Source organism: Salmo trutta, chromosome 15 (genome assembly GCF_901001165.1).
Source record: "Salmo trutta chromosome 15, fSalTru1.1, whole genome shotgun sequence".
In the NCBI taxonomy this organism is placed as follows: domain Eukaryota; kingdom Metazoa; phylum Chordata; class Actinopteri; order Salmoniformes; family Salmonidae; genus Salmo; species Salmo trutta.
In genome coordinates, this window is record NC_042971.1 from 51,833,715 (window position 1) to 51,975,206 (window position 141,492).

The following is a 141,492-nucleotide window of genomic DNA, read 5'->3' on the forward strand; positions in this document are numbered from 1 at the left end:
ACTTGGAAAGTCATTGTATTCGACAAGTAAGACTTTCATTGTAAATAATCCCTCTGGAAATATTTTGTGGAAATGACAATTCATTCACAAATAATTTACTTTAATCATAAGCATTTAAAAAACGAATCAAAGACAGACTATTGTAAATATGAAATACTACATGAATGATTGCCGTGTCATACAGCATGCAAATTGTTAATTGTTCAAATCTATTTATTTGTACTTTCAGCTATCGAACATCAACATAACATTTGGTTGTTGGCTATATACAGCAACCAATATACAGCAACAAAAATGATTATCTTTAATGTTAAAATAGGCATTCTTCTCTGCAGACGCCTATCTCCACCCTCCTTAGCTTCCTTCACGTCTGGTTCGAGATTCTTCACTGACCATGTTTCCATGCACACCAATATCCCTTTATTATTCGGGATACTCAAGTATTCTGTTTTTGAGTTGATGCATGCCTGGGATATGCTGATCTAAGATGGGATACTGTGGCACCCAAACATTTTATCCCGTTTACTGTTGTTTTTGCGGTCTATGCAGGCTGTTTCACATATCATGGGGTGTTGTGTGATGTTTTCATCTGATTGTCAAACAAATCACTTCAAAAAGTAGACTACCTGCGCAGTTCGAGCCACGATAATTACGTAATAATTTTGCCTATAATTAATTTACCATCATTTACTACTGGCTACTTTCACCCCTAATTTAGACGTTTCTGTTAATCATTTTCGACATTCGGTAAGCCATATTATTATTTCCGACATTTGGTAGGACATTGTCAACAGTTTGATACATGTAGCTTCTCTTCTGTCATAACCTTTTGCCCCAGAAGACTAAATAAAGGAGTGCTCACCAGAATAATGTCTCACATCGATAGAATGAATGCATTAGTAATCTAGTTAACACCGGTAAAGTTGTCTGTCTGTTTCATTTAGGGACTGGGGAGAAAACTCCTAAAAAGCGGTAAGACTGGTCCTGTGCAAAAGTCCAAATGCCATCAGTTTGACCGTTTTAAGGAAATGATAAGCTGAGAAAACTACAAAACATGTTTCTGATAAGACTTCAGTTCGTCTTGGCTGCATATTTTATTTTGTTGAACTACTGTCTGCTTGCATAACAGTGTCAAAGATAACACATTACAAGTACATTAACATTTTCTCAAGAGATGCTGAAATAAATAAATCATATTTCTCCACTTCTGTTCCCTAGACAAAACGTACATGTACATCTATAATTTAGCCCAAACAACTACCTCTTCCCCTACTGTATTTATTTATTTTGCTCCTTTGCACCCCATTATTTCTATTTCCACTTTGCACTTTCTTCCACTGCAAATCTACCATTCCAGTGTTTTACTTGCTATATTGTATATAGACTTGTTTTTCTACTGTATTATTGACTGCATGTTTGTTTTACTCCATGTGTAACTCTGTGTTGTAAATTAGGAATATTCTGTTTATTCATGTTTAAACGGATACTCATGACTGGGATATCAAAGGTGCATGTAAACAGCTTATCCCGAATAAGACCTTAATCGGGATATGAGCTACTGTCTGGAATACTGTGCGCATGTAAACGTGGTCACTGACAGACAACAATATTCCGCTAGAACAGGGATCATCAATTAGATTGAGCCGCAGGCAGATTTATTCTTGAGCATGGTCAGGGGGCCAGAACATAATTGTAAATATAACATAATCATTTCAAACCTTGCTTACATTTACATATGATCACATATACATTGTATTTGTCTTTTATGTGTGGGAATTCTTTGGAACAGATATCCATAATTAAAATCACTTGATTTATTTTTGCTGGTGTTTTTATAATATTTTATGTCCAACAACAATAACAAACAAAAAAATATATATATATATAGATTTGTTTTGCTCAGAAAACTTGGGGGGCCAAATAAATTCACCTGTGGGTCACCAGTTGGGGAACCCTGCAGTAGGAGTAGAAATAACCACACCGAGTCAGAGCCTTCTGGGTCCATATTCACAAAGGGTCTCAACATATGAGTGCTGATCTAGGATCAGTTTTGTATTTTAGATCACAATGAATAAGACTTACTCTGAGACACTTTGCGAGTACATGCCCAGGCCCAGATTCTGGATCAGTGGTTAGAAGTGACTAACTACCACTTCAGATCCTCCCTGATACTGTGTTGGGACTGCCGATCCCGGTCCCATTCACAGGCGAGGCTGACTGTTCCTCGTCCTCTTTCCTCCCCAGCAGTCTGTTGAACAGCTTTAGGAAGGTCCCGCTGAAGGCCGGGCTGGAGAAGTAGTACACGATGGGGTTCAGCACGCTGTTGAAGTAGGTGAAACACACAGAGGTGTAGAACGCCAGATTGGCCTCTTGGAAATACCGGCATTCGTTGTACCAGGCCTTGAGGATCCACACAGCGATCCGAGACACCGTACTGGGGAAGAAGCAAATAATGAAGATGAGTGCCACGGCCATGACGAACTGCACCGCCCGCTTGATCTTCCCTCCAGTGTCAAGCGTCTTGTTCTTCAGCTGCCAGGTTATGCAGATGGTGCAGAAGGTGACGATGGTGGTTGGCAGGAAGAACTGGATTATGTAGAAGGTGTTGTGCCACGTAGACAGCGGGCTGAAGCCCATGCAGATGTTGAAGCTCTCGCACTGTGTCCGGTTGTTGCGGTAGAAGAAGTGTTCATTGGCCAGCAGGTACCCGGTTGCAGCGATGATCAGGCCCCACAGGCCCAGAGAGACCCACAGAGCATAGTTCAGGCCCATCCGGTTGATCTTGTTCATAGGGTGAACGATCTTGAAGTAACGGTCTACGGCCACCGCAGTAAGGAAGAAGATGCCAGCGGCACGGTTGGCCGCCAACAGGAACAGCATAATCCGGCACATGACATCACCATGGATCCAGTTTTTGCCACGTCTGTAGTAGTCGGCTCTGAAGGGCAGACAGAACAGGACGATGGAGTCAGCCACGGCAAGGTGTGTGAGGTAGACAGAGTTGGGCTTCCAGGTGTCCATGTGGAAGATAAACATCCACAGAGCCACAATGTTCCCCATCAGCCCGAACATGAACTCCAGCACCAGGATAGGAGGAAGGACCAGGTCCAGAATGGGAGATTCGAAGGCGCAGCAGTTGTCGACCATAGTAGTCAAGTTCGCCATTGGTCAAACAATACGCTACGGATTAGAGGGCGTCTGTGTGCAACTTTGCTCCCCTCTGAAGAGTCAACCTGGAGATAGGGTGTACTACGCACCTCCTGGGATCAGGGATTTTATTGTTTATGCTCATGCAAACAATCTTCCAGCGCCAACAACGTGGAGTGTGTGTACGTAGTGTGTAATCTCTTGTGGGGTGCTATTTGTCCATAGGGAAATGGCTCTGCGTGTGTACACTAACAGCCCAGGGATTATGGCTTCATTATAAAACTATTATGCTGGTGGAAATATTATACTCATGGGTATATAAGGGACATAAAGGGTTCCCAGAAAACAACAATAAAGGTCACAAAACAGGGTCATGTTCAGTAGGCACGAAATGGAACACACTCCGAATGAAGATGTTTCAAAGTGAGGTACTCTCAGACCTTGACCCGTACCAACGTATTTTTTATCATTGTTTTAGGACAGTGGTTCCCAACCAAGGGTACTAGGACCACTGGGGGTACTTGGCCTATCCACAGGAGGTATTTGAGAAGACTCATTAGACCATAGACTTACTGGTAAAATGCACGAGTGGATGACCCTGCCCCTTGCCCACAGAATGACCACAGATGTGTCGAAGATGTGTCTTATGAAATGAAATTACACAAAGGCAGGATGAACACAGTGCAGACAGTATAGTGAGACGTGTACATACACAGAGTGATATGATGAAGGACTAAAGCGTGAACAAGTGATTGAGACCGACATTTATTACCCTACAAGCTTGCCGAGTGAAAAGCGTTTTGGAAGGATTCAGATCATCAGACCAGACCTTTGGCAAACAAGAGAGCAGCTATCAAAAACTGAAAAATGTCAAGTGAGGTGGCCGAGTCCACAGTTTGTATACAGTAAATAAAATAGATATAAAACGACTCCTTTTTTAATGTTAATGTGTACATTTGGCCAGGTTGTTGTTGTTGTTGTTTCAGGTCACATCCATTCTCACTAAAACACACGTCGGGTCTTCACTTCTTGACTTCTCCAAGATCATCAATGCTGTCGTCATCCACCTACAACGGACAGAAAGACAGATGGCTAGAGCGTGTGTAGGGTTGTGATGTCTAATTGAGGTTTTGCACTAGTTACCACAACCACAAAATGAAAACAATTAGCTTTTGGGGTTTAAGGTTAGGGTTAGGCATAAGGTTAAGTTTAAAATCACATTTAAAAAAAAAAACAATTGTAGAAATGGGCAGGGTTTATGACTGTGGCAACTAGTGACGGCCCTCATTGAGGTACACACAGGCTAATCTGTCTATTTCCTGTAACTATTTTCCATCATCTATGTGACGTGGGAGAGTAAACGCAGCTTTCTTACCTCAGGCCACTTCTCCTGAATGACATCGATGATGTCATCTGTAAAATCTCCCTGAATGATGATTTCATCCTCCGCCGTCACAGAGGCTCCGCAGGAGAACTTCTGAGCGAAGAATCTCTGAGCCTCTTTAAGGTCAATGTCTGCAGAGAAGACATCCACAGTCACAAGCAAGAAAAACAAGGTTACTGGTCTGTCCATGTCTTTAAAGAGGTGGTTACAGTAAAGGTGTGTGTGACAGTCAGCAGTCTTACCAAATGTGTTCATTCCACAGACCCGTGTGACATATTTCTTCTTGGCGCGGGGGATTTTAGCTATTGTTATTTTCTGAGGCACAGTCTTCTTTTTCTGTTTGATCTGTCCTCTGCCACCTGGACAGTCAGAACAAACAGATTAGAACAGGAGTCTCCAAAACCAGTCTTCAGACACCCATAGCGTTGCACGTTTGTTCTATACCAGCACTAACACACCGGACTCAACCAATGAACAGTGGTGTGTAGTCATGGATGCCAAGGGAGGCCAGGATTCCCAAAAATTTGACCAATTTTATAATTTTTTATTTAACCTTTATTTAACCAGGAAGGGCTCATTGAGATTTAAAATCTCTTTTTCAAGAGCGTCCTGGCCAAGATAGGCAGCGCCAAGTCATTACAAAAATTACAGACAAACAACATGAAAAACTACAAGTAATCTAGTAAAAACCATAGAATTAACAAAGAATATAACAAAATCAAAAACAGCAAATTAAAAACATTGACAGGTCAGGGAATCAGTCTCCAGATCATTCATCCGTGATTTAAAAATACCAATCGGAACAAGTTCTTCCAGTTTAAAAGTATTTTGTAAGGCATTCCAAGACGATGGCGCAGAGTACATAAAAGCCCTTTTACCAAATTCATTTCGGACATTTGGAACAGTTAGCAGAATAAAGTCCCGCGAACGAAGAGAGTACCCACCACATTTCTGAACAATAAAAAAATTATAAAAAAATACAAATATTGTCTCTCATCAGAGCGAGGGAAACAGCGCCCCTCTGTCTCAGTAGGTGTAGACCATGTATCTGATACTGTCTGGCCAAAAAGCGTATGACATGTTTCCGCCAGCAGCATAGACAGGTTTAGATACATATTTTATTAGGATGCCCCCCTTAGCTGACAACAATGGCAACAGCTAGTCTTGCTGGAGTCCAACCAATGATGTATATAAACCCTGTATTGCTGATGCTACGTACTGGCCATTGAGAGGCTTTGAAGCCACCAGTCGGCCATATTGGCACACCCTAGTAGTAGCAGTCCACCATAGGAATGAATGTAATGCTACAGTATTTCAGTTAAAATGTGTCAAGGACAAAATTACATGTATTTAAGTATTTTGTTGTTGTAGTGGGGACAGTAACATTAGTATTCTCAGCAAAAAAAAGGAAAACTTTGTATTTTTTTTCTATTTGTCTGTAATATAATAAATGTGTCAAAAACGTATGTAGACATTAGGGTTGAAGATTTTGGGGAATATTCAGAGGTGGAAATTTTCCGTGGGAATTAACGCGGATATATGGGAATTAACGGAAATGTATGCAAATTAATATTAATACCCTTTAATAAATGTAGATTTTTTTTGCATTGTATATATTTACCATATCAAATGGAGACAGAAACATACACCTTTTACCTTATCATAAGTAGACAATTGCAAATGATTAAATCCTTCCAATAGAAATAAAAAAACAATTTAGTTACGAATTGAACTTTAATTAAATGAGTTGACTCTTCACACGGGATGATTTCACTGAACAACAAAATAAAGGGAATATTGAATGATCCATCGCATCTCCCAAAAACATTTCCAACATACATCTTTAAAATGATAGTCTAGAAACTAAAGCTTTGGTTGTCTTCCTCTCAGGATTCCATGTCTTCTCCCTGGACCTCCTCAATGTCCACCTCTTGAACATCAGACTCTGAAGCCTCATCTTCACTGTCACTTTCCAACCTTGTTGAGGTTGGCTCGTTGTCAGGCTCAAAAAGCCTCAAATTTGCCCGGACAGCCACCAATTTTTCAACCCTTGTATTGGTCAGCCTGTTGTGTGCTTTGGTGTGCGTGTTCCCAAACAAGGACCAGTTGCGCTCTGACATGGCTGACGTTGGTGGGATTTGGAGGATGATGGAGGCAATAGTGAAAAGAGCCTCAGATCCACAAAGTCCGTTCCACCAGGTGGCTGATGAGATATGTTGGCACGACTGCCATATTGCATCTCCATCCCAAAGCCCTTGCTTGGAAGTGTACTTTGCCAGACTGCCAAGAACCTTGCCCTCATCCAGGCCAAGGTGGCGAGACACAGTAGTGATGACACCATAGGTCTTGTTGATCTCTGCACCAGACAGGATGCTCTTGCCAGCATACTTGGGGTCCAACATGTACGCTGACGCGTGTATGGGCTTCAGGCAGAAGTCTTCACGCTTTTTGATGTATTTCAGAACTGCAGTTTCCTCTGCTTGGAGCAACAGTGAAGTGGGCAGGGCAGTACGGATTTCTTCTGCAAGCAGAAGTCTGAACATCAGACGGATGGCATTGTCTCCCTCAATCCGTGCAATGTCTACCGCTATAGGTTTCAGGAGTTTCAGGCTGCTTCCCACTCTCTCCCAAAATACATCATCCTGGGGGATCCTCTTGATGGGGCTGTCCATATCGGCAGACTGTGATACAGCCATTTCTTGGCGAGACTCCTTCCCCTGAACCTTCACATACCTAACCATTTCCTTGGCTCTCCTGTAGAGTGTATCCATTGTTTTCAGTGCCATGATGTCTTTAAGGAGCAGATTCAATGCACGAGCAGCAGTCAATGGGTGTGATGTGAGGTTAGGACTCCTCCACTTCAGACCAAGCAGCCTTCATGTTCGCAGCATTGTCTGTCACCAGTGCAAATACCTTCTGTGGTCCAAGGTCATTGATGACTGCCTTCAGCTCATCTGCAATGTAGAGGCCGGTGTGTCCGTTGTCCCTTGTGTCTGTGCTCTTGTAGAATACTGGTTGAGGGGTGGAGATGTAGTTAATTATTCCTTGTCCACCAACATTCGACCACCCATCAGAGATGATTGCAAAACACTCTGCTTTCTCTATGATTTGCTTGACCTTCACTTGAACTCTGTTGAACTCTGCATCCAGCAAATTAGTAGATAAAGCATGTCTGGTTGGAGGGGTGTATGCTGGGCGAAGAACATTCAGAAATCTCTTCCAATACACATCGCTTGTGAGCATGAGGTGAACCAGTTGCATACACAGCTCAAGCAAGACATTCATCAGCATTTCTCTAACTACGTTCCTCCATTGAGTCAAAAAAACTTCTGATTCCAGGAGGACCATGAGCTTTTGCTATCGATAAGATGTCTGATTCATCATTTTCACCTCGAATAGAAGTAGAGGGACTTTTGACAGAGGTTGCTTGTTGTGAGCGCTGAGGGAACTTTATGCACTTGGCCAGATCATTCTGCATCTTTGTTGCATTCTTCATATATGATTTGGCACAGTATTTGCAAATGTACACAGCTTTTCCTTCTACATTAGCTGCAGTGAAATGTCTCCACACATCAGATAGTGCCCGTGGCATTTTCCTGTAAAGATTAGAAAAAATGTGTAAAAAAATAATTAAAAAAATACAATTCCATGTAGAGATAAATAAAACAGGTGAATTAACACTCCTCAGTTAGCAGGCTCAAGCAAGCTAAAACCCACATGGTAGCAAAAACTAACTAGCAGAAATTCTTAACAAGTTAGATATGATTTAAACACACTTTGTCGTAGGCTACTATTTACTAGTTAACAAAAAATTGTCATAAAAAATACATTCTCCCCACCCAGTATTGTAATCAAAACTTACCAGAAAGCATGTAGTCTTTGGCTCAGACAGTGCAGTAGTGTGGGCTCAATAGCATCTCATTAGTGTGCTATGAAACTGGAAACACTCATCTCCCTCACTAGCTTTAAGCACCAGCTGTCAGAGCAGCTCTCAGATCACAGCACCTGTACATAGCCAATCTATAATTTAGCCCAAACAACTACCTCTTCCCCTACTGTATTTATTTTGCTCCTTTGCACCCCATTATTTATTTCTACTTTGCACCCCATTATTTATTTCTACTTTGCACTTTCTTCTACTACAAATCTACCATTCCAGTGTTTTACTTGCTATATTGTATTTACTTTGCCACCATGGCATTTTATTGCCTTTACCTCCCTTATCTCACCTCATTTGCTCACATTGTATATAGACTTATTTTTCTACTGTATTATTGACTGTATGTTTGTTTTACTCCATGTGTAACTCTGTGTTGTTGTATGTTGTCGAACTACTTTGCTTTATCTTGGCCAGGTCGCAATTGTAAATGAGAACTTGTTCTCAACTTGCCTACCTGGTTAAATAAAGGTGAAATAAATAAATAAATAAACATGTGATGGAAGAATGCACTGTGCATGCAGAGGGTTACAATTCCATTGAATTGGGGATAGTTTAACCAAAATATGCCACAAGACCTAGAATTGCCCAATGTATATCCCACAAAAAAGGTTCACTTTTATAAGCTAACTATTTCGATGAATTTAATAAATATTCCCCAAATTCCAGGGCTTAACTTCCCATGAAAAATGTCAGACCCTTCGCAACCCTAGTAGACATTAATAAATGGATTTCTATAGCTTCCAAAATCTTTTTTACAATGGAGGAGGAGTGCCAAGATGGCTGTGTGGTGGCTTCAATACAGCGCCCCCCAATCAGTCATCCAGGGTTTATACACATAATCGGGTACGACACACAATGAAAAAAGACATTACAGACAAAAGACTACAATTTACACACATTTAAAACATCAACGTAGTGTGTGTGCATCTATCAGTTACACATACATGTCAGTACATTGTCATGATGTTGGCCTGTGGGTAAGGTTTATGACCCCCCCATAAATACCTTTCTCCCGCTCCTCTCTTGACTCTACTGAAGAACTCTTGAAAAGCCTTTGTTAAACATAGAGAGTCAGGGAACATCAAAAGGTGGGGGGAAAGGAACCATATTTCGGTAATCCAACCAGTTGAAAATATGCGTTGGTACTTAATGAATATGATGTCAGTTCGGTTGTCATCAGACATTCTTATTAATGATAGGATGACAAACTGTATCGTGGAAAGTCTACACATTATAGTTATCAGATTCACATGGAATTGTTGTGCAATTTAAATGTTTAAATATGAAACTATTTGTGAAAAGATTAAATGTAAGCTTCCAAATGAGAGAATTGGGTTTTCATAAGGTTAGAGCTCTGCTGACATTGGTTATAAACTATGAAACACACCCTTCTCTCCCTCCACTATATAAGCCCTTGATGAAAATGTAACCTCCTGTTCCGGGTACATTAGGGCGACGGTCCGATGTCAGAAGGATTCAGATAATAAGCTGTTCCGAGGATGTGAGGACGACGGTTCCACGTTAAAAGGACTAACATGTCAACTACAGAACTAAGCCAACCTCAGCGTGAGCTTTGGTTGCGAATGGTATGAACTTTGAACTCTTATTCACTACAGAAGTGATACCTCCTAGCCGTTGAGTTAGCAGCGGCTGCTGTAAACGTGGGCTAGGAAAGTACGGACGACGGATTCAGTCTAATACACAACGACGATACTACAACGTATCCAATGTACCACCAGAGACATTCTTCCGAGGACAGGAAGATCTCTGTTGGGCAACACGGCCAGCATCTACGACCAACCTACCGAAGCGCAGCTCAGAGAAAATATTTATTGTATTTTCCTTTTCCAAATGGGCGGTAATTTAGAATGCATAAGATACTGTATTTACGATAGCATAGCTTCTCCCTTTGTTTCTCAGTCGTCCCACTCTTTCACTCAAACCCAACCCCCTTTCCTTCATGTCGGCTCCGTCCACCAGGGACATTTTCTGTATGACATAATCTGCATTCTGTGTATATGTAATTCTGTGTGATTATTTAGTTATTTAGTAAATAAATAATTAAACCAAAGTTTGTATTGCTGATTCAACTTGTTAGCCAGGGTTCGTGAAGATAACCAAGAATTTACAACTTTAAGATGAGACTGAAATAAGGTGACGATTAATATTGACTGCTATTGATGTCAAATATTACTAGGTCTTTAAGAGTTTATTTGGAAGATAACAGCTCTATAAACACTCTTTCGTGGTTCCCCGACTTTCTAGTTAATTACATTTACATGATTAGCTTAATCAGGTAATATTAATTACAGAGAAAGGATTTTATAGAATAGCATGTCATATCACTTAATCCGGCATAGCCAAAGACACGACAACATGCACAGAAAAAGTAGTTCAAATGGAGGAGTGGCATTGTGCCATGAGGTGTTGCTTTATTTGTTTTTTGAAACCAGGTTTGCTGTTCACTTGCGCTATATGAGGTGGAAGGGAGTTGGCTCTGTATAATACTATACGTTTCTTGAATTTGTTCTGCACCTGGGGACTATGAAAAGACCCATGGTGGAATATCTGGTGGGGTAAGTGTGTGTTTCAGTGCTGTGTGTAAGTTGACTATGCAAACAATTTCGAATTTCCAACACATTGTTTCTCATAAAAATAAGAAGTGATGCAGTCAGTCTTTCCTCAACTCTTAGCCAAGTTAGCAGAGAACATCCCGAAAATGTTGCGCACGCTTCAATGGGGCAGAAGTACATGTGTTGTAGTGATTCTGGATGGCCAGAAAGCGAGCAACAATGACAGGAAACTGCCATGTGGGGAATCGTAAGTGGCTCATTTCAGCTAGTTTTAGTTTGTTAATGATACCATGTCGAGGTGTTGACTGATGTCACGTCAATATGTCTAAAATTCGCTAGCTAGCTAACCAACAACTGTGACAACGGATTTGACAGACAACAAGTGCTCATTGTGCATCTTTATGCATTCAATAAACATTGGAAACTAAATATAGTTTACATGTTGTCAACAATCTAATCCAACCCAGTATATTTTGCCCCATAGTTGCGCACGCATCGGTTTTGTTGCTAAACAACCAACTCGTCTATTGAATTCAATACAATAGTATGAAAGTCCTGCCTACTATCTGAATCATGTCCCAGGCTGTTTTTGAATGGCCTTCAATATTATATAATAAAATTCATGAACACACGGTCATATGTACAATTGTATTCGAGGAATAATTTACTTCTAAATGATGCCTTTGTTAGGGTTTGACCAACTATTTGTTTGCATAACCTATATAATATAACAAAGAAGCTATGCTATAATATTAAGTTTATACTCTATATGATAAGAGCATACTGCTGTGTGAGAGGAAGGGGCTCATGGGATGGTGAGTCATATGGAAAGAATGCAGATGCTGTGAATCAGGGATGTGGAAGAGCTTGTTAAAAGATAAGGGCAGGATATGGGTGAAATGTATATGCGGAGGGGTGTCGGGGTTTTAGAGAACTGTGCAGTCACAAGATAAATCGACTGCCAAAGATAATAACTACGCCCGGCAACAGGAGGCGTCTCGAGGTTGGGACCAACCTGCACGCCAACGATAGGATGAGTAATTTTAAACCACGCTCATCCTCCCTCTGACAGGCCAGCAGTGAGCGGGAACTATTTCTGTCAGAGTATTTAATGAAAAGCAAAGGATGTGTAACTGAGTTCTCTGTCTGCCCTGCGTGGTGACACAGTGAGCCCGTATATACGAACATCATATTTACCATAAATGTGTTTGCATTAATTAAAGTACAAAGAAATCAGAAGTTACTCTGTGTTAACTGTTTTATTCCAATACCAGATTGAATTGACGCGACCCAACACCTTTCATGAAGGTTTTCGATTGCATTTTATTTGTATAAAACCTTCATAGGGTAGAATTTAATTCATCCACAAATAAAAATAGAATTTTACATAACTGTGTTTTCATGAATTTGATTATATAATCTTGAAGGCCATTAAAAAACCTTGTAGGACATTATGCAGAAAGTTGACGGGAATTTCATACCGTATAGCAAGGGAAGCCTACAAAAAATAATAGCCAATCAGGGTTTAGCTAAACCAGGTCCTGGCACACCCCAAAAAAGTTAAGGGAGGCCAAGCTTCACACCAATCAAATCACATAAAAGCAAAACGTCATAGACAGAAAAAAACATGTTGCGTCGTTGTCCTCCAGTGGCTAGTTAGCTAGAATATCGGCCCTTTCATAAATGGAGATGGGGATTTGGACTTGTGGGTTTATTTGATTATAACAGTGATTCTGATCAAACCATTAAACATACATTGTGCCCCTGGTGGATGAAAGTTCAATATGTAGCTAGATGTAAGAAGGCTAACGTTAACTAGCTGGCTCATCGTTGCCCATGCAAGGAAGTTGGCAGGCAAACATTTTACCCAGGTAGCCTAGTCTAGGACAACAAAAACTAAAAGTGTGTACTGTATGACAGTCCATTTTGGAAACATGAAAGAGGGTAGGATGGCATTAGCGTGTCAACAACTTTTCGACATGCACGCGCACACAAAACAGTACCATGGACAGCCACATTATATTTAGCTTACGTTGATTGGACTAAATTGTTTTTGGTTTCTTTAACTTCATTAGACTAAACATAGGCTATAGTTGATTTGATGATGTTGAAATGGTGCTAGAATAGCGGAGGCAGCTCCCATTTCCTTTGCGACTTGCGGTAACTCTCCATGGTTCTAAATCATTAATTGTTTAGTAGTTCGAAAATGTAGGAAACATTAACTTGATTGACCATGCTGAGGGTCAGGGATGGGAAGCTTTGATGGGGGTGGGGGCCCCAAAAATCTGAACTCATCATGAGGGGCCGCAGTGGCTCGCTGTCTGCGTACCCACAGCCCTACACTTTTGTGAGCCCTAAAATGTAAGTTTTAGAGTTAATTTCCTGCAATTCTACACATTTTGCCATGGGGCGGAGAGAAGATTAAGCAAATTTATAACTGATTTCATGAGATTCGACTCATTTTGCCATGGGGCAAGAAAATGTCAGTTTTACAGCTAATATCCTTCAATTCTACACATTTTTCCATAGGGTGGAGAGAAATGTTTGCAGTTTTTAATGATATCTGAGTGAGCGTAACTTACAAAATCAATGGGGCCCTCCCCGGTCAGTAACTCGACCATGACTACTACAAGTTTAGATCGCTGGCTGCTAGACTAACTTACCAATAAAAAATGTTTTGCTGACATTGAGTGGCTAATTGAGTGACTGTCAGTGACTTACAAACATAAGAGAAAAACTGCTGAGGCAGAACCAAATTTCAAAATTACACCTCGTCTATTCTACTATTCTAACTCTAAAACAGTAAGCCGAGCCCCCGATGGAGTTCCTACAAAAGGGGGGCTGTGGGTAGTAAATTTCCCATCCCTGCTGTAGGTCATGTAACTATTTGTTACATGCAATATTTGCATTGTGGACTTCACCGGAAAGATGCTACTCTCCGGTTTTGTTATGAAACAAAAGTGTGGTTAAATTTATTCAGCCACTGTGTAACTTGTCTTTGCCTAACGGGTTACAGAGCAAACAATGCAATTATCACTACACATAGGTTGTAATATGTATTTTTCCTGGCTTGGCTACCCCAGTAATTTTACACACGCACCGCAACTGCCAATTAGGAGCTTGATGACTAAAACAATAGTCTGGAATATAACAAGTATGTAGACCGGCTAGAGGGTCCCTGAAGAGTGTGCCGGGAAACACTGGGTTAGGATTTGAGGAGGAAGGAAGCATTTTTTTAAGAATTCAAAACTAAAACTGAAGAGTTGAACTCAGACCTCTCTTCGGCTTTTTCCTCTCCTCCTCCTCTCCAACAGGTGGAGCCTCTTCACAGCCGGTGTCCTGCTTGGGAGCATTTCCTACCGGACCAGTAAGGCAGAAGAAAAAAAAAAAGTATTTTAATATAACAGCACCCATCTTCCTGATAGGAAAAATAAGGGAGGGAGTGGGAGACTGTCTGATGGAACTCACCTACACTCATTCTGGCAAACACATCTGGGAAGTTCTTCTCCAGCCACTGCCTGCATTTAGCTGGCTCAGGCATGTACTCACAATACTCTGTTGGCAAGGAGCACACTGCAAAAAAATAGTACATGGAGAAGTGTTAGACCTTGACAATAATGTGACATTACAAAACAATGTTTTAGGAATTGGCCATGATCATCTATAGATCACTAGAATAGCGTGCCATTTCGGACGCAATCATACACTTACCTCCACAGTACTGGACTTTTGTTGGGTGCTTTGTGCTCAGGTAAGCACTCCCATGATGGTCTCCTTTGTTTTCTGGTAAACCCGTCTCTGCATTCTCAGTAGTAGCCATGATCGATTATCTGAACAGAGGGGAAAAAGGTTAATTTGGTAAAGTATGCCTTCAAATTGAACGAACAGTGAGAATCATAGACAATCAGTATTTTACCACTAACAACATGGCTTAGTCATGATCCTGGACCCTCAACAATGGATTGGTCTGATGACAGCAAACATACATTGTCAAAGCACTGAAAACAGATGCCCGTCATGGCCTGCCATGTCAGTCAACATGGATGCATAACACCAAACTTCACCACGTAAACGGCGGCAATATATTTTTGACAGAATAGTGCTGCTGCTGCTATTGCAGTGACATTGCAATTCAATAAACTAGCCAACACCCCCATCTTCAGCTAAGCAGCTACATGATGTCATACATTATATATACAGAAGTATGTGGACTCCCCTTCAAATTAGTGGATTCAGCAAGTTCAGCCACACCCGTTGCTGACAGGTGTATAAAATTGAGCACACAGCCATGCAATCTCCATAGACAAATATTGGCAGCAGAATGGCCTTAATGAAGAGCTCAGTGACTTTCAACATGGAAACGTCATAGGATGCCACCTTTCCAACTTGCCTACCTGGTTAAATAAAGGTGAAATAAAAAATTTATTTAAAAAAAGTCAGTCTAATTTCTGTCCTGGTAGAGCTGCCCCGGTCAACTGTAAATGCTGTTATTGTGAAGTGGAAACGTCTAGGAGCAACAACGGCTCAGCTGCGAAATGGTAGGCCACACAAGCACACAGAACGGGACCGCCGAGTGCTGATGCGTGTAAAAAAATAGTCTGTCCTCACTTGCAACACTCACTACAGAGTTCCAAACTGCCTCTGGAAGCAATATCAGCACATGAACTGTTCGTCGGGACCTTCATGAAATGGCTTTCCATGGCCGAGCAGTCGCACACAAGCCTAAGCTCACCATGCGCAATGCCAAGCGTTGGCTGGAGGGGTGTAAAGCTCATCGCCATTGGACTCTGGAGCAGTGGAAACGCGTTAGTGATCTGTAGTGATGAATCCCGCTTCACCATCTGGCAGTCCGATGTACAAATCTGGGTTTGGCGGAAGCCAGGAGAACGCTACCTGCCCGAATGCATAGTGCCAACTGTAAAGTTTGGTGGAGGAGGAATAATGGTCTGGGGCTAGGCCCCTTAGTTCAAGTGAAGGGAAATCTTAACACTACAGCATACAATGACATTCTAGACGATTCTGTGCTTCCAACGTTCTGGAAACAGTTTGGGGAAGGCCATTTCATGATTCAGCATGACAATGCCTCCGTGCACAAAGCGAGGTCCATACAGAAATGGCTGGTCAAGATCTGTGTGGAAGAACTTGACTGGCCTGCACAGAGCCCTAACCTCAACCCCACCGAACACCTTTGGGATGAATTGGATCACCGACTGCGAGCCAGGCCTAATCACTCAACATCAGTGCCCGACCTCACTAATGCTCGAGTGGCTGAATGGAAGCAAATCCCCACAGCAATGTTTCAAGTATCTAGTGGAAAGCCTTCCTGAAGAGTGGAGGCTGTTATAGCAGCAAAGTGGGGGGGGGACCAACTCCATATGAATGCCCATGACTTTGAAATGATATGTTCAAAGAGCAGGTGTCCACATACTTTTGGTCATGTAGTGTACCTTGGTCTTAGCTAGCTAACAGGCTGAGGATCAATCTCTAGCAACAAAGAAGATGATTGATATTAATTCACGAAGTCAAAGATAGGTAGAATTGTATGACATCTGCTGTTGAAACTCAGGCTGTCAGACATAATTAGCCAGCAATTGCGTTAAATTGCTAACTTGCATGATGCCTATATTCAGGTGCCTTTGCCAGACAAAATTGTAAGGTAACATTTTATTGTAAACGGTGACCAATCACACACAGACAATCATATCTAGGATATATCCAAGACTAGCTACAGCTTAGATTGCTATCGTAACTGGCGAGCCAGCTTCAAGAGCTGGTCAGTTAGCTAATATTTTTGACAACTGCCTGGTTTCTTGGCTGAGACTTCATTCATAGCCGGCTAGCTACCTAGCTATACTAACTAACGGGGCAGCCAATGTTACACAGCAATAGCTAGCTAGCATTACCTCCAAGTCAATCAACGGAAAGACAACACGATACAACATACCCCTCGAATACGACCTTAATATTGTTGACTGTTTAACAAAACCGTAAGCATTATTAAGTAAAGTTAAAGCAAATCGTTTAATTGGAATAATGCTTAGTTATAACCACTGGTTTTAACAGCTTGAGGCTCACACCTAAAGCCTGATTTGGCTAGGGGTCCTGTCAATGCTTCTTGGAACGCACGCACGTCTACGGTAATAAATAGTAGGCGTTGTCTTAGTTGCCTGCATTATCACTTCTATAAAGACAAACAATTTGTCAAAGAAATAGCTATAAATTGCATTTAATATAAAAAATTACAATGTAATGAAAAATAAAGTTGAAAATATCTAACATATGTAACTCCTATTATGGTCTTATATTGACGTTATACGACAGGCATTCACATGTATGCCTTGACACCCGTCACAAGTTTATTTTTTAATGCGTTACGCCAGCGTTTCTTAAAGTATGGGTCGAGGACCTGTTAATGGTGGGTCGCGACGCAAATGTATAAATCCTGGAATGGATTTGACCAGGTTTAGTGCGCTCTCTGCTCGGTTTGGCAGCTGCTCGAGTGGTATAGGGAGTGTGTTTCGCGGTTTACCTGATCTTTTTTCTGCAGTTTTCTTGAAGATCACTCCGCGACCCACACGCTGCAGCGCTGTCGTTCAAGCCATTGGCTTGTTATTCCCGCTCGCCATCACTCACCGCTGTCATGAAATGGACTCAAATTGGCCACAAGTTCAGACTGAGCCCAATCGTCATGAAACGCAAATACAGTGATGACTTTCTGTCTCTTTCATACACATTTTGAGAAATAACGAGGAGCGCACACAATGTGTTTTGTGTGGGGAAGTGCTTAGTAATGAGGCTCTCAAAACAAACAAATTAATAAAACGACACGTCCTGACCAAATATCCAGGCACAACATGACGGTAAACCAAGTGAGTTATTTCAGAAGGGGGCAGAATGCTTCAGGAAAAATAAGTAAACTACCAAGGCATTGTTGTCATTTTATAACAGGTGATGATAAGCAGAAATAAGGGAGTCCTATCGTAGTAAATGTGAGTTTATCTTTCAAGCAATCCCTCGTTAGCCAAAGCAAGCTAGCTAGCTACTGATGGTGCACCCCTAAGAAACAGTACAGATGAAGATGAAAATTATCAGGCCTACTGTAAATGTTACTGTAGGAATTATTATTGAAAACAAGTCTAGGTTGGAATTGTTTGCTGTTGAAAATACAAGTAATAATGTTTATTCTGAACTGCAATAAACTGATTGAAGCGAGATGCTTTTTGAGGCGAACACTCACAGTTCTGGGTTGCTCATCTACAGTAGGAAGCGGTCTCCTGCCTGACTGAGAAAGCAGTAGATGTTCTGATCCAGTTTGGCACCACAGGGTTCTCAAGTACAGAAACAGTGTCAATGCTGAGCATGACCTCAGTGTTGCACTGTCAAAAACTGAGCCCAGAATAGACATGCTTGTTGGAAACTTCAACCAGCCACACACCTCTCATTAGGACTGTGTGTATATGTGTTTTCTGGGCTACATCTATGTGATGTGATCAATCAGTTTATTCCAGTTCAGAATTAAATTATTTATTGAAATTTGCCCTTCTAAATGTTTGGACATCAGTCCTCACGTCATCGGGAACACAATGTTAATTTCGTTATGTTGTTGTCGTTCAACCATTAACAACCACAGCTCACGCTGGGGTTGGCTTAGTCCACCCTGGATTGGGTCACGGGGGCTCTTATAGAAATGTAGAAAAGGGGTTGGTTCATCATTTCCAACCAATGCCTATTCACTTGGGCGTGGCCACTGCGTGAGCATATTTTACTTATGAAAACAATTCTCTCGTTTTAAAAACTAAAATTACATTTAATCTTTTCAGAAATAGTTTCATATTTAAACATTTAAATTGCACAACAATTCCATGTGAATCCGATAACTAGAATGTGTAGACTTTCCAAGATACAATTTATCTCATCCTATCATCAGTAATAATGTCTCAGACGACAACTGATCTGACATCATATTCTTTAAGTACCTACAGATACTTTCAACTGGTTGGATTACAGAAATATTGTTCCATTCCCAACCTTTTGATGTTACCATACTCTCTATGTTAATAAAAGGCTTTCCAAGAGTCCATTCTGAAGAGTAGATAGAGAAAAGGGGGAAAGGTATTTATGGGGGGGGGTCATAAACCTCACCAACAGGGCAACGTCAGGACACCACCTGGGTTCGGCCTGTCAGGAAGTCCAGGATCCAGTTGCAGAGGGAGGTGTTCAGACCCAGAGTCCTAAGCTTGGTGATGAGCTTGGAAGGGACAATGGTGTTGAACGCTAAGCGGTAGTGTGGAGAGCGGTAGTGTGGAGAGCAATTGAGGTCGAGTCATCTATGGATCTGTTGGGGCAGTATAAAAATTGGAGTGGGTGTAGGGTGTCTGGGATGGTGGAGTTAATGTGTGCCTTAACCAGCCTCTAAAAGCACTTCATGATTACAGAAGTGAATGCTACAGGGTGGTAGTCATTGTGGCATGAAGCCTTAGAGTTATTGGGGACAGAAATGTTGGTGGTCATGTTAAAATATGTGGATTACAGATTGGGACAAGGAGAGGTTGAAAATTACAGTGAATATGCCTGCGCTCTGTTCTGCGCTCTAAGAACACGCCCTGGAATACTGTCGGCCCCGTGGCCTTGTGGGTGTTGACCTGATCAAAGACCTTTCTCACATTGGCCTCGGAGAGCGAGATCACCCAATCCACTGGGTCAGTGATGGCCCTCACACCCGGCACAATGTTGTTGTCAAAGCGTGAATAAATTGCATTGAGTTCGTCTGGTAGAGAGGCATCGTTGGGCAGATCACGGTTGGGTCTTCCTTTGTAATCTGTAATGGACTGTAGCCCCTGCCACATGCGGCAGGCATCAGAGCCTGTGTATTATGATTCCACCTTATTCGTATATTGTCCTTTTGCTCCTTTGATGACTCTGTGGAGGTCATAGCGGGACTCCTTGTACTTATTCCTGTCCTCAGGGTTGTTTGCGATAGCCCTGTGTGCGGTAGCCCTGTCCTTTAGTTTAGCGCCAACCTCTGTGTTAATCCAGGGCTTTTGATTGGGGAAGCAGCAAACTCTCACCTTGGTGACAATGTTGCCGATACATGAAGCCGGTGACGGAGGTGGTTAGCTCGACAATGTTATCGGCGGAGTCTCTAAACATTCCAATCAGCGCTAGCAAAGCAGTCCTGTAGCATAATTTCTGATTCTGGTGATCATTTCTCAACGGAGCAAGTCACGGGTACTTCCTGTTTGTGTTTCTGCTTGTAAACAGGAAGCAGTAGTATGGAGTCATGATCTGATTTGCCGAATGGGAGATGAGGGAGGGCCTTGTATGCTTGCTAGTGGGTAGAATAAGAGTGGTCTAGGACTTTATCGCCCTTAGTGGCGTTGGAGACGTGTTGATGGAAGTTGGGCATCACGTGACTTAGTGACGTGGAATTTAAATCGCCGGCAACCAGAAAGGCAGCCTCTGGATGTAGGTTTTCTTGCTTATTTATAGCCTTGTACAGTTCATTAAGTGCTAGCTTGTTATTTTCTTTGTCCTGAGGTGGAATGTATACAACAGTCACGATAACAGCTGAAAATTCCCTCGGGAGGTAGAAGGGTCAGCATTTGACCATCAGGTATTCCAAGATGGGTGAATAGTGGGTCGACACTTCCACCGCGCTGGAGTTAGCACACCAGTTGGTGTTGATGTAGAGAAAAACTTGTCTACATGTGGCAGAGAAGTCAGACGCAGGAGAGCAGAACTGGGTAATAACCGGAGCAGTTTAATATACAAAACCACCGGCATCCAGAATAACAACGTATGGGTACAAAACCCATCGCGCACCAGACAACAATGTGCACAAGCACATACAACAAACAATTCCGCACAAAGACATGGGGGGAACAGAGGGTTAAATACACAACACATAATGAGGGAATGAAAACCAGGTGTGTGGGAAAACAAGACAAAACAAATGAAAAATGGATTGGCGATGGCTAGAAGACCGGTGACGTCGACCCGCCAAACACCGCCCGAACAAGGAGAGGAACCGACTTCGGCAGAAGTCGTGACATGGGCGGTATCTTGTCCGAGAGTCATGTTTCAGAAAAGCAAAGAATATTGCAGTTTCGAGAGTCCCGTTGGTAGCAAATTCGCGATTGGAGGCCCTCCATCTTTTTATCGAGTGACTGTACATTGACTGTAACCCCCCCCCCCCCCCCCAAAAAAAAATGTCGGTTGTAAGAAATAATAGTGGATACATTTTGTGAAAATAAAGTAAAAATAAACTACAAAATAATCTCAAACGAGTAAAGTTGGGTCAGAGCTTGCAAAACGGTGGCCATCCAGTACAGCACCATCTGATAATTTGGCCCAAAGTTACCCAGACTAAGATGAAATATTGTTGTAAATATTAGATATTTATGTAAATGAATAATCATTTACACCTGGTCAATTGATTAAAGGTCCAATGCAGACATTCTTTTTTATCTCAATATCAAATCATTTCTGGGTAACAACTGAGTGTTTTCAATTAAAATTCTTAGCAAAGAGTAATTTCGAAAGCAATAATTTTGTCACCAAGCAGGCCAAAACTCCATCCCACCACAACAGGCTGAAATTTCCACCGGTCTTTTCAAATAGCTCTTACACTAAAAGGGTGGTATTATCATTTCCACAGTATTATTCCAACCTCATAGTGTGGAAATACACTGAGTGTACAAAACATTAAGGACACCTGCTCATTCCGTGATATAGAATGCCCAGGTGAATCCAGGTGAAAGCTATGATCCCTTATTGATGTCACTTGTCAAATCCACTTCAAACAGTGTAGATGAAGGGGAGGAGACAGGTTTAAGAATAATTTTTAAACCTTGACATGGATTGTGAATGTGTGCCATTCAGAGGGTGAATGGACAAGACAAAAGATTTAAGTGCCTTTGAACGGGTATGGAAGTAGGTGTCAGGCACACTGGTTTGTGTTAAGAACTGCAATGCTGCTGGGTTTTTCATGCTCAACAATTTTCTGTGTGTATCAAGAATGGTCCTCCACCCAAAGACATCCAGCCAATTTGACAACTGTGGGAAGCATTGTAGTCAACATGGGCCAGCATCCCTGTGGAACGCTTTCAACACCTTGTAGACTCCATTACCCGACGAAATGAGGTCGTTCTGATGGCAACTCAATACTCCCAATCAAGTTAGCCTTAGCGACAGAGTCTCGAACTACAGCCACCAGAGAACTTCAGGAAAAGAAGAGTCAGAGTGGAGTTAGCGGGAATTTTGGTGGTAATAACGGGAATGTGGGTTCGCTGAGTCACACTTCTGGTAAAATTAGCAGTAAGGACAGAGTATCGCACTACAGCCATCAGGGATCGTCAGGAAAATAATGTGAATTGTTGGTGAGGGGTGTAATATTCATATGTGTAAACATACTGAATTATAATTGGATGCATTTTACAGCCATATCATACTGTGCTATGATTGGTTAAGACCACCTAGATGGTTAGGTCATGGTCAGTTGATCATGGTTGGGGATACTGAACATGCCAGTTGTAGCTAGCTAATAAAGAGCTACGTTAACAAATATCCTGTAGTACTGCATTTTATTATTTTGTACAAAGCGTGCAAAACAAGATGTAATATTCATATGTGAATACATACTGAATTATAATTGGATGCATTTTACCGCCGTATCCTACTGTGCAGTGATTGGTTAAGACCACCCAGACGGTTAGGGCATCGTCAGTTGATCGTGGTTGGAGATAGGCAAACGTAGTTGTAGCTAGTTAATAAAGAGTTATGTTAAGAAACATCCTGTAGTTCTGCGTTTTATTATTTGTACAAAGCGTACAAAACAAGACATGGTGTCAGAGTAAATGGTCTTAAAAGATGTATTTTTCTGGAGTTCCTTCACCTCGAATGGACTGGGAGTCTACAAACTTACCCGATGCATGGCGTAAGTACAAACAGCATGTGGAGCTAATGTTCACGGGTCCTCTGAAGGAAAGAGGAGAAGAGGAAAAATGTAGCTACCTGCTCCTCTGGATCGGTGAAAAAGGGAGAGATATTTACAACACATGGACACTTACCGAGGCTGAATCAAAGGTACTGAAAACATACTACGATCGTTTTGAAGCATATGTTGTGCCGAAGACTAATACAATTTTCGCTAGGTACAAATTCCATGAGAAAGCACAGGGAGCTAGCGAGTCTTTTGAACCGTTTGTGACTGAGCTGCGTCTGCTTGTGAAAGACTGTGATTATGCAAACAAGGATGAGATGGTCAGGGACCGTATTGTATTTGGAATACACTCACCTCGAGTGAGAGAGAAACTTTTGAATGTTGGGTCTGAGCTAACGCTAGACAAAGCTATCGACATAGCCAGATCTCACGAGCTAGCCCAGGCTCAGATGAAAACCATTTCGCGCCGCAGCACGAGCGCATCACGTGAACAAGCAGTGCACGCAGTCAGGCAGACATCAAAGCACACCTCCTCCGGTCAGAACGGAGAGAGACATAACTCCAAAAAAGAGCGACACAGACTCAAAACGCCCCAAAACATGTGGATATTGTGGATACAAAGTGCATGGCGAACAAGGAAATTGCCCAGCTAAAGGCAAACAGTGTACTAAATGTGGTAAATGGAATCACTTTGCAAAAGTGTGCAGAGCTTACCATGGAAAAACAGTACACACAGTGAGTGAAGATGAAATGTCAATCAAAGAGTCAAATGATGATGAACTGTTTATTGATTCAGTGACACAAAAAAGTCACATATCAGAGACAGAGCAAGCCTTTGCTGACATTGAGATAGGAACACAAGGCACAAAGCTAAAGTTCAAACTAGACACTGGTGCACAAGTAAACATTATTCCTCTGAATAAGTACCGCAGCTTGACATCTGAGTGCGAGCTACAGCCCACCATGCACAGACTGACTGGTTATGGTGGTGAACAGCTCCCAGTAAAAGGCACATGCACTTTCAAATGCAAATACAAGGAAAGTGACATGATGTTGGACTTTTACGTTGTTGACACTAGAGCACCTGCAGTGCTAGGTCTTAAAGCATTTTTAGACATGGACCTCATCAAGCTAGTTTTATCAGTAACAGCACCAGTAGAGACAGGAAATGTACTGGAGGAGTTTGCTGATGTCTTTACAGGAATAGGATTATTCCCAGGAGAATGTACCATTCACCTTGACCCAGACGCAACCCCTGTGGTCTACCCCCCGAGAAAGATTCCCCTTGCTCTCCGTGCCCGTCTGAAGAAAGAGTTGGAGAGCATGGAACAATCTGACATAGTCACCAAGGTTACAGAACCGACCGACTGGGTAAACGCGTTAGTGGTGGTGGAGAAACCACGCACAGGCAAGCTCCGAGTATGCCTCGACCCAAGAGACTTGAACAAGGCTATCAAACGGCCCCATTACCCTTTACCGACGCTAGATGGCATCACACACAAGCTAGCGGGAGCACACTACTTCAGTGTCATGGACGCTAGATCAGGCTACTGGGCAATCAAGCTCACAGAAGAGTCATCTAAGCTCACAACATTCAACACACCGTTTGGACGCTACAGGTTCCGTCGCCTGCCTTTTGGGATTATCTCAGCCCAAGACGAGTTTCAGCGAAAGATCGGCGAAGTGTACGAAGGCCTCGACGGAGTTGTGGCAATTGTGGATGACATCCTTGTCTATGGTCGAACCAAAGAGGAGCACGACCGAAACCTCCGCGCGATGCTGCAAAGATCCCGCGAGAGAGGAGTCCGGCTCAACCCAGAGAAGAGCACAGTCGGCGCTACAGAGGTCAGCTACTTCGGACATCTTCTCACAGCGAATGGAATCAAGCCAGATCCACAGAAGATCTCAGCCATAAAAGAAATGGAGCCACCAAAAAACCGTGCAGAGCTGGAAACAGTGCTTGGCATGGTCAACTACTTATCCAAGTTCGCACCCAGCCTCTCCAATGCTAATGCACCCCTGCGTCAACTGCTAAAGCAGTCCAGTGAGTTTCTTTGGGACAAGCAACACGACATTGCTTTCCAGAATGTGAAAGACTTGATCACGAGAGAACCAGGACCAATCCTTGCCTACTACGACCCCAACAAAGAGCTCAGACTCCAAGTGGACGCGTCGAAGTATGGACTAGGTGCAGTGCTACTGCAAGAAGGAAAGCCCATCGGCTACGCTTCCAAATCTCTCACAGACTGTGAAATCAACTACGCTCAAATTGAAAAGGAGCTCTATGCCATTCTGTTCGGATGTAAACGTTTCCATCAGTACGTATATGGACGACAAGTCATTGTGGAATCCGACCACAAGCCCCTCGAGTCAATCATGAGGAAATCCCTAGCCGCAGCCCCGCCAAGGCTACAGAGAATTATCCTTCAACTACAAAAATACGACTTCACAATCACTCACTGTTAACTCGAAATGACACAACGACAAGGTTCCAGTTTAACAAAGTTGACTATACTGTATGAACACACTACAAGGTAGCCATTACACTCCAGGCTAGGTCCATCAACAACTAAACTTCCTGCGCAGGCGCACTCTTAACAGAGTGATAGCCCCGTAATAACAGAAATATAGGGATACTTAAAACATGAACTTAACTCTCTGTCCAGGCAAAGACATCCCTGTCGCAGACACACTCTCCAGGAAGTGTCTTACCTACAAGGACAGCAGCCTCAGTGAAGGCATGGACATGCAAGTGCACACTGTGTACAGCAACTTACCAGTTAGTAACACAAAACTGAAGGAGATCCAAGCAGAAACAGACAAGGACTCACAACTCACACAGCTGAGGAAAGTCATACAGGATGGATGGCCTGAGGAGAAAATGCCCTCAGAGCGTCTCAGAATTCTGGAACCTTCGTGATGAACTATCACAGATCAACGGAATCATTTTCAAAGGAGAGAAAATCATTATTCCTACCAGTCTCGGAGAAGAGATTTTGACAAAGATCCACGCTGGACACATGGGCATGGAAAAGTGCAAACAGAGAGCACGGGACATTTTGTTTTGGCCTGGAATGTGCAAACAAATAGAGGACATTGTTGGTAAATGCTCCATATGTCTTGAACGATGCCAAAGAGCCAATGTTACCTCACTGTATCCCAGACCGACCCTGGCAGGTCATGGCAACTGATCTGTTCACCTGGAACAACGAGGACTACATCGTAACAGTGGACTACTACAGCAGATACTTCGAATTCGACAAGCTTCACAGCACCACATCTGCAGCTGTGATACACAAGCTGAAAGCAGCCTTTGCCAGGCATGGCATTGTAGAGACTAATATCTGACAATGGGCCCTGTTACAAATCAAATGAGTTTGAATCCTTCACAAAAGCATGGGAGTTCACACATGTCACCACAAGCCCACATTACCCTCAAAGTAATGGCCTTGCTGAAAAATCTGTGCAGATTGCTAAATCACTCATGGACAAAGCAAAAGCAGACAAGAGAGACCCCTACCTCAGTTTCCTTGAATACCGCAACACTCCAGTTGACAACTTCAAATCACCAGCCCAGCTGTTGATGAGCCGCAGACTTCGCTCAATCCTTCCCAGCACCAACCAGCAGCTGCAACCTGAGGTTGTCAGCTACAAGGAAATGCATGGAAAACGTGCACAGAGACAACTACAACAAAAGCGATACTACGACAGGTCAGCTAGACCACTGCCACCACTGATCGACGGAGAGTCAGTTAGAATCCAGGAGCATGGCCTCTGGAAGCCAGCAGTCGTCATCCAGCCAGCTGACACTGAACGTTCATATCACGTCCGCACAGCAGAAGGAGCAGTGTACCGCCACAATCGTCATCACCTACTGAACACAAAAGAACAACACACTGATGAGATGAACTGTTCCCCTGAAAGAGAACGTGATGGACTAAACACACACACAGCACAACATACACCATACTTACCTGCAACACCACAAGAACTGTTGACTGACACAGAAGCATGCTCAGCTTCATTACCACACAAGGTCAGGAAGAGAGGTCAAGCCCAGAGCTGTCCTAGACCTGTGAAATGTCAAAGGGTGTAGGCGGATCGCTGCCCTAAAAGAGTTCCAGACTGTAAACTTGTTATTGAAAGTTCACTTGAAATGCTTTGGTATTGTATTTGTTTGAAATGTTAAGATGTCATTTCTACAGTGAAAGCTGAGTTGCTGAGAATCCCTTGTTCGAAAGTAACAGTATGTTGGATCATTGTTTCAGAGTCTATGTTGATTCAGTTGGTGTAGTATGCAATATAAATGGTTACTGTAAATTCCGGACTATAAGCCTCAACTTTTTTCCCAGGTTTTGAACCTCACGGCTTAAACAATGACGCGGCTAATATATGGATTTTTCCCGCTTTCAATTAAAAAAAAAAAAAAAAAACATTCTGTGACGTGCTCAGTTTTTTGGCGGCATGAAGCTTTCATTAGACCAATGAAATTGCCGAACGGGTTAAGGTCAAACAACTTTTTTGTTTACTGTTTAGATTAAATCGAGCGCTCTCAAACTTCCCATCATTCTGATTACGGTAGTCATTTTGTCACCCACATCATGGCAAAGACACGGAGAAATGCATATGATGCAGCTTTCAAGTTGAAGGCGATTGATCTGGCTGTTGGAAAAGGAAATAGAGCTGCTGCACGGGAGCTTGGTCTTAATGAGTCGATGATAAGACGTTGGAAACAGCAGCGTGAGGAATTGACTCAGTGAAGACAACTAAAGCTTACAGCTAATTTTTTATTTTTTGTTACAAGCCGTGTTTCGTTAAAGCCTATTTATTTTTGTTACAAGCCGTGTTTCATTAAAGCCTGTGTAAAGTTAATTTGTTTCAATATACCGGTAGGCACCTGCGGCTTATAGACATGCGCGGCTTATTTATGTTAAAAATAATATATATTTTTTTAATTCAGTGGGTGCGGCTTATATTCAGGTGTGCTTAATAGTCCGGAAATTACGGTACTTACATTGAGTTCAAACTGCAGAGCATGTATTCAAAAGAAATGCTTAGAATATGAAAAACATTTTTCTTTTGGTTTAAAAGAAGGGGGATGTAATATTCATATGTGTAAACATACTGAATTATAACTGGATGCATTTTACCGCCATATCATACTGTGCTATGATTGGTTAAGACCACCCAGATGGTTAGGTCATGGTCAGTTGATCATGGTTGGAGATAAGTGAACATGCAAGTTGTAGCTAGCTAATAAAGAGCTACGTTAACAAATATCCTGTAGTACTGCATTTTATTATTTTGTACAAAGCGTGCAAAACAAGACAAGGGGGGAATCAGTACGAATGCCGGATCTCTGGTGGAGAGGATGGAGTCCCCTGAATATGGGTGTAACAGTATGATTAAGGGACAGATAGGACCTGGCTCCTATAATACAGCTAGTTGTGGCTGTGGTAGTATGGCTGACGGACAGGCAGGGCAGAGCTGTGGCTGTGGTAGTATGGCTGACGGACAGGCAGGGCAGAGTTGTGGCTGTGGTAGTATGGCTGACGGACAGGCAGGGCAAAGCTGTGGCTGTGGTAGTATGGCTGACGGACAGGCAGGGCAAAGCTGTGGCTGTGGTAGTATGGCTGACGGACAGGCAGGGCAAAGCTGTGGCTGTGGTAGTATGGCTGACGGACAGGCAGGGCAAAGCTGTGGCTGTGGTAGTATGGCTGACGGACAGGCAGGGCAAAGCTGTGGCTGTGGTAGTATGGCTGACGGACAGGCAGGGCAAAGCTGTGGCTGTGGTAGTATGGCTGACGGACAGGCAGGGCAAAGCTGTGGCTGTGGTAGTATGGCTGACGGACAGGCAGGGCAGAGCTGTGGCTGTGGTAGTATGACTGACGGACAGGCAGAGCAAAGCTGTGGCTGTGGTAGTATGACTGACGGACAGGCAGGGCAGAGCTGTGGCTGTGGTAGTATGACTGACGGACAGGCAGGGCAGAGCTGTGGCTGTGGTAGTATGGCTGACGGACAGGCAGGGCAGACCTGTGGCTGTGGTAGTATGACTGACGGACAGACGGACAGTATGACTGACGGCAGAGCTGTAGGTGTAGTTGTACATCTGAAGGCCAGGAACAGAGTGAACCTACCCCATCTGAAGCAGACAACTCTCAGATAGGGATAAAGCTCCTAGTTGTGTTTAATGGAGGACACCTCCATACTGCTGGTGAACATCATCCCCAGAGCTCTTAAAGACTCAGAACACCTGGTAGGGACAGACTATACAGAGAAAGAACGTTACACTCTTTTATGTTGACCTCACATTTCTCTCAGGGATAGTAATTGGTTGATTGATTGGCTGATTAAATGATTGACTGACTGCTTTCCCAGCCAAGGTGATCTCACCTGTGTGTATGTACATGGATAGCCCCTCCGCTTCCTCTCGGAGTAGGAGGAGCCCCAGTCCTGCCAATGACTCCGCCTTTCCACCAACCGCCTGTCAATAAGGTGTTGTCAATGGCAACCTGGGAAGCCGTTTTACAGCTGTAGAAGATGTGAGTGGACCATGTAACCTGACAGGAAAAACTCCTGGCCTTCATAATAACTACGCATCGTGGACATAAACAATTCGGTCTTAAACTTCATTATCTTTTGTCTGTCTTCCTAGGATGACGAGTGTTCTTCCACCAATCATCTACAGAGGCTGCTAGCTGAGTCTCATCAGGTGGTGGCTAGCTCAGAACGTACAGCTCTACAACCTCTAAGCCCCGTCCACAGCCTAGCTTCTAACTGTGACGCTGTCGTTAGCCTCAGCATCAGCCACGATAGTGGAAACCATAACCATGGAAATCTCAGTTGGAACCGTGACAGACATAATCAAAGCAATCCCAATCACTACCTCAACCAGAGCTCCACCCACACCCAACTTTTTGGATTGGCTCCTATTGTATGTGCTTTTTTTGTGTTTTATAGATACAATAATTATTCTGACCAAAATACTACTGATAATTGTTATAATTGCAGACCTATGACTTTAAGGCATTTTATAATGCTATGGAGGTGTGGGTGAAACCTTGGAGTATGGTGTAGTCCAGGGTGTGAACTGGTAGTGATTATAATGCTATGGAGGTGTGGGTGAAACCTTGGAGTATGGTGTAGTCCAGGGTGTGAACTGGTAGTGATTTACAGTGCTCCTCCCATCTCCTGTATTCTCCCAGCAGGATCGTGATACTCCACACAGGAACACTGTTTTTAATTTCACCTTTGACCCCAAGTGTTACTGTAACTTCCTGGAGGGGGGGCATTTACCTGAGCATACCTTGAGGAACCTGGATACAGCTAGCCGCACCTGACCTTTGTTTGACTGGGAGGGCTGAGGACTATTCTATTGTTTATACTGTAGCCATTGAGACTGGAGTCTATCATTGGTATGGCTTCCCAACCCAATATCGCAATCCAGGAAGTTCCAGTGACACTTGGGGTCAAAGGTGAAATCTCCTCCAATCAGAACCAGGGACACGGCAATGGGCAGTGAATGAATTAAACACCTTTTTTAGTAAACCAAAGGACTTATATTTCTTATGGTCAACTTGACACATTGTACCAGTCAAGTTTGAGCACACCTAGTCATTCTGTAATGAATACTCAGGGAGAAAAAGGTGTAGATTCACACGCAGAGCGCGGCAGGTGTTTTATTTCACCTTCGCAGGAGGCAGCAATCGTGGTCATACACAGGTAGACAAACAGGCAGGTGAATCAAAACTAGGACTGAAGGCTATAACTGGTTCTCACAAACGAGCTAGGGAAAGGCTTAGTAGAGTCAAAACTAACAATACCTCACAAAGGCACAAACAGAATGAACTGAACTAAATAAGCAGCTGATGGGACCAGGTGAGTAACTAGCACAGGTGAAATCAATGAACAAAAATTAAAGACAGGGCTACGTTCAAGAACACAATGAAACAGAACACAAGGTTAAGAAAATAAATACAGAACCTTACACATTCCAGGGTTTTTCTTTATTTTTACTATTTTCTACATTGTAGAATAATAGTGAAGACATCAAAACTATGAAATAAAACATATGGAATCATATAGTAACCAAAAAAAGGTTAAACAAATCAGAGCCCGGACTTGAACCTGATCGAACATCTCTAGAGAGACCTGAAAATAGCTGTCCCCATCCAACCTGACAGTGTTTGAGAGGATCTGCAGAGAAGAATGGGAGAAACTTCCCAAATACAGGTGTGCCAAGCTTGTAGCGTCAGACCCAAGAAGACTTGAGGGTGTAATTGCTGCCAAAGGTGCTTCAACAAAGTACTGAGTAAAGGGTCTGAATACTTCTGTAAATTTGACATTTCTATTTTAACATTTTTATAAATTAGCAAAAATGTCTAAAAACCTGTTTTTGCTTTGTGTGTAGATTGATGAGGGAAAAAACGATTTCATCAATTTTAGAATAAGGCTGTAACCTAACAAAATGTGGAAAAAGTCAAGGGGTCTGAATACTTTCCGAAGGCACTGTACAACACCTAGTGTATCCTTGCCTTCAATGTCCTATTATGCTAACTTATGGTAGCTTATGTAACATGTTACATCAAAACACTTTCTCCTGTAGACACACCTTTCTGGTATGAATAAGTACATGGATTATTTCCTCCCCAGCACAAGGTTATTCCAGGTGACCTGGAGGCCACAGACGAGACGGTGGAGAAAGAGGCAGGGATTGACGTCAACAAAATGTGAGTTTCTGTCCCCTCTGCCTAAACAGTCAGTAGCAGCATACTGTACCCCCAAACTCCTATAATATTATGGATGCAAATGTCTTTCTCAACACCAAATCGGGGCTTGTCGAGTTGTTTCTGAGGTGAGCTACGTTTGCAGGTGTTAAGTGTTCTCTGTAACACTATAACGGGTTCTCTTCTCTATAGATTTGATATTACTCAGGAGCTGCTAAATTACTTGGATGCTACCTCTGTCCCAGCATGAATCTTTTCCCTTCCAAATAACCCAGTAGAACTCACCAAGCCACCCTCCACTTCAAGGAAACCTTCGATCTTCCACAAAACAGGAACCCTGTTCAGTAAGGTAAGAATCATAATGAACTGTTGTTGCTAGTATTAATCAGCCTCATTGCCACAGGCATGAAGGTTATCGGTATATGAACAGGTCAAGGACCTAAGGCCTAAGGATGGGAGTGAGTGATTGTGTTGGAGGCAGGTTGAATACCCACAGGGATTGAATTTTGATGTCATTGGTGATTTGTTTTTCCTCTGTTTGTTGCAGTTCCGAAGACGTGGAACAGAGGAATCCTGACTCCGGAATGTTAGAATTCTGACTCTGGAGTGAGAAGATTCTACCAGTCTGGATACCTTGTCATACCTGTAACATCACCTGTGTACATAATAGTTAATAATAATATTATGATCAATTACTAAATTAATTCTCAAAATGTGCTACCTTATATGCCTTTACTAGCTTTAATCTAAGAATGTGTATTATCTTTCTACTTAAAAGAGCAGTCATCTCTTGACCACTACAGTGCTTTAATGATGAATGGTGTCTAAACCAACATCCAAATGCCTTGTCCAAATGCATTCAAACTGCTTGAATAGGCACCATGATAAACGACCAATCAATGTACAGCTGACTATTAGACAGATAGAAACTTTACATAGTTCATTGTATGTGAGTAGACTTACTTTACATAGATTTTGATATTTGTAACATGTATTTAGATAAACAGACATTTACATATGTCCTGAAGTGTAGATTTAGTCTTTGTGATTGACAGGAGAAATGACCAGTGGGGCTTTATCGCGACTGTGATTGACCCCTGGGCTGAAGTATGGATTGAGTGTGTCAGCAAAGTTTATATTTATTATGGATTTATTTGTCACGCCCTGATCCGTTTCACCTGTCTTTGTGATCGTCTCCACCCCCTCCAGGTGTCACCTATCTTCCCCATTATCCCCTGTGTACTTATACCTGTGTTTTCTGTTTGTCTGTTGCCAGTTCGTCTTGTTTGTCAAGCTTACCAGCGTTCGTCCTGTCAGCGCCTGTCTTTTTCCCTGCATCTCTTTTTCTCATCCTTCTGGTTTTTGACCCTTGCCTGTCCTGACCTTGTACCTGCCCACCTGACCACTCTGCCCGTCCCGGACCCTGAGCCTACCTTTGCTCCACCTCTGGATTACTGAACTCTGCCTGTCCCTGACCCTGAGGCTGCCTGCCTTGACCTGTCGTTTTCCTGCCACTGGTGTTACAATAAACATCGTTACTTCACACAGTCTGCACTTGGGTCTCACCTTGATTCCAGATATTATTATGCCAAGGCAGCAGCTACTCTTTCTGGGGTCTCACAAAATTAAGGCAGTTATACAATTTGATGCCTTCAAGTTGTAGTCCGTGAAGAAGTAGATATGGCATTGAGCTCCCACATCATAAAAGGATACCCACCCTTGTTTGTAGTCTACGTACACCCCGACCCTGGGGTCAAGGAGAGAGGAACAGGAGAGTCACCAAGAGCTTTGTATGTGCTCCCATCTCTCAGCCATATCAAGTAGTATTCATTCTCAGGGTTTAGTAAAACACTGCCCTTCCTGTTGATGGACTCTCTCGCCACTCCTAATGTCCAGTCAGTCTTCCCCTTCACAATTACTTTGTAATAACACCTCCCTGTGGAAAAGCCCTCCTTTCCCAGGACACTGACGCTCAGATTAAATTATCCTGAGTAGTCTGGAAGATTCTTTCTTTGCTCTCCTCTTCTCGGGTCTCTCCGTGTCACTTGTTTCCCGTCTGCAGACAGGAGGAGAGAGAGATGAGCCGTATCAGGATCCAGAATCACATCCACTGTGGATAATCACAGTGAATGTTTATGTAGTTTTATAAACTGGATGGTTTGAGCCCTGAATGCTGATTGGCTGACAGCCGTGGTATATCAGACCATGTACCACGGGTATGTCAAAACATGTATTTTTACATTGGTAACCAGTTTATAATAGCAATAAGGCACCTTGAGGGTTTGTGGAATATGGACAATATACCACGGCTAAGGGCTGTATCCAAGCATATCCTCATTGTGTTGTGCATAAGAACAGCCCTTAGCTGTGGTATATTGGCCATATACCACACCCCCTCGTGCATTATTGCTTAATTATACAACGGGTGGGTCCAATCCTGAATGCTGATTGTGTACAGTGATGAATGTATTGTACTGGTTCATTCCAGTATGTTAGGTACAGTATGGTTAGGTACAGTAGGTACGGTGGGAATGTGCCTGCACTTTTCTGCATCTTATGCAACTCTGAAAAATGCACAACATACAAAAAACACTATATGAATAAATGCTATATTTGAAGAAGTCAAAAAATATTAGCAGAAACAAACTCAGACTACCACAATACCCAGACTACACATCTCAAAGCATTACTTCCTTACCTGTTGTAAACCATGACATTTTATTCTTGAATGCCTTCATCTATCCACTGTTGCACCAGTCTGGAGATTTCCTGGGGTAAGGAACAGCTGCAGGAAGAAAGGCTTTGCCACTAGACCGCTTTGGGGCCTCGAGCCTCTCTAATGCAACAGGAACAGCACCAATGTTGATATCTGAGAAATGATGATGAGCTCTAGGAATGTTATCTCATCTGATGTTGTACAGTAAAAAATGACAGTATGACAAAACTGCTGCTATTCCAGTTTACAGAGCAAATCATAAACTCCCTTTTTCAGGACCCTGTCTTTCAAAGATCATTTGTAAAAATCCAAATAACTTCACAGATCTTCATTGTAAAGGGTTTAAACACGGTTTCCCATGCTTGTTCAATGAACCATAAACAATTCATGAACATGCACCTGTGGAACGGTCGTTAAGACACTAACAGCTTACAAACAATAGTCAATTAAGGTCACAGTTATGAAAACTTTGGACAGTAAAGAGGAATTTCTACTGACTCTGAAAAACACCAAAAGAAAGATGCCCAGGGTCCCTGCTCATCTGCGTGAACGTGCTTTAGGCATGCTGCAAGGAGGCATGAGGACTGCAGATGTGGCCGGGGCAATAAATTGCAATGTCCGTACTGTGAGACGCCTAAGACAGCGTTACAGGGAGACAGGACGGACAGCTGATCGTCCTCGAAGTGGCAGACCATGTGTAACAACACCTACACAGGATCGGTACATCCGAACATCACACCTGCGGGACAGGTACAGGATGGCAACAACAACTGCCCGAGTTACACCAGGAACGCACAATCCCTCCATCATTGCTCAAACTGTCCGCAATAGGCTGAGAGAGGCTGGACTGAGGGCTTGTAGGCCTGTTGTAAGGCAGGTCCTCACCAGACATCACCGGCAACAACGTTGCCTATGGGCACAAACCCACCATCGCTGGACCAGACAGGACTGGCAAAAAGGGCTCTTCACTGACAAGCCGCAGTTTTGTCTCACCAGGGGTTATGGTCGGATTCACGTTTATCGTCGAAGGAATGAGCATTACACTCTAGAGCAGGATCGATTTGGAGGTGACGGGTCTGTCATGGTCTGGGGCGGTGTGTCACAGCATCATCGGACTGAGCTTGTTGTCATTGCAGGGAATCTCAACACTGTCCGTTACAGGGAAGACATCCTCCTCCCTCATGTGGTACCCTTCCTGCAGGCTCATCCTGACATGACCCTCCAGCATGACAATGCCCCTAGCCATACTGCTCGTTCTGTGCATGATTTCCTGCAAGACAGGAATGTCAGTGTTCTGCCATGGCCAGCGAAGAGCCCGGATCTCAATCCCATTGAGCACGTCTGGGACCTGTTGGATCGGAGGGTGAGGGCTAGGGCCATTCCCCCTAGAAATGTCCGGGAACTTGCAGGTGCCTTGGTGGAAGAGTGGGGTAACATCTCACAGCAAGAACTAGCAAATCTGGTGCAGTCCATGAGGAGGAGATGCACTGCAGTACTTAATGCAGCTGTTGGCCTCACCAGATACTGTTACTTTTGATTTTGACCCTCCCCCTTTGTTCAGGGACACATTATTCCATTTATGTTAGTCACATGTCTGTGGAACTTGTTCTGTTTATGTCTCAGTTGTTGAATCTTATGTTCATACAAATATTTACACATGTTAAGTTTGCTGTATCACAACAGGCTGTGATTGGGAGTCCCATAGGGAACCGCACAATTGGCCCAGCGTTGTCCAGGTTTGGCCGGGGTAGGCCAACATTGTAAATAAGAATTTGGTCTTAACTGACTTGCCTAGTTAAATAAAATGTAAATAAATTCCTCCCCCTCCTCCTCCTTCTCCCACAAAACTCACTCAATGAAAGAAAAGAAGCGTGGTTAGCCTAGTTTTCTGAATTGTTTTTTCTGTCTGTATTTTTATAGTTTTATCTGTGAATGTGGTAGGCCTTATAGTCTACTACTTGAAGTATGTGTTTACATATTGGACCAATGTCTGTATTTGATTGATTACTATTTTAAGTGTATTTATATTGTAGATTTTTCATTTGACAGTATACTATAGTGCAGGGTGGATTTCCATAGTCAATGTTATCCTTTCTATAATAAACACAATCCAGTCATTACACTGATCTGATTTCTAATATTGTGGGATTAATTATGATGCCTATATCTAATCCTTCTCCCCTCATTAATTATGATTGTAGGATGGCAGGTAGCCTAGTGGCTAAGAGTGTCGTGCCAGTAAACAAAAGGCTGATGGTTCAAATCCCTGAGCCGACTAGGTGAACAATATGACGATATGCCCTGTATTCTGTCACAACAACAGAATATGTTTTTGCCACTAGTGGGAGATAATATACCACTCAGACTGAGATGTCATGTTCTATTCTTTTTTTCCAAATTCAACCTAGCAGCGACCTCATGCGACTGATATTCCTGACATGCGCATTACAAACTGCAATCTGACCACAGAATCGGAAAAGAACGACAGCACAGGCAAGACCACAATGGGACAGCGCCGGCTGATTTCATCAAATATATCAAAAATCCCTTACAAGACGTCCGACAGGAGTAGAAAAACGCAATCGATACGCATTTATTGAAGTGGATCAGATACACATAGAACGAGCCGAACGACGAAAAGTCAATAGTTTTTCCTAAGGGAGGAAGTTTATTGTGGCGAATGAAAATATAATAGACCGGGTAGGCAGGGTGGGTCTGCGGAAAGCAGCCAGAGCGGGGTACAGTCAGAATACAAACTCACCCACCCAGCCAGCCATGGAGGAGTTCGGGTCAGCGTTGGAAAAGAATGTGACCGATTTAACGGTTATGGACGTGTATGACATAGCCGCGGTAGTGGGCCAAGAGTTTGAGAGGATCATTGATCAGTACGGCTGCGAGGCTCTGTCCAGGCTCATGCCCAAAGTAGTGCGGGTGCTGGAAATCGTGGAGGTGATGGTCAGTAGGAACAGCATCAGCCCGGAGACAGATGAGCTGAGGCTGGAGCTGGATAAACTACGGCTGGAGAGGATGGACCGGTTGGAGAAAGAGAAGAAACACAAGAAGGTCACAATTATCTTATACAGGACGAGATAAATAATAGGCCTGAGATGAATAATAGGGTTAGTTGTTACCAAACGTAGCCTAATTTAAAACAGTAGGCCTTATAATAGGCATAATAGCCTAATCATTTATGGTGAAGATATGACAATACAGGTAACAAAAAATAGAAAAGAAAGAAAGAAAAGAAATAGAAAGAACAGAAAGAGAATAATGCAATTACATTGTTATAACAATACCTTTGAAAAGTGTACTAGGCATTTTGAATAGTTGGCCCATACTATATATTAATATAATTGAACATCTAACCACTGATATACCCCCTCTAAAATATGAATCTGACGTTAATGACAACTTGATTGACTGTGGATAGGCTACATTGTTACATTTCACTTCTTGTATTGCTATGTGTGGGCTATTATATCACAGAAATCAATTAGGATATGTTGGATATAGAAACATTATAGCATTATTGAGTTGGGGCAATAGCCACGGTAGTCTATTGGGAACAAAAATATGTTACTGAATATATGGAGTCACAGCACAACTCTTCACTTTTTTATATTTTATTTATTTTACCTTTATTTAACCAGGTAGTCCAGTTGAGAACAAGTTCTCATTTACAACTGCGACCTGGCCAAGATAAAGCAAAGCAGTGCGACAAAAACAACAACACAAAGTTACACATGGAATAAACAAACATACAGTCAATTACACAATAGAAAATCTGAATACAGTGTGTGCAAATGAAGTAAGGAGGTAAGGCAATAAATAGGCCATAGTGGCAAAGTAATTACAATTTAGCAATTGTCACTGGAGCGATAGATGTGCAGGTGTTGGCTTTGGGGAGTGCATGCTACGGGTGGGTGTTGCTATGGTGACCAGTGAGCTGAGATAAGGCGGGGCTTTACCTAGCAAAGACTTATAGATGACCTGGAGCCAGTGGGTTTGGCGACGAATATGTAGCGAGGACCAGCCGACGAGAGCATACAGGTCGCAGTGATGGGTAGTATATGGGGCTTTGGTGACAAAACGGATGGCACTGTGATAGACTGCATCCAGTTTGCTGACTAGTGTGTTACTGTGCACAAAAAAAGCATAGGTCTATAACATGTTACATTTACATGAAGGCCTATATCTCTATCCCTAGTTATGTTCCTCTGCCCAGGGCCGGTTTAATGCAGGGCCTTACAGGGGCCCCTGGGCCCAAGCCCGTAGGGGGCCCAGAGGCAGAATTAATATTATATATGTATAAAAAATACATTACTGGAACCACAGGAGCTGGGTCTCAAATGTTCAAAATAAACCAGAGAGCTTAATTTAGCCGCAGAGGATCAATAGCTTCTATATAAAAAAAATAGCTGTGGATTAAGTTTTATCACAAGCGCATACAGGTAACTGAAAAAATAAAGGTAACACCAACAGAAAATATTTAATGAGTGGTCCTAAGCCATGCCAGGAAAATGCACCTCACACCATAACATACTTTTTACCCCTTCTTTACTCAAGTGTTCCCTTTATTTTGGCAGTAACCGGTATGCCTACAGGCATGAAGGATACCATTCGGGGAACATGTGCACCAAATATAGAACAGTTTGTTGCTTTGTGGCCATACACATATAATCCATAGAATGGGAATTGCCACCATCTATGGATTATATTTCTATATTTACATTTTAGTCATTTAGCAGACACTTTTATCCAGAGCGACTTACAGTAGTGAATACATACATTTCATGCATTTTTTTAAAACATTTTTTTGAACTGCCCCCCGTGGGAATCGAACCCACAACCCAGGCATTGTGCACACCATGCTGGCATTGCAAACACCATGCTCTATCAACTGAGCCAGAGGGAAGCTATATTTGGTCCCGGCTGTCAATTTGCCTTTCACAGATTCCTAAATACAATCGCGGGTAAAACGTACAGTTTGGGGGGTGAAACTCAATATTAGGAGGGTGTTCCTAAGGTTTTGTACACTCAGTGTATTCTGTAGGCAGGTAGCCTAGCGGTTAAGAGCGTTGGGCCAGTAACTGAAAGGTTGCACCTGTAAATCGCTCTGGATAAGAGTGCCCGCTAAATGACTAAAATGTGCTAATAAAATCTTTCATGGGGTACTAGGACTATTCCACATAACGTACTTGTTGTTGATAAAGTCAGTGCGTGATGTCTTTTTCGCTGAAGTTTTCATGTACCAAATAAACATTTCCTTCGCATTTTCAACTTCGCATTTTGTCACAAAAGCTGTTGCGTTAAATAGCAAATGTGCCTTATCTGTTGTTGGCACGTGTTCTCTAGCCAACAGCTCGCAGATACAGTGTGGATAGGCTAGTCTACATAATAAGATTATTATGGATGAGAGTGAGAATATTTGTATTTGTCAAACGGCAGCCAAGCATCGATCATCATGTCACTAGAATAAGACCCTCGATATTTAATGGAAAGGAGCATCAAGCTCATCACCTTGCACTTTCACCACCCTGTGAAGTTCATCATCATTTATTTAATCTGTAGCCTAATAAACTACACTACTCCAAGATTACTTCGATATGATGGTTAATATTTTGCGGATAAAGGCATTACCATTTCTTGCATAATTCATTTTACCCACACAAAAGATCCCACCATGTCGAACGAACAAATGATGTGTTGGCATTTATAAAATTGTATCGAAACTACTTCTTTCCATAACAGCTGTAGTTTTTTATGTGGAATGACTTTACTTGCATAAAAACTGTGGATGGAAACGTGGTTAGCGAGTGACAAAACAAGAGAAATACTGCTGATGCAAATCCACGTTTTTAAATTGCACCTAGTGTATTCTAACTCTCATCAGTAATTTGAGACCCCGACTGAGTTACAAAAATATACATATATATTTATATACACTGCTCAAAAAAATAAAGGGAACACTTAAATAACACATCCTAGATCTGAATGAAATAAATAATTTTATTAAATACTTTTTTCTTTACAAAGTTGAATGTGCTGACAACAAAATCACACTAAAATAATCAATGGAAATCCAATTACTCAACCCATGGCGGTCTGGATTTGGAGTCACACTCAAAATTAAAGTGGAAAACCACACTACAGGCTGATCCAACTTTGATGTAATGTCCTTAAAACAAGTCAAAATGAGGCTCAGTAGTGTGTGTGACCTCCACGTGCCTGTATGACCTCCCTACAACGCCTGGGCATGCTCCTGATGAGGTGGCGGATGGTCTCCTGAGGGATCTCCTCCCAGACCTGGACTAAAGCATCCGCCAACTCCTGGACAGTCTGTGGTGCAACGTGGCGTTGGTGGATGGAGCGAGACATGATGTCCCAGATGTGCTCAATTGGATTCAGGTCTGGGGAACGGGCGGGCCAGTCCATAGCATCAATGCCTTCCTCTTGCAGGAACTGCTGACACACTCCAGCCACATGAGGTCTAGCATTGTCTTGCATTAGGAGGAACCCAGGGCCAACCGCACCAGCATATGGTCTCACAAGGGGTCTGAGGATCTCATCTCGGTACCTAATGGCAGTCAGTCTACCTCTGGCGAGCACATGGAGGGCTGTGCGGCCCCCCCAAAGAAATGCCACCCCACACCATGACTGACCCACCGCCAAACCGGTCATGCTGGAGGATGTTGCAGGCAGCAGAACGTTCTCCACGGCGTCTCCAGACTCTGTCACGTCTGTCACATGTGCTCAGTGTGAACCTGCTTTCATCTGTGAAGAGCACAGGGCGCCAGTGGCGAATTTGCCAATCTTGGTGTTCTCTGGCAAATGCCAAACGTCCTGCACGGTGTTAGGCTGTAAGCACAACCCCCACCTGTGGACGTCGGGCCCTCATACCACCCTCATGGAGTCTGTTTCTGACTGTTTGAGCAGACACATGCACATTTGTGGCCTGCTGGAGGTCATTTTGCAGGGCTCTGGCAGTGCTTCTCCTGCTCCTCCTTGCACAAAGGCGGAGGTAGCGGTCCTGCTGCTGGGTTGTTGCCCTCCTACGGCCTCCTCCACGTCTCCTGATGTACTGGCCTGTCTCCTGGTAGCGCCTCCATGCTCTGGACACTACGCTGACAGACACAGCAAACCTTCTTGCCACAGCTCGCATTGATGTGCCATCCTGGATGAGCTGCACTACCTGAGCCACTTGTGTGGGTTGTAGACTCCGTCTCATGCTACCACTAGAGTGAAAGCACCGCCAGCATTCAAAAGTGACCAAAACATCAGCCAAGAAGCATAGGAACTGAGAAGTGGTCTGTGGTTACCACTTGCTAATTGCCTATAATTTCCACCTGTTGTCTATTCCATTTGCACAACAGCATGTGAAATGTATTGTCAATCAGTGTTGCTTCCTAAGTGGACAGTTTGATTTCACAGAAGTGTGATTGACTTGGAGTTACATTGTGTTGTTTAAGTGTTCCCTTTATTTTTTTGAGCAGTATATTTTTAAAACATTACGGAGGGCCGGACCTCAGTGCCACGGCACTGAGGGTATGTGCAGTAAAATAACATTGTCACTGCTGGTCTCATGACACTGACATAGTTGGAGTTAAACTTTCCTGTCATTTTTTGACTGAAATGTGTCTCGTTCCTCAAATAAAGTGTGTCAACAACATCAATGTCACTTAGGCACAGAGAGCCATCTATATGATTATGGACCCTGGAAATGCGTAGGACTATTGTGTTTAAACTTAAAATTCTGATAAATGTTTTGGAAATGTTCAGTAGAAAGTTAAGTAGGCCTCAGAAAGTAGGCTATATGCAAACAACAAGTAAAGCAGTAAAGGCAGAATATAGTCTATAACATAGAAATAGAACGAATAGAACAGGCATTCCGTTCAAGTCAGTAATGGCGTAATGGGTGGACTGGTGGCCATTGCGATTGTACCCATAGAAGCAAAGCAGGAAGAAAAACGCAGGAAGTAAAAGCATGAAGTGTACTCATCAATACGTGCTGTGACTTGTTGATTCAACTGAATTACAAAAAATATATTCCATTGCATGAGCCACATCAGTTCACATAATTTGAATTAACATTCTACGTTAACATGGAAAATATTACATGACAATACCAGGCAGCCATTGTGAGTGTACTCATTAGTTTAGCAGTCATATTTCCATGGTTAGAGGTTCCGAGCCCGTTCTATTCATTCTATTTCTATGGTCTGTAAGTCCCACTATCTTTAAAAGCTCACGGGGTGAAGACATTCATTGACAGAAAGCAAAAAGCTATTTTAAAAATTCAGGGTTAAAACAAAACTGATGCCTTTTGTATAGCCTACCAATGCACATGTTGTACTTTAATACTCTAACAAACCATGGCTCGGTGGTATGTCTGTGGCCAAGTCCTAATATTAGCCCAAATGGCTTCTTTTCCTTGTGTCCTTTAAGACCATTGACCAGAGAGGATATCATTTGTTAAAACAATATAGTGGAAACTCCACCCAGGTCAAGCAAGATGGTGGAAGCTCCACCTTTTAAGCATGTGTTTGTGTGAGGCTGTGAGCAGACGTCTGCGTGTGTGTGTGTGTGTGTGTGTGTGTGTGTGTGTGTGTGTGTGTGTGTGTGTGTGTGTGTGTGTGTGTGTGTGTGTGTGTGTGTGTGTGTGTGTGTGTGTGTGTGTGTGTGTGTGTGTAGGAGTTGGAGCTGGTAGAGGATGTATGGAGTGTGTGTTTGTTAACTTGGTATCAAATCAAATGTTATTTGTCACATACACATGGTTAGCAGATGTTAATGCGAGTGTAGCGAAACGCTTGTGCTTCTAGTTCCGACAATGCAGTAATATCTAACAAGTAATCTAACAAATTCACAACTACCTTATACACACAAATGTAAGGGATGAATAAGAATATGTACTTATAAATACATGGATGAGCGATGGCTGTGCGGCATAGGCAAGATGCAGTAGATGGCATAGAGCAGTATATGCATATGAGATGAGTGATGTAGGATATGTAAACATTATTAAAGTGGCATTATTTAAGGTGACTAATGAAAGGCATAGGCAAGATGCAGTAGATGGTATAGAACTGTATATACTGTACATATGAGATGAGTAATGTAGGATATGTAAACATTATTAAAGTGGCGTTATTTAAGGTGACTAGTGATACCTTTATTAAGCCCATTTATTAAAGTGGCCAGAGATTTGAGTTTGTATGTTGGCAGCAGCCTCTCTATGTTAGTGATTGCTGTTTAACAGTCTGATGGCCTTGAGATAGAAGCTTTTTTTCAGTTTGTCTCTCGGTCCCAGCATTGATGCACCTGCCTTCTGGATGATAGCGGGGTGAACAGGCAGTGGCTCGGGTGGTTGATGTCCTTGATGATCTTTTTGGCCTTCCTGTGACATCGGGTGCTATAGGTGTCCTGGAGGGCAGGTAGTTTGCCCCCGGTGATGCGTTGTGCAGACCACTCTACCCTCTGGAGAGCCTGGCGGTGATACAGCCTGACAGGATGCTCTCGATTGTGCATCTGTAAAAGTTTGTGAGTGTTTTAGGTGACAAACCAAATTTCTTCAGCCTCCTGAGGTTGAAGAGGCGCGGTTGCGCCTTCTTCACCACGCTGTCTGTGTGGGTGGACCATTTCCGTTTGTCCATGATGTGTACGCCGAGGAACTTAAAACTTTCCACAATCTCCACTACTGTCCCGTCGATGTGGATGGGGGGGTGCTCCCTCTGTTGTTTCCTGAAGTCCAAGATCATCTCCTTTGTTTTGTTGATGTTGAGCGAGAGGTTATTTTCCTGACACCACACTCCGAGGGCCCTCACCTCCTCCCTGTAGGCCGTCTGGTCGTTGTTGGTAACCAAGCCTACCACTGTAGTGTCGTCTGCAAACTTGATGATTAAGTTGGAAGCGTGCATGGCCACGCAGTCATGGGTGAACAGGGAGTACAGGAGAGGGCTGAGAACGCACCCTTGTGGGGCCCCAGTGTTGAGGATCAATGGGGTGGAGATGTTGTTTCCTACCCTCACCTTCTGGGGGTGTCCCGTCAGAAATTCCAAGACCCAGTTGCACAGGGCGGGGTCGAGACCCAGGGTCTCGAGCTTAATGACGAGTTTGTTGGGTACTATGGTATTAAATGCTGAGCTGTAGTCAATGAACAGCATTCTTACATAGGTATTCCTCTTGTCCAGATGGGATAGGGCAGTGTGATGGCGATTGCATCGTCAGTGGACCTATTGGGGCGGTAAGCAAATTGGAGTGGGTCTAGGGTATCAGGTATGGTGGAGACGATATGCTCCTTGACTAGTCTCTCAAAGCACTTCATGATGACAGAAGTGAGTGCAACGGGGCGATAGTCATTTAGTTCAGTTACCTTAACTTTCTTGGGAACAGGAACAATGGTGGCCCTCTTGAAGCATGTGGGGACAACAGACTGGGATAGGAATTGATTGAATATGTCCGTAAACACACCAGCCAGCTGGTCTGTACTTGCTCTGAGGACGCGGCTAGGGATGCCGTCTGGGCCGGCAGCCTTGCGAGGGTTAACACGTTTAAATGTTTTACTCATGCTGGCCACGGAGAAGGAGAACCCACAGGCTTTGGTAGCGGGCCATGTCAGTGGCACTGTATTGACCTCAAAGCGAGCAAAGAAGTTGTTAAATTTGTCTGGGAGCAAGACGTCGATGTCCGCGACGGGGCTGGTTTTCTTTTTGTAATCCGTGATTGACTGTAGACCCTGCCACATACGTCTCGTGTTTGAGCCGTTGAATTGCGACTCTACTTTGTCTCTATACTGAAGCTTAGCTTGTTTGATTGCCTTGCGGAGGGAATAGCTACACTGTTTGTATTCGGTCGTGTTTCCAGTCGCTTTGCCCTGATTAAAAGCGGTGGTTCGCGCTTTCATTTTTGTGCGAATGCTGCCATCAATCCACGGTTTCTGGTTAGGAAATGTTTTAATAGTCACAGTGGGTACGACATCTCCGATGCACTTGCTAATAAACTCGCTCACTGAGTCAGCATATACATCAATGTTGTTGTCTGAGGATATCTGGAACATATCTCAGTCCATGTGAATGAAGCAATCCTGAAGGGTGGAATCCAATTGGTCAGACCAGCGATGGACAGACCTGAGCACGGGCGTTTCCTGTTTTAGTTTCTGTCTATAGGCTGGGAGCAACAAAATGGATTCATGGTCAGAAAGCAGGGCGGGGGAGGGCTTTGTATGCATCGCGGAAGTTAGAGTAGCAATGATCCAGAATGCTAGCAGCCTGTGTCGCGCATTCAATATGCTGATAGAATTTAGGAAGTCTTGATCTCAGGTTAGCTTTGTTAAAATCCCCGGTTACAATAAATGCAGCCTCAGGACGTATGTAAAGGCAGCCTCAGGACGTATGTAAAGGCAGCCTCAGGACGTATGTAAAGACAGCCTCAGGACGTATGTAAAGGCAGCCTCAGGACGTATGTAAAGGCAGCCTCAGGACGTATGTAAAGGCAGCCTCAGGACGTATGTAAAGACAGCCTCAGGACGTATGTAAAGGCAGCCTCAGGACGTATGTAAAGGCAGCCTCAGGACGTATGTAAAGTCAGCCTCAGGACGTATGTAAAGACATCCTCAGGACGTATGTAAAGGCAGCCTCAGGACGTATGTAAAGACAGCCTCAGGACGTATGTAAAGTCAGCCTCAGGACGTATGTAAAGGCAGCCTCAGGACGTATGTAAAGGCAGCCTCAGGACGTATGTAAAGGCAGCCTCAGGACGTATGTAAAGGCAGCCTCAGGACGTATGTAAAGACAGCCTCAGGACGTATGTAAAGGCAGCCTCAGGACGTATGTAAAGGCAGCCTCAGGACGTATGTAAAGGCAGCCTCAGGACGTATGTAAAGGCAGCCTCAGGACGTATGTAAAGGCAGCCTCAGGACGTATGTAAAGGCAGCCTCAGGACGTATGTAAAGGCAGCCTCAGGACGTATGTAAAGGCAGCCTCAGGACGTATGTAAAGGCAGCCTCAGGACGTATGTAAAGGCAGCCTCAGGACGTATGGTATCCAGTTTACATAGAGTCAAGTGAAGTTCTTTCAGGGCCGACGAGGTATCTCTCTCTGTGTGTGTGTGTGTGTGTGTGTGTGTGTGTGTGTGTGTGTGTGTGTGTGTGTGTGTGTGTGTGTGTGTGTGTGTGTGTGTTAACTCTTTGTGTGTGTGTATATGTGTGTGTGTGTGTGTGTGTGTGTGTGTATATGTTAACTCTTTGTGTGTGTGTGTGTGTGTGTTAACTCTTTGTGTGTGTGTGTGCGTGTATATGTTAACTCTTTGTGTGTGTGTGTGTGTGTGTGTGTGTGTGTGTGTGTGTGTGTGTGTGTGTGTAGGAGTTGGAGCTGGTAGAGGACGTATGGCGAGGTGAGGCCCAGGACCTGTTGTCTCAGATCGCTCAGCTTCAGGAAGAGAACAATACTCTTCTCACTAACATGTCCATCAAAGATCCCATGAGTGAAGAGGACCTACAGAGGCATGAAGGTACTCAACCCTAAACCCCTCACTCTACACCCTGGACTCTAAACCCACACATGCATTATTTATTTAAATGTTTATGTGGTACTGACTCAAAACTTAATGAGAAGTCACATTAACTCCATTTAAGTTATGATAACAAATTAACTTCATTAAAATTGTTTTTAAAATCTGTGTTTTTGCATGTACATTGAGTGATTGATTGATTAATCGTATACTAAACTAATCCAATCATTTAGTTACATTTTTTTGCACCCGTTACTGAAAATGTTGTTCCAGTTTATATGGCTTAGGTTGTTTGCTCACACTGCTCCTAAACTTGGCAGTCATTATGAATGCAGGTTTCGGGTGAATAAACATTGAAACTGTTGGATATCCTAACTCCAGCTGGACTCCAATAGGAATTACACATCATGCTTAATTCTGGTAAATTTTCCAAGTTTTTCAGAAATCCCGGTTGGATTATTCCTGGAAATTCTTTGTGGGATTTTTATTATTTTTTTAAATCTGGGAATTTCAATAAAGTTACTGAAATTTTGTAGGCCTGATGTGGCCTGTAAACCATGAGTTTCAGACCACTGTAGTAGGGCTAAGCTTGGCCTCAAAGTAAGACTTTATGAGATATGAATGTATTGTTATCAAGAGTTTAATTATAATGATAACGTTCACCTAGGAACTCACTTGGACTGAAAATGAACGAATTGAACAACCATGGCTCTGTCACTAACAAATACAGTCATGGGTGGTAACTACAATTCAATCGAAAAGGCAAGACACACTGGGAAATTATATTGGGAGACGTGGCTTAGCGGTGACGTTACTCAAACATTTTAAGCTGATACAACTTAAATCTGGACCCCCTACAGGGTCACAGTGACTCTATCAGTTTGAGTAATGACTAAAAAATCACATATTAAAAGATACAGTATATTAAATGCAACAGGTTTCATCAAAAGTTTTTAGTAATGGGGCACATTGGGGTTTACAGTGCACACACAATAACAATATTGAAAGAATGTGGGTTACACATACATGCTATACAAACAGAACAGCCTCAATTTGTCAGGGCATGGACTCTACAAGGTGTTGAAAGCATTCCACGGGATGCTGGCCCATGCTGACTCCAAAACATCCCACAGATGTCCTTTGGGTGGTGTACCATTATTGATACCCTGATGTTGATTTGTTGCGTTGCCAGGTATGTCGGAGCGGGAACGTCAGGTGATGAAGAAGCTGAAGGAGGTAGTGGACAAGCAGAGAGACGAGATCCGAGCCAAAGACCGCGAGCTCACGCTCAAGAATGAGGACGTTGAGGCAGTAAGGACGGCAGGATGGGTGCTTGCTTGGGGTAGAAGTTGTCCCTCCCTATACATAGACCTAAGATCAGCTAACCCTTCCCCAATTCTAACCTTAGCCATTAGGAGGGAGAACACAAAGCTGACCTTAAGTCAGGGGTCAGGAACTCCTTGTAGGATGTGGGGAATCTGTTTATTTATTCAAGTGTATTGATTTGATGGATCAATTAACTCTCTTCTCTCTCTCTTTCTCTGTTTCCCACTTTATTACATCCTCCTGTTCTCTCTCTGTGACCCGCTCTCTGTTCTGCCTGTCCCCTAACTCTCTCACACTTCTTCTCATTTCTCCCCCCTCTATCCTATCTCCACCCCATCCATCCATATCCCTGCATCTCCCTTCCCCTCCATGCCTTCACCTCTCTCTAGCTCCAGCAGCAGCAGTCTCGTCTGATGAAGATCAACCATGACCTGCGTCATAAGATCTCTGTGGTGGAAGCTCAGGGGAAAGCCCTCATCGAGCAGAAGGTTCCAAGCCCTTAGGATGTGTAATACATATTGTTTTACCAACTGTATTTGCAAAACAAAAGAGTTCAGAATTATTTAAAAAATGTATTATATTTGTATGTTAAGGTGGAACTGGAGGCGGGAGCTCAGGCACGGGTACAGGAAATGGGAGCACTCCGGCAGGAAGTTACACGTTTAAGGGAGCGACTGCAAGGAGACATGCCCCCTCAGGGTCCAGAGGTGCCTCCTCCCCAGCTCCCATCCCCTGCACAGGTAATAACAACACCTGCTCAGGTCGCACAAACCCAGCCAGGCACAGCTACACAGTAAACACTCACCTGCACATCTAACTATACAGTTATTACAGGTAGACATGCTCCCAGCAGACCCAGGTGCTACATTATAACCCTGGCAGCCTCTGGCAGAGTCACTCGCAGTGTGCTGGTATTCTCTTTTCTTTCCACATCTATGAGAGTATCTTTGCAGCCTGAGTTCATTTATAGCAGTCTGACTCACAGCCTGTAGAGCCTGGCTGTAGCTAGTGAGTCAGGGAGCATGGAGTCTCTGCCTCATCGGAAAACATGACCTAGCTATCATATGAGGGGTTGGAGGTGGAGGGAGGGGGCCAGGACAGAAATAGCCTTCCTCTCTACCCCTCCACAGTCAGCCAACCAGCCAGCCAACCAGCCAGCCAACCAACCAACCAACCAGCCAACCAGAGGGATATAAAAAGAGACAGAATGGCAGCCAGACAATTCAGGGCAGCTAAAAGTGACCTGACAATGACCTGTATAGTCACCAAATGGGTTCACTGGTAGCCAAATTAAACACAGATTTTTCACAGGCTTCATACAGCAAGTGTAACACATACACTAGTGTACAAAACATTATGAACACCTGCCCTTTCCATGACATAGACTGACCAGGTGAATCCAGGTGAAAGCTATTATCCCTTACGGATGTCATTTGTTAAATCACATTCAATCAGTGTAGATGAAGGGGAGGAGACAGGTTAAAGAAGGATTTTTAAGCCTTGAGACAATTGAGACATGGATTGAGTTTGTGTGCCATTCAGAGGGTGAATGGGCAAGACAAAAGATTGAAGTGCCTTTCAACGGGGTATGGTAGTAGGTGCCAGGCACACCGGTTTGTGTCAAGAACTGCAACGCTGCTTGATTTTTCACGCTCAACAGTTTTCCATGTGTATCAAGAATGGTCCACCACCCAAAGGACATTGAGCCAACTTGACACAACTGTGGGAAGCATTGGAGTCAACATGGGCCAGCATCCCTGTGGAACACTTTCGACACCTTGTAGAGTCCATGCTCTGACAAATTGAGGATGTTCTGAGGACAAAAGGGGGGTGCAACTCAATATTAGGAAGGTGTTCCTAATGTGTTGTACACTCAGTTGTACACTCATCACCCACAATACTCTGCAGCACGATTTATGTTTTCACTTTCCTTTTACAATGTCTGTAAGAATTTTCTAGAGAGATTTGATCTCTGAGACTAACCTGGATAAAAAAGGTACAATAACTCCCCCCCCCCAGCCTGGTAGCCCCTCCTCAGAGGCGGGGGTTCAGGGTGTGGGCTGGCCCGAACCAGGCAGACACCACCCCCCAGAGCTGCGGTTGGGGCATTACGATCCCGCCCCGCGCCTCCCGTCCCTGGATGCTGATGAGGATGTAGAGGAAGAGGCAGTGTTGCTATGGGTAACATCGTAGTGCTAGCTAGCCGCCCCCAGAATGGTGTGTTTGTCGTGACCTCTAACATTTGCACCGCCACTGTCCCCCTAAACAGTGTTCTATAGAGAACAGAGTGCTGCCTGGGTGACTGGTATGTGTGTGGGATTGTGAAGTTTGATTGCATTTCAAGGACTGTGTTTTTACTCCAGCAAACCTTGGTAGTTCAGCATGTGAGTCAGTGAACCCTTTTCCCTAACTAAACTTTACCACATAAGTGTGTGTTTGAGAGTAAGAGTGAGGGATTGTGTATGGATACAGTATGTGTTGGAGTGTGCATATGCATACGTTACAGTCAGTGTGTGTGTCGGGGAGGGATATATACAGTATATATATACAGTACCAGTCAAAAGTTTGGACACATCTACTCATTCACAGGTTTTCCTTTATTTTTACTATTTTCTACATTGTAGAATAATAGCGAAGACATCAGAACTATGAAATAACACATATGGAATCATGTAGTAACCAAAAATGTGTTAAACAAGTCTAAATATATTTTATATTTGAGATTCTTCAAAAGTAGCCACCCTTTGCCTTGATGACAGCTTTGCAAACTCTTGGCATTCTCTCAACCAGCTTCATGAGGTAGTCAACTGGAATGCTTTTCCAAAAGTCTTGAAGGAATTCACACATATGCTGAGCACTTGTTAGCAGCTTTTCATTTACTCTGCTGTCCAACTCATCCCAAACCACCTCAATTGGGTTGAGGTCAGGTGATTGTAAAAGCCAGGTAATCTGATGCAACACTCCATCACTCGCCTTCTTGGTCAAATAGCACTTACACAGGCTGGAAGTGTGTTTTGGGTCATCGTCCTGTTGAAAAACAAATGATAGTCCCACTAAGAGCAAACCAGATGGGATGGCGTATCGCTACAGAATGCTCTGGTAGCCATGCTGGTTAAGTGTACCTTGAATCCTAAATAAAGTGTGTCACCAGAAAAGCACCCCCACACCATCATACCTCCTCATCCATGCTTCATGGTGAAAACCACACATGCGAAGATCATCCGTTCACCTACTCTACATCTCACAAAGACACAGCAGTTGGAACCAAAAATATAACATTTGGACTCATCAGCCTAAAGGACAGATTTCCACCAGTCTAATGTCCATTGCTCGTGTTTCTTGGCCCAAGCAGGTCTCTTCTTATTATTGGTTTCCTTTAGTAGTGGGTTCTTTGTAGCAATTCGACCATGAAGACCTGATTCACACAGTCTCCTCTGAATAGTTGAGGATGAGATGTGTCTGTTACTTGAACTCTGTGAAGTACACTGCTCAAAAAAATAAAGGGAACACTTAAACAACACAATGTAACTCCAAGTCAATCACACTTCTGTGAAATCAAACTGTCCACTTAGGAAGCAACACTGATTGACAATAAATTTCACATGCTGTTGTGCAAATGGAATAGACAACAGGTGGAAATTATAGGCAATTAGCAAGACACCCCCAATAAAGGAGTGGTTCTGCAGGTGGTGACCACAGACCATTTCTCAGTTCCTATGCTTCCTGGCTGATGTTTTGGTCACTTTTGAATGCTGGCGGTGCTTTCACTCTAGTGGTAGCATGAGACGGAGTCTACAACCCACACAAGTGGCTCAGGTAGTGCAGCTCATCCAGGATGGCACATCAATGCGAGCTGTGGCAAGAAGGTTTGCTGTGTCTGTCAGCGTAGTGTCCAGAGCATGGAGGCGCTACCAGGAGACAGGCCAGTACATCAGGAGATGTGGAGGAGGCCGTAGGAGGGCAACAACCCAGCAGCAGGACCGCTACCTCCGCCTTTGTGCAAGGAGGAGCAGGAGGAGCACTGCCAGAGCCCTGCAAAATGACCTCCAGCAGGCCACAAATGTGCATGCGTCTGCTCAAACGGTCAGAAACAGACTCCATGAGGGTGGTATGAGGGCCCGACGTCCACAGGTGGGGGTTGTGCTTACAGCCCAACACCGTGCAGGACGTTTGGCATTTGCCAGAGAACACCAAGATTGGCAAATTCGCCACTGGCGCCCTGTGCTCTTCACAGATGAAAGCAGGTTCACACTGAGCACATGTGACAGACATGACAGAGTCTGGAGATGCCGTGGAGAACGTTCTGCTGCCTGCAACATCCTCCAGCATGACCGGTTTGGCGGTGGGTCAGTCATGGTGTGGGGTGGCATTTCTTTGGGGGGCCGCACAGCCCTCCATGTGCTCGCCAGAGGTAGACTGACTGCCATTAGGTACCGAGATGAGATCCTCAGACCCCTTGTGAGACCATATGCTGGTGCGGTTGGCCCTGGATTCCTCCTAATGCAAGACAATGCTAGACCTCATGTGGCTGGAGTGTGTCAGCAATTCCTGCAAGAGGAAGGCATTGATGCTATGGACTGGCCCGCCCGTTCCCCAGACCTGAATCCAATTGAGCACATCTGTGACATCATGTCTCGCTCCATCCACCAACGCCACGTTGCACCACAGACTGTCAAGGAGTTGGCGGATGCTTTAGTCCAGGTCTGGGAGGAGATCCCTCAGGAGACCATCCGCCACCTCATCAGGAGCATGCCCAGGCGTTGTAGGGAGGTCACACAGGCACGTGGAGGCCACACACACTACTGAGCCTCATTTTGACTTGTTTTAAGGACATTACATCAAAGTTGGATCAGCCTGTAGTGTGGTTTTCCACTTTCATTTTGAGTGTGACTCCAAATCCAGACCTCCATGGGTTGATAAATTGGATTTCCATTGATTATTTTTGTGTGATTTTGTTGTCAGCACATTCAACTATGTAAAGAAAAAAGTATTTAATAAGATTATTTCATTCATTCAGATCTAGGATGTGTTATTTTAGTGTTCCCTTTATTTTTTTGAGCAGTGTATTTATTTGGGCTGCAATCTGAGGTGCAGTTAACTCTAATTAATGAACTTATCCTCTGCAGCAGAGGTAACTCTAACTTCCTTTCCTGTGGCGGTCCTCATATTTCATCATAGCGCTTGATGGTTTTTGCGACTGCACTTTAAGAAACTTTCAAAGTTCTTGAAATATTCCAGATTGATTAACCTTCATGTCTTTAAAGTAATGAAGGAGCTGTAAAGGGTCCTAGGTGTAGCTGGTGTAGAGAGTCAGGCGCAGGACAGCAGATATGAGTAATCAACGTACTTTTACTCAAAATGTCAAATATACAAAGTAACAAATACACGCACACCATGACATACCGAAAATACAACAAACAGTCACTCACAACCAAACATGGGGAACAGAGGGTTAAATAATAAACAGGTGTCACGTCCTGACCATAGAGAGCGCTTATTTTCTATGGTAGAGTAGGTCAGGGCGTGACTGGGGGTTGTTCTAGTTTATATTTTCTATGTGGGCTTCTAGGTTTATTTTCTATGTTGGTGATTTGTATGATTCCCAATTAGAGGCAGCTGGTTATTGTTGTCTCTAATTGGGGATCATACTTAAGTAGCATTTTTACCACCTGTGGGTTATGGGGTATTGTGTGTTTATGTGTAGTTGCATTGTCGTCACGTTTCGTTTATTCTTTATTGTTTTTGTATGTTGCTTAGTTTCACTTCTAATTAAAGATGTGGAACGCTACTCACGCTGCGCCTTGGTCTGATTATTATTCTAACGAACGTGACAGAATATCCCATCAACAAAGGACCAAGCAGCGTGTTCACCAGGTGAAGGATTCCTGGACTTGGGAGGAGATCTTGAATGGTAAGGGATCCTGGACGTGGGAGGAGATCCGGGCCGGAAAGGATCGCCTTCCATGGGAGCAGACGGAAGCAGCAAGGGAACAACAACGACGACACCGGGGATCGCGACCACGAGGGAAGCCCGAGAGGCAGCCCCCCCAATTCACACGGGGTGGTTGGCGGAGCCAGGGTTTGAACCAGAGCCAACTCCCGTACTCACCGTGGGAAGCGTGTGACCGGTCAGGCACCTTGTTTTGCTGTGATACGCACGGTGTCTCCAGTGCTAGCTCCCCGCACTTGCCGTGCGAAAATGGGCATCTGTTCAGGACAGGTGGTGCCGGCTCAGAGCGCCTGGTCTCCAGTGCGCCTCCTCGGTCCAGGATATCTTGCGCCGGCTCTACACACTGTGTCCCCAGTGCGCATTCACAGCCCAGTGCGTCTTGTGACAGCTCCCCACACTTGCCGTGCGAAGGTGGTGATCGGTCCAGGACGCATTGTGCCAGCTCTACGCTCGAAGCCTCCAGTGATGAGCCATGGCCCGGAGCCTCCAGAGATGATCCAAGGTCCGGAGTCTCCAGCGACGGTCTGCAGTCCAGAGCCTCCAGCGACGGTCGGCAGTCCAGAGCTTCCGGGGACAGTTCCCAGTCCAGAGCTTCCGGCGACAGTTCCCAGTCCAGAGCCTCCAGCGACGGTCGGCAGTCCAGAGCTTCCGGCGACAGTACCCAGTCCAGAGCTTCCGGCGACAGTACCTAGTCCAGAGCTTCCGGCGACAGTTTCCAGTCCAGAGCTTCCGGCGACGTTTCACAGTCCGGAACCTCCAACGACGTTTCACAGTCCGGAACCTCCAATGACAGTCCTCAGTCCGGAACCTCCAACGATGGTCCACAGTCCGGAACCTCTTGAACTGGTCCACAGTCCGGAACCTCCTGAGACGTCCACAGTCCGGAACCTCCTGAGACGTCCCACGGTCCGGAACCTCCTGAGACGTCCACAGTCTGGAACCTCCTGAGACGTCCCACGGTCTGGAACCTCCTGAGACGGTCCACAGTCCGGAACCTCCAGAGTCGGCCCACGGTCCGGAACCTCCAGAGTCGGCCCACGGTCCGGATCCTCCTGAGACGGTCAACGGTCTGGAACCTCCAGCTCCATGGCCGGAGCCTTCTCCTGCGCTGGTGCCCAGTCCAGGCACAGCGTCCAGTCCAGCTCCATGGCAGGAGCTCTCCTCTGCGCCTGTGCCGAGTCCAGGCACAGCATCCAGTCCAGCTCCATGGCAGGAGCTCTCCTCTGCGCCGCTGCCCAGTCCAAACACAGCGTCCAGTCCCGCTCCATGGCTGGAGCCTTCCCCTGCACCGATGCCCAGTCTTCCCCTGCACCGATGCACGGCGTCCAGTCCAGCTCCAAGGCCAGAGTCTTCTTCTGCGTTGGTGCCCAGTCCAGGCACAGTGTTCAGCCTGGGTCCATGGCTGGACCCGCAGGATGAGCGGGTTCTTCGTCCCGCACCAGAGCCGCCCCCGATGCTGCCGGATGAGCGGGTTCTTCGTCCCGCACCAGAGCCGCCCCCGATGCTGCCGGATGAGCGGGTTCTTCGTCCTGCACCAGAGCCACCACCGACACACGCCCTAACCCTCCCTTTTTGTTTCAGGTTTTGCGGTCGGAGTTTGCACCTTTGGGGGGGGGTACTGTCACGTCCTGACCATAGAGAGTTCTTATTTTCTATGGTAGAGTAGGTCAGGGCGTGACTGGGGGTTGTTCTATGTGGGGTTCTAGGTTTATTTTCTATGTTGGTGATTTGTATGATTCCCAATTAGAGGCAGCTGGTTATCGTTGTCTCTAATTGGGGATTATACTTAAGTAGCATTTTTTCCACCTGTGGGTTATGGGGTATTGTGTGTTTATGTGTAGTTGCATTGTCATCACGTTTCGTTTATTCTTTATTGTTTTTGTATGTTGCTTAGTTTCACTTCTAATTAAAGATGTGGAACGCTACTCACGCTGTGCCTTGGTCCGATTATTATTCTAACAATCGTGACAACAGGTAATTGGGTGAGTGAAACCAGGTGTGTAAGACTAAGACAAAACAAATGGAAAATGAAAAGTGGATCGGCGGTGGCTAGAAGGCCGGTGACGTCGACCGCCGAACGCCGCCCGAACAAGGAGAGGGACCGACTTCGGCGGAAGTCGTGACAAGGGCTGTCGGTTCTCTTTGCTGATTTGAGTTGTTCTTTCCATAATATGGACTTGGTATTTTACCAAATAGGGCTATCTTCTGTATACCAATTCTACAAATTAACTTTTAACAAGGCACACCTGATAATTGAAATGCATTCTAGGTGACTACCTCATGAAGCTGGTTGAGCAAAGCTGTCATCAAGGCAAAGGGTGGCTACTTTAAAGAATCTCAAATATATTTTGTTTGTTTAATACTTTTTTGGTTACTACATTATTCCATATGTGTTATTTCATAGTTTTGATGTCTTCACTATTATTCTACAATATAGAAAATAGTAAGAATAAAGAAAAACCTTTGAATGAGTAAGTGTGTCCAAACTTTTGCCAGCTACTGTACATGCACAGTATGTATGTGGGAGTGTGTGTGTGCTCCTGCCTGCAGTTCTACCCCAGTGTGTATGTGGGAGTGTGTGTGTGCTCCTGCCTGCAGTTCTACCCCAGTGTGTATGTGGGAGTGTGTGTGTGCTCCTGCCTGCAGTTCTACCCCAGTGTGAACACCCTAAAGGTTGATTTAGATGGCACAGAGCATGTGGGAATTAAGTGTCCCTCTACCAACTGTGTGTGTGTGTGTGAGATAACTGGGTCAGACTGTACCACTGCAGCTGTCACATCTAAACATAGACTGCTCTGACACCCCTATAACAGAACATGGACTAGTCCAGTCCCTTCCCTTTCATCTGCAATGGCAAAGTATGTAGTTGGCACCAACCGAACTTAGAACATTAGAACGTTAGTTTAGCCAGTCATGATAATAGCATGACTTGTTGTTCATGCCTCATTTTTTCACGCTTCATTTGCTACACAGTGACTTGCTAAAAGACTGTTTGCTGCATGACTGACCTCTGTTGGTTGCATGCATTGAGTTAGTCTGAAGCTCAGTATCTGAGGTAAGGAAGGAAGGCAGGAAGGAGAGAAGGGTGCATTGCCTTAGTATTGTAACAGGGCCCAGGGTCTGACCTACAGTTCTCTTCCTGTGCCACCAGGAGGCGATGTGTGATCAGGACACACCTGCTCTGTTCCAACATTTTACCAAGGTATCCCTCCTTTCTTCTATTCCTTCCTTTCCTGCCCTCCTCTCTTCCTTTCATCATCCCATGGTGTAATGTGGCTGTCCCCCACTAGGAGGCACTATGTGATGAGGAGGTGGACGGCCTGGACCAGAAGGATCCCAACAGGCCCCGATTCACACTGCAGGAGCTGAGAGACGTTCTGCATGAGAGGAATGAGCTCAAGTCCAAAGTGTTCATGCTGCAGGAGGAGGTCGCCTACTACAAAAGGCAGCCATCTTTATTTTTACCATACAAACAGAACATGTTTAGAAAAACATAAACAATCAGATGAGATTATCGCAGTTTGTCAGGTTTAATTTAAGAAGTTAAAAGTTAACAATATTGAAGTTAACAATGCTGATGATGATGATGGTAGTGGAGCGATGACTGTTCTTCCTCTCTCCAGTGAAGAGGGGGAGGACGAGACCGGCCCTCCCACTCCTTCCCCATCCCCCGAACAACTGAGGGCACGGCCCCGACACAACGCACAGCCTGAGTCAGGAATCAAACGCCTGTACGTACCAAACACACAGATACACTGGATACCTTTAATATATAGCATTTATGATGCGTACGTGCATTTATCTCCTGGTCAACTAAATCAGCATGTGTGGTTTAAAGTAACCACCATCTGGCAAAAACACCAGTAACATGGCTACATCTCACAGCAGAACAATATAAATGAAATGGGCTGTGGTTGATGTGGTCCCTCTGCCTCTGTCTCTCTCTCTCTGCTTGCCTCTTTGTGAATGTGTGTATGTGAATGTGTGTATGTGCTTGTGCGGGTATACGCGTGTTTATACCTGTGTGTGTGTGTGTGTGTGTGTGTGTGTGTGTGTGTGTGTGTGTGTGTGTGTGTGTGTGTGTGTGACAGGATCTTCACAGCCATAATTCCGATGGTGGTGGCTGGGTTGATTCCAGATGACCCCACTTTACAGCCAATCAGATGTCTCATATCCCTTGTACGACCCCTGTCATTGGTTGGCCTCTGTGTCACTCACTTTCTTAGCTAACAACCCCCACCCAGTGCTTTTATTCGTGTGGCCAGGAGTTTTTTCTTACCTTGTGATCTGACCAGTAAAAACTCTGGGCCCTGTTTATCGGACCTGCATGGACCCTCCCACCCCATGTAGATGTTTGTATTCTGATTGGCTGATTGTGGGGATATCTAAATCACTGTCCAGTGTGAAGATGGTAGATCATTAGAATCAGCCAATCAGAATAGGATGTTTATTCACTCCCGTTTCCGATTCACTAACAGATTTGTATAAAACCTTTGCTTTTGCTCTGCTCCTGTTGCTTTGTGCTCTAACCCTGATGCACTTTCAGTCTCCACTCATAACTTACTAGGTAGAAATCACAGGAGGTTGGTGGCACCATTGGGGAGGACGGGCTCGTGGTAATGGCTGAACGCAGAATAGCTGGAATGGCAGCAAATACATCAAACACATGGTTTCCATGTGTTTGATGCCATTCCATTAGTTCCTTTCCAGCCATTATTATGAGCCGTCCTCCCCTCAGCAGACTCCACTGGTAGAAATGCATCTCAGTTCTATGTATTTTAACAGTTATAACCAGGACTCTAAATAATATGTCTGGAGAACATAAAGGAACAATGACGCTGAGTAGTGAAGTCCACTTTTTTGTCTCTCTTTTTCTCTGGCCTTTTCTACTCTTCCCTCCTCTCTTCCTCCTCTGTTCATCCTTGCTTCCTCTCCTCTCCCAGGTTTAGCTTCTTCTCTCGTGACAAGAGGCGGAGCTCCCAGCGGAATGCACAGTTTGATGACAGCTTCAGCTCGTGGGCGGGGAATGATGAGGTGTACACAGAACAGGCCCAGGAGGCTTTGCAGCACATGTAGTGATTGGACAGCGTTTGATGATGTCACTCAGAACTCTTTCCCTGTAACGTTGCAATGCACTTAAAGGCATCGTAAAGGTTAGCTTATTGCACAGTACACACACCTACAGCTCAGCACAGCCATCCACCTACTGAGATACATACTGACACTGAAATACCATCAGCTCTAAGTAACATAGTCATTCACCCAGCATCTAGAGTAGTGAAACCTAACCACCCTGGCTTTGGCAGTAAACTCCTTGCCTTGGGACTGTGCTTAGTGTGCCTGCTGCAGCATAATGACATTTTCTCTTCGAAGTGACAGGAATCACAGAGAGTTGAGGGTGAAAAGGAGCCTTTCTTTATCCCAAAGTGAAACCCACCAGGATTGATGGATGCTCAGAGCGGTTCCCTTTGTGTTAGAACAGGCAGGGATACACTAGGCGTGTGAGAGAGACACAGAGTCAGGCTTAGAAGGTTTGTGGAACGAGGTGACAGGAGAGCGAGCACGAGACACTCTAGATAGAGAGTCATGGGACACAGAAGAAGGAAGAGGAGGGTTAAATCCAGTAAAAAAACCTTGAAGACAAGTGGGCATGTTTTTTCAAATGATTCAAATAATGGTGGCAGTTCTGACCCAGATGTAGTAGGCTCTGAACCATCTTTATACTCCCTTGGCCCTGAGCTAGACCAGTCATGTTCTCAGAGGCAGCTAGAGGGCACTATGGCTAGGCCCACTTCACCAGCACTGGCTAAAAAGTGTGTGAACAGATGTGGTGTTTTTTAGTTTTTTTTACAGATTGACCTTGCACATAAATGAATATGTTACTGGGTGTTGAGATGGGATTGCCCAATTTAAAGAAAATGTTATGGGTTTATATTTTGCCAGTGGTGAATGAAGCACAGAAGGTTGTAGTTTTACAATGTCTTATGGACAGTATTTTTGTTTTGGAATTATTTAACTAGATGCTGTTTGCTGCTGCTTTTTTGTTTTCAGGCTTTTTATGGTGCCTTCAGGACTAGCCAAGTGGTGTACATATGAAGCAAGAGAGCCAAAAATATGCAAGTTTGGCAAACTGTGTTTGACATATACATGTACAATTTGAATGGGCGCCATGTTGGAACCAAATGTGACAACACAAACTAAAAACACTCCATTGAGAATGCAAATTTGAATGTCGTTGTGGAATATTTGGTTTAAACATGGATTACAGTTTGTCAAACTCTGTGCTGTGGCTGCAAGATGGTTTGTGAGAAGTAAAATGGTTAGTGTGGATGAGGGAGGTTCTTGACAATGAGGAGTCCTGACTTCAGCAGTCAGACATAACGCCTCAGCCTCACTATGCTAAGAGATCATTGATACTATTACTATGACTGGACAACTTTTCAATAATTTATTTTATGACGCAAGACACTTAATCAAGGTGCAAATCTAGGGCAATGCTTATTGTGACAAAAGGGATTGATAGTCAAGAAAAGTTATATCTTGTCTGGTGGCAACATCTACACCAAAATGTACACAAAGGGGAAATAAATAATACACTATCTATCCAAACAAGGGAAGATGTCAATATATGCAAGACATCCCTCTTTTGCAACAAACTTTATGAACCCGCTTCACACCAGTTAGATTTCTATTGGAAGGATTTTAAATATGATAAATGTCTCAGTTTTCATACAGCTTGTTGCCTTTTTATTCAGATATGCATACTCAATAAATATGGTGATCCCCAGAATGTTTCATGTATTATGTCAACTTTCTTCAAAAACAGACTGTAAAAGAAACTTTATTCAGTGCATAAAGAACAACAGGTAGATAACAGCACCCTGCTGAGCCAGGCCAGCAGAAGGTTACAGTGAAGAAATGGGTGGGATGACATCACCTGTCCACACCAACCAGGAGAGAAGAAAAAAAAGAGACCAATGTAGTCAAAACGTTTTTGTATTACTTGCTCCACCTCGCTCTCCACCCATGCATCCTTTCAGATGTCAGAGTAGTCAGAGGGACCACTGAGTTTCATCTCCTGTCTCTGTGTCTGTACTTATCATCCCTGTGTCTTCTGTCATCCCTCTCTCTCCTGTCATCCCGCTCTCTCGTCGACTCCCGCTCTCTCGTCGACTCCCGCTCTCTCGTCGACTCCCGCTCTCTCGTCGACTCCCGCTCTCTCGTCGACTCCCGCTCTCTCGTCGACTCCCTCTCTCTCGTCGACTCCCGCTCATAACTCCTATCCCTCCTCTCGCGGTGGTACTCCCTTTCTACACCCCTCTCTCTCCCTCTGTCTCGGTCATCTCTTCTCCCCCTACTCCCCCAATCAGTCTCTCTCTCACGGCTCAGGGACCCATCTCTGTAGCGCTCCTCCCTCTCTCCGCCACCACCACCCCATTCCTGGTTCATGGTGACAGGAAGGTTGATGGGTTTGCGGAAGGGTCTGTCCTTCCCACCAAACCGCAGCTGACCAGACTCCTTCTTGCCCCCCTGCCCTCCGCCCAGCCGACGAGGTAACCATCCCTTCAGGGTTCTCTCCTGCTCGAAGTCCACAAACAACTCACTTTGGTCTACCACTAGTTTGTTGGCGTCTCGCCTCGCCCTGACCACGGACCTCTCCTCTTTGTATTCAACGAAGGCATAGCCCTTAGAGAACCCAGTCACTATGTCCCTCACCAGGCGCAGCCGGCGGATATCCCCGTAATTGGAGAACACTTCATTCAGCTTCTCCTCCGTTGTTTGAGGGTTCAAGCGGGCCACGAAAAGAGTGAGGAGCGGGTCCCCCACCACGGCTTTGTTGGGTTTGTAGCGGGCGACCATGGCCCTCCAGACGGCCCGGTCATGGGGCTCCACGTCTGTGCCATCGATGCTGCCCGCCTTGAGAGGGTCGTAGACTTTTGCCACTGGACTCCAGTCGTTCATAACTCTCTTTCTCTGACACTAAACAATGGCTGAAAAAACAAATTGTTTTAAAAACTGTACATACAATGTACATTTGTTTGCGACATAGCTACTGATAAGTTTTGAGTGGGTCATTACTTACAAGACGTCGTTGCAAGTCGGACACCAGTCGGAATCTAAAGAATTGTGCATCACTCAAAACAGTCCGTGTAGAAAATGTTTTAACTCAGTACGTTCCGTTAAGAGATGTGTCTCAGTAAAGCCAGCTTTCTTCTTCTTCGATATCATGGCGGTCCGAAAACAAAGTTTAAAGTACATGCTGCCACCTACTGTGCTGAAATGTACGATCAGTCATGATCTGCCCAATTCTGTACTACCATGAAAAATACAAGTAAAAACTAAATAAATCTCTACTAACTTCTACCACAACTTCAACATTCTCTGACATTGAAACTAAGGAATCCTATCTGTAATTTTCCCTGCAAAACTTTCTCAAACCTCAGCATCACTGATAAGCTTTTACTTATTTGACACGCTTTCCTACTGATCAACCTTTTGGCCTTAGTCACTCTGCCTCCCTTAACATTTTCTTTAATATCATCTGTGGACATAGATATTGGGACCCCAGTGATGACTCACCTCAACCCAGCATAAGCTCCTGGTACATTGCTTTTAATCTTCCCATTAAGCTTTTCCATTTGCAGAATATTCCCTTGCTGAGCCTGGGTCCGACAAAATATTACCTACCATTCCCCCAATCAATTCAATTTCCATTTCCAACTAGGCTCTCTCTTTCTATATGGCATTAGTTAGACTGATAGGTTGTAAATGAGTCCATGTGATCTCATCAAACCATTCACTCGGACACATTATTACTCTTTTGTCCTACCTTGACCTTTTTGCTTTCTACACTAGACTCTCCACTGCTTTCAGTATGATCTCTTTTTCCTTTCTTTCCACTAGACCATTCAGATCCTTGACCCTCATCCTCCCGCTCCACATCATCAGCACGGTCATCCATATTGATCGCACTCCAGCACAGCTGTTGCTTCTCCAACCTTTTCTCTATTTCTTCCATTTCGTCCACAATTCTCGCCGCCATTTCCCTTCCATCACAGAACTTCTCTTGGTGACACCTACGAACAAGCCCACCCCGTAAAGCCGGTCCTTCTATAGACATTGTTTTTAAATAGAAACAGGTGTTACTGTGCCTTTAAACCGTGTATTTATAAATCCTTTTATATCAATGTGTTTCAGGGAAGGACAACCTCATGCAATCATCACATCAAATAACAGAGGTGATCTGTCTGATGCTCTCAGGACAGTAGTAATACAAGTAATAAAATATACTTTGCATAAAACATGTTTATTCAACAATGCCTCCACCTCAGCATACATATTTATTTAAATACTTCCTTGTGAAGCATTTGTTTGTGGACATTTTTACAGTTTTGTGTGTTAAGATAGGTACAGATTTGTTCAAGTTTATAAAACAACTCTACTATCATGGCATAAAATTTACATATCAAATATTGTAAGTTTCAATGGTTGGAATCATATTCCAGTTTTTGGAAACTTTTCAAGAGGGCTCATAAGTTTGCATCTCATATTTCTGTATCAATCAGAAAGGGCTCTGGCACCATAAATATAATTATTGCTGAGCAACTAACTACTATACAACCGATTATGAAAAACTTTGTATAAAATGCATTACACTAAACTACAACCTGCATGCCGTGGAAGCACTGGTCTACCAGTAATACAAAATATACAAAAAGAAATGTGCTGGAAAAAACTAGCATGTTTCATATAGACGGATAAATATATTAAAACGTATTGATGTCGGCAAACATTTAGAACATGTATCTGGATCTAAATGTGTTTAAGTCACTGTAACCTAACCCATCCTCGAAACTGCCTCCTCCTAGGTCGTGCGCACACACGCCCATTCCCCTCTCTGAAAAAAATGTGCTAACACATTCTGTTGCTAAGGCAATTTTTACATTAAAAAAACGATCTATTAAGAAACCATGGTGTTGTTAGCATTCTTCTCTGAGCTGTCTCCATCAATGTTTAAGCCAGGGATGAGATGCGATGGAAGATTTGCTGCGGTCGCCGTAGTCGTAGAGCAGCTCCTCGCCCTCATCGACATCTCGCGATGCCACCAGGATGAGGTGAGGTATCCCGTTGATATCATGGAGTTTGGTTTGACAGTTGCCGTTCTTACTGTGGTTGATCAGACGGCCCATGCGACCCGTTTCTTTCGTGGCGTCCACACTAGAGGGAGAAGCAATTGAAAAAACGCTGGTATTAAGTTAATCTAACATGTTGGTTATGGTTGAAAAGTTATTGTATCATGAAACTAAAACAAAGACTGCATTAGTGCAGCAAACATTGAGTACACTGAAATTGCTTTGCGGCTATGCCAGAGATGCCACACACATAAAAGAGGAAGTGTTTTGACCTACCAGTAGGTTTTGCAGATATACTGAAAGTAGTACATGTAGCAGCCGGTGGTAGGGTTGAGAGCGTATTCGGCCTCCCTTGTTTTGGCGTCGGTGATCTGCAGCAGGTCTCCATGGTACTCCACTACATACTGGCCCTTCTGGAAACACTGGGTGGCAAACACTCCTCGACCCTTCCCCTCAATATGCTGCACCTAAACCAGATATATTTCACTCAGATATTGGAACACAATATAGTCCAAAAGTAAATGACAAACTATAAAAAAGGTAACAAAGCATTTCTAAATAATCTGGGGAGGGGGGGACATTGCATGTGAGATGCATTTCATGTCTGTAAATAAACATGCCAGTCTGATAGTGAAGTTTCAGAAGCTGTGGTCAATGAGAGTACCTCCATTCCTTCCTCGACCCCATTTATGATCAGATCATCGATGTGTTTCTTTTGTTCACACTATGAGAAGACAAGCACAGAGGACATGTAATGATCACCATGTCATAAGACTAATTGAATAACACAAGTCCTTATAGTTGCTAATGCCATTATAGTCACTAATGCCATTATAGTCAATTTCATCTTATACATTTTATGAACCTTTTCCATTTTAGGAAGAACAAAGTTACACTGCAAACATAAAAAGGTCAGTTTTGTTTAATATTTTGTTTGGTCAAAATATACCAAATCCTTGTTGATAAATAAACAAACAAAAAGCCCTCAAACCAGTGTTTCCTCTGAAAATCAGCTGGCGGGTGGCCTGAACACATTCTTTCAACCCGGGGGTTGGGTTGCGTTTCAGAACAATTACAATGTGGGTCGAAAACATTTTAAATCAAGATAACACTTTAAAAACCCAGGAGCTTGTTGTGTTGCAAATTCCATTCTGTGAGCGGCGAGGCAGACATACATTGCATTCGAAAAGTATTCAGACCCCTTCCCCACATTTTGTTACGTTACAGCCTAATTCTAAAATGGCTAAATGACTGGAGCAGAAACACTGCATCAAACAACTTAATGGCATGCAGGTGATGTGTGCAAACACAGACACGCTAAATTGTCATTGCGATCCTGGCTGATATGTTGATTTTTGCATGATTGATCAAACATTTTAAAAACACGCGTAAATAAATTAAATTAACAGGAATTATTAAATTAATTTCCACAACTTTCACATAACTGTTCAGAATAGATAATTTTCCAGGGCTGGAAAATGCCGTTTTTAAATTCCATGACTTTTCCTGACCGACTGATGAAACAGAATGACTGGTGTTCAAACAACTAGGTTCTCATTCCACACTAGCTTTGTTAATCTTTCAATACTCTGTACAGGACACTGCTTAATAACAACAGCATGATATTGGTCAATGTTTTAGTGTTACAAGGTAATACATGTCCTTTACTCTCACCTTCAGCTCTGCTCTGTTTTTCCTGGAGCTTCTCCTTATAGGATAGTAGTCTGTTACTTTGCGGTTTTGGGAATTTCCGCTCTCTGCCCTGGAAAGGAAACGGATGAACTGACATTAACAATCAATACAATTTTTAAATCTACGGGTACATATGAGCCATGACCACGTTCTTGTGAAAGTGAATAAACAAACACAATGTGTCTAACAGAAGCACAACAGAGATGTTGCAGCCCTTTATGGTACATCAATTATAAAATTGAAAATCGAGATTTTAGACAGTAAGGCCACAAATACATTGGTATATGGGTGCTAGCCTGTTTCTACTTCAGCAAATCTGTAACTTTCTTGCCAAACAGGTTTTGACAAATGGATTCTGTTTGGCAAGTCAACAATGTAGGCGCTGTTGAAAGCAGAAAAACACAAGTACCCAAGCTTCCACTACCTCAAGTTCAGTTTAGTGTACTCCAGATAGGTACACATGGGAGAAGTGCCAACTATGTGCAGTTCACCAGTCTCAATCCAAATACACCCTTTTACTTAATGATCGACATGCTCCAGATTAGTGCATGCATTTACAGCATCCCAAGGTATGAAAACACCAGATTGTTTTTGCTGATATCCAGTGGTAGCTTACATTCTACGTGTTGACTTCTTTCCTTTGGCCTTGCGTCGGATGTCCCTCCTCTGGTTGGCGAAGTGAGCGGCGGTGTTGTTGGCGAGGAGGGTGTGGGTGATGTTACTGGGGGCAGGAGGGGAGGAGTGCTCGGATGGGGCGTGGAGGTAGGAGACTGGGGAGAAGTGGAGAAGCTGCTGGGGGGCCTGGTGCTCTTCTGTCCTGCAGGGCCGCTGGCTGTGGCTCTCCTCACGATCCGCCAGCTTCAGGACGAATGCTGCCTCAGAGTTCAGTTTCCTGGCTGCTGGGTGGAGAAAGCAGAGAGGAAAGTCTGCTTAAGAACACCAATGTAAAATGGGAAATCAGGAGAGGAAACCACTTTAAACTGTTGAGATGCTGCTCAGACCAAATCCCCCAGCTCCTTCTTACTTGTGATGAGAAGATGTTACTTATAAAGGAGGGCTGAAGTGATGGATCCTGATGAAGCCAACCTCTTAACAAACCTTTTAAGTTTACCTACTCAGCATTCACAATGCAAATAAATGTCTCTACACTGAATTTACACATTGATCTAGGCCTTTTCAATTCTATACAATACATTGATCAAACACTTGCAACTTAGGTGGATTAAGCTAATTGATCAAGAATTTACATTGATCTAGGCCTTTTCAATTCTATACAATACATTGATCAAACACTTGCAACTTGAGTGGATTAATCAACAAGATCTGTTGCACACTCAACAAGATAACTGATCAAGCAGAACAGCATAATAGAAAGAGTAGGACGTGAATGCACTGCAGTAGTTAAATGATCACTACATACCGTCACCTTGCCTCTGTGCATCATTCTGTATAGAGCAGCGTCCAGTGTACTTTCCCTCCTGTATGAGTTTGATGGTCATCTCATCAAGGGCAGGTGATTTGGACTTGCTGTGGTTCTGGTTTCGGAGAGTGATGGAGTGGCTGTTTAGTAACATGTCCTGTCAAAGAAAGAGGTGGACGCCATCAATTATTTATTGTTTTGTGTATGTGTGTGCGACTGTCAAATCAAAGTTTATTGGTTGTGTACACAGATTTGCAGATGTTATCAAAGGTGCAGTACAATGTTTGTGTTTCTAGATCCAACTGTGCAATAATATCTAGCAATACACACATTTTACAAAAATAAATGAATAAATATCAGAACGGGGCCTCCCGAGTGGCGGAGCAGACTGAAGGCACTGCATCGCAGTGTTGCGGCGTCACTACAGCCTGGGGCCTGGGGTTTGATCCCAGGCTGTGTCACAACCGGCCGTGACCGGGAGTCCCATAGGGCGGCACACAATTGGGCCAGCTTTGTCTGGATTAGGGGAGGGTTTCTTCCGACACATAGGTGCGGTTGGCTTCCTGGTTAAGCGAGCGGGTGTTAAGAAGCACGGTTTGGCAGGTCATGTTTCAGAGGACACATGACTTGACCTTCACCTCTCCCGAGCCTGTTGGGGAGTTGCAGCGATGAGACAAAATTGGGGAGAAAAAGGGGGTAAATTTACAAAACAAATGATAAAAATAATAATATCAAAATTAACAATAACATTAAGAACACCTGCTCTTTCCATGACAGACTGACCAGGTGAAAGCTATGATCCCTTATTGACGTCACCTGCTAAATCCACTTCAATCAGTGTAGATGAAGGAGAGGAGACAGGTTAAAGAAGGGTTTAAGCCTTTGGACATGGATTGTGTATGTGTGCCATTCAGAGTGTGAATGGGCAAGACAAAATATTGAATTAAGTGTCTTTGAACGGGGTATGATAGTAGGTGCACCAGTTTGAGTGTGTCAAGAACTGCAAACGTTGTTGGGTTTTTCACACTCAACCGTTTACTATGTGTATCAAGAATGGTCCACCACCCAAAGGACATCCAGCCAACTTGACACAACTGTTGGAAGTATTGGAGTCAACATGGGCCAGCATCTGTGAGGAATGCGTCGACACCTTGTAGAGTCCATACCCAACGAATTGAGGCTGTTCTGAGGGCGAAAGGGGTGCAACTCAATATTAGGAAGGTGTTCCTAATTATTTGTACACTCAATTGTGTGTGTGTGTGTGTGTATATCCAGCATATTAATAGAATGTGTGTACAGCTGTGGTTATATAGGATGAGCCTTGACTAGAATACAGTATATTGAGTGGGTAAAACAGTATGTAAACATGTTATAAAAAGTGACCAGAGTTCAATGACTATGGACATAGGGCAGCAGTCTAAGGTGCAGGGTAAGTACCGGGTGGTAGCTGGCTATTAACAGTGACTAAGGTCAGGGTACTGGGCAGAGGCTGGCTAGTGGTGACTATTTAACATTCTGATGGCCTTGAGATAGAAGCTGAATTTCAGTCTCTCGGTCCCAGTTTTGATGCACCTATACGGGCTCCATAGTTGTTAGCTGAATCCCTTCACTTATCACATTAAATTGTGACAAGGCTGTTTTCGAGAACACGCAAAACGTGACTGGATAATTCAGCTACAAATGCCTCTTGCCCACTGAAAGCGACTAACTTTTAATTTCGACCATTCGCTAATTCAACCGATAGAATAGCTAGCTAGTGCCGGGTTAGGGAGGATAACATATACAGCTAGGTTAGCTGGCTAACCATGCTAGCTACAGTCAACGTACCCCGTTCATTTCTGTCTTATTTTGTTTTTGTCTTTTTATACGAAAGGCTTTCGGTCCACTCTTCTGTTGCAGTAAAAATAAATATCCAACAGCCGTATGTCCCCTGCGTCACACAACAGTCATCTCTCCTCTGCCTTTGTACACTCTCCTCCGTCTCCACAAAGGATACTTTTTTGTATGTTTTGCTTTGAAATTATTCAGCCCATATAATTTCCACGGTTCCTTCCCTCCGCCATCTTTTATTGTAACTCATTCTCTTGAGGGTCCATGTGAACATTTGTGACTGTAGTTATAACGTAAGGTCAGCAGGAGGCGCTGTCTGACAGTGTTTCGGGGAGTTGGCTTTCGAGAGCTTTCACACAAAGCATTTGATTTTATAAATCAACATTAATCATTATCATCAATCATCATTAAAAAAATCTAAAGAGCGTTAAACCAAGTCCTTATTCCTTTTAAAGGGTTAATAAATGATGTTATGATAAACTGTAAGAGGAGACCTATGTGTGTGTGTTAAAACCTGTTTAGAGTGTTGTGACCTTCAGACACTATCAGAAGGCGTCTACATTCAGACTCCTCCCGTCTGGATCCCACCGTGGTGATCTGGTTTTCTGAGAACACAAGGCTGCCACAGACCTGATGAAACCAGCCCCCTGTCAGAAGATGCTTACACTCTTTCACCTCGTCATGACCCTATACTTGTGATGAAAGGTCAAGTTTCGGTCAAACCCATTTCTGAGTTTTTACTTGCTGATAAGATGGTTCCTACTGTCAGGGGGAGGTTAGATTTATTAAAATGTTGTTGCCAGGGAAAGTTACATAAGGGGGATTTGGGAGGCTTTATGAGTTACAGGATGTCTTAGACATTTTGCAGAACTTGGGGAGAACTATCATATACTGTTATACTGTACAATGTACCAACTTCTACCTACAAATGATATTACTAAAGCAGTATTTCTTCATACTTAAAGAGTCTGTGTTTCCTTTCAATTACTAATGTATCATTTGTTGAAGAAATTGACCAACAAATCCCCTAATGAAAAGAATCATTTTACAGAATCTGACTAAACTGTGTAAATGCTCTATCTCAATTCAATTCAATTACAATTTAAGGGCTTTATTGGCATAGGAAATATACGTTTACATTGACAAAGCAAGTGAAATAGATAATAAACAAAAGTTAAATAAACAATAAAAAATGTACAGTAAACATTACACTTAAAAAAGTTCCAGAAGAATATTCATTTCAAATGTCATATTATGTATATATACAGTGTTGTAATGATGTGCAAATAGTTAAAGAACTAAAGGGAAAATAAATAAACATAAATATAGGTTGTATTTACAATGTTGTTTGTTCTTCACTGGTTGCCCTTTTCTTGTGGCAACAGGTCACAAATCTTGCTGCTATGATTGCACACGGTGGTATTTCACCCAATAGATATGGGATTTTATCCAAATTTGATTTGTTTTTTTCGAATTCTTTGTGTGTCTGTGTAATCTGAGGGAAATATGTGTCTCTAATATGGTCATACATTTGGCAGGAGGTTAGGAAGTGCAGCTCAGTTTCCACCTCATTTTGTGGGCAGTGTGCACATAGCCTGTCTTATCTTGAGAGCCAGGTCTGTACATAGTCAAATTCATAGTCATATCTCTCTATTGCTCTCTGTATTTTTGTGTTCAGGTGTGTCATGTTTTGTTTGTGGCTTTTATATTTTGTTTTCATGTTTTGTTTGTAAGCAAACTTTTCACACAGCCTTTTAAAAAATCTTTTACAATATTTTTTACTTAAAAGGTATTACATTTAATGATTGTGTAAAATGTTATTTTATTATGAATCATATATATTTATCTGTTTATTATTGCTGCTAGTAAGAGCATGAATTGAAAAGCCTGAGGGGTCCCCATCTGAGTCTGGTTAAGGTTTGTACTTTCCAGGGAGATTTTCCTTGCTTTGTGCTGCTGCTTTAGGATCTCTCTCTCTCTCTCTCTCTCTCTCTCTCTCTCTCTCTCTCTCTCTCTCTCTCTCTCTCTCTCTCTCTCTCTCTCTCTCTCTCTCTCTCTCTCTCTCTCTCTCACTCTGGTCTAGACTGGGTTACTATTGATTTATGCAATATAAAAACATATAGAACAGAGGAGTAGACATTTGAATTGACTTTATGATTTGAAATCATGACACACAGACCTCTAATAAAGACCCGGCTAACGTTTTGCCCTGAGTTATTTATTTATTTAGAGGACCTTACCAACATGGGGGTTCCAAATTGCATATGTTGCAAAACGTGTGCTACACGTCACTTCCTTCAAAGAGTCACGTGGTCACGTGATACGGTTTTAGCGCTCTGTTTCTGGACTCTGTAAGGTTTTAAAATTATGCTTGAAATGCCAACATTATTTTCTTTATCGATTGGTGATCGCCAACGGACGCCCCGTGGCCATTTGGAAATACTTTTTTATCGACGGAGCAGAAAGAATTCTCGACTGAAAATTCCAGCGCTCGGGTTAAACGTCACGTGACCAACGCGCGACCGGCTGCTTGGTAAAGATGGCGGAAGGTGGTTAGAAAACAGAGGAGTGAAGAGGGTAATATCCCCCGTTAAGGCAGCGATTAACGGAACGCCCGTTCACTGATAAGTGAGTGTTGTTACCAGGCACAAATGTCTGAAAATGGTTGAGGATTTCCCGAGGATCACAGTAAAAGTGTTCAAAGTGAGGCTGTGACATGTTGCTTTCGTGAAATTGTATTTTGGTGTCCTCTTTCAATTCATGGCAGTTACCTTTAGCGTCTAACTTACTGTACAGTAGCTAGCTAACGTTAGTAACTGTGTGACTGAACATAACACCAAAACATCTTAGTTTTATATTAGCTAGCTAACTAGGGTAACTTGAGCTAACTAACTTTGGGTAGCTAGCTAAATACTATTGTAACATTACTAGTAGCAGCTAGCGAACTATTTATTGTAGATACATTAGCTATGGCTAATAATGCTAGCGAATGCGTTATATGGGGTTGTCTTTAGTAACGTTACATTGATTTGCTGAGTAGTTAAATTCATAGGGGTTAGCCAGCTAACTAGGTTATCCAGCAAGCTAGCTAACAGCCAAGCTAACGTTAGTTATGTTGCATGCAGACAAATGTTTCCCACAGATACAGTTGCATATCGATGTTTGTTGATACGATAGTAACTTGAGTTATAAATTATGTGGACAGTTACTATAACGTTAACTGGTATTAATGGTCAATTTGGTTGGAAGCACGCTAGCTAGTTAACTAACGTTAGTTAGCTAATATTGCCAGACAATGAGTCTACGAATATTGTAATGCTGTTTACATTTTTTAGAGGGTGTGTGGTTTCCTAGTTGGCCCATTCATAATTTGACTGTCTTTGCCTAATAAGCTGTTTAGAACACGTTGTTCGATTTGACTTTAGCGAGCAACCACGTCACACCAGGAAGTTGAGACTAGGGAGTCGGTCAGTGCAAACACGTGCCGGGGTCTGAGTCACTTTGTAACCAGGCAAGTTCTCAAGATCATACTCCTGGATCTACACATTGTATTTAAGTGTGTACACACAGAATATTCTTGCGGTCTACCTTGACCGAGTTGTTTTTGGAAACTGTCCAACATTTACAAACATCATTGCAGCATTCCGGCAGGTGCCACATGCCAGTCAAGACGCTCGTTCTCTCATCCGGATGGCATACTTTTTTTTAATGACCAACAAACATCTACAGCAACAACCAACACTGTACTTTATTAGTGCACAGCTAGTCACTAGGTAGCTGAGTGAAGTTCTCTGGTCTGATGGTTTGATTAACTGTTAGATAAATAAGGTTAACACAGTCAGTGATCACCTCTGCCACATGGTGCTGTGCATTAGATGGTCCTAATGTCTGTCAGAAATATCTGTTGCTAATTATTTATGAAAGTTGTTGATTCAAAACTCCCAACCTTTAGTCAGTGTAGTTTGAATTTTATTTGAGCTGTTATGCTTCTATTTCCCTGTGTGAAATAGTGTGTTGTAGCAGGGTGTGCTACAGACAGTAAACTGTTAAATCCAAGATGTCAGAGAGCCCAATGTACAAAAGTCTTAACTAAAGACAGTTGTTTTGGTTAGATCACTAGCAGTGGATAGAGGCGTTGCCCTACCTTGTCCCCTGCTGATGATGTCACTCACTAATTTGTTGCTGTTTGCAGATGATGGATCCTGGACAGGATTTGCTCCTAGCAGCCCTGAGCGAGAGCGGCATCTGCCCTAACGACCTGTTTGACTTTGACCCTCAGGATGCTGCAATGCCCTCTCCCACCCCACAGGTAGGTGAAACTGAGGGAGGCATCTTCCCAGTAGTCCAAAGTGGCTTTTAGCTAGAGCTGTGACGGTCATTGATCAGCCAAATGACCGCTGGCACCGTTATAACCATTTGACAAGCTTATTTTATTTTCATGGATCTTCATCCATCTTCATCCATAACTGTTGGTTACACAGTAATTGTGCCACCTCTACTTCTAGTTCTTCTGAATGAAAAGCACTATATAGTTATTATCTCAATAGGTTATAGTGGCCTCCTAGCATCTCAGTAGTAGCTTTTCCTCTGATCTGCATGAATACATAACTAAAGGACAGCCTGGGCGCTGCTTTAGATGTGTAGTATTCTCTGGTGCTGATGTGAGTTTTGTTTCTCCAGTCCATCTCCATCAGTGCCCTGGGTGTTGACTCTGGGATGGAGCCAACGGGAGTCACAGCTCCACCCAATCCTACAGGCACAATCAGGGTAGGACCTCTATTCAACTAAATATTGTTTACAGTGTGCTGTTACTAAGAAACCTATTCAGTCAACTGGTAACCAGGGTTTTGAAATGGAGAAGCCAGCCACTGCCTAAACTTGCCCAGCAAGTTTGCTTTCCGGTTGGGAATGTTTTTGCATGTTTGTTCCCATTTAAAAAGCACCCAGAATATGTGTGCGTTGTCTACACATTTCGAGAACATAGACCTTCAATTAAAAACTATTTGACCTATTTACAAATTGTGTAATGACTCTAATTGTCTAGTGTTGTACTGTAGTATAATTTCTGTGTGGTAACATCTCACCCTCTTCCCCTGTCTCTACTCTGCTCACTGGTCCACCAGCACAAGCCTCAACCCTCAACCACCACATTTGTCTTAAATCAACTGAATCAGTTGCCATCGCTGGGAACAATCGTTGTGACCAAGCCCTCAACTGGAGGCACGGCCAGACATACCATCACAGTCACCAAGGTAGTCCATACCACTCCCTCAGCCCTGCGGGGGTCCACTTCCACACTCACCTCCTCCACGGCTCTCCCCTCCGCAGTCTCCACAGTGGTTTCTTCCAGCACAGAGCAGGTCAGTGGAGGAAATGCTTTTGCCCTTGGACAAAAATGCTGCTGAAAATGAAAAATATACAAATGTGTGTGTGCTCTCTGATTTGGTAGAGTTCATGAGGGCTGAGAGGTTCTTCACTTCCTGTGCTGCCTCTTGCAAAATATTTTTTTAAATGTAGGGACTACTGAACTTTAGATACAGAGCCTTCCGTGTTATAACATATATCTTTCCCTCTGTGTGTCAGATCCAGCTGAAGGACCTGTTGAGGACAGGCGGTCTGAAGGGTAGTAGTCTGGTGGAACTCATGAGGCTCAAGCCGCCGCAAGACATCGCCCAGCCGGTCGCCACAGCAATAGCCACAGGCACCAGTGAGTCACAGTACTAATTGAACCCTGACTGCGTTCCAATGGCTCCAAAAATGGCTTTTCTTTTCCCAGCCTTTTGCTTTTTGAGAAAACAAGAACACTTAATGTCACTACTATATGGGTCTCACCTATTCCAAACCATTCTCTAAGATCAGAGGTGACCTTGTCAAGGGATGGAAGCCATTGAAGGGCTGAAACTGTGCTTATTTAAAGGTGCAGATCTTCGGTTAGAAGAGGCGGTCGAGAATGTCATGTAGCCAAAGACGTTTTCTGCTCATGTTATTTTGCAATCCATTCATGCCATTCCCATGTCTATCTATTTTGCTCTTTAAGTTTAGTTTGGAAAAGGCTGACCAGGATGTAACAGCCATGTCAAAGCCCTTCACTGTACAGAGTATTAACTTAACTCACAGGATCATTAATGTGTACCAAACATGTCTATGTTCAATGCTCTCATTCTCGCAGAGATAATATTGGTCTCGACAAAGATGATGCATAAACCAGGTATGGACAAGATGATCAGGAATCCTCTCAGAATCTAGTGTTATGTATCACGGGATGGGAAAGGAAAGGGTTGTTGTAAAAGGGTCCAGTTTTCACACCTGTATGGCAATTCCACAGTTCACACCCACTTTATTTAAGGTTGGTTTAGACTTAAGAAGCAGTGAGGTGACTTAAGAAGTGACCTTGCACGTGGGCTGTTCAGTTCAAGTGAATCATGCCTAAGTGTGTGAATGTCTTTGTTTATAATGGACTTGGTCAGTTGGTGTCTGTTTTTACACTAATGATTCCTCTATTCTTTCTGTTCTCACAGCGGAACTGAACAACGGTATAAAGGAGGTGTCAGGTAAAGACGCCGCTCGGATCTGGGTGAACGACGACGTTAAAGTGCGGAGCTTCTCACCTACACTAGTGAGTTTGTGGCATCGTCCAATCACTGACTCTTAGCCAAAAGGCAGACGTGGTAGTCCTAATAAAATCTCTACCCGTTCCATGTTGAATGACAGAACCCGAGTTTCTTTGAAATACTTCAGTCCGCTTTATAGTCAGTGATATGTTTTTATAGAAACTCCCAGGAATGAAAGAGGAGGAGGAGGCTGAGGAAGAGGAGGATGAAGAGTTGGGTCATGCTGAGACATACGCTGAGTACATGCCCATGAAATGTAAGCTTTACTCTGAGTACTCCCAACTATTTAGTTTCCTTTCACCTTTACTGAAGCTATTGACTGATGAAAGATAGTTGGAGCCCATGCAGAGGTTCACACTGAGTCACTTTGTTTTGGGGGAGCAGAGGAGTTGATTCAAAATTAAGGTTTCATTGATCAGTTGGTTGACTGATCATGTTGCTTGTTCCAGTGCGGATCGGGCTGCGTCACCCAGACCCGGTTGTGGAGACAAGCTCCCTGTCCAGTGTGAATCCTCCCAATGTGTGGTACAGAATGTCCATACCGGAGGAGACCATCGACCGCGGCTGGCTGTCTGCTCTGCAGCTGGAGGCCATCACATACGCTGCCCAGGTAAAGATCCTACACCTTTACATTACTGCTCACCTGGCCAGATATAGACCCTACTACAGATTGGCACTACTTTATGCTCACCTGGCCAGATATAGCCCCTACTACAGCTTGGCACTACTTTATACTCACCTGGCCAGATATAGACCCTACTACAGCTTGGCACTACTTTATGATCACCTGGCCAGATATAGACCCTACTACAGCTTGGCACTACTTTATCCTCACCTGGCCAGATATAGACCCTACTACAGCTTGGCACTACTTTATGCTCACCTGGCCAGATATAGACCCTACTACAGCTTGGCACTACTTTATGATCACCTGGCCAGATATAGACCCTACTACAGCTTGGCACTACTTTATGATCACCTGGCCAGATATAGACCCTACTACAGCTTGGCACTACTTTATGCTCACCTGGCCAGATATAGACCCTACTACAGCTTGGCACTACTTTATGCTCACCTGGCCAAATATACAGACCTGCCAACATGCACGCATTTTGCGTACCAATAACGTAATTCTCTGTCCATGTACGCAGGTACGAGATCCGAGTAAAAATTATGCAGAAATGAATAGGGCCTGCTTATATATATATATCTATATATATCTATATATATATCTATATTATATTATATAACATTTTAATAAAAAATAGAGTAAATCGAACATCCCGATTCTCGAGCTGCAACACACAGACATGTACAGAGTTTGTCAACGAACATGGAGATGAATACATCATTATTGGACATAACTACCCCTCAAGCTAATGTTAGCAAACATAAGATGGACATTCAGTGGGCCTTAAAGTGCCAGCAGTTCACTCGCATTTGCTAGTGAGAGAAATTAAATGCAAATACGAAAGATAACGTCGCATTTGTGCGAGTGTGATATACATTTAATTCTGCGTCCCATTTGGTTGTATTTTCCATGTAATATTACGAGCATCACACAACCTGATGGACTGTAACTGTAATTATGATCCACGTTACAAAAAACATTGAGGCAATTCTTCTAAAATACCTTGGAACTAGATTTGAGATTTTATCCAAAATCTAAAATGATGTATGCACTGCAAAGAAATACAATAGGATTTTACATAGGCTGAAACAGCGGACTCTTCTAGCGAACAGCGTTCAGATTCCCTTTGTGGTAAGCATACTGAATAGGAATAGTGGGTTAACTGCCTTGTTCAGGGGCAGAACGACAGATTTTTACCTTGTCAGCTCGGGGATTCAATCTAGCAACCTTTCGGTTACTAGTCCAACACTCTAACCACTAGGCTACCTGCCGCCCCAATACTTGTGAGCTGGCCATAGTGATTGGCCCTGTTTGAGAGGTGACAAGCGTTCCTCTACTATAGAGACCAAACTTGGGGGCATGTGCTAAGAAAAACATTTTATAAATAATTATCTCCATTCTACACTGTACATGTAATGGAATAAACATACAGACAATCTGTGCTAATTCCACAAAACACGTTTTTTTTTTATGTTCTGCACTTATCAGTATGAATTTTGTAAGAACCTTTTCAGAGGACTGAACCAGGTGTGATCCATAATGTTTGTCTAAGCACATGTGCTCATGAAAAGCAAGTATGCGTAGGTTCCATGCAATAACAAAATGAGCATCTAATTTCGCAAATAATTGTTACTGCAGCCAGTCAGTAAAGCGATGTCACACGATGAGAGTGAGGAGACTGAGAGAAACAGACAGAGCAGCAGCAGTAACCCCGAACCCAAAAAAGCAGAGTACACGCGCCTCAGACGTTCCTTCCTCGATACCAGGAGAAGTGTTCATGCTTGACACAATCCAAGCTACCATATCATGCTTTTTGTGCAAGTATGATGTTGACATCAAGGAAGCTCAGGTAAGTGCTTACATATAAGGATGCTAAATGATTTGATCCTAAGATCTATTACTATTGCCTTTTAAGTGACCCATATTACTTAATGACTTGGAATAAATGGATCATGAAAATTTGAAAAAAATACAACAGCCATGGCCATGTTATCCCCCCAATTTATTGTACAATGTGGTTCCTCTTTCACTTTTAGATTGTAAATGTCATGTGGATGGGAAAAAGCATCAAAGCTACTGGCAGCTACAGCATCAACCCCAGCTATAACAACCTTTTTCCACCAAGCCAGTGATCTGAAACCCATCCGGGCTGAAACTCTCTTTACTACATACACTGCCGTTCAAAAGTTTGGGGTCACTTAGAAATGTCCTTGTTTTTGAAAGAAAATACCTTTTTTTTGTCCATTAAAATAACATAAAATTGATCAGAAATTCAATGTAGACATTGTTAATGTTGTAAATTACTTTTGTTGCTGGAAACGGCAGGTTTTTTATGGAGTATCTACGTAGGCGTAAAGAGGCCCATTATCAGCAACCATCACTCCTGTGTTCCAATGGCACGTTGTGTTAGCTAATCCAAGTTTATAATTTTAAAGGGCCAATTGATCATTAGAAATCCCTTTTGCAATTAGGTTAGCACAGCTGAAAACTGTAAGATGTGCCCATCAAGCCAATCCAACTTGTGGGAGGTGCTTCAGGAAGCATGGGTGAAATCTCTTCAGATTACCTCAACAAATTGAATACTAGAATGCCAAAGGTCTGCAAGGCTGTAATTGCTGCAAATGGAGGATTTTTTGACCAAGGCAAAGTTTGAAGGACACAATTATTATTTCAATTAAAAATCATTATTTATAACCTTGTCAACATCTTGACTATATTTCCTATTCATTTTGCAATGCATTTCATGTATGTTTTCATGGAAAACAAGGACATTTCTAAGTGACCCCAAACTTTTGAACGGTAGTGTATATTGTTGAACACAACCTGCCATTGGCTGTGGCAGACCATGCAGGGCCACTTTTTCAAAAGATGTTTCCCGACAGTGACATCGCAAAGCAGTATGGCTGTGCCAGGACGAAGACTGCATACATAATCAAAACACTGGCCCTTGATGATGAGCAAGGAATCACAGAAGCGATGAAGTGTCCTTTCAGCCTGGCTACCGATGGCAGTACCGACATGGAGGATGTCAGTGCAAGTATCAGCAAGGTAGTAGTGTTATTGCTTAAGCTATGTGAATCGAGAGAGTCTACAGAAAGACATAATTGACATAATTGACACTGAAATGAAGAAGAGGAACATTCTGTGGTCCAATTGTGAGTTTTGCAGCAGATAATGCTGTTGTCATGCAAGGTCTGGGAAAAGAGGTGCCAGCATTTCTGAACACCCGAAATGAAAATGTGTACTTGGTTGTGCCTGCCATTTGATACACATAGCTGCAGAGAAGGCGTCGAGGCAGCTCAGTGTTAATGCTGAAGACTTTCTCGTAACCATCTTTTACTAATTCGACAAGAGTAGCAAGAGAAAGGCTTCTCTGCGTGACCTACAGATCCTGTAGGACACTGATGTCAGGAAGATTTTGAAGCTGGTATCTACAAGATGGTTGTCCGTTGGCCAGTGTATCAACCGCCTTCTGCAGCAATGGGATCCTTTCACAGTGTTCTTTGCCGATGAGGTATTGGGAAAGAAGACCACTGTGCCCCCAAGCTCCACCACAACAGCTACATCCTCCTCCTCACTTGAGCACTCTGCTAGGCAGCCTAAGCGTTTTTCCTCCACCACCACTGCCAATGCCACTGCTCAAGCCCCCGCCTGGCTCCTCTGGAAGCAAAGTCACGCCATCCCCCACCAAATGTGGACCTACTGATAACCTTCGACCTGACTCAGTATCTGTTCAAGCAAAGGGATATTGGGGATATTGGGCATAACAAAAGGCAGAAAATAAAGAAAAAGAAGGACCAAAATATCTTAGAAAACATGTAAGTCCTAAAATTTCTCACAGATCCGGCATCAAAATCTATGCATACTTTTTAGAGAGCCATTCCAATTTTTGATGTCGGGAATAGGATTCTACAACGAGAGGAGCTGTGCATTCAAAGTTTACTGTCAACTTTCGAGATGCAACTTCTGAAACTGTTATTTTTCTGCAAGCCAGACACTGTCAATACCATGATGGCAGAAATGAGTAGTGGTGTCAAGCCTGCGCTCTACCTGGAGAGAGACAACCAGCTTCCTGACAAGGAGCTGTCCATTGGCCAGGACATCCGCACCTACATAGGAAGCCAAGGCAAGCTGGATCTGAAGACCTTCTATGCAGATGTCAGAAACTTATCTTCTGCAGTAGACTACATGTTGCTGAAATTTCCATTTGGAGATGTGCTCCTCCAGCATGCAGTGGTCGCTGACATTGCCAACAGGCAGACTGCCAAGTTCTCATCCCTCAACTTTTTCACGGCACGCTTTCCCTGCATTATTCCTGAGGGAGCCTCTGTTGATCTGGTGGAAGATGAGTTTAGACTCTATCAGGCAACAACCTTTTGAGCAGAGTCTGGTCATCATGCGCACGGATCAGGCCTGGAGAGAAATCAGCACAATGAAAGGGGGGGGGGGGGCCTGGTCTACTCCTACCTTTCGGCTGTGATGCTGGTCATATTCCACTGCAATGCAGACGGAAAATGAATATTCAGTCTCATTCCAAGAACAAAACCAAGTACAGAGCCTCCCTCAGTACAGACCTGCTGAGTGCCCTCGTTACCAAGGTTTCAATGATGGCCAGAGGAACTGTTTGCCACAGAGAAGTTTACCCTGAAGCCCTGCTGCGTAAGGCAAATGTGTCTGAAATTATTTCCTCAACATTTGAAGGTCTCCAGAAGATTTGTTCTCACCCACTGTTTCCAATCATAGCTTTTTAAACATGTTATCCATAATAAAAATTATTTGATAGTGACGCTATGCTTCAAACATTTGTTCTTATCATATGTATCGTGGATATGACTTTTGTACCTAAACAAGTAACTTGTTATTATTTGTTTAAGAAAATAAAAAAACTCCAAGAATAAAGGACCTTTGTGTTCTTTCTAAATAGATGTTATTGACTTTTACCATATGTGTAAATGGAATGCTGTCAAGAAAGTATTCCAACCTTTTTATAGACTTGATACAATTCTATAATTGCAATCAGACTCTGAGTGCGGGGGGAAAGAACACCAACTTTCTGCGCGTTTCTGGTACTCTAAAAAGTTGGACAGGGTTGGCAGGTCTGAATATAGACCCTACTACAGCTTGGCACCACTGCATGCTCAGCTGGCCAGATATAGACCCTACTACAGCTTGGCACTACTGCATGCTCAGCTGGCCAGATATAGACCCTACTACAGCTTGGCACTACTGCATGCTCAGCTGGCCAGATATAGACCCTACTACAGCTTGGCACTACTGCATGCTCAGCTGGCCAGATATAGACCCTACTACAGCTTGGCACTACTGCATGCTCAGCTGGCCAGATATAGACCCTACTACAGCTTGGCACTACTGCATGCTCAGCTGGCCAGATATAGACCCTACTACAGCTTGGCACTACTGCATGATCACCTAGTCAGATATAGACCCTACCACAGCTGGGCACTACTGCATGTACCAGTGTAGATGAGTATTCACATACCTTGTACTAGGAATGAACTGAATGTACTGAAATGTTTTGTCTCCATAGCAACATGAAACATTCCTCCCTAACGGCGACCGAGCGTCATATCTGATAGGAGACGGGGCCGGAGTGGGGAAGGGCCGGACCATCGCTGGGATAATCTACGAGAACTACCTCCTGGGCAGAAAGAGATCACTCTGGTAACACCACAACTAGGATTACATGATACATCCCGCCAATGAAGGAGGATGATGGTACACACACACTTTCCCATTTCACAAAAGCTATTCCATCTTCTTCACAGGTTCAGCGTTTCTAATGACCTGAAGTATGATGCAGAGAGGGATCTGAAAGACATAGGAGCCAAGAACATTCCGGTCTATTCCCTTAACAAGGTAAGAGGTTGTCCAGTGGGTGCAGATGTACATCACCATGCATGTTTCTTACGTGGTAATAAATTGAAAAGGTTCCTTCACACTGGATATCCTTTTCATATTTGCCTGACAAAAAGACATGTTCACATGCATAAAAAGGTATTGTTCTCCTTCACTCAAAAACATGTCCTATTTTGTCTGTTTCCCAGTTTAAGTATGGTAAGATCTCGTCCAAACACAACGGCAGTGTGAAGAAGGGGGTGATCTTCGCTACGTACTCCTCTCTGATAGGAGAGAGCCAGTCTGGAGGGAAGTACAAGACCCGCTTCAAACAGCTGCTCCACTGGTGTGGACAGGTCTTTGACGGAGTCGTATCCTTTCATTGACTGACCACCAGACGACTACTGTAAAAAATAAATAGAAAACTTAATTGCCCTTGTGATACAATTTGTCCAAATTATATTAAGAGTATGTCATCTGGGCCTATGTAACTGCCCTTAGAAGTAGTAGTAACCGGTAGTTAGAAATGTCAATTGTTTAGTGAAGATAACACCACCTTTCCTTAACCCCCAAGCCCATTCAGATTGTGTATGACGAGTGTCACAAAGCCAAAAATGTCTGTCCCATCGGCTCGTCCAAACCCACCAAGACTGGACTGGCCGTCCTGGAGCTGCAGAACAAACTGCCCAAGGCGCGGGTGGTGTACGCTAGCGCCACTGGTACGTCACTAACCACAGGCTTCTGATGTTGTCACACTTCCAATGTTGAGCGGAGTCAATATTACAATAGCAGTCAACAGTTTGGGGACACAGTCTTATTCAAGGCTTTTTATTTTTACTATTTTCCACGCTGTAGAACAATAGTGTACAGTCGTGGCCAAAGGTTTTGAGAAAAACACAAATATTAATTTTCACAGTCTGCTGCCTCAGTTTGTGATGGCAATTTGCATATACTCCAGAATGTTATGAAGAGTGATCAGATGAATTGCAATTAATTGCAAAGTCCCTCTTTGCCATGCAAATGAACTGAATCCCCCCAAAACATTTCCACTGCATTTCAGCCCTGCCACAAAAGGACCAGCTGACATGTCAGTGATTCTCTCGTTAACACAGGTGTGAGTGTTGACGAGGACAAGGCTGGAGATCACTCTGTCATGCTGATTGAGTTTGAATAACAGACTGGAAGCTTGAAAAGGAGGGTGGTGCTTGGAATCATTGTTCTTCCTCTGTCAATCATGGTTACCTGCAAGGAAACACGTGCCGTCATCATTGCTTTGCACAAAAAGAGCTTCACAGGCAAGGATATTGCTGCCAGTAAGATTGCACCTAAATCAACAATTTATCGGATCATCAAGAACTTCAAGGAGAGCGGTTCAATTGTTGTTAAGAAGGCTTCAGGGTGCCCAAGAAAGTCCAGCAAGCGCCAGGACCGTTGCCTAAAGTTGATTCAGCTGCGGGATCGGGGCACCACCAGTACAGAGCTTGCTCAGGAATGGCAGCAGGCAGGAGTGAGTGCATCTGCATGCACAGTGAGACAAAGACTTTTGGAGGAGGATGGCCTGGTGTCAAGAAGGGCAGCAAAGAAGCCACTTCTCTCCAGGAAAAACATCAGGGACAGACTGATATTCTGCAAAAGGTACAGGGATTGGACTGCTGAGGACTGGGGTAAAGTCATTGTCTCTGATGAATCCCCTTTCCGATTGTTTGGGGCATCCGGAAAAAAGCTTGTTCGGAGAAGACAAGGTGAGCGCTACCATCAGTCCTGTGTCATGCCAACAGTAAAGCATCCTGAGACCATTCATGTGTGGGGTTGCTTCTCAGCCAAGGGAGTGGGCTCACTCACAATTTTGCCTAAGAACACAGCCATGAATAAAGAATGGTACCAACGCATCCTCCGAGAGCAACTTCTCCCAACCATCCAGGAACAGTTGGTGACGAACAATGCCTTTTCCAGCATGATGGAGCACCTTGCCATAAGGCAAAAGTGATAACTAAGTGGCTCGGGGAACAAAACATTAATATTTTGGGTCCATGGCCAAGAAACTCCCCAGACCTTAATCCCATTGAGAACTTGTGGTCAATCCTCAAGAGGCGGGTGGACAAACAAAAACCCACAAATTCTGACCAACTCCAAGCATTGATTATGCAAGAATGGGCTGCCATCAGTCAGGATGTGGCCCAGAAGTTAATCGACAGCATGCCAGGGCAGATTGCAGAGGTCTTGAAAAAGGGTCAACACTGCAAATATTGACTCTTTACATCAACTTCATGTAATTGTCAATAAAAGCCTTTGACACTTATGAAATGCTTGTAATTATACTTCAGTATTCCATAGTAACATCTGACAAAAATATCTAAAGACACTGAAGCAGCAAACGTTGTGTAAATGAATATTTGTGTCATTCTCAAAACTTTTGGCCACAACTGTAGACTGTAGGCCACAACTTATTTCAAATCAAAATTATGAAATAAAACCTATGTAGTAACCCAAAAAGTATTAAATCACAATATATTTGAGATTCTTCAAGGTAAGCCAGCCTTTGCCTTGATGACAGCTTTGCACACTCTTGGCATTCTCTCAACCAGCTTCACCTGGAATGCTTTTCCAACAGTCTTGAAGGAGTTCCCACATATGCTGAACACTTATTGGCTGGTTTTCCTTTACTCTGTTGTCCAACTCATCCCAAACCATATCAGTTGGGTTGAGGTCGGGTGATCTGATGCAGCACTCCATCACTCTCCTTCTTGGTCAAATAGCCCTTACACAGCCTGGAGGTGTGTTGGGTCATTGTCCTGTTGAAAAACAAATGATAGTCCCACTAAGCGTAAACCAGATGAAATGGCGTATTGCTGCAGAATGCGGTGGTAGCCATGCTGGTTAAGTGTGCCTTGAATTCAAAATAAATCAGACAGTGTCACCAGCAAAGCACCATCACACCACCACCTCCATGCTTCACGGTGGGAACTCCACATGCAGAGATCATCCGTTCGCCTACTCTGCGTCTCACAAAGACACGGCGGTTTGAACCAAAAATCTCAAATTTGGACTGATCAGACCAAAGGACAGATTTCCACCAGTCTAATGTCCATTGCTCGTGATTCTTGGCCAAAGCAAGTCTCTTATTGTGTCCTTTTAGTAGTGCTTTCTTTGCAGAAATTATATCATGAAGGCCTGATTCACACAGTCTCCTCTGAACAGTTGATGTTGAGATGTGTCTGTTACTTGAACTCTGTGAAGCATTTATTTGGGCTGCAATCTGAGGCTGGTAACTCTAATGAACTTATCCTCTGCGGCAGAGGTAACTCTGGGTCTTCCTTTCCTGTGGCGGTCCTGTGGTTTTTGCGACTGCACTTGAAGAAACGTTCAAAGTTCTTGACATTTTCCGGATTGACTGACCTTCGTCTTAAAGTAATGATGGACTGTCGTTCTCTTTGCTTATTTGAGCTGTTCTTGCCATAATATGGACTTGGTCTTTTACCAAATAGGGCTATCTTCTGTATACCACCCCTACCTTGTCACAACACAACTGATTGGCTGAAATGCATTAAGAAGGAAAGAAATTCCACAAATTAACTTTTAACAAGGCACACCTGTTAATTGAAATGCATTCCAGGTGTCTACGTCATGAAGCCGGTTGAGCGAATGCTTAGTGTGCAAAGCTGTCGTCAGGGCAAACGGTGGCTATTTTGAAGAATCTCCGATATAAAATATATTTTGATTTGTTTAACACTTTTATTGGTTACTACATGATTCCATATGTGTATCATAGATTGTCTTCACTATTATTCTACAATATAGTAAAAATAAGGAAAACCCTTGAATGAGTAAGTGTGTCCAAACTTTTGACAGGTACTGAATATCGTGCAGGAATGATAATGTCTTAAATTAATGGAAGTGTTCTCCATCTAACTCTGTGTGTGTGTCCAGGTGCGTCTGAGCCCCGTAACATGGCCTACATGAGCAGGCTGGGCATCTGGGGGGAGGGGACCCCCTTCAGAGAGTTTAGCAACTTCATTCAGGCTGTGGAGCGCCGGTGAGCGAGACAGACACTAGTAACTTGTCGTAGTGGTGCAGTGTATGTGTCTTTAAAAAACAGCCACGTAATGGATGCAGCAAGCCACCTTAAAGTTATGACTTTTGGCAGATGGAATCTTTAGAGGCAGAACATCTTCAACCCGTTAGAACTGTTACAAAACACGAATATGCCAATAAGTCTGTTGGTAGGACAACTTCTCCTGCAAAAGTCTTGTTACACCTCACCTTCTCTATACATATTGATATCTAGTATATCACAAATTAAATTGGTCCTTAACTAAATACCTATTCAAAATAAAACATTTCATCCCTTGTATTGCCTTGTCCTCAGAGGTGTGGGTGCTATGGAGATAGTTGCCATGGATATGAAGCTGAGGGGGATGTACATCGCCAGGCAGCTGAGCTTCACGGGTGTCACGTTCAAGATTGAGGAGGTTCCTCTGACAACCCACTACATCAAGATGTACAACAAGTCTGTACGCCTAGTAAGGAACCTTGACCTAATCCCAAACCTAAACATAACCGTTTTCCCTGGGCTCCTTTCAATAGGCTTGAAACAGAAACGGTGTGTGTTGTTTTAACCCTGTCCTCTTTCCATGTTTCAGTGGGTGGCTGCGCGGGAAAAGTTCCAGGCGGCTGCTAACCTGATGGATGCAGAGCAGCGGATGAAGAAGTCCATGTGGGGTCAGTTCTGGTCGGCCCACCAGAGGTTCTTCAAGTACCTCTGCATCGCGTCCAAGGTCCGCAGGGTGGTGCAGCTTGCCAGGGAGGAGGTCAAAAACGGAAAGGTGGGTGGGAGGTTTCAGAAGGTAGAAAGAGATTGTTATTCCAGGAATCTTGAATTTTCTGACTTCAGATTTTAGAAGATCAGGAAAACTGGCACCTTCATGTCATATTCCTGCATATTGGTTCTAGTGTATTTTGGTTCCTGTGGTCGGTTTGAGGAGAGATGACTGGTGGTCTCCCAGACATTTTGCTGTTTACCGTCAGACTGTGTGCGACTCGAGTCCTGTCTTTCTTGCTCTCTGCAGTGTGTTGTGATTGGTCTCCAGTCGACAGGAGAGGCCAGAACACTGGAGGCCCTGGAGGAAGGAGGAGGAGAGCTCAACGACTTTGTCTCCACCGCCAAGTAACTTTTCACCCAGACTTATATACTTTATTAGTCCATACGTGATGGAAATGTCTTCTGCTTGAATCCAACCGCTGATATACAAACCCGCATACAAACAAACCAGGGTTTCTGTTATGAAAATGTGGTACCTGACATTTGCCGGCAGCGTTTTCATTTACCGGACATTTGTGAAATTTACTGGACCCATATGCATTGAGTGCGTAACCTGATTAGGGCGTCCACCCACGGTGCTCAGAATGACAGTAATTACATTTAGACGATGGTAATTAATCTTAACAGAACATGCAAGTAAAGGATGCAATGACTTGTGACCTTACTGTGCACTTTGAAGATGTTAGAATTACTGTCCACATTTCCTTTTCCTCAGTCAACAAGATCAGTAACCAACAGCAAAGTCACTAGCCTATGCATAGGCGGCATGCAAGTTTCAAGTTTGGGGATGCACGTTTTTGCCATAACAATGCACCTTTATAATAATGCATTCCATGCATCATCGCATTTACATGTAAAAAAAGCCTACTATTTGTAATGTGATGAGTAGATTGAATAGTCATAGTGTAATATACAATGCATTTGGAAAGTATTCATACCTCTTGAATTTTTCCACATTTTATGTTATAGCCTTATTCTGAAATGGGTTAAATAAAACAATTGTACTCATCAATCTACACACTACCGCATAATGGGTTTTTAGAAATGTTTGGATTTAAATAATTTTTTTAATGTATTTAAAAAAAAAAACTTGGAGTATTGTGCGTAAATTGATGAGGGGGGAAACTATTTAATCCATTTTTCTGTAACGTAAAGAAATGTGGAAAAAGTCAAGAGGTCTGAATACTTTCCGAATGCGCTGTAACTCAATCACTGTTTGCAAAAAGACCATTCAGTGCATGCCTGAATGCGTGTATCGTAGAGGCCTGGGCTATAGGCTATATCAAAAACATTTCTTTTCATGGGAAAAAACACATGGAGACATTAACAGATTATTATTATTTTATATTCCAAATGACAGGGTAGCCTACTCTGCTGACTAACAGATCAATAAAACCACGTATGTATAATGGGTCTATGAGAAGGGGAGACAAATACAATGACGTCCATCTAAACTGGAGGAAGAAATTATTGTCCAAAAACAAACTTTAAAGTGGAACTGACCCAACAATGATCGAGTGAATATGTGGAGTGTGCACTCACCGGGGACATGGCCGATTTGCTCTGCTGGTGTCAATAAGATGGTCTATAGGCCTACTGTTGTTCACTCTATTAAGTAGAGAATTTTGATAACAGACATTAGTCTTTCTTTACAGCAATAGCCATTTGCTTTCCAAGCTGTTTTCCCACGATTTAATTTTAAAATATTGCGATATGCCTGGCTGGGCCTCTACTTTTCACTGACAGTCGCAATGTAACAATCATCTATTTGGTATTTGCGTGCACTGCCTTTCCTTCCGACTGTTTGTAATGCGATTTTAAAACAACTTGTTTATTTTTTAAGGCTAGGCAACGCTAATGATCCTGAGTGGCCAAATCATGCTTTAGTGGCCTAATGAATGATTTTATGTATTTCTCTATAGACCGGAGTAGGCTAATTAGGCTATGTAATATTGGCAATATAATTACATTTACTTAGGGAACGTTTCACTTAGGCTCATAAATGACGCGTCCATAAGGCTATGTAAATCTACTATCCCACATAGTAGAAAAGTGTACCTATTCTATTGGTCAGACTGTTGAGAAGGAAATAGTCCAAACAGACTCTGGGACAGTTGTTGGACGGTAGATCCCAAATTCATCCAACCAGCAGGCCTAGAATACATAACAAAATGTTGAAAAAGCAATGAATCTGATGCAACCGATCAGAACATTTAGTTTAAAATGTTGATAAACTATTATTTCTTAAAATGATAGGCTACTGGGTTCAATGGCATATGGAAGTCTTCATAAAATAACTTCCTCCACAGACATGGTAGTATTTTACCTAGGCTACTTTGAAGCAAGGTAAAACATGCCTCATAATGTTGTAAAATGTTCACGTTTCAAACAATTAAGTAGCTCTGTTTTCAAGATGCATACTGCCTCCAGCTCATTGCAAAGTGGTGTGTGACATGCTGATGAAGCCTGCCTTCCATTGCCTATGCATTTGAATGGGAAGCACACGTCAATTACCAGTTGGGAAATACAAAGTGCTGTCTGACAGATTTTCCTCTAAGGCTCTAACTATATTGTGAGCGTGTGATAATTACGATACAAAACGGGATTACATAAGATGCAGAAGAAATATAAGCACTCCAATTTAATTCCACTAAATTATGCAAATTAACCCATAGACCGATAAGCATGACTGGTCAAATGTATTTACAGCAATAAATAGACAAAGCATTATTTCGCAATGGGATTTATTTTCTCCTTTTCCCGGACAATTTTATTTATCGGCTTTTCAATTTTTTTAATGGACAAAAATCGTCTATTACCAGCTAACAGAAACCCTGATATACACATTAGGTTGGAGATTGGCTGGTCCTCTGTAGCTCAGTTAGTAGAGCATAGCGCTTGCAACGCCAAGGTAGTGGGTTCGATGCCCGGGACTGCCCATACGTAAAATGTATGCGCGCATGACTAAGTCGCTTTGTGTAAAAGTATCTGCTAAGTGGCATATATTAGGCTGGAGCAGAGGGCAGCCACAGTGCAGCACCCAATGAGTAGTTAAGTTCCTTGCTCAAGGGAACATCAGCGAGAGAACATATTGGGGAAACAACTTGCAATCTATTGAGCAGCTGTAAAGCTAGCTAGCTACATGCTAATGCCAGGTGTATGCTAGTACCATCTATAACAAGGTGTTTGCTCTCTTGCTCTTTCCCTCTCAGAGGTGTGCTCCAGTCCCTGGTAGAGAAGCACTTCCCAGCTCCAGACAGAGGAAAGCTGTTCAGCCTGCTGGGCATTGACCTGCCGGCCATGAAAACCCCCTTCCCCAGCGAGGCTGCAGCAGAGCAGAAGGGAAAGAAGAGGAAAGGTACTGCAGGGCAGTTTGCCAGAAAAGGGCAGTCATTGGGTCTGTAATGAGACAGTGACGAGTTTGATCTCGGTATTCTTCAGTTGGTTACTTTAGCAACAAGAGATCTCTTCATGCATTTCCAATGTTCTTTTTGTGTGACTCATCGTAGGTGTTTTATGTAATGTTCTGGCTTACTGTTTCACACGAGACTCAACTCTTTAAAAAAGACCGTCTCCCAACACTAATGTAGAGTTTTGGCTATGTTTACCAATGTTAATGTTCCCTCTCTCTCCTTCCCTGCAGGTGCCAACATAAAGAAGGCAGAGAAGAGGAAGAGAAAGTCAGGTGGTCTGTCGGGGAACAGCTCTGACGACAGCAAATCAGAAGAGTCTCATAAGGACGATGCAGAGAGTGACGACAGCTTCAAGTCGGTCAGCTCGGGAGAAGATGACGAAGACGACTTCAATCCCTTCAAGGATGACTCCAGCGAGGATGAGGAGGATGGTGAGCGAGGGAGTTTGATGATTTAAGATTGATTATGAGCTAACCACCTACCTAAGTCATAATTTCTCCCATCTCCCAGACCCCTGGCTGTCTGGAAAGAGGAAAGGGGTGAAGAAATGCAAGGAGAAGAAGAAGAAGAAGAGCATTGACCCAGACTCTATCCACAGTGCCTTGTTAGCCTCTGGCCTGGGCTCCATCAGGCCTGCTTTCACCACCCCCACAGTCAAGACCTCCAGCACACCTGCCATAGGTAAGTTAGTAGCAACAACACACTTTCCATAAGTGAGCGTGGAGTTGGACTTCTGTGCAAATCTCCCATTGCCATCAATGTATGCTCTAAAGTCTGAGTTTGGATTGTATAACCAGCCAGAATGAGCAGATGACGATGAACATTCAACATTTTTTTTGTATTTATTTTTTACTCCCTTGTTCTTACCCCTCTTATCCCTCCATCAGCCAAGGTAGAGGTAGATGACAGCTGTATGACCAGTCAGGATGCTGTGGAAGATGCTCAGCAGATGAAGAGAGATCTGTTGGACCAGCTAGAGAAGCTGGCTCAGGATCTACCTCCCAACACTCTGGATGAACTCATAGATGAGCTGGGAGGACCTGACAACGTGGCTGAGGTAACGGGTTCAATTAAATATGGATACAAAGAACAGTGGCCCAGGAGCTGGACAAAATAAAATATCAGTTATTAAAAGAATCTTAAAGTCCACTCATTTAACTGCAAATGTGTACATTTTTTAGTCAAGAGGTCCATCTCTAGCTTATCTTATCATATTTTAGATTATTTGTTCTCACATTATCTCCTCTCTGTGTTCCAGATGACTGGGCGTAAAGGCCGGGTGGTCAGTAACGACGATGGCAGCATCTCCTACGAGTCTCGGTCTGAGCTGGATGTTCCTGTGGAGATCCTCAACCTCACAGAGAAACAGAGGTTCATGGACGGAGAGAAGGTACGGGAGGATGGGAAGAGAGAAATAGGAGGAGGAGAGAATAGAACAGTATTACCCCATGTTTCTGATTTAGGCGAGGGGTACAAGCACATTGACTTGAGAAATGTAGGTTGTGTGCAAGGCAGTGGGGGGCAGTCTGCTTGTTTGAGTCACAGATCTATAGAATCAGTTGAATAAAGTAGTCACAAACGATGGCACAAAACCATTCCTAACCTTTTTCTTCTCCCTCTCCAGAACATAGCCATCATCTCGGAAGCGGCCAGCTCGGGCATCTCCCTGCAGGCTGACCGGCGAGTGAAGAACCAGAGGAGGAGGGTCCACATGACCCTGGAGCTACCCTGGAGTGCAGACAGAGCCATACAGCAGTTTGGTCAGTAAAGTCTTTCTGGCTGTGGTTTCATTACCCCCATACAGTCTCAAGCACTGAGACTTAAAGATGCAGTCCGGGATCTTAAGCACTTTCGTATATATATTGGACGAATTGCAATCCATCACGTCATAAGAAATGGATGAGTTGGTACACAATTTTGACCAATTTTGGCTCGTGGGCGCTACTTTCAAAACCATTAGCTGAAATTATACAAAACCTTTGACGTTTCACCAAGTGAAAATGCTATAGAAATGAAATCTAACTTTATTTTCACTCTAGTCTTGTGGGATTTACTTGTCTCGATAATGTGGCTCATGGTAGTTAATTTAGCTGGCATGTCTCCTCTGGGTTTTTCATACTCTGATACAATGGGAACAGCAGGTGTGAGGTATTTAGACTAATTAAATGTGTGTTCTGCTTAACGGTGCCAATGTCTGTCTCGTTCTCTCTCAGGGAGGACCCATAGGTCTAACCAGGTGACTGCTCCTGAGTATGTGTTCCTCATCTCTGAGCTGGCTGGGGAACAGAGGTTTGCCTCCATTGTGGCCAAGAGACTGGAGAGCCTGGTAAAAACCTGTCCTGTCAGTGGTTCAATTAAGCTGAGCAGTGGAAAACGTGGATATTATCACCCATGTTTGAGCCACTGATGCTACATGTGATATGTGTGTTCCACAGGGTGCCCTCACCCATGGAGACAGAAGAGCAACAGAGACGAGAGATCTCAGCAGGTTCAACTTCGACAACAAAGTAAGCAGATATGTCAAGTCCTCCTCTTGTTCACCATCCAAAGGACACAGGGACAACTCAATTTTCCGACTCAATCTTTTTTATTTTTAGTTTGCCTTCAGTTGATTGGTCTGTCCAGTAAATTAGGTTGTAAACCTTTAAAGACAGAACAAAAAGTTACCATCTTAATTAAACATTTTAATGAACTTAAATTAGTTTAACCATTTAAATAACATTCTAAATAACTAAGATGAATTAACCATTTAAGCCTTTTACCATTGGCGTCTTTGGACTGAACCTGTGAGTGAACTTGGAGTTTTCCCTCTGAAGTTTGTTCTTCTGAATGACTGACCCCTCCATGCCTTCACAGGTGCTCCAAATCAGTGAAAATGATTGATCAGGTGACAAGCAGCCGGTTTGCTGCTGCTGGTGCACTCTAGGAAGTGTAGTTCTTTGACTCACTCCTGATATTCAGCTCAACACCTCCCACTTGAGCTCCTGGTTTGTTTCAAACCCAGAGAGGTCACAAGCCCTTCACACCTCTGTTTGTTCTTCAATGGGTAGTAGAATGACAAGGCGTCTGACATCTCTACGAAAAATTGTACCTGGGATTTTGGTTTGAAGCCTCTTCGTTCTTTCACCGTTTGCTCTTGTGGGTCCTTTTTTGCTGTTTGACTTTGTGATGTGAACAGGATAGCTGGGAAAAGTCTTCACAAGCACATCTCTAACGATGCCTTTGCTGTCAGCATTGACACCGACCACTCTAGCCAGCTTGTACTGTCCTCTTAGCGCGTTTTGGTCAGCCAACCAGACCACATCTCCAACAGCAACATTTCTCTTTTTGGTGTGCCATTTGTTCCTTATGAACAGATTAGGTCCAGCCAATTGGCTCCACTTCTTCCAGAAACGGCTTACCTCTGCTTGAATATGTTTAAGTCTTTTGTAAGGGTAGCCATCAAACTGGAAATCTCCAGGGTCTCCCTTTGGATTGGTACGTCCTAAAAGCAGAGAATTCGGGGTGATGTACTCTACACAGTCTTCTCTGCTTTGAGTTCTTGCATCAATGGGTCTCTCATTAGCAAGGTTGGCTGCCATGAAGAGAAAAGTTTGGAATTCTCCCCACGTAAAACCACCATCTCCACCAAGGTTGCTCAACGCCCGCTTCACTACTTTGACAGCTGCCTCTGCGGCACCATTCCTATGGGGAGAGTCTGCAGGGTGGATCTTCCATGACCATTCTGTACCATGCTTGGCAGCTGTGTCTTCAAGTTCAGACTTATTTTGTTGGTTAAAGAATTTTTGAAGGGAGGGTTTGGCTCCCACAAAGTTTGTGCCAGGGTCTGACCAGAGTTTCCTGGGGTGTCCTCTCAGTGAAGTGAACCTTTGATAGGCTAGCAGGAATCCTTCAGATGACATGTCACTCACCACTTCAGTGTGTATGGCTCGGGAAGCCATGCAGCAGAAGACTATTCCCCATACTTTGAGTCTAGTTCTCTTCTTGACCTCATCTTTCACTTCATAAGGGCCGAACAGGTCCATGGTGGTGAATTCAAAAGGTGCAGCTGGGCCTGTTCGTTCTAGAGGCAGGTCAGCCATGATTTGTTGACACTGTTTTGCCTTGTTTTTCCTGCAGACCACACAGCTGTCAACCATTTTCTTGGCAAGTCTACGGCCTTTTATTATCCAGGCTTTCTTCCTCATCCGGAGAAGGGTTCCTGCCACTCCCTCGTGATTTGCTTTGTGTGATTCTTGTGCCAGCAGTGTAGACACCCATGCGTCAAAGGGTAAAACTGGCACTGCTGTCTTATCTTCGCTGAATGTCTGAATTCTGCCTCCACAAACTAGCAGCCCAGACTTCACATCTTTGTACACTGTCAGTCTGCTTAGAGTTGTGTCTGAAAAATCTGTACCTTCTTGAGCTGCGAGAAAAAGGTCTGAGTGCATCTTCATGTTCTTTGACAGTCGGCACAGCTTGCTTGGGTGATCTTACCTCCCTCTTTGCCTGTTTAGGGGCCCGGCCCTTCCTCTTCAGCCACTGCTTGGCTGCTAGACAAACCCAGGCAACGACTCACCAGTTTGGATAGGCTACTGAATCTTCTTACTTCCACAAGATCTTTAACCCAACCAGTGGGCTTCCTTCTAAGAAGAGTTGGGTTCACCACAGGTATTCCCTCTTGAGTTTCACTCTTTGGACTTTCCTGAGTGCCTTGTAGGTCTTCTTTCTGCTGACTACTTCTCGCTTCAGCTCTTGTCAATGCACCTGAGAATGCCTTCCTCTGGAGCTTGTTTACACTCTCCCTGGCATGAGCTGCAACCTCTCCAGCTGATTTTATAGGCCACTTTAGGAACTCTGGTCCCTCTTGCCATGTGGAATTCTCCTTCAAATCTTCAGGAGCACCCCCTCTTGTTATGATGTCAGCTATGTTTAGATCCCCACGGATCCTACACCAGTCTTGCACTTGTCCAGCCTTCTGGATTTCACCCACTCTGTTTGCAAAGAAGGTTTTGTACCCATAACTGACTCTTTGAATGGCTCCCAAGACCGTTTGACTGTCAAGTAGATGGAACCATCTCTCGATCTTCATTCGAGCATGCTTTTCCACATACTTCCTGATCCTGGCTGCGAAGACAGCACCACAGATCTCAGCTTTTACAGCGTCTCCCTTCTGATCCAGGGGTGTCAGCTTGGCTTTTGATTCAACAAATCGAACTTTAGTGACTTGACTTGTCTCCCATCTTAAGTACATCACAGCTCCATAGGTTTTATCACTTCCATCAGAGAATGTGATGCCCCACGGTTTCCCTTCCCAACCAGCTGGGTTGAGGCTCCTGTGGAATTTCACCTCTCCAAGCTGCACATATTCTTCAAAAAGCTGGATGGCTTCTTCCCTGAGGCTTTCTGAGAGAGGTTGGTCCCAGGTTTCTTGGGTTAGTTTCCCACCCCCTCCCTCTTGGAATGCTTTTCGAACAAGAATTGCTCCCTTCTGTTTGGCAGGTGTAACTAAGCCAATTGGGTCATACAGTCCAGCCACTTGGCTTAAGAGGGCCCTCCTAGTCAGTGAGTTAGGTGTCTCAGTTCTCACCTCCCTTGAGAAGATTTTTCCCAACTCTCATCTTCTTTTTCCTTTTTGAAAAGTTAACTGAGGTTAACATGTAGAGCTTGTCTTCATCCATTCGGTAGCCGATACCCAAGGCTTTGTTGTCTTCGTCCCTCATTTGATTTGGAAGAATTAAGGTTTTACTTTGTGCCTTTGATAGACCCTCCACCTCCATTCCTTGCCTCCCACTTTGCCCTGACCGGACCCATGGTTTGAGGATGAACCCTCCAGCTTTCAAAATCTCTTCTACATTTGCTGTGATTTTGTCAAGTTTATCCAGGTCATTTTGGGAGGTTAAGAGGTCATCCACATAACTGTCCTCTTCAATGACTCTGCGCTCATCCTCCAAGTGAAGAAAGTTGGGCAGGCGTGCTGTTTCCCTCATAGCCAACTGAGCAATGCAACCAGCAGGTCTGTCCCCAATGTTGACTCTGGTTATTGCATATTCACTTATCTCTTCAACTGGGCTGTCCCTCCAGAGGAACCTGTGAAGGTGCCTCTCACGCTCCTTCAGCCATACAGAGTTGTACATCTTTTTGATGTCTCCTAGAGATGCATACGTCCCCTCTCTGAACCTTAGCAAGACAGCTCTTATAGGGTTGAGAACGTCTGGTCCCTTCAGAAGAAGATCATTCATACTCACGCCTTTGTATTTCTGGCTACTATTCCATACAATACGAACCGGTGTTGTTACCGAATGAGGGTTTGGTGCCACCAGGTGGCTCACGTACCACACTGGTCCATTCCACTCGTCCATGATTTTGTTGGTGAATTTTATGGCTGCGCCTCGCTCGACCATTTCATGGATTTGGGTAGCATATGCGACTTTCCAGTCTGGCTCTCTGCTTAGTTGTTTTTCCATCCTTAAGAAACAAGCCTGGACTGCACTTTTGTTATTCGGGAGAGGGGCTGGATCTACCGTCCAAGGATACTTTGCATCCCAATGTGGAGCCGGTGTGTGAGCATCCCCCTTCTCGTAGGTGAGGCCTCCTTTAATGATCTCCAGTTCCCTCTCCTCTGCCAGGGTCATTTCTTTTCCTCCCGGTGGACAGTTTCCACATCGGCATCCTCCACATCTTGGCTCACATGCAGCTCCGATGCTGTCCCAGTGCCACCACTCAAGGAACTCACGGTTACTGGCAGCTGTAAATTTGGTCAGAGTCACATCCTCCTGCTGTAGCTGGGCTGTGTCAGTTGTTGGACTTGTGATTTCTTGATATTTGACAGCTGCTGTCCTCATGGAGCGAGCAAAGTGTGTTTTGGACTCATATAGTGCAACCTCCACTTCTTCTAATAAGTCGGGATGTGCTCCACCCACTGTTTTCCCCAATGGACCCTCCCACAAGACGAGGTCTCCCATGATTTTTACCCTCTGGGGAGCGAGTCTTCCCTCTCGGTGGCTAATGAGAAGTTCGACCTCTTCTGGCCTTTCCAATTCTGTAAGTTTGACTTCTGGGAAGAATTTTTTTCAACTTCTCAGGTTCAATTACTTGATGCACTCTGGCGATTTCATCCAAGCCGTAGCAGACCATTTCATGAGCTCTCTCTGTCCCTTTAGGTGTCTTGACTCTGACTTTGAGGAGATACCTTAGTGTATTCACTTTCATGGTCATACCACCAACCCCATGAACAACTAAAGTTATCTTCTCATGTCTTAACCTCAGTCTTTCAGCAGCCTTATGGGTAATGTAGTTTGTGTCTGAAGCAAGGTCAATTAAAGTCCCAATCTTCTGCCCTGCGTTCGCCGTGACTTGCATCAACATCATAATGACAGGAAGTTCAGTGAGCCCATTTCTCTGCAGTAGCTCAGACTGGCCTGAAGCATCGAGTGTCACTGCGGTTTTGTTGGTGTTGGTGAAAGCCTTTCTGCATCGATCTGCCATTTCCTGGGAAAGTTCAGACAAGATCTTCTCTTGTTCCTCTGTTAGCTTGCTTTCACCTTTGCCGTCTCTTTCTCTCTTCCCCTCTTTTGACTTCTCCTTTTGGGCAGAGGAAAAAATGGTGGTCTGGGGCACCACCTTCCCTTTTACAGTCTTTGTTTCTGCATAGGAAAGTGTCTCTGCAGTATCCATCTTCATCATGGCATCCGAGACATTTTCTGCATGCTCCCAGCTTTCTTAATACAGTTTTCTTTTCCGGTAGCTTAAGTCTTTTGAACTTTCTACAGAAGAAGATCTTGTTTTTGTGCCCACTATCACCACATACACCACATACCTCATCAAGCTCTTCTTTCCTTGTGGTTTTTGTTGAGGCAATCTTTCTGTCATACTTCTTGTCCAAACGATCCGATTTTTCCACCTTCTCCTCAGTTCTGAGCTGTTCGAGTCTCTCCAGTATTCCTTCTTGACTTTTCAGGAACTTCAAGAGCATGACAAAGTGGTTGTCTGATGTGACATCGTTTCTGGGTTCAACCATGAACATAACCCAGTCTCTTTTAATGAAGTCAGGCAACTTGCTTTCAATGGATCTAATTACCAGTGGGTTATTTATGGCTCCAGAGTTTCCTAACTCTGTGAGATCTGCTAGAGCCTTCTCCACTGACAGTATGAGATCAATGGCCTTTCTTGGTTGGTTCCCTTTCACATGTGGCATCTTCTCCAGCTCTTCCAGGATTTCCACTATGATGGTTGACTTGTTGCCATACCTGTTCTCCAGGACTCTGAACATGTCATCGGCAGTGGTGTAGGTTGAAAGTCTGAGGTCTTTTGAGATTTTGTCATCCACACTCTCCAGGAGTTGAATCTTCTTAACTTCAGTTGATCCGGATGGCTCTCCCTGCCGTTGCAGGCTTTCCCAGTCTTTCCTCCATCTGTGATATTCTCTCCTGCTTCCATTGAAGATAGGTAGAGAGATTGGCTTGATTCTCACTATTGGTGTGGATGTTGCCGGTTGGGGTAGTAGTTTCACTCCTGTGCCTCGCTCATTGGTCGTCCGTGCAGTGGCAAATTCAGGTCTCCTTGACTCAAGCCTGTAGTAGAATGCTCTTACGTCCTTGACTCTTCCATCTAATTCGTCTTTTAATTCTACAGGGATCCATCGCTCCCATGATGACATTGCTGAGATGGCCTCTTTTATCCTCTTGTCCAAGAGAGCGAGGTGCACTTCATAGCCCTCTAAATTGGCACTTTCCACTGGTACATAAGCCGCTTTATCATTGGCTTTTTCTGCTTCCAGGATTGCCACAAGAAGTTCACTCCTTCCATACCTCGACCACAGGTTTGTTTGAACAATGTCTCTTATTTCCGCCAACTTTGTTTCACCTTCATTTACAGATCTATCAATGTCAGCCTCTTGCTGTTCATTAAGACCTGGTTCCTCATCCTCAGTCATGTCAGCCTCCAGTCCAATCCTGTAGTCATCGTTGGCATCGAGCATCTTTCTGAAACAATCTGAAAGCTTAGCGAATTCCTCCTTTAACTCCACTTGAAGCATGCTGCTTGCTCCTCTTGAAATGAAGTTGGCTTGTCTGGTGAAGCTGCTTTTTGCAGTGGTCCTCTCCTTTTTGAGCTGCTGGACCGACTTCCCCAGGACATCTTCCGCCATCTTGACTTCCTCTGCGTCAACAGCTTATTTCTGGATCTGAAGCCGTTTATCCTCAGGGCCAGGCCGCTCCGCGTGGTTTACAACTGTCAAGTCCTCCTCTTGTTCACCATCCAAAGGACACGGACAACTCAATTTTCCGACTCAATCTTTTTTATTTTTAGTTTGCCTTCAGTTGATTGGTCTGTCCAGTAAATTAGCCAGTAAATTAGCCAGTAAATTAGGTTGTAAACCTTTAAAGACAGAACAAAAAGTTACCATCTTAATTAAACATTTTAATGAACTTAAATTAGTTTAACCATTTAAATAACATTCTAAATAACTAAGATGAATTAACCATTTAAGCCTTTTACCATTGGCGTCTTTGGACTGAACCTGTGAGTGAACTTGGAGTTTTCCCTCTGAAGTTTGTTCTTCTGAATGACTGACCCCTCCATGCCTTCACAGGTGCTCCAAATCAGTGAAAATGATTGATCAGGTGACAAGCAGCCGGTTTGCTGCTGCTGGTGCACTCTGGGAAGTGTAGTTCTTTGACTCACTCCTGATATTCAGCTCAACACTACCGTTCAAAAGTTTGGGGTCACTTAGAAATGTCCTTATTTTTGAAAGAATAGCAAAAATTAATTGTCCATTAAAATAACATCAAATTGATCAGAAATACAGTGTAGACATTGTTAATGTTGTAAATGACGATTGTAGATGGACACTGCTGATTTTTATTTTATTGAATATCTACATGGGCGTACAGAGGCCCATTATCAGCAACCATCACTCCTGTGTTCCAATGACACGTTATGTTAGCTAATCCAAGTTTAGCATTTTAAAAGTCTAATTGATCATTAGAAAACCCTTTTGTAATTATGTTAGCACAGCTGAAAATTGTTGTTCTGATTTAAAGAAGCAATAAAACTGGCCTTCTTTAGACTAATTGAGTATCTGGAGCATCAGCATTTGTGGGTTTGATTACTGGGTCAAAATGGCCAGAAACAAAGAACTTTCTTCTGAAACTCGTCAGCCTGTTCTTGTTCTGAGAAATGAAGGCTATTCCATGTGAGAAATTACCATGAAACTGAAGCTCTCGTACAACGCTGTGTACTACTCCCTTCACAGAACAGCGCAAACTGGCTCTAAGCTGAATAGAAGGGAGTGGGAGGCCCCGGTGCACAACTGAGCAAGAGGACAAGTACATTAGTGTCTAGTTTGAGAAACAGACGCCTCACAAGTCCTCAACTGTCAGCTTCATTAAATAGTACCAACAAAACGCCAGTCTCAATGTCAACAGTGAAGAGGCAACTCCGGGATGCTGGCCTTCTAGGCAGAGTTCCTCTGTCCAGTGTCTGTGTTCTTTTGCCCATCTTAATTTTTTTTCATTTTACTGGCCAGTCTGAGAAATGGCTTTTTTTTTTCAACTCTGCCTCGAAGGCCAGCATCCTGGAGTCGCCTCTTTCTAAGTGACCCCAAACTTTTGAACGGTAGTGTACCACTAAATATAATTTGTGTGTGTGGTTCCCTGTAGTTGTGGTTGTAACCTCCTTTCTTCTCCAATCCACAGTATGGCAGAAATGCTCTGGAGATTGTGATGAAGTCCATCGTTAACCTGGACTTTCCGTTAGTGAATCCTCCATCGAACTTCGAAGGGGATTTCTACAAAGGTATGTCTCATGTGTGGACAGATTTTGGGACTCGGTTGTAGGATTTATGTCCCTATTTTGAGCCAGGGGAAATTCCGTTCTCCTGCTTGATACTGGGGATTCTTTCATAATGTCTAGAATTCACACGACTGGCTCAGTCCACAAGCTGAGTGAATCTATTTCTGGTGCATGGCTGTTGTCTTACTTCCATCTGTGGTCAGTGGTCTAAGGCACTGCATCTCAGTGCTAGAAGCGTCACTACAGACACCCTGGTTCGAATCCAGGCTGTATCACAACCGGCCGTGATAGGGAGTCCCATAGGGTGGTGCACAATTGGCCCAGCGTCGTCCGGGTTTGGCCGGGGTAGGCCATCCTTGTAACTAAGAATGTTATTAACTGACTTGCCTAGTTAAATAAAAAATGTGGTTCTATCTCTAATCTCTTCATCCTATTCCCTGGCAGAGATCCTTCATGGGTTGATCGGAGTGGGTCTGATCAATGTGGAGGACAGATCAGGGATCCTGTCTCTAGACAAAGGTGAGACTGGCTATGACTTTAACTTCTCTAGGGTATGTGGGACGGTTGCGTCCCACCTCGCCAACAGCCAGTGAAATAGCAGAGTGCCAAATTCAAAACAACAATCTCATAATTCAAAATTCTCACACATACAAGTATTATACACCATTTTAAAGATAATCTTCTCGTTAATCCAACCACACTGTCCGATTTCAAAAAGGCTTTACGGCGAAAGCATAGCATTAGATTATGTTAGGACAGCACCTAGACAAGAAAAACCAAACAGCCATTTTCCAAGCAAGGAGAGGCATCACAAAAAACAGAAATACAGCTAAAATGAATCACTAACCTTTATCAGATGGCACTCATAGGACTTCATGTTACACAATACATGTATGTTTTGCTCGATAAAGTTCATATTTATATCCATAAACCCCATTTTTACATTGGCGTGTAATGTTCAGAAATGTTTTCCCTCCAAAACCCCCGGTGAATGAGCACCTTAATTTACAGAAATACTCATCATAAACGTTGTTAAAAGATACAAGTGTTATGCACATAATTAGAGATAAACTTCTCCTTAATGCAACCGCAGTGTCAGATATCAAAAAAGCTTTACAGCGAAAGCAAACTTTGCAATAATCTGAGTACAGCGCTCAGACATCAAAGCAGATACCTGCCATTTTGGAGTCAACAGAAGTCACATAACATAATAAATATTCACTTAAAAATGATGTTCATCGGAATGCACTCCCAGGAATCTCAGTTCCCAAATGTTTGTTTTGTTCGATAAAGTTCATCTTTATGTCCAAATACCTCCATTTTGTTCGCGTGTTCAGTCGAGTAATCCAAATCCACTGTGCTCGCGCAGTGAGTTCAGACAAAGTCAAAAAAGTTATATTACAGTTCGTAGAAACATGTCAAACGATGTATAGAATCAATCTTTAAGATGTTTTTATCATAAATCTTCCATAATATTCCAACCGGACGATTCCTTTGTCTTCAAAAAAGAAAAGGAACACAGCTAACTCTCACGGAAGCGCGCGCCACTGAGCTCATGTCATTTTCTCAGTCATCTGATTCCAAGACCTCTTATTCTCGCCCCATTCACAGTAGAAGCATGAAACAACGTTTTAAAGACTGTTGACATCTAGTGGAAGCCTTAGGAAGTGCAAAATGACCCCATTGACACTGTATTAGATAGGCAATCACTTGAAAAACTACAAACCTCAGATTTCCACACTTCCTGGTTAGATTTTTTCTCAGGTTTTTGCCTGCCATATGAGTTCTGTTATACTCACAGACATCATTCAAACAGTTTTAGAAACTTCAGAGTGTTTTCTATCCAAATCTACTAATAATATGCTTATCTTCTGGGACTGAGTAGCAGGCAGTTTACTCTGGGCACCTTCTTCATCCGGATGTCAAAATACTGCCCCCTACCCAAGAGAGGTTAAGCCTTGTCAGATTACATTAAAAAGTATTAGACTGTACGGTTCTTTCCTCTCTTCTTCCCAGACTACAACAACATAGGGAAGTTCCTGAACCGTATCCTGGGGATGGCGGTGCAGGAGCAGAACGCTCTGTTCCAGTACTTTTCTGACACGCTGGCAGCCGTCATACTGAACGCCAAGAAGAATGGACGCTACGACATGGGCATTCTGGGTAAGACCGGAGAGAAATCGCCTTACATTTTTTCTGTTAAAGGAGACTAATGCCAACTACTGTGAATGAGGAACTATACTCTAAATGACACCTACAGTATTAAATGACTACCCAAGATTTCAGACTGGGTCTGGACAAAATGGCTGCTATGTGGATGTGATTAGTATTGTTTATCTCGGTCTCTTTCTAGACCTAGGTTCTGGGGATGAGAAGGTGAAGAAGATGGAAGCCAAAAAGTTCCTGACTCCAGGCTACTCCACCTCCGGACATGTGGAGCTCTACACGGTACAGCTGACTGTTGTTTTTCCTCACTAGACAGGAATAGAAACTGGTTTAACAAGGAACTCTTTATTTCTTACGTCTCCAACGGACCGGTAGCCATTTTCCATTTTGAAAATACTGTTTGTGTGTGGCAGGTGAGTGTGGAGAGAGGCATGTCCTGGGAGGATGCTACCCATGCCTGGGCCGAGCAGAGTGGACCCGATGATGGCTTCTATGTACAGGTACTAAAAGACCAACTAGATGTTTTCTTCTCTACAGAGTTTGGCAAGCTCTACATATTAGCACCAAATATGATAACGTTCTGATTTTCATCGTTTTGTTTGCCATAACATTTCCCTAGACTTAGTTTTGTTTTACAAACTCTAGATATATTTTGCTGATCCCCCAGATAAGGAACAACAAGAAGACTGCTATCTTGGTGAAGGAGGTGAACAGTAAGAAGAGGCTGTTCCTGGTCTACAGACCCAACACAGGCAAACAGCTGAAACTGGAGGCCTACGCTGACATCAAGAAGAAGTGTAAAAAGGTGCTGTCAGATGATGCCAAGCAGCACTGGATCGACCAGTACCAGTCTTCAGCTGAGATCTGCTCTCATGCCTACTGGTAGGTGCTGTTTCTCATATGACTGTAAAGTTGTAGTGGTGGTTTTGGCTGAGTTGTCAAGTTCACTAGCAGGTTTTACTCTTTACCCGTATAGTTTAATGAACTAGTCAGAAAAAAGGTTGAATCGTGTGTTTATTAACCCCCTCTCCTCCCTCCAGGCGTGGTAACTGTAAGAAGGTGTCGATGGGTCTGCAGTGTGAGGTGGGTCTGCGCTGCAGGACGTACTATGTGCTGTGTGGATCTGTGCTAAGTGTGTGGACCAAGGTGGAGGGAGTCCTGGCCTCCGTCAGCGGAACCAACATCAAGATGCAGATCGTTCGTCTCAGGACGGAGGACGGGCAAAGGATTGTGGGTAAGTTGATGCTGGAAGTCTTTGGGTAGAAGCAGTTTTTGAAAAAAAAATTTAGGTCACAACCTGTAATGTATTTTACCAGAGGAGTATTGTACATAAGTAGAAGCTGGTCCCGCTCCTCCCCAACAAGTGAACTATAAATGAACAGATGATGGACTACGAGGTAGCTAAAGAAGTGCATTATTTTCCTTTGTTCTAACGTGGTTATTTCCCATCTATCTCTCTTGTGTCCAGGCCTGATCATTCCAATTAACTGCGTCTCTCCTCTGACCAACATCCTGTCGTCGTCTGACCAGTCTCAGCAACTGGCCGTTCAGCAGCAGCAGAAGTGGCAGCAGCTGCACCCTCAGAGCCTCAGCCACATGCATAACATGGGTTCACCACCCAGTCTGACCTGATGGGCTTCGACACCCATTTTCTCCTCCACACCCTGGGTTCTCGACCCAACCTGATGGGATACGACAACATTTCCATCTGAATCTCTACCACGACGCTACCCACCACCTCTTCTCCTCCCTTTCCGTTCCTCCTAAGGTGCTGAGTTGTGGTTTTCCCTGAAGCTAAACCATGGTGGCAGAGTTAAGATTTCAGGGTTTATGTCCAAAGAGGAGACAGTCTCCCTGTTGACATCCAGAGGAGTTGGCTTGACAAATAATATTCCTCTGAGATTCAGAGCTGAAGATTTAGAAGAGTCTGCGGTGATGAAGGGGGGAGAGTAGATGACGCGTGGAGAAGTGGCATTATAAAAAATGCTGGAGACTGTTTTTCCTGTTACACCCCCCTCCCTCCAGCTCTATGTAAACGATGGCGTGTGCCTTCTCTACTGAAGGATGGGAGATGTCACCTAGGTTTTTGTTTTCTACAGGTGACAGGACAGTGCTCAGGGGTTCGTTAAGCTACACAGTGACTCTTTTTTTAAAAACAGACGTTTTACAAAAATGTCTACCTGAGATGCATGACCACACACCCACTGCTTGCTTTCTTCATTTTAGATTTTACTCTATCACGACTCAAGTCTCAGGCATGATGACGACAACGCTCACCATAACTACATTTAAAATGGCACCCTATTCCATAGGTAGTGCACTACTTTTGTTGTTCACCATCTAGAGAGTAGGGTGTCATTTCGGAAACAATCCTTGTTTCTTTCAGACAGACAAGTGTATCAAACATGGGTGTATCCTTTCTACCTACAGAATTGTTTACAGCTTGACTATCAAGAATTGTGATTGTGCATGGTTTAAAATAACTTTATTTTCCTGCATTTATTCCTCTGCATTCAAAAGATGTTCGGAACGGGTTGTTTGATATGTGGCATCAGATTCGATATCTTGTACTATCAAACTACAGCCGATACACTCCTGGAGTGTTATTATAAAACTGCACGTGAACCGACAGATCTTGTTTGTCAATACAAGCTGTCTAATAACGCTACATTAAAAGCTAGTATTCAAGATAGTTTGTTGCTGAATTCAAAACGGATCCCTTTTACCTCCATGTAGGTGTGTGTAAATCTGAAAGGATTGGATCTGTGTATCCAATGTGAAGATTGCACCTTGGAGGCAAAGGTGGTATCAATTAGCATATTCACTTGTATCTATCTGATCCTTCAGGTCACATGTCAAACTCTTTCCGCGGAGGGCCGAGTGTCTGCATGTTTTCTCTCCCTTGTACTTGATTGATTCATTAAGGTCACTAATTAGTAAGTACACTCCCTCGCCTGGTTGTCTGTCTTAATTAAAGGGAAAACAGCAGACACTACTAGGCCCTCCATGGAATGAGTTTGACACTACTGCCCTAGGCCCTCCATGGAATGAGTTTGACACTACTGCCCTAGGCCCTCCATGGAATGAGTGTGACACTACTGCCCTAGGCCCTCTATGGAATGAGTGTGACACTACTGCCCTAGGCCCTCTATGGAATGAGTTTGACACTACTGGCCTAGGCCCTCTATGGAATGAGTGTGACACTACTGCCCTAGGCCCTCTATGGAATGAGTGTGACACTACTGCCCTAGGCCCTCTATGGAATGAGTGTGACACTACTGCCCTAGGCCCTCTATGGAATGAGTTTGACACTACTGCCCTAGGCCCTCTATGGAATGAGTTTGACACTACTGCCCTAGGCCCTCTATGGAATGAGTTTGACACTACTGCCCTAGGCCCTCTATGGAATGAGTTTGACACTACTGCCCTAGGCCCTCTATGGAAAGAGTTTGACACTACTGCCCTAGGTACTTCATGGATATCTAAAACAGGGGTTTCAAACTCATTCCATGAAGGGCCTTGTAGTGTCTGCTGGTTTTTGGTTTTTCCTTTAAATTAAGACTTAGACAACCAGGTGAGGGGAGTTTCTTAATAATTAGTGACCTTAATTCATCAAGTACAAGCGAGGAGCAAAAACACTCGAACCTCCGTGGAATGAGTTTGTCGCGTGACTCGGGGTTCTTGGGATTGGGTACTTGTTCCCTCACTGATTCTGAACTGGAATCTAACCTCGAATCTCTACCAGTCAGCAACATTGCTGCTTGATCTCTGGTACTTTTTTATCTGTTTTGTCACTTGAGACAGGATGTACAGGGGTGGAAGACTTTCTAAAAATATATTTTTTAAATGAAGTGATGTAAAAAGCCTGAGTTTAGGATGCTACTTTGCTATACCAATGTGTATAGTGTCGTCTGGACATAAGAAAACAGTTTTTTGCTTAAATAGCCGTTAACACTTGAAGGATGGTGTAATTTCATCTTTGCACGAGTTGCACTACTGACATGTTGTACAACAAATCTGTATTAAATGATTTAACTGAGTGCAAGATTTCTACCTCTTAATGACCAATAAATACCAAGTATAAAGTTTGAGAACTATCAGTTTTTATATCATTCCTCAATACCATTTTCCTCAATCCTTTTATTTTTTTTATCTGTATACTTAATTGTCCAGGTTTTTTTATGTGCTGTACTCTCTAATTATCACCAATCATAAAAGGTCCCCTCTACATTGTGGTTTTTAGGCCATCACTTGGGGGTCAATCCCATCCCACAACTTCCATGGGGTAATGACGCTGAAAGCTATGATTGGGCAATAGAACGTGGCTGCTGCCTGTCCACCAATGGTCAAGAGAATGACCGGGTCCTGTACCACAAATTGGAGAGGGGTTACATGTATCAGCACGGGCCCAATCACAGCTTTGAGAGAAGACGGAGAATCTTCAGAAGAGGGGCCTCCAGTGCACGTGTGTTGTAGATAAGATTTTGTTTGATCTTTATGCTTAATATTTAGGTAAGAGGGAATTTCTAGGAGGGAAAAGTGTGGCCAATTCGAGGCAACAATGGATGCGTCTCCAAGTCCCCAGACAAAGACAGGTAATCTTAAATTGACTTAGTTTTATGTTTTTTTTGGCTGTGCTATGGTGGTCTACTAAGTGTTACGAACAAAAGCAATACTGTTGCACGAGTCGCCACCATCTGACCAACAGTGTAACTGGATGGGTCTATAGATTTACCCCACGCTCTAGTATCACATGTTAAAGGAGCTTGTATAGGCTAATTATATTATTTATTTTTACTTTATATTGTTTTGTTATATAATTAAGACGAATCAATATGAACTATTTTCATAGTCCATTAGGCTTGAAATTCTACTAAAATGTTAGTTCTATGTGGTCTAGAGATGTATTCTGTCCATGTGTTGTGTGCAGCCGGACAATTTAAAAATATTTTCAATAAAATAAATCGAACGTGAATTAGTTACAAAATATGTAATTTAAATAAACCTAAAAGTATTTTTGCTTTTCAAATGTACTGAAAGTTGTAAATCGCGTTGGAAGCGTTTTCGGTCAGATTATCCGGGATTGTCTATTGTGGTGATAGAATGCATTGTGGGTGTCAATATAAAGTGACGGCCATATTTGCCGGGTGCCGTTGCTGTAAACAAAAAGTGAGAGACAGACGCTTCACTGAATTTGATTTTCGGGTCATTTTATTTCTTTAATTTACAATGTCTCTGGGAATGTCTTACAAACCCAATGTCCACCAGCACATTCCAGGAACTTCTGGGAACCAGGGTAAGGGAACAATATCGGTTAAACTCAACCATTCATCCGTTAAATCGAGTGTTAAATTCGGTCTTTTGGAGAATAACGTTACCTGGAGAAAGACCGTGTCTGTAGTTTTTGTCCAGTTATATATAGGGTCAGATCCTGGGAGCTAGGCTAATTCATATCCGCCATTATTACTAATGTAAAAAAGCCACATCCTCATCTTCATTGGCTATAACGGCAGAGGTGGGAAATTCCATATGTTCCCGAAAAATAATCTCTGTCGTTCTGTGTCCCATGCCATCCTGGAGGGTGTCGTTACGTTGTGACAAAAATGTATCACTTTGGCTTCTTTAGTCAGCCCTGTTCCGCTTCCTCCATGATAGTCTCTTGCGGAGCTGTTGATTGATCTGCCAGGGATATTCCTCTATGAACCTTCGAGGACATCTAGTGTTTAACAAGGCTTATTGCATAAAAAAAACGTGCACTACAACTGTGGCCATTGTTGGCTATGTGAACATGCAATATGTAGAATTTGTACTATCTGGTGAATGGTGATATCATATTTGACCCTAGATTTGTTTGTATTTGTCTCCCAACAGTTGGAAACATCCAGTCTCCGTCAGCAGCCAACTTGGCCACGTTGCAGTCCTACAGGCCGCTGGTGAACGATGTTTACGCACCACCCTCCTTGGGCTTCACACAGGTACAGGCAGACACCCAAATTGCTTCTTCTAATTCTACAATGCAGGAAATAAACTGAAATGTTCAAACAAATGCGTAGTTACATCGTAGGTAACTCCTTTGGTAAAGTGACTTATTCCTCTCCTGTCCCTGTGTGGTCAGGGATCCAGCAGCAGCCAGGTACCCCAGAGTAAGTATTCAGAGCTGCTGGCCATCATCGAGGAGCTAGGGAAGGAGATCCGGCCCACATACGCCGGCAGCAAGAGTGCCATGGAGAGAATAAAACGAGGTAATGTGGAAACTTCTGTAGTAATACAATACCTCTATTGTGTGGTAACACAAACAGCATTATCTAGACTTCACAATAGTCCTCTACCTACTAACTCTAACTTGGTTAGAGAGTTGTCATTCAGTCGGTGAATGACTGTTGTTCATTTTGGTGTATCCTACTTTTCCCCAAAGGTATCATCCATGCCAGGGGACTGGTGCGGGAGTGCTTGGCAGAGACTGAGAGAAATGCCAGGTCCTAGCTACAGAAGCACTACCCTCTCCTGTAGAAGAACCAATACTCTCACTCACCATGTAAAAGACCACTGCATGGCACATCCTCTAAAAAGAGGAATGGAAAACAAAATAAGGGATGGTTAGAAAGGTCAAAAAATGTTTCTGGAAGGTTGAGATTTGAGGAAAGGAGGGAAAGGGGACACTAGAATAGAATTCAGAATTCAAAGGATTTGGTTTTTCTTCATGCCCCGTTTTGGGGTCACAGTTTCCTGACTTCATATTTAAAATTAATAGTAATTTTTGCATGCAAAAGTATGGGTCCACCATGGCCTTCAGTTAATTGTAGACATTGCATGGCTTGTTTCCGGATTAGACTAGGAGAGGAACACCTTTTTGGTAGATGTTGGTCTGAATTCCAGACCCTTAATGGTTGAACAAGTGAAGGACAGAAACGTGCCAAATACATTGGTTCATTCATGTTGAGGTTCTTTTTTGGGATCAAAAATGAAAATGCTGTTACTTGCATCTTTGTATGTATTTATTACTTGTGTAATAAAATGTATTTTCAATACACATTTTCAAAACAATTATATTTGTGAAAACAACCCGTGGTCTCCTATAACCTTGCTCCTTAGGAGGAAAATACAGATATATCACCCAACTTGAATAGATTAGAAGGTGGCTATTGAGAGTAAGTAGGCAGTCATTGCTAAATCAAAACTTGTCTTGGTTGAATAGAAGGAATGTACTGTAGGATGGACATATCTAGAAAATAGCAAGCAGTACAGCAGGACCACTGATTTAGGCTACAGTGATTAATTCCTTGGATATTGCATAACCCAGCAAGATTTAGGCAATAAGCACTGATTGAACTGACCAGTGGTGAACAGCAATACATGTGGTCAAGGATACTGAATGAATGTGAAACTTGAACAGGGCCTGAGAGAGACTAGTATTTACCATGAATACGGAATATAACTAGCCACGCCAAGACACATTAAGTAGACGTAACTATCAATGTTGGAATCGCAGATAACAATGTAACATTAGCAATTGCACATTTGTAACGTAGTAACAATTTTGTATCCTTGCGCGTTTCATTGGACTTCTACCCTTGCAGCGAACACTTCCTACAAGTTCTGCCAATCATGCCCATTGTTGTGTACTGCCATTGTGCATCATAGCCAATCATAAGGCTTGAATAAGAGAGACAGCCAATCAGGTAACTCGTTTTCTATTCCATTCGGCCAATTAGACATTGCGTAATGTTTTGCTATTGAACATTGTGCTGCAGCACTACTAGCCCGAGTAAAAACTACATTAGATGCAGTAGACTAGCTGGCTAGTATTGTTGAGAGGAAATATGGCTAAAGTTACGTTACAAGTTAACTGGTAAGTTAATTGTAGCTTTATCATATAATTCACCTACTTTACACATTAACTATGAACCGATTATGTGCTTATTGCGCGTATAACTAATGCGCTAGTTTCAATAATTGTCAAGATGTAACGTTCGCTAGCTAACGTTACACGTAAACGTTGATGCCTGCAAACCTGTCAGTTAGGCTAGCATGGTTAGCTAGCTAGACAGTAGGATCCAGCCAGCAACCAAACTGGAAACTGGCCAGGCATTCAATAGGTTGATACTGTATTAGCAAGCAGAAGGGTATTAGCTACGATATCCAGGCATATTTAGCTGGATAGCTATGTAACGGGGTTTATTCCCTTATCAAGGAGAGAACAATATTAAATCAAAGCAGCTGGTCGTGTTGACTGTGGAGGTTATGTTGCATGGTCAGTTGTTGTGACATGGTGCCATTCATGCAATCTTCCTTCCCTGTGAGCTATTTAATGGAAGCTATGACAGCTTATCTGTTTAATGCTGGTTAATGCTCTTGTCAGCTATATATCGCAAGGCTTCTCTAGGCATCTCTAAGCTGGGTATGCAAGTTATACTTTGAGTTAATCTGCCCCAGTGAAAATGAAAGTTTTCATCTCACATCACAGCCCTGGTCACTGTCTGTCTGGAGTTTAAAGGGACAGTTCACCCTGAAATCAATGTTTGTCATATGTTACTTTAGACATTTCTCCTCTATCTCCCGCAGGTATTAGACCCTCCCCCTCTATCTCCCTGTAGGTTGAGGGGGAGCTGTCTCCCTCCTTCCACCCATTCATTGACCCCCTCTATCTCCCCTGTAGGTATCAGACTCTTCCCCAGGTCGCGAGCCCATAAGCATGTCCACAGATGACAGTATCTCTGAGGATGTTTCAAGCCTGAGCCACTGCCATGCTGATGCCAATGGGGAAGGGGGCAAGGAGAGTGAGTCCTCAGAGGGCACCTCAGCAGCCTCGGGTCTGGGGCTTGGGTTGGGGCTAGCTGGGCTGGAGGAACGCAAATCCACCTCCAAGACTGCAGGGGGCGCTGTGGATGGGAGAGCTTATGACATGAACCCAGCATGCAGCCTCCCCCAGAAGATCAGGTGTGTGTAGAGAGACTGTGCTCTCTGACCGGAGGTGTAGGAGGTATGGAAAGTACAATCCATCCTAACCCCTTGTCCTAACACCTGTGTGTTGTGTTCCTCAGGAGTCTGTGTCTGAGTACAGAGGAGGCCTTTGGGTCTGGGAAGTGTCTTCCCTTCATCAACCCCTCCTCCCTGGAGACCCTCAGGGCCCTGGTACAGGAGATACAGAGTAGTGGGGAGACTGACCCGGAGATGTGGAAGGACTGTGAGGTAGGAATGTGTCTGTTTGGCAGTGTTGGTGTTTAACTACAAGATAGGTGGACAACACGGATATATAGGAGACTTTGTATTTAGTGTGGAAGGACTATCAAGTAGCAATACAGCAACTGATGGAGAAATGTCCATGGCAATTCATTTTTCAGAGAAGTGTGTGTTCTCTGAACTTCTCCCCGTAAAGGGTGACGTTGGCATGGTCATTATTCTCCTGCAGTGTGTTGGGCAGCCTCATCTCTCCGCTGTCGCTTCTGCTGTCCCTGTGGATCTCAGCTGTCAGCACACAAAGATACATACACACAATCGGTCCCCAGACTGCACACATCACGCCACTACAGCTGATCTCTTCAGACACGGGAGATGATTTGTGATGCAGCAGTGTCATCTCATCTCACACACAGAGGAAAACACACCGGGGAGATACATAGTACTGTATTCCCCAGCTTTGAATACAGGGATTTTTCTCAGTTGTCTTAATGACCTGCCCTTGTCTCCTCTTGTTCATTTTTCCTGATCTAAAAAAACACATGCTAGATTTCACTTGTCTAGTTTAGACTACCAGACCTGGGCTTCAGAACAATATTGTACCCCGAAATATGTATCTTTTTACTGCGTATGAATATGCGCAAACAGCAGAGTCTCAAAAAGGGAATCTGAGAGTTTTTTTTATGGGCTGTAATATCAGGTGCATACCCCCCTCCCTGGGTGCATGGCATAGTGCAACTGTTTCCCCTTTCTCACATCATAACTGGAGCACAGCTGCTTCCGGGTGCGCCTCGCACACACACACACACACACACAGACCCCAGCTGTCACTATTCTACCCTCCAATCAGAACATTTGACTATTTGCTATATTCATATTCACGCTGGACACCCATACCTCCAAGAACAACTCTTCCAATGCTCTGTATTGTGCTATGGTTTACAGACCTAATGTTGAAGATGTGTACGTGTGTTTGTTGAACAGGGCCGATGGCTGCATCTGTTTCAGCTAGTAGAGAAACAATACCAAGAGCAGATCTTGGCTCAGCAAGAACAGTACCAGTGCCAAATACAGGTCTGTACTACTATACTTGGCCTGTTCTAGAATCATCGATGATGCATGTAATGATGCCTGTTTACACTGTGATTGTTTTTCTCTTCCAGCTGATTCAGGATGAGATCAAAGCCTTAGTTCAGCTCCAGAACCGCCAGACCAGCACACAGACACACCACGATTACCCATATACCCCTACTGCTACCACCAACACACAGACGCATCACGATTACCCATCTACTCTGTCTACTATCACACAGACACACCCAGACTACACCTCTTCCCCTGTTGTTACTACCAAGGACTACCCTTCACCCCCCACTTCCACTTCCAACCCCAACCACCCCTCAACCTGCACGGACCTTCCCAATGGGAACTCGCCCCTCTCTGCTCCCCCCACCTCCCTCTTTGTCCCCCAACCCATTTTGAGCTCCACCTCCCCTCAGCCCCCACCCCCCCGGCCAGGGCTGGTCACCCCAGGAGAGAGGTGTGCTGATGGGGCAGGGACGGAGCTATGCAGTGGGTACGGGACCCTGTCGGCCTGGGGCACAGGGCTGGAGGGGACAGTGACTCCGGGGGGAGCAGAGGAGACAGGCCAGGTGGAAGAGGAGCCTAGCTGGTCCCTTCACCTCCAGGACGACACAGAGATCACTCTGATTGGCCAGAAGGGTCAACAGAGGAGCGCCTCGGCCAATGAGGTGGCTCTTAGAGCCAATCCTAGTCCACAACCTGAGCAGCAGAGAACCTCCAGCCAACCGCTGACGTCCTGGGCTCAAAAACAGAGACGCAGCAAACCCAAGAAGAGCAGGGGAGGGCAGGCCCAACATCCCCAGGCCTCCCCCTCACCCCTTCAGGCCCCGTCCCTGGGCCAGAGCGACCCTCAGACCTCTTCCCCCCAGGAGCAGCAGCCCAGCTCTGGGAAGAGCCCCAGAGACAGCCCCCTGGACAACACTGACCTCCAGGACCAGGTATGTCTAGCACCGGACGACACACACCTGTTCCATTAGAATTTATTGTAGCTAGATAAAATGATGTAAAACTCTTTGGATTACTAGAGTCAGTACAGGGCTCTGGCATTGTGTTATATCACCATGTATTTTGTCTGTGTGTGTCACTGTTATGGAGCGACTTCAGTGCCAATAGAAATTGTATTTGAATTTCATAATTTAGAATTTGTATTAGGATATTGAATTTGAATGTAATATTTTTGGATGTTTAATGCACAAATTGAATCATTGAATTCATAAATTGAACTTGTATTTCATGATTTGAAACTGAATTGAATGAATATTGCATTCAGTTTAAAAATTTTAATTGAATATTCAAATTGAAAATTATATATTCAGTTTAAATATGGTAGATATTGCATTCATTGACTGTGTATCAAGTTTACAAACCATCATTTCAAGTTAATCAAAGTTTCATATATTCAACTTCTCATATGCATTCAGATTCAGTTCTCTAAATTCAGATTCAAAACCAGAGACAACATCCTGGTACTTTGCCAACCAGGAATCAAACACTCTCTGTGGTAAACAGAAGCTTCTGGTGGGTTCTGAAGCCAATATGCCATGCTGCATTTATGTTCTTCCTTTGAATTTGTCTCTAGCGTTTGAACCGCTTTGCCTATAAACTATTATGACCCCATTGCTGAAAGCTAAGACACTCTAGAGCATGGATGTGCTTTCTGTTCTCCTCTATGATGATCACAGGCCACGCTATAAGGGAGTGTCACAAAAAGAATTTGGCCGCCATACGAATACAGTTGAAGAGCACAGTCGTAGTCCTTCTAAGGATAGCCTTTCCACTCTATCTAATCTTGCTCTTGTGACTGACTGGGTTCGAACCAGGTCACCTCTGTGTCACAAGACTGTGTTAGCCCACTTAGATAAAGCCCATGGGGATTTGTTTAGGAAGCTAACTCAAGTCTCCAGCAAGGTTAAACGAACCACCTCGGTTACATTTCACCTCCCTTTGACCTCCTACTCAGAGATCACGGCACCAATATAACTGATTGGGTTCGAAATCAGGCCTACTGCACAACAACCCTTTCTGTGGCATACAGAAGCAGAAGGATCTGTGCACCTCATTTAATGAGAGTGCGACAGAGGTGGTTTAGTGATCCAGCCATGTGAGCAGTAGCCTCGTAATTACCAGACCTATTACCGTGTGTAGCGAACCATTCATGGAAGCTCGCGAGATCAGCCTGCTCGCGAGGCTATGTGAGGAGCAACCTTAGCTGAGACATGAAGACGTGTAAGTTTGTCTGACGGGGTTCTAACCCAGGGCTCCTGTGTGCCAGACAATGTAACTGTTCAGGTCTCAGACAAGTTACTCATCAGAGAAGGGTGGCCACTTCGCCCCCCTTTCAACTCCTCCTTGAAGAGACCCCGCCAAGTCACAGGACCAATGCCTAGGCTTTAGCTTAACTAGCTAACACAGTGTTAACCGTATAATGACTACCATTGACGGAGACTTGAAACCATGGGCGGACTGGGACCATAAATCGAACCTGGCATTTCTAGCACACTGGCCAATCCTTTTCTTGAGGTCCCCACACTGGCCCATTATTTTCCTTCAGTCCCCCATTATTAGCCCCTCTGTGCTAAAAATTGACCAGCCCGTCTGGCATTTGCCCGAAATGCAAAATGGCCAGTCCGCCCCAACTTGAATCTAGCCTATCACAAAATAAAACCTCAAACTTACACATCTCCAGGTCTCAGGCAAGGTTCTCATCACATAAGCATGGATCACCAAACCAGGTGAGTAACCTTGCTGGATCTTGAAGACTTGTATTAAGTGTAGCAGATGGGGATCAATGAAACTCACTCCTCAGCCTGAAGTGGCGCCCTTTGCGCAATTGAAGGCCTTGTTCAATAGCGCGGTTGGTTATAACGGTTCATAGCCAAAATGGTTCAAATGCTAGAGCCAAATTCATTGGAAGAAAATAAATTCAATATGCCACTTTGGCTTCAGAAACCTTAAGTTTCTGTCTACCACAGTGAGTGTTAGATTCTATTTGTTCTTCTATACATTTCCTGGCTGAAAAGGTACCAGGATGTTGTCTCTGGTTTTGAATCTGAATTTAGAAAACAGAATTTGAAAATTGAATCTGAATGCATCTGAAAAGTTGAAAATATGACATTTTGATCAACTTGAAATGATCGTTTATAAACTACAATATCTACCATATTGAAATTGAATATATCAAATATTGAACTTGAATATTTAATTAAAAATAAATAGCATTTTAAAACTGAATGCAATATTCATTAAATTCAGTTTTAAATCATGAAATACAAGTTCAATTTCTGAATTCAATGATTCAATTTGTGCATTATAAATAAATAAACATTTATAGAATTCAAATAAAATTTCTGTTGGCAATGAAATGGCCTCCATACATTGTCTGCCCTCCTTTGGAAGCATTTAGAAAAGGACTCGACACTGTGTCTGCCCTCCTTTGGAAGCATTTAGAAAAGGACTCGACACTGTGTCTGCCCTGCTTTGGAAGCATTTAGAAAAGGACTCGACACTGTCTGCCCTGCTTTGGAAGCATTTAGAAAAGGACTAGAGAAAGCGTTGGGTCTCCTTCTCTTCTCTCTCTCCTCTCTTCATTTAATCTCTCTGTTTTCAGCATGGGTGGGCTGCTCCCTCCACCAACTCCTTCCCTCTGAGGAGGAGTGACAGCCTCATGTCTGAGGTCTCAGGTAACAACACAACACAGCTCTTTGTATTCTTATTATAATAAGCTGTTTCCGTGTTCCAACACAAGCTTTCTGTTTGATAGCTGTAACAAAGGCACGTCACGTTGAATTTAGTTTTTTTGTTTTTACATACAGCCTACAGTAAACGAATGAAAATGCTATTTTGTTGTTTAAAATGAAAAAATGTATATTCTGATGTTACCGAACACCGTCATGAACACAACCAAATGATTATTTTAGAGAGAGCATTTCTGAAATGTATTAATTACACTGTCAGAATGACTGCTCGTTATTTTGATGAGTGGTGCCTCGAGGCCCAGCGGTTCTAGTGTTAAACATTGGCCTACATACTGAGTGATCTTGTTGAATCACACTGTTGCCTTCGCTGCAGCAGTAGTTCTGGAATGCTGTAATGCTAAGTGCTTGTAGTAAAGTTAGTTATGAAACAGTGTAGGTCTGAGGTTGTTATAATGTAGTAAGAGGTGCCTTCTTGTCCTTGAGGTCTGACATACTGGCGTCTGGATGAGAGGGAGCTCTACTGCCCTCTACCTGACAGCTTTGACAGTGGCGCCTACCTCCTGCTGCAGGAGGCCTCTATCAGTCTGGTAGGTGAATGACAAAAGGACAATCCAAACTTGTTCCACCTAAATACAATGTTTGTTTTCATTGTGCTGAAAAAGTTAGTCTCTAACCCATCTGCATTAGGGGAATTCTACAATATGCATTACGAGAAATTTGCAGACCTCAATCCCAAGTAAAATAAATGATTGCTCCTTCTCCCGCCATTGTGTTAGTTGTTGAGTGTGTCTGTGTCTCCCAGACCTCTCCAGAGTGTGTCTCTGTGTCTCCCAGACCTCTCCAGAGTGCGTCTCCCAGACCTCTCCAGAGTGCGTCTCCCAGACCTCTCCAGAGTGCGTGTGTTGTTCTGACAGTGTCTGTCTCTATCTTCCTCCTCCAGACCTCTCCAGAGGAACAGAAGCTGTCTCTCAGAGAGATCTACCACAACAAGCAGAGAACTGAGTCCAAACGCACCAACTGGGACCTCTCTCGCACATGCAGCCCCACATCACCACAGGTACAGACACACAGACACACAGACAGACAGACACTAGCTCCAACTCTACTCCTCTCTCTGTTCTAGGTGTTAACTCTAGATCCCACTGTTCACCTCCGTCAGTCAGACCGGACCTCCGGCTTCACCTCGCCCTCCCACTTCAGCAGCCCATCGTACCCCACCCTGCCGCACCTCTACCCCCGCGTTGGCACCCCCTGTACCCCAGTTAGCCCAGACAGCATGTCCGAGGGCAGTGCCAACCCCGGGGACACAGACTGCCCCTCCAATGCCTCTAGCCTCTCTGCCACCGCACCTACCCCAGCCAGGGTAGCCTCTGCTCGGATAAAACTGGCCCCATCATCCCCCTCTACTTCCAAGCCCCTGGTGCTCCCCAGCAGCCAGCAGCGCAAGGCCTTGGCCACTCAGGCCAGTGAGGACGAGGGGAGCAACACACACACCAGCAACCTGATGAAACGGGCTGTGTCTGGGAAGCACATGCACTCCCACACACTCTCCCGGGGCAACCCTCGTATGGAGAAAGCGGCATCGCTGGAAGACCCTGTGGTCGTCTCTCTGTGAGTGGCCAGAGGCTGGTTATGTTTTTATATATTCAGCCACACTAATATTGTTGAGTCTATATACCAGAGGAACTAGCAGTAGAATAACCCGTGTAACTGATGCATACTGAGCAGTAGAATAACCCGTGTAACTGATGCATACTGAGCAGTAGAATAACCCGTGTAACTGATGCATACTGAGCAGTAGAATAACCCGTGTAACTGATGCATACTGAGCAGTAGAATAACCCGTGTAACTGATGCATACTGAGCAGTAGAATAACCCGTGTAACTGATGCATACTGAGCAGTAGAATAACCCGTGTAACTGATGAATACTGAGCAGTAGAATAACCCGTGTAACTGATGCATACTGAGCAGTAGAATAACCCGTGTAACTGATGCATACTGAGCAGTAGAATAACCCGTGTAACTGATGCATACTGAGCAGTAGAATAACCCGTGTAACTGATGCATACTGAGCAGTAGAATAACCCGTGTAACTGATGCATACTGAGCAGTAGAATAACCCGTGTAACTGATGCATACTGAGCAGTAGAATAACCCGTGTAACTGATGCATACTGAGCAGTAGAATAACCCGTGTAACTGATGCATACTGAGCAGTAGAATAACCCGTGTAACTGATGCATACTGAGCAGTAGAATAACCCGTGTAACTGATGCATACTGAGCAGTAGAATAAACCCGGGTAACTGATGCATACTGAGCAGTAGAATAACCCGTGTAACTGATGCATACTGAGCAGTAGAATAACCCGTGTAACTGATGCATACTGAGCAGTAGAATAACCCGTGTAACTGATGCATACTGAGCAGTAGAATAACCCGTGTAACTGATGCATACTGAGCAGTAGAATAACCCGTGTAACTGATGCATACTGAGCAGTAGAATAACCCGTGTAACTGATGCATACTGAGCAGTAGAATAACCCGTGTAACTGATGCATACTGAGCAGTAGAATAACCCGTGTAACTGATGCATACTGAGCAGTAGAATAACCCGTGTAACTGATGCATACTGAGCAGTAGAATAACCCGTGTAACTGATGCATACTGAGCAGTAGAATAACCCGTGTAACTGATGCATACTGAGCAGTAGAATAACCCGTGTAACTGATGCATACTGAGCAGTAGAATAACCCGTGGTAACTGACTGGCAGTACGAGCAGTAGAATAACCCGTGTACTGATGCATACTGAGCAGTAGAATAACCCGTGTAACTGATGCGTACTGAGCAGTAGAATAACCCGTGTAACTGATGCGTACTGAGCAGTAGAATAACCCGTGTAACTGATGCATACTGAGCAGTAGAATAACCCGTGTAACTGATGCATACTGAGCAGTAGAATAACCCGTGTAACTGATGCATACTGAGCAGTAGAATAACCCGTGTAACTGATGCATACTGAGCAGTAGAATAACCCGTGTAACTGATGCATACTGAGCAGTAGAATAACCCGTGTAACTGATGCATACTGAGCAGTAGAATAACCCGTGTAACTGATGCATACTGAGCAGTAGAATAACCCGTGTAACTGATGCATACTGAGCAGTAGAATAACCCGTGTAACTGATGCATACTGAGCAGTAGAATAACCTGTGTAACTGACTTCCTATCCTCCCCTCTTTCTCCAGGCTGAGAGAGAATCTGAGGGAGAAACACTGTCGTCATGTAGCTGATCTGAAGGCTTACTATGAGGCAGAGATCAAACTCCTCAGAGACAAACTGGACCTGAGAGACCTGCCACACGACCTAGAGCAGAGCAACCGCACACTCAGACAGAGGTGTGTGTGTGTGTGCGCGCACGCTTGTTTTACTATCCTCGTGGGAACCGGAAATCCCCAAAGTCCCCACATGGATAGTAAAATAAGGAAAATTCTCCCTTGTGGGGACAAAGACCATTTTAGGCTTAGGGGTTAGGTTTAGGGTTAGAATTGGGGTTAGGGCTGTCTGTGTGTGTGTGAGATCTAACCTGGGGTTGTTGTAATACCAGGTGTGCCCAGCTAAAGAGTGCTCTGTCTGAAGCCAGCAGCTGTATCCAGGAGCTGGAGAACAAGAACTCCATCCTGGAAAAACAACTGGTAAGATGCCTTTTATACCCCTAGAGGTGTGTGTGTGTGTGTGTGCGTAACAAGCTCTGCTTTCTCTGACAGGCTGACTGGCCGGAGCGCTACGACACAGCCTGCTCCACGGCAACCTCCCTGCAGCAGCGATTGGACGAAAGCAGGCGGTCAGTCAGGGAGAAGGACGCCTCGGCTGGCCACCTTAGGACCCGGGTCCGGCAGCTAGAGGAGGCCTTGGAGAACACCTGCAGAGAAACACAAGAGAAGGAGGCCAGGACGGAGAGGGAGTACAAGATGCTGCAGGACGTGAGTTCTGCACTTATACTAAACTAGTTAAGTAAACCCAAATCTCTGGTCTCTGACTGTCTGGGAAAGACTACTTTCTAGGTGTTGTAGTTTGAGAGATCTCCTGCAGAACTGTACCTCTGTGTTTTCAACACCAACCAGTCTTTTATATGAGCAGCTTATTTATTACCTACTGATGTGTGCAGATGGTCTTGTAATAATTGGCTATTTGGCTGTAGCTCAAGTGTGTGTGTGTGTGTGTGTGTGTGTGTGTGTGGCGCCATGATGACTGAAGGGTTGTGTGTTTTTGCCTCCTCAGCTGCTGGGGGAATATGACTCTCTGAGGAAAGAGCACGAGGGGCTGAAGGTAACTGATCTATTAGTGAAGTCTGTTTCTGTGTTAATCCACCTCGACAAGAACAGGTGACACGTTGTTGTACTAATATCTCAACCTTATTTCTCTGTCAACAGGACAACCTGGTGTCTTCAGAGAACAAGCTGTTTGATGCCAACGAGCAGATCTCTAGACTAAAAAGGTAACATCAAGCATGCAACACCAAGACCTGCAGGGACACCTTATTTCTTTGTCTTGTCTATGAAAACCAACATCTATAGGATAGATAAGCTAGGTGAATCATGACAGAGTTTGGAATTTGTCCATATCTGCCATCAGTTGTTGAGGTACCGGAGTGACATGATGCAGGATCCTTTATGACTAAGAGAGAGTTCTTCTCTTGGTGACTGTCTATTTTGGCAACCAAAGTATAGACAGGACCTGCATGTATCGTGTGCCAGCTTTTCTTTCTTTGTCATTTTTTGGACCCAGCAACAGTGGAGAGATATAGGATGTCTGTCCTATCACCCACACATTCTTCTCTGTCTGGTCTGGTCTGGTCTGGTCTGGTCCGTCCGTCCGTCCGTCCGTCCGTCCGTCCTTCCTTCTCAGGGTGATCTGTAACAGTCTTCCCCCTCTGTCTGTCTGTGCCCCTCTCCTCCTCAGGGTGATCTGTAACAGTCTTCCCCCTCTGTCTGTCTGTGCCCCTCTCCTCCTCAGGGTGATCTGTAACAGTCTTCCCCCTCTGTCTGTCTGTGCCCCTCTCCTCCTCAGGGTGATCTGTAACAGTCTTCCCCCTCTGTCTGTCTGTGCCCCTCTCCTCCTCAGGGTGATCTGTAAGATGGAGAGCCAGGTGAATCAACTGGATTATGTGAACCAGGCCAGGAATCGCCAGGCCGTCCACAACCACACACAGTCCTCTGGAGCTGGGTAAGGTCTCTTCAACTCATGCATCCATGTTGTGCTTCCATTAAGCTGTTGTTAACCCCCTCCAGTCTGTCTGTAAGTTTGACAGTTGCTGTTTTTACTGTTAACCCTCTCCAGTCTGTACCACCATCCGGACCTGCTGCTGTCCCCCAGCAAACACCCTCGCCAACCAGAATCCACATATAGGATATCTCCTTGCCCTCAAACTGACCAATCACACAGCGCCAGGAAGTCTCCTCATCCTCAAACTGACCAATCACAGAGTTACAGGATGTCTCCTTGCCCTCAAACTGACCAATTGGGCAGCTACAGGAAGTCTCCCTGTCCTCAAACTGACCAATCAGGCAACTCGGTCCACACTGGCAGCAGGAGGTATGGTTGAGGTTAACTTGTGGTTGTAGTGTTAACTTCAGAATACCTCCTCTTAATTCCTTTTCCCCTTGATTTAACCATGCTGACCAAAGCTGACCAGTTTACCTCACCCTTGTCCTGTTTTGTCTTGTAGGTGTTCGTGCCCTCCAGAGAGTGAGCAGCCCCAGAACCAGGGTGGGGGTGTGAGGGAGGCTCGGGGGCCTCTGACCCCACTGATGAGGGCCCTGATAGAGCTTGATGAGACCAGGACCACTGAGGGCCGGGCCCCCTGTAAGACCAGCCACACTACCGCTGACTCACTTTCACTGGCCTACTGTAAGACACAGTCCTCATCCCACAGTAGGCCTTCCACTCACTAACTCATGTCACTCTCCACTCAATCGTTAGTGCTGGGCTGGAACACTGGCCTTCAGCATGACTCATTCATTGGCTCCAGTCTTACATTTTCTGCTAACGCTAGCTTTTACCATGGAGGTTGTGTTTCCCCTGACCTCAGCCATTTGGATATTTGTTTTTCCTTTCATCTGATACCAACATTTTAAGATTCTCTGTCTCGTGAAAATGTAGTGATTTGCAAACGGATATTATCTTGGCAGTGCTAAGGAACTTAGCAGCTCGAAGTTGAAACAACCTGTTTGATTCTCTACTCTGAAGTTTTTACTGTTGATGGGTCTTTCGATGTGGTTCACTCTGAAAGCATCCGTTTCTGGGAGTGTTTTTCTCTCATTTCTGTCCTTTGTCTCTATGTATCTGTCTGTGTTGCAGGGTTGGGCAGCCGGAGGCCTACTGTTGGCTTCATAGAGAGAAACCACAGAGAACCACAAACACAGGATCGTGCCAGGGCTATGGAGGATGTGGCTGGCCTAGAGACGGGAATGTCCGGGACAGTCAGGGGTGTGGCTCTGCTGAGAGCCCAGAGAAGTCTGTCTCCTGAAGGCCACAGGTCCTCCTCTCTGCCCCCCCGCACCCAGAGGACCACCTTCCCCCCTACTACACCCAGTACGTCTGTTTTTCTCATCACTCCTTTATAGGGGTTGGGTTGAATGCATTCAGTTGTGCTACTGACTAGGTATCCTCTTTCTCTTCCTGGTGTATACTCTATTACTTAATGTGTACTTTTGTGTATGTGGAGACTAGTTCATTATGTTAAGTGATTTCACTAATCTAGTGTTATTTTGTTTTAGCTAAGAGGGAGACCCTAATGATGCCTCTGTCAGCTAAGTCCAGCCCCAAACGCTGTCCTGCAGAGAACTACTCCACTGCCTTTGGCAACCCACCACCACGACAACAGCTACACAACAGGTAGTAGTACCTGTGGACTACAGGACCCTTCCTTAGCTGTCTTTGCACCCTTGGTTAAAATGCTTACTGTTTGTTACGTGTGTGATCGCTCCAACTCCAGCTACGGTATTTGATATGTTGAGCCTTAGAGTTCAGAGTTGTGATTGTCTGTTTCAGGTTTGACGTGGCGTTAGACCAGAGACGCCACTCCTTCCACAACTCCAGCCCCAGGAAGAGACTGTTCCCAGAAGGTTTTTGACTTACCTCCCTGACTCCTGGTTCGTGTGTTCAATTGAATAGTTCCCTATCACTACTGCCCTGTTTCTTTCTCCTCCAGCCTCCCAGCGGTCGTCTGGTGGCTCAGTGGAGTCCTCAGGCAGTGTTGACCCCCAGGAGTGTGTCTTTGGGCTGGGCTGGCAGGAGCAAGGGACTGGGGGGGGGTCATGCTCAGACCTCCAGGACCCAGGGACAGACCTCCAGACCAGGCTCCACTCCCTGGCCGACGCTGAGAGGATGTTAGACGAGCTCACTATGGAGAAACAACAGGTGAGACAGACTGTTACAAGGTTCTTATAGATACACTATGACAGGGACAGGCCACTCACTAGCAATGTACAATTTCCACAAGACCAAACATGCCTTTTACCCATAGCCCTACCCCTAGACACCTGTACAGTGCATTTGGAAAGTATTCAGACCCCTTCCCTTTTTCCACATTTTGTTACGTTACAGCCTTATTCTAAAATGGATTCAATATAATGACAAAGCGGAAACAGGTTTTTTAAATTTTTTTGCAAATGTATAAAACAACAACAACTGAAATAGCTTATTTACATAAGTATTCATATCCTTTGTTATGAGACTCGAAATTGAGCTCAGGTGCATCCTGTTCCCATTGATCATACTTGAGATGTTTCTACAACTTGATTGGAGTCCACCTGTGGTAAATTCAATTGATTGGACATGATTTGGAAAGGCACACACCTGTCTATATAAGGTCCCACAGGTGACAGTGCATGTCAGAGCAAAAACCAAGCCATGAGGTCGAAGGAATTGTCCGTAGAGCTCCGAGTCAGGATTATGTCGAGGCACAGATTTGGAGAAGGGTAGCAAAAAATGTCTGCAGCATTGAAGGTCGACAAGAACACAGTGGCCTCCATTTTTAAATGGATGAAGTTTGGAACCACCAAGACTCTTCCTAGAGCTGGCTGTCCAGCCAAACTGAGCAATCGAGGGAGAAGAGCCTTGGTCAGCGAGGTGACCAAGTGCCCGATGGTCACTGACAGAGCTCCAGAGTTCCTCTGTGGAGATGGGAGAACCTTCCAGAAGGACAACCATCTCTGCAGCACTCCACCAATCAGGCCTCTATGGTAGAGTGACCAGACAGAAGCCACTCCTCAGTAAAAGGCACATGACAGCCCGCTTGGAGTTTGCCAAAAGGCACCTAAAGGGCTCTCAGACCATGAGAAACAAGATTCTCTGGTCTGATGAAACCAAGATTGAATTTTTTGCCCTGAATGCCAAGCATCACATCTGGAGTAAACCTGGCACCATCCCTACGGTGAAGCATGGTGGTGGCAGCATCATGTAGTGGGGATGTTTTTCAGCGGCAGGGACTGGGAGATTAGTCAGGATTGAGGGAAAGATGAATGGAGAAAACTACAGAGATATCCTTAATGAAAACCTGCCCCAGAGCGCTCAGGACCTCAGACTGGGGCCAAAGGTTCACCTTCCAACAGGACAACGACCCTAAGCACACAGCCAAGACAACGCAGGAGTGGCTTCGGGACAAGTCTCAATGTTCTTGAGAGGCCCAGCCAGAGCCCAGACTTGAACCCGAGAGACCTGAAAATAGCTGTGCAGCGACGCTCCCCATTCAACCTGACAGAGCTTGAGAGGATCTGCAGAGAAGAATGGGAGAAACTCACCAAATACAGGTGTGCCAAGCTTGTAGCGTCATACCCAAGAAGACTCGAGGCTGTAATCACTGCCAGAGGTGCTTCAGAAAAGTGAAGGGTCTGAATACTGATGTAAATGGGTTATTTCAGTTTTTTATTTTTTTGCAAAAATGTCTTAACCTGTGTGTGTGTGTGTGTGTGTGTGTGTGTGTGTGTGTGTGTGTGTGTGTGTGTGTGTGTGTGTGTGTGTGTGTGTGTGTGTGTGTGTATATATATTGCTGAGGATAAAAAATAACAATTTAATCAATTTTAGAATAAGGCTGTAACGTAACAAAATGTGGAAAAAGGGAAGGGGTCTGAATACACTGTAGATCTGTAAAGATTGGATGGCAACAAGCAATGCAGTGGAATCGACCTACCAGAGCAATATTACCATGTAGTTCATATCCATCCAAACTCTTTGAAATCTACAGAGAGTTCCTAGGGACAGGGGCTAGGAGTTTAGTTTGGGTAACGTTGATTCTGGTATTGCACTGCTTTGTATTTTATTAATGGTTTATATCTATTAATGACGGAGGCAGTCCTCCTAATATATTCCTGTTATATAACCTGGCTTTCTGGTTTTACAACCACTCCACTCTTAATGACTTCTATTTATAGCTGGATTGATATATTCTGCCTGTCCTGTCCCGCTCTGCTCTGTTTTGACTGAGGGGTGCTAACCCCGTTACCCGTCAGCAAGCTTACGTATACTCCTGCGTCTGCCCAGCGCAACACACACACACACACACACACACACTGCAGGGCAGCCTGGTTAATCTGATTTAATCTGAGTGCTATGAAGTGAGTTGATGCGTTGGTTATATATTTACTTATTCATGGTATTAATTTATTAATTTGTGTGTGTTTTGTGCAGATTGAGTCAGCGTTGAGCCGGATGCCTGGATCTGGTGGGAGGGTGAGCTTACAGACCAGGTTAGATGAGGTAAGGTCACAGTCACACCAAACCTGCTCGGCCTCATTACATATCAGTAAAAACCATGACTGGGTTGAACATTCCGATTTTTGTTGTTGTCAGGAACATGTTTGTTTGAGGAAGTAGACTCTTGTATGGCAATTTGAATGTTATTTTAAATTGAACACTACAGAGATGGGATATCACTTCAAAACCGAGGTCTTTGTGTACGGTATGTGTGAATGTTTATAGCTATTCTAGCTAAATGACTGTTCCCCTACTCCCCAGGTGGCCTTAGAGAACCGTCTAGAGAGAGTAAACCGTGACCTGGGTTCCATCCGCATGACCCTGAAGAGGTTCCACGTTCTACGCTCCTCTGCCAACATATAGGGTTTTTATTAGATGACGTCATAGGCAGGGCCTAGAGTTTTTCTGGTCAGTTTGCATGGTCAGGAAATACTCCTGGTCCTAGCTATAGATGACTAGATATCAACTCTGTCCTAGTTATAGAACTAGTTATAGTTTTCTGTGCTGTAGATTGATGCAGAGCCCATATTGTCCTCTCTTAACTCTGTCTCTGTATCATGACCCACAGTCTTTTCTACACATATAACTCAGGGATATTTTTCTAGATGTTTGGAAGAGCTCACTATTTGTGGAGTATATTTTTTTGAAATGCGCAGATTTGTAAAGTCGTTTACTTTTTTTTAGATGTTTAAAAGATACAAATATTATATGCTTTACTTGCCATATTCAGGTCAATTATGTCTTTTTTTTTTTTCAATATGAATGGAAGAACCTCCTAATATCCAGCAGAGACATGTACCCATCTGGAATGTACCACTGTCATCTCTGTCGACATTTTTATTCATCGTATGCCGCATACAATTGTATTTATTACATTGCATTTTTATGTGTTCATTACAATGGTGCATTTAAAAAAATAATTATAATAATAATCTTTATACCCTACAATGTTCAATTCTTAAAATGTTGTATGACCAAGCTAGTATTATATTCTTCAGTTTCACCATTTACTTGATCCTTTACAAAAACCTTGTATTGTAGCACATTTTTAATTGCTTTCCTTTTTCCATTTTTATATACATTTTTTGAACATTCCATTTGTTTTGTGTTAATTCCATGTTGTGAAGGGAGGGATTTCACCAGTAGCTAACCACTCTCTCTTCTCTGTATACTATGGATCTCATACAAAAACCAAACCAGCACACATTTTGAAATAATAAACCCACACAAGTACGCTGCTCCACAAATTATTGTAATGCATGGTAGTTGCACAGTTTCAGTTTCTTTGGTTGTGTTTTATATATTTTTTTGGCAGTTTGCAATGACTTGAAATGAACCTCACTGGAACAAAAATGTACTGTTTGCTCACAATAAATAATGCTTACATTATTACAACACTTATGTGGGTTGTCATTACCAGTTTTTTTTTTTTTAACTAGGCAAATCGGTTAAGAACAAATTCTTATTTACAATGACGGCCTACACCAGCCAAACCCGGACGACGCTGGGCCAATTGTGCGCCGCCCTATGGGACTCCCAATTACAGCCAGATGTGATACAGCCTGGATTCGAACCAGCGTGTCTGTAGTGACGCCTCAAGCACTGAGATTCAGTGCCTTAGACCGCTGTGCCACAGTCAGAGGCCTCATCTGTATAGAATAAATAGTTTCTGTTACACAATTCATTCAAAGATATTCAACTTGGCCATCAGTGTCCAAAACTGGGTGCATGACTACTGTTGATTTAGTACATTTGTACTCTACTGTAGGTCTTCATGTTTTCTAAAGCACCTTGTAGAGGTACCGTTCAGGTCTGCGATTAGTCTGTAGCCACTGGGGGGCGCTTTCGGTCTAGCCGACAGTACAGGACATGTATATGAAGTTGGATATACTGTATGATTAGGATTGGCAATGCTTTAGCGACGTAACATGTAGCATACAACCACGACCTGGTCATTTGCTACGTTATTTTCCAATAGAAGGATAATGTTGCCAATGTTTTGGCTGTCAATGAACGGCAGTGAGACCGGAGGAACTTAAGCAGTCAGCTTTATTCTCAAAGGGGAAACAGCAGGCAGACATCCAAATAAGTGGAATGGCATTCAGACTAGAATAGCTGGACAAATAGTCTGTCAAAGGAACTTGATGAAGAGAGGTCTTGGGATAGATAGTCTTCTTTTTGGTGCCAGTCGTGGTCAGGCAGACAGTAAAGGGACTCAATGCGTTGACGGCAGTGCCGCTATTGGAGCAAAATACGTGGATGGATGCAGAATTATTTGCACATTTGCTGGGTTAGCTTGCTAAAGTATAGCCTGCCATTTTATTTAGGTGTCATTGGTTATAGTTAAGCAATTTCTTAGCCAATAAAGTGTATTTGGAGAAATTCCAGGAAATCGAACAGCGCATTGGAAGAATGCAGTGAGTTTCCATCACATTGCTGGTGAGTGTTCTAGAATCTTGACTTGGAGTTTGGTTGAAGACAGCGAGCAGCTCGAGAGCTGAGGCCATATGCAGTGGTGTAGTGGAGGTTATACGCATGTATACGACACATATTTTTCATTGGACATTGCGTATACACTGTTTAATCCCCACGATGCGTATCAAAATAGTGTTGTGGAAGTATACAATAAACCATATCAATGAATAATGCTGATTGAACAGATCAGAATGTCAGACCCGGCGCCAGGAAAAGGTGACTAAGGGCCCATTTGAAACCGGCGAGGGGGCAAATCAATGTATTAATTTTTTTGTGGGGGGGGGGGGGGGGGTGCATTGGAATTATATTGAATTCTACTTATATCACAATAAACATGAAGTTCAAATGCCTAGACTCTGAGATCATTGAGTGCTTTTAAAGTGACAGGTAGGCTACAGATTTCGTGCCAATCCGCTGCACTGTAACAACACAATGGACAGCGCTCTGCACACTAAAGCGAGGCCGTTTTGGTAATGAATGTAGGCTACAAGAGATATTCACCTATTACAAACAGCCTATGTGAATGCAACCATACACACAGCAGTCTAACCAAAATAAAGGCAACTAAAAGCTGAAAGTAGTTGCCTAGTTAATCATGCATGCAAACAAAAATAGTGAATAACAGTTTGGTTTAGAATACTGACACAACGGCGAATGGAACGAATGAATGCGAACAGACCACGGTACCTGGTAGGCTAGTAGGCCTAGTAAACAAAATATCAGGTTTATACAGGCATGACACAATCTATATTTAGGTTAGTTTTCTTAAACAGTAAACAAACGCAGTAAACAAAAGGCAAATGGAAATCCAAATAGCCTACAGCCCTCAAACTCAACTCAGGACCTCAAAACCGTTTCCACTGCATTTTTCATTATTCCCCTCTAATCATGGTCTGACAGTGGTGTAAAGTACTTAAGTAAAAATACTTGAAAGTACTTCTTAAGTTGTTTTTTGGGGTATCTGTTCTTTACTATTTATATTTTTGACAACTTTTACTTTTACTTCACTACATTCCTTCAGAAAATATTGTACCTTTTACTCCATACATTTTCCTTGACACCCAAAAGGACTGGAAAATGGTCCAATTCACGCACTTATCAACAGAACATCCCTGGTCATCCCTACTGCCTCTGATCTGGAGGACTCACTAAACACACATGCTTCGCTTGTAAAGGACGTCTGAATGTTGGAGTGTGCCTCTGGCTTTCCGTAAATTTAAAAAACAAGAAAATGTTGGCGTCTGGTTTGCTTAATATAACAAATTTGAAATGATTTATACTTTTACTTTTGATACTTAAGTGTATTTTAGTAATTATATTTCCTTTTGATACTTAGGTATATTTTAAACAAAATACTTTTACTCACGTAGAATTTTACTTGGTGACTTTTACTTGAGTCATTTTCTATTAAGGGATCTTTACTTTTACTCAAGTATGACAATTGGGTACTTTTTACACCACTGTGGTCTGATTTAGACCTGGGACACCAGGTGGGTGCAATTTTTTATTTAACTAGGCAAGTCTGTTAAGAACAAATTCTTATTTTCAATGACAGCCAAGGAACAGTGGGTTAATTGCCTTGTTCAGGGGCAGAACGACAGATTTTTACCTTGTCAGCTCAGGGATTCGATCTTGCAACCTTTCAGTTATAAGTCGCTCTGGATAAGAGCGTCTGCTAAATGACGTAAATGTAAATAAGTTCAATGCTCTAACCACTAGGCTACCTGCCGCCCCTAAATGAATTAACAGGTAGAAAAGAAAACAAGTAGGCTCTGGAGCTCGTACGTTAAGAGTTGAATACCCCTGGCCTACAGCCTACTACAGTGAGATGAAGCCATACACATCTGACTTGCCAAATAAATATGCCTATAGGCTGCTTCAAACATAGAACATCATGTCACTCATGAGTTCAGCAACACATTGTGATCCGGTACACTACACTTCTGTCAATCAAATTCAACCCACGCAATCAATTAAGCCAGTGGTTCCCAAACGTGTTATAGTCCCGTACCCCTTCAAACATTCAACCTCCAGCTGTGTACCCCCTCTAGCACCAGGGTCAGCACACTCTACAATGTTGTTTTTTGCCATCATTGTAAGCCTGCCACACACACACTATACAATACATTTATTAAACATAAGAATGAGTGTGAGTTTTTGTCACAACCTGGCTCGTGGGAAGTGACAAAGAGCTCTTATAGTACCAGGGCACAAATAATAATATAATAATAATCAATCATTTTGCTCTTTATTTAACCATCTTACATATAAAACCTTAATTGTTCATCAAAAATGGTGAATAACTCACCACAGGTTAATGAGAAGGGTGTGCTTGAAAGGATGCACATAACTCTGCAATGTTGGGTTGTATTGGCGAGAGTCTCAGTCTGAAATCATTTTCCACACACAGTCTGTGCCTGTATTTAGTTATCATATTAGTGAGGGCCGAGAATCCACTCTCACATAGGTACGTGGTTGCAAAGGGCATCAGTGTCTTAACAGCACAATTTGCCAAGGCAGGATTCTCTGACCACAGCCCTATCCAGAAACCTGGCAGTGGCTTCTGATTAAATTACATTTTCACAGAACCGCTTGTTGCAATTTCAATGAGGCTCTCTTGTACAGATATCGGTAAGTGGACTGGAGAAAGGGATAACGAATCCAGTTGTTTGTGTCGTCCGTTTTGGGAAAGTACCAGCGTAATTGCGTCCCCAGCTGACTCAGGTGCTTCGCTATATCACATTTGACATTGTCCGTAAGCTTGAGTTCATTTGCACAAAAAAATCATACAATCATGGAAAGACCTGTGTGTTGTCCTTGTTAATGCAAACAAAGAGCTCCAACTTCTTAATCCAAGCGAGCCTCAATTTTGTACCACACATTGAATATAGTTGCGGAGAGTCCCTGTATTCCTAGATTCAGATCATTCAGGTGAGAAAAAACATCACCCAGATAGGCCAGTCGTGTGAGAAACTCGTCATCATGCAAGCGGTCAGACAAGTGAAAATTATGGTCAGTAAAGAAAACTTTAAGCTCGTCTCTCAATTAAAAAAAACGTGCAATACTTTGCCACTTGATAACCAGCGTTACATGGTCGCTGTCCATATCATTGCATAATGCAGAAAATACACGAGAGTTCAGGGACCTTGCTTTAACAAAGTTAACCATTTTCACTGTAGTGTCCAAAACGTCTTTCAAGCTGTCAGGCATTCCCTTGGCAGCAAGAGCCTCTCGGTGAGTGCTGCAGTGTACTCAAGTGGCGTCGGGAGCAACTGCTTGCTTACCACTCCACTATGTCTCCCTGTCATGGCTTTTGCGCCTTCAGTACAGATACCAACACATCTTGACCACCAAAGTCCTTTTGATGTTACAAAGCTGTCCAGTACTTTAAAAATATCGTCTCCTGTTGTCCTGGTTTCCATTGGTTTGCAGAATAGGATGTCTTCTTTAATTGACCCCCTGTCACGGCTGTCAAAAGGAGAGGACCAAGGTGCAGCGTTTGTGTAGTTCCACATTTTATTTACTCTGTGAAACTATGCAATACATCAAATAACCAAAAAGACAAAACAACAAACCGTGACGCAGAGGAGAAACAAACACTACTCAAAAATAATCTCCCACAAAACCCAGGAAGAAAAACCCCTACTTAAGTATGATCTCCAATTAGAGACAATGAGGACCAGCTGCCTCTAATTGGAGATCATCCCAAACAAAGCAACATAGAAATACAAAAACTAGAACCTACGAACATAGAAATAGAACACATAGAATAAACCCCCCTGTCACGCCCTGACCTACTCTACCATAGAAAATAACAGCTTACCATGGTCAGGACGTGACACCCCCCATAAACGTAACGGACATATACCAGGAGCTGTACCAGGCCCGCCATGTCTGTTGACTCATCCAGCTGTAATGCATAAAATTCACTTGCTTGTATGCGAAGCAGTAATTGTGGGCATTAATATGGGGTTGGTCCCCCCTTTGCTGCTATAACAGCCTCCACTCTTCTGGAAGGCTTTCCATTAGATGTTGGAACATTGCTGCGTGGACTTGCTTCCATTCAGCCACAAGAGCATTAGTGGGGTCGGGCAACGATGTTGGGCGATTGTAGCCCTGGCTTGCGGTTGGCGTTCCAATTCATCCCAAAGGTGTTCAATGGGGTTGAGGACAGGGCTCTGTGCAGGCCATTCAAGTTCTTCCACACCAATCTCAACCAACCATTTCTGTATCAACCTCGCTTTGTGCATGGGGGCATTGTCATGCTGAAACAGGAAAGGGCCTTCCCCAAATGTTGCCACAAAGTCAGAAGCACAGAATCGTCTAGAATGTCATTGTATACTGTAGTGTTAAGATTTCCCTTCACTGGAACTAAGGGGCCTAGCCCCAGACCATTATTCCTCCTCCACCAAACTTTACAGTTTGCACTACGCATTGGGGAAGGTAGCGTTCTCCTGGCATCCGGCAAACCCAGATTCGTCAATCAGACTGCCAGATGGTGAAGCCTGATTCATCACTCCAGAGAACGTGTTTCCACTGCTCCAGAGTCCAATGGCAGCGAGCTTTACATCACTCCAGCCGACGTTTGGCATTCCGCATGGTGATCTTAGGCTTGTGTGCTGCTGCTCGGCTACGGAAACCCATTTCATGAAGCTCCTGACGAACAGTTATTGTGCTGACGTTGCTTCCAGCGACAGTTTGGAACTAGGTAGTGAATGTTGCAACTGAAGACAGACGATTTTTAAGTGCTTCAGCACTTGGCAGTCCCGTTCTGTGAACTTGTGTGGCCTACCACTTTGCGGCTGAGCCGTTGTTGCTCCTAGACGTTTCCACTTCACAATAACAGCACTTACAGTTGACCGGGGCAGCTCTAGCAGGGCAGAAATCTGACCAACTAACTTGTTTGAAAGGTGGCATCCTATGACGGTGCCACGTTGAAAGTCACTGAGCTCTTCAGTAAGGCCATTCTACTGCCAGTGTTTTTGTCTATGGAGATTGCATGGCTGTGTGCTCAGTTTTATACACCTGTCAACAATGCGTGTGTCTGAAATAGCTGAATCCACTAATTTGAAGGGGTGTCCACATACTTTTGTATATATTGTGTACTTCTTATAGGTCACAGTATTGGTTTGCATCGTTTGCGTGCCTGCGTGCATGCATGAGCGCATGTCTGTTACCATGCTTAGGAGGGACTGTGTGTGTGTGCAGTTGTGTGTGTGTGTATTCGCCTATTCATTTCTTGTTAGTGGTGTGTTTGTGTGCATGGTACACAGTAGCTGTTTTCCTCTGGGAGTTTAAGGTAATAATTACTATACAGACAGTGGGGAGCAGCCGTCCCATAGGGGAACACTGCCTGTTCAAACTCTGAATGTCTGTGTCTGTGTGTGTGTGTCTCTGTCTCTGTGTGTGTTTATTTGTATGTAGGCCTCTAGGGAACCTGGTGCCTCCAGACAGTCTCCTCTACACCCCGCTGCACCTAACACATGTAATCACAAGTAACACAGGCCTGTTTCAAAACATAGAAATTCCTTCCTTCCTTCCTTCCTTCCTTCCTTCCTTCCTTCCTTCCTTCCTTCTCTATAAAATGGCCCTTCCTCTCTCAGACAGGATGACTGGCGTTATTTATGAAGAGTCTGGATGAAGAGAGAGCTCTCTGCTGTGTGTGATAATCAAGGCAGAATGATTAGGTTTGTATTTAATGAATACTGTTAGGAAGCAGCCAGCGCAGAAACAGTGAGTCATACTATTGATTGCCGCTCACCTTCTTCCTGTCTCCCTATCTCTCTCCATCCGTCTCCTCTTCCGCTTCCCTCCCTTGGTCTCTTTCCTCTTGCCCTTTGTTCCCTCTCTCCTCTCTGTTCTTCCCTCCCTCGTTCCTCTCTATTCTTACCCTCTCTCCCTCCCCTCTATCTCTGTCCTTCCTTCTTTCCATCCCTCTCTTCCCTTCCTCCATCACTTCTCTTCTTATCTTTTCTCATCCATTAATGGCTGATTGGCAGGGCCTCAGAGAGAGCGATAAAGAGACAGAGAAAGAGGTAGAGAGAGAGATGGAGAAAGGAGAGAGAGATAGAGGGAGGAGAGCAAGAGAGAGACGGATAGAGCGAGAGAGCGAGAGAGAGAGAGAGAGAGAACGGTAGAAGGGGGTACTATAGAGCCATATCCAGCCACAGCTCTGCGTTGCATACCGATAAGGCAGTGTCTCCAACATCATCATCACCATCATCAGCAGCAGCAGCTCCACTGCTGCAGCCAGCCCAGATGGCGAGGTCAGGGAGAGATAGAGGCTGTCACGGGTTGCCACGTCATCCCCATTGAGAGGCTATTTATAGCAGGGTAAACACAGGGATTCCAGACCAGTGAACATGGCTGCCCAGCCAGCCTGGTGGGTGGTGAGTGGGTGGATGGAAGCAGAATTCAGACTTGAATGACTGAGTGAATGACTATTCCATTCAGCTTGTCTGGTTCTAAGACTCATTTAGTTTGTTTTATTACAGAGCCTCCCTATGCTGGAGCCATCAACATGTTACTTTTTATGGGCAAGCGTTGTTTATTGCATAGTCAACAAGTGTGTGTGTGTGGTTGTGTAAGTGTGATATAATGCAGAACTGCCCTTTCGTGACTAGCTTTCATATAGCAGTGTACTCAATCAATTGAAGCGGTCTAATTTCCTGAAGAAGATTGGGTTAGAATGAGGAAATGACATTTTGACACTAGCTTTAATATTTTTGTCCTCACAAGAGACAAGGTTAAAAATCAACAACCCTCATCTCTCTGTCGGCTACTATTCCTGGGACCAGTTCTGAAGGGAAGATCAAATAATTGATATTATTACTGAAATACGTATGTCTTTGATGTCACAGCAGGTTCTGGTGACGTATGACCAGTTTACTGACTCACCACGTGGCTTAGCTCCAAAACTCCTCGTTTTCAGTAATCGAATGCGCCACTCAAATTGAGGAGGTCCTTTTGTAGGTATTGTTTATGTCTAGGGGAAACTTCACCCCAGAACGATTCTCTGGTCACTAACATGATGTTCCTGTGTGTCTATCATGCAGCAATTTTGGTAGATTGACGAATAGTGAATAATGTCTCTGTAATCCTAAAATGTTGTGGCCGGGCTCAGTTTACAGATCAGTGTGAGGGTGACGTAGGAACCTTGGGTTCTTCTAATGCTTGCCCGCCCTGGCCTCCATTCTGCAGGTTATGTGGATGTAAGGTTAACTGTAGATCACATCTAAAGCCCTCGTTCTCATTACCTACCTGTGTGTGTGTGTGTGTGTGTGTGTGTGTGTGTGTGTGTGTGTGCTTCCTAACTTCCGATGAGCACTCACTCTAAATACCAATCTCCTTACTTTGTTCAAACCCAGCGAGGCGTCACACCTTCATCAAGCATTCTCACACACACATACACATACACACACATACACATACACATACACACACACACACACACACACACACACACACACACACACACACACACACACACACACACACACAGCCTCCTATAACACACTCTTACACCTGATACCCAGCTTAAGCGTCTGTCTGTTAGTTAAAAGTTAGTCCAAAGTATCGTCTTCCCCTTTCCTCTCCCTTTGTGTGTGACAATGTGTAGGCCTGTCTGTGGTGGTGGTGGTGTGTGTGTGTGTGTGTGTGTGTGTGTGTGTGTGTGTGTGTGTGTGTGTGTGTGTGTGTGTGTGTGTGTGTGTGTGTGTGTGTGTGGCAGCGTATGGGCTGCACTCTTTTCCTGTCCGTTGTTATTAATGGTAGCAATCAGGGCCGCTGGTCTTGATAGAAACTTCATCAGCCACACACACACATGCACGAGCGGGCACCCACACACACATACACACACGCACAAACAAGCACCAATACACACACACACACATCCACACACACAAACACACACACTCTCGCTACCACAAGGCCAGGTTGTATATTACCCAGGCTCAGAGCCTTGGACCCTGGCCAGACAGTAATACTATTGGAGCGTGTGTGTGTGTATGTGTGTGTGTGTGTATACGTGTGTGTGTGTGCTCCCACTCTCAGTTGTTGATTAATGTTGGTGCCTTCATCTGTCTCACACACTCTTTTTTTCTAACACTCTTTCTCTGAATCTTTCTTTCACCATTTCTCTCTCTCTCTTTCCCTCTCTCGCTCTCTCTCTCTTTCCTCTCTCTCTCTTTCCCTCCCTGTCTCTCTCTCTCTCTCTCTTTCCCTCTCTTGCTCGCTCTCTCTCCCTCCCTGTCTCTCTCTCTCTCTCTCTCCCTGTCTCTCTCTCGGTCTCTCTCTCTCTCTCTTTCCCTCTCTCTCTCTCTCCCTCCCTGTCTCTCTCTCTTTCCCTCTCTCTCTCTCCCTCCCTGTCTCTCTCTCTCTCTCTCTCTCTCTCTCTCCTTGTCTCTCTCTCTATCTATCTCTCTCTTTCTCTCTCTCTGTCTCTCTCTCTCCCTGTCTCTCTCTCTCTTTCCCATGGGAAACATATGTTAAAATTGCCAAAGCAAGTGAGGTAAATAATATACAAAAGTGAAATTAACAGTAAACAGTAAACATTACACATACAGAAGTTTCAAAAGAATAAAGACATTACAAATGTCATATTATGTATATATACAGTGTTGTAACTATGTACAAATGGTTAAAGTACAAAAGGGAAAATTTGAAACAGGTTAAATCAATTTTGAGTGGTTGTGTTCAATCAATGACATGTGTTCTCTATTTGGATTTGATTGTTGCCACTTGTGTTTACCAGTATGGATGACATGTGCATTAGAGTGCAGAATGTGTTTTGAGAATGAGAATGTGTTTAGAGTTTTGCTGAAAAATCTAAGTGAGATCTGCAAATTGTGTTTTACCATGTGAAATGGTTTAAGGTTGTCGTCGGGAAAGGAGGACCAAAACGCAGCAGGGATGTGGATGCTCATCTTGATATTTATTGAAACCAAGAAAACACCAAAATAACAAACGACGAAGAACTCACGAACAACCAAACAGTCTTGTAAGGCTCACACACGCAAAACAAGAGACAATCTCCCACAAACACTACACCAAACACATACCCATATATAGGACTCTCAATCAGAGGCAACGAGAAAGCACCTGCCTCCAATTGAGAGTCCAACCCCCCATTAACCTAAACATAGAAATACAACTAACTAGACTAAACATAGAAATACATTAACAAGGAACAGTGCCCAAAAACCCCGGAATACATAAATCAAATACCCTTCTACAAAAACACCACCCCGAACCACATAAAACAAATACCCTCTGCCACGTCCTGACCAAACTACAATAACAAATAACCCTTATACTGGTCAGGACGTGACAAAGGTATTGACAACAGACTGCATAATTAGCTAAATAAGTCCAGGCAACTGAGAACTTTGTTCAGCCAATGGGTTTTAGTGTTTTAGCAATTGAGAAAAACTGTATTAAAGTTTCTGCAGTTGCTACATACATTTTTGTACTTAGATATTAATGATATGTACCCATTGATTGTTGAAGAATGTAACTTATAAATGCCTCATGAGCTTAGTTCAACTGTCGTACCCCATCAGAACCCCAATTATAAGCTTGTTTTACTCCAATGTTTGTAAACAAAGTACATGTAAACAAACACTGTAAAGTCTCAAAACATGGTTGAAACTATTATTTTGATATCATGGATGGTCAATCCTTTTATCCATAGATCTCTCTATGAATTTGAGTGCTTACATTTCTCCAGCATTTTTACCAAAACGGGATGACACTGTTATCGTGGATTGCCCCTTTATATTGTAGCCATTAACACACAGCAGTTCAGAGGGAAGTGAGAGACCTCTGAATTCCCTTATACGGTAGACAGGAGAAACCGCTGACAGTAGGGACTGAAGCCATACCTTAGTTATCTTTAATGGCTAAGCACAACACGTGAAATGTGTCACAACTACAGTTTGTGCCTTTAGTTTGATGTTTGTATTCCTGTGTGTAGTAACTTTGTGGTAGCTGTATCCCAGACAACTGCAACCCACTGTTTACTAGTTTACTCATCAACTGCAACATGTGGAAGCTGTCTATACCACCTAAGTAAGTAGATAACATTCTGTAGTTCTTGGTGTGTGTGTATCTGTGTACTTGAAAAGTCCCCATCCAGTTGAGACTGCGTGGAAGCCTGTAATTTGGATGAGAGGCCATAGTTTGTAGTTTAGGAGCCTATTGCCTAACCATCCTGCTAGTATTGTATCTACAGTTAGCCTGTTAGAGCTGGGCACTTGTGACAGTGTCCAATGAGAGGCAGGCTTAAAAAAAAGAGTAGCACAGAGCCAAGCAACTGTTCTGTGGGCCTAACTCCTGAAAATGAATACAACATCATGGTTGTGTCAGTATTGTATCAGTATACCAGTATACCAGTATACCACCCGCTTACTCAACCCTGCACCTTAGAGGCTGCTGCCCTACATACATAGACATGGAATCACTGGCCACTAGATAATGGAACACTAGTCACTTTAATAATGTTTACATACTGCTTTACTCATCTCATATGCATACTGTATTCTATTCTACTGTATTTTAGTCAATGCCACTCCAACATTTCTTGTCCTAATATTTATATATTTCTTAATTCCATTATTTTACTTTTAGATTTGTGTGTATTGTTGTGAATTGTTAGATACTACTGCACTGTTGCAGCAAGGAACACAAGTATTTCGCTACACCCGCAATAACATCAGCTAAATATGTGTATGTGACCAATACAATTTGATTTGATTTGAGTATTAGCACATTTCTTTATTGGAAACATTCAAACCTTTCCCTTATCAACAAGCAGATGGTGGTGACATTACACTGGGAGAGTGGTACACGTGCAGAGTGATTCAAAAGGAGACAGACTCAGGCCTAGAACATCACAGCCTCTGTGATCTGGACCTGAGCTCTGGATATTACAGTAGACTGTTCAGGATGGACCTGAGCTCTGGATGTTACAGTAGACTGTTCAGGATGGACCTGAGCTCTGGATATTACAGTAGACTGTTCAGGATGGACTTGAGCTCTGGATGTTACGGTAGACTGTTCAGGATGGACCTGAGCTCTGGATGTTACAGTAGACTGATCAGGATGGACCTGAGCTCTGGATATTACAGTAGACTGTTCAGGATGGACCTGAGCTCTGGATGTTACAGTAGACTGTTCAGGATGGACTTGAGCTCTGGATATTACAGTAGACTGTTCAGGATGGACCTGAGCTCTGGATATTACAGTAGACTGTTCAGGATGGACCTGAGCTCTGGATATTACAGTAGACTGTTCAGGATGGACTTGGGCTCTGGATATTACAGTAGACTGTTCAGGATGGACTTGGGCTCTGGATATTACAGTAGACTGTTCAGGATGGACCTGAGCTCTGGATATTACAGTAGACTGTTCAGGATGGACTTGGGCTCTGGATATTACAGTAGACTGTTCAGGATGGACTTGGGCTCTGGATATTACAGTAGACTGTTCAGGATGGACCTGAACTCTGGATATTACAGTAGACTGTTCAGGATGGACTTGTGCTCTGGATATTACAGTAGACTGTTCAGGATGGACTTGGGCTCTGGATATTACAGTAGACTGTTCAGGATGGACCTGAACTCTGGATATTACAGTAGACTGTTCAGGATGGACCTGAGCTCTGGATGTTACAGTAGACTGTTCAGGATGGACTTGTGCTCTGGATATTACAGTAGACTGTTCAGGATGGACTTGGGCTCTGGATATTACAGTAGAC

The 141,492-nt window shown here is 43.8% G+C and overlaps 8 protein-coding genes and 1 long non-coding RNA gene across 30 annotated transcripts; 5 read left to right on the top strand and 4 right to left on the bottom strand.

Moving 5' to 3' along the window:
* Positions 1-1,904: 1,904 nt before the first annotated feature.
* Positions 1,905-3,788, bottom strand: LOC115149297 (hydroxycarboxylic acid receptor 2-like). Its single transcript, XM_029692024.1, has one exon. The coding sequence runs from the start codon at positions 3,163-3,165 to the stop codon at positions 2,155-2,157; it is 1,011 nt and encodes a 336-aa protein (XP_029547884.1). The 5' UTR covers positions 3,166-3,788; the 3' UTR covers positions 1,905-2,154.
* A 111-nt stretch (positions 3,789-3,899) lies between these two features.
* LOC115149298 (density-regulated protein-like) lies at positions 3,900-25,982 on the bottom strand. Of its 10 annotated transcripts, none has more exons than XM_029692032.1 (7): positions 25,963-25,982; positions 14,756-14,874; positions 14,513-14,617; positions 14,320-14,409; positions 4,774-4,890; positions 4,523-4,662; positions 3,900-4,214 (listed from the first exon to the last, which is right to left on the bottom strand). In XM_029692032.1, the coding sequence occupies exons 2-7, from the start codon at positions 14,862-14,864 to the stop codon at positions 4,170-4,172; spliced, it is 606 nt and encodes a 201-aa protein (XP_029547892.1). In that variant the 5' UTR covers positions 14,865-14,874; positions 25,963-25,982; the 3' UTR covers positions 3,900-4,169. The 10 variants fall into 10 exon arrangements, with proteins under 10 accessions (XP_029547892.1, XP_029547890.1, XP_029547895.1 ...); XM_029692030.1 differs by lacking the exon at positions 25,963-25,982 and adding an exon at positions 17,574-17,927; XM_029692035.1 differs by lacking the exon at positions 25,963-25,982 and adding an exon at positions 17,122-17,187 and having other exon boundaries at positions 14,320-14,400.
* Positions 23,087-32,623, top strand: LOC115149299 (uncharacterized). Its single transcript, XR_003866834.1, has 2 exons — positions 23,087-23,128; positions 32,259-32,623. It is a non-coding gene; the product is annotated as an uncharacterized LOC115149299 (long non-coding RNA).
* A 4,275-nt stretch (positions 32,624-36,898) lies between these two features.
* On the top strand, positions 36,899-60,997 carry LOC115149300 (RILP-like protein 1). Of its 6 annotated transcripts, XM_029692038.1 has the most exons (11): positions 36,899-37,490; positions 46,784-46,931; positions 48,124-48,242; positions 48,647-48,745; positions 48,851-48,997; positions 50,277-50,438; positions 57,359-57,409; positions 57,498-57,652; positions 57,831-57,938; positions 58,299-58,386; positions 59,151-59,231. In XM_029692038.1, the coding sequence occupies exons 1-11, from the start codon at positions 37,203-37,205 to the stop codon at positions 59,154-59,156; spliced, it is 1,371 nt and encodes a 456-aa protein (XP_029547898.1). In that variant the 5' UTR covers positions 36,899-37,202; the 3' UTR covers positions 59,157-59,231. The 6 variants fall into 6 exon arrangements, with proteins under 6 accessions (XP_029547898.1, XP_029547897.1, XP_029547900.1 ...); XM_029692037.1 differs by lacking the exon at positions 58,299-58,386 and having other exon boundaries at positions 59,151-60,997; XM_029692040.1 differs by lacking the exon at positions 57,359-57,409.
* A 281-nt stretch (positions 60,998-61,278) lies between these two features.
* On the bottom strand, positions 61,279-62,385 carry snrnp35 (small nuclear ribonucleoprotein 35 (U11/U12)). The gene is made up of 2 exons (XM_029690256.1): positions 62,291-62,385; positions 61,279-62,198 (listed from the first exon to the last, which is right to left on the bottom strand). Exon 2 carries the CDS (start codon positions 62,167-62,169, stop codon positions 61,279-61,281), a length of 891 nt encoding a protein of 296 aa, XP_029546116.1. The 5' UTR covers positions 62,170-62,198; positions 62,291-62,385.
* A 1,110-nt stretch (positions 62,386-63,495) lies between these two features.
* Positions 63,496-69,565, bottom strand: LOC115149301 (N-lysine methyltransferase KMT5A-A). 2 transcript variants are annotated; one of them, XM_029692043.1, is made up of 7 exons: positions 69,280-69,565; positions 67,453-67,609; positions 66,649-66,931; positions 66,015-66,102; positions 65,005-65,064; positions 64,617-64,807; positions 63,496-64,425 (listed from the first exon to the last, which is right to left on the bottom strand). In XM_029692043.1, the coding sequence occupies exons 1-7, from the start codon at positions 69,286-69,288 to the stop codon at positions 64,215-64,217; spliced, it is 999 nt and encodes a 332-aa protein (XP_029547903.1). In that variant the 5' UTR covers positions 69,289-69,565; the 3' UTR covers positions 63,496-64,214. The 2 variants fall into 2 exon arrangements, with proteins under 2 accessions (XP_029547903.1, XP_029547904.1); XM_029692044.1 differs by having other exon boundaries at positions 66,649-66,928; positions 69,280-69,564.
* A 2,028-nt stretch (positions 69,566-71,593) lies between these two features.
* On the top strand, positions 71,594-107,640 carry LOC115149302 (protein strawberry notch homolog 1). 5 transcript variants are annotated; one of them, XM_029692049.1, is made up of 33 exons: positions 71,594-71,910; positions 73,475-73,591; positions 73,963-74,049; positions 74,406-74,642; positions 74,866-74,989; positions 75,452-75,490; positions 75,801-75,898; positions 76,053-76,149; positions 76,343-76,503; positions 82,073-82,206; positions 82,311-82,401; positions 82,590-82,751; positions 82,955-83,099; positions 86,308-86,413; positions 86,747-86,900; positions 87,021-87,203; positions 87,447-87,544; positions 90,412-90,557; positions 90,843-91,043; positions 91,123-91,293; positions 91,500-91,669; positions 91,871-92,002; positions 92,237-92,372; positions 92,826-92,938; positions 93,048-93,119; positions 101,289-101,388; positions 101,830-101,904; positions 103,402-103,548; positions 103,739-103,833; positions 103,965-104,051; positions 104,219-104,433; positions 104,592-104,785; positions 105,020-107,640. In XM_029692049.1, the coding sequence occupies exons 2-33, from the start codon at positions 73,475-73,477 to the stop codon at positions 105,181-105,183; spliced, it is 4,251 nt and encodes a 1,416-aa protein (XP_029547909.1). In that variant the 5' UTR covers positions 71,594-71,910; the 3' UTR covers positions 105,184-107,640. The 5 variants fall into 5 exon arrangements, with proteins under 5 accessions (XP_029547909.1, XP_029547906.1, XP_029547907.1 ...); XM_029692046.1 differs by lacking the exon at positions 71,594-71,910 and adding an exon at positions 71,912-71,985; XM_029692047.1 differs by lacking the exon at positions 71,594-71,910 and adding an exon at positions 71,912-71,985 and having other exon boundaries at positions 82,964-83,099.
* A 312-nt stretch (positions 107,641-107,952) lies between these two features.
* On the top strand, positions 107,953-110,584 carry LOC115149303 (cyclin-dependent kinase 2-associated protein 1). 2 transcript variants are annotated; one of them, XM_029692052.1, is made up of 4 exons: positions 107,953-108,146; positions 109,423-109,526; positions 109,667-109,793; positions 109,967-110,584. In XM_029692052.1, the coding sequence occupies exons 1-4, from the start codon at positions 108,113-108,115 to the stop codon at positions 110,032-110,034; spliced, it is 333 nt and encodes a 110-aa protein (XP_029547912.1). In that variant the 5' UTR covers positions 107,953-108,112; the 3' UTR covers positions 110,035-110,584. The 2 variants fall into 2 exon arrangements, with proteins under 2 accessions (XP_029547912.1, XP_029547911.1); XM_029692051.1 differs by lacking the exon at positions 107,953-108,146 and adding an exon at positions 108,673-108,847.
* A 681-nt stretch (positions 110,585-111,265) lies between these two features.
* On the top strand, positions 111,266-128,659 carry LOC115149304 (M-phase phosphoprotein 9). 2 transcript variants are annotated; one of them, XM_029692053.1, is made up of 23 exons: positions 111,266-111,400; positions 112,208-112,488; positions 112,593-112,740; positions 113,713-113,802; positions 113,892-114,749; positions 117,419-117,491; positions 117,990-118,093; positions 118,447-118,563; positions 118,630-119,117; positions 120,755-120,904; positions 121,114-121,201; positions 121,274-121,489; positions 121,788-121,835; positions 121,940-122,004; positions 122,631-122,732; positions 122,847-123,101; positions 123,235-123,416; positions 123,867-124,100; positions 124,286-124,403; positions 124,560-124,633; positions 124,720-124,928; positions 127,197-127,265; positions 127,524-128,659. In XM_029692053.1, the coding sequence occupies exons 2-23, from the start codon at positions 112,244-112,246 to the stop codon at positions 127,623-127,625; spliced, it is 4,035 nt and encodes a 1,344-aa protein (XP_029547913.1). In that variant the 5' UTR covers positions 111,266-111,400; positions 112,208-112,243; the 3' UTR covers positions 127,626-128,659. The 2 variants fall into 2 exon arrangements, with proteins under 2 accessions (XP_029547913.1, XP_029547914.1); XM_029692054.1 differs by having other exon boundaries at positions 111,267-111,400; positions 123,235-123,371.
* Positions 128,660-141,492: the final 12,833 nt, after the last annotated feature.

What these genes read in the sequence shown, in the direction of transcription:
- LOC115149297 (XM_029692024.1), bottom strand. Translation starts at nt 3,165, where the DNA reads ATGGCGAACTTGACTACTATGGTCGACAACTGCTGCGCCTTCGAATCT.
- LOC115149298 (XM_029692032.1), bottom strand. Translation starts at nt 14,864, where the DNA reads ATGGCTACTACTGAGAATGCAGAGACGGGTTTACCAGAAAACAAAGGA. An exon ending in AAAAGTCCAGTACTGTGGAG is followed by an intron (nt 14,618 to 14,755) that starts GTAAGTGTATGA and finishes ATTTTTTTGCAG; the next exon opens with TGTGCTCCTTGCCAACAGAG. An exon ending in TTCAGGAGAAGTGGCCTGAG is followed by an intron (nt 4,215 to 4,522) that starts GTAAGAAAGCTG and finishes TGTCCGTTGTAG; the next exon opens with GTGGATGACGACAGCATTGA.
- LOC115149300 (XM_029692037.1), top strand. Translation starts at nt 37,203, where the DNA reads ATGGAGGAGTTCGGGTCAGCGTTGGAAAAGAATGTGACCGATTTAACG. An exon ending in AAGCCCTCATCGAGCAGAAG is followed by an intron (nt 48,746 to 48,850) that starts GTTCCAAGCCCT and finishes TTGTATGTTAAG; the next exon opens with GTGGAACTGGAGGCGGGAGC. An exon ending in GAGTCAGGAATCAAACGCCT is followed by an intron (nt 57,939 to 59,150) that starts GTACGTACCAAA and finishes CTCCTCTCCCAG; the next exon opens with GTTTAGCTTCTTCTCTCGTG.
- snrnp35 (XM_029690256.1), bottom strand. Translation starts at nt 62,169, where the DNA reads ATGAACGACTGGAGTCCAGTGGCAAAAGTCTACGACCCTCTCAAGGCG.
- LOC115149301 (XM_029692043.1), bottom strand. An exon ending in TGCACAGAGGCAAGGTGACG is followed by an intron (nt 66,932 to 67,452) that starts GTATGTAGTGAT and finishes TTCTCCACCCAG; the next exon opens with CAGCCAGGAAACTGAACTCT. An exon ending in TATATCTGCAAAACCTACTG is followed by an intron (nt 64,426 to 64,616) that starts GTAGGTCAAAAC and finishes TTCTCCCTCTAG; the next exon opens with TGTGGACGCCACGAAAGAAA.
- LOC115149302 (XM_029692046.1), top strand. Translation starts at nt 71,944, where the DNA reads ATGGTTGAGGATTTCCCGAGGATCACAGTAAAAGTGTTCAAA. An exon ending in GACTTTGTCTCCACCGCCAA is followed by an intron (nt 87,545 to 90,411) that starts GTAACTTTTCAC and finishes TTTCCCTCTCAG; the next exon opens with AGGTGTGCTCCAGTCCCTGG. An exon ending in ATCTGCTCTCATGCCTACTG is followed by an intron (nt 104,434 to 104,591) that starts GTAGGTGCTGTT and finishes TCCTCCCTCCAG; the next exon opens with GCGTGGTAACTGTAAGAAGG.
- LOC115149303 (XM_029692051.1), top strand. Translation starts at nt 108,781, where the DNA reads ATGTCTCTGGGAATGTCTTACAAACCCAATGTCCACCAGCACATTCCA. An exon ending in CCTCCTTGGGCTTCACACAG is followed by an intron (nt 109,527 to 109,666) that starts GTACAGGCAGAC and finishes CTGTGTGGTCAG; the next exon opens with GGATCCAGCAGCAGCCAGGT. An exon ending in CATGGAGAGAATAAAACGAG is followed by an intron (nt 109,794 to 109,966) that starts GTAATGTGGAAA and finishes TTTTCCCCAAAG; the next exon opens with GTATCATCCATGCCAGGGGA.
- LOC115149304 (XM_029692053.1), top strand. Translation starts at nt 112,244, where the DNA reads ATGTCCACAGATGACAGTATCTCTGAGGATGTTTCAAGCCTGAGCCAC. An exon ending in ACACAGTCCTCTGGAGCTGG is followed by an intron (nt 122,733 to 122,846) that starts GTAAGGTCTCTT and finishes AACCCTCTCCAG; the next exon opens with TCTGTACCACCATCCGGACC. An exon ending in GTCCACACTGGCAGCAGGAG is followed by an intron (nt 123,102 to 123,234) that starts GTATGGTTGAGG and finishes TTTGTCTTGTAG; the next exon opens with GTGTTCGTGCCCTCCAGAGA.